General features: G+C 41.9%; 8 protein-coding genes across 16 annotated transcripts; 6 read left to right on the forward strand and 2 right to left on the reverse strand.

The window, feature by feature from the left end:
• Positions 1–8,079: 8,079 nt before the first annotated feature.
• cks1b (CDC28 protein kinase regulatory subunit 1B) lies at positions 8,080–11,544 on the reverse strand. Its single transcript, XM_079655331.1, has 4 exons — positions 11,390–11,544; positions 11,095–11,162; positions 10,792–10,919; positions 8,080–9,759 (listed from the first exon to the last, which is right to left on the reverse strand). The coding sequence occupies exons 2-4, from the start codon at positions 11,151–11,153 to the stop codon at positions 9,710–9,712; spliced, it is 237 nt and encodes a 78-aa protein (XP_079511457.1). The 5' UTR covers positions 11,154–11,162; positions 11,390–11,544; the 3' UTR covers positions 8,080–9,709.
• Positions 11,545–12,931: 1,387 nt separating this feature from the next.
• pbxip1a (pre-B-cell leukemia homeobox interacting protein 1a) lies at positions 12,932–24,107 on the forward strand. 3 transcript variants are annotated; one of them, XM_079655530.1, is made up of 10 exons: positions 12,932–13,252; positions 14,045–14,172; positions 14,888–14,972; positions 15,348–15,406; positions 16,054–16,778; positions 19,368–19,579; positions 20,375–20,418; positions 20,566–20,661; positions 20,798–20,978; positions 21,131–24,107. In XM_079655530.1, exons 2-10 carry the CDS (start codon positions 14,101–14,103, stop codon positions 22,177–22,179), a joined length of 2,523 nt encoding a protein of 840 aa, XP_079511656.1. In that variant the 5' UTR covers positions 12,932–13,252; positions 14,045–14,100; the 3' UTR covers positions 22,180–24,107. The 3 variants fall into 3 exon arrangements, with proteins under 3 accessions (XP_079511656.1, XP_079511654.1, XP_079511655.1); XM_079655528.1 differs by having other exon boundaries at positions 12,933–13,252; positions 16,054–16,783; positions 19,370–19,579; XM_079655529.1 differs by lacking the exon at positions 12,932–13,252 and adding an exon at positions 13,270–13,486 and having other exon boundaries at positions 16,054–16,783; positions 19,370–19,579.
• A 153-nt stretch (positions 24,108–24,260) lies between these two features.
• On the forward strand, positions 24,261–27,073 carry s100a11 (S100 calcium binding protein A11). Its single transcript, XM_079655532.1, has 3 exons — positions 24,261–25,132; positions 25,214–25,360; positions 26,750–27,073. Exons 1-3 carry the CDS (start codon positions 24,908–24,910, stop codon positions 26,882–26,884), a joined length of 507 nt encoding a protein of 168 aa, XP_079511658.1. The 5' UTR covers positions 24,261–24,907; the 3' UTR covers positions 26,885–27,073.
• Positions 27,074–28,884: 1,811 nt separating this feature from the next.
• s100u (S100 calcium binding protein U) lies at positions 28,885–36,139 on the forward strand. Its single transcript, XM_079655927.1, has 3 exons — positions 28,885–29,074; positions 31,907–32,035; positions 32,367–36,139. The coding sequence occupies exons 2-3, from the start codon at positions 31,916–31,918 to the stop codon at positions 32,925–32,927; spliced, it is 681 nt and encodes a 226-aa protein (XP_079512053.1). The 5' UTR covers positions 28,885–29,074; positions 31,907–31,915; the 3' UTR covers positions 32,928–36,139.
• A 400-nt stretch (positions 36,140–36,539) lies between these two features.
• On the forward strand, positions 36,540–38,865 carry s100s (S100 calcium binding protein S). Of its 3 annotated transcripts, none has more exons than XM_079655423.1 (4): positions 36,604–36,648; positions 37,856–37,906; positions 38,239–38,392; positions 38,662–38,865. In XM_079655423.1, the coding sequence occupies exons 3-4, from the start codon at positions 38,240–38,242 to the stop codon at positions 38,851–38,853; spliced, it is 345 nt and encodes a 114-aa protein (XP_079511549.1). In that variant the 5' UTR covers positions 36,604–36,648; positions 37,856–37,906; position 38,239; the 3' UTR covers positions 38,854–38,865. The 3 variants fall into 3 exon arrangements, with proteins under 3 accessions (XP_079511548.1, XP_079511549.1, XP_079511550.1); XM_079655424.1 differs by having other exon boundaries at positions 36,625–36,648; positions 37,856–37,902; XM_079655422.1 differs by lacking the exon at positions 37,856–37,906 and having other exon boundaries at positions 36,540–36,648.
• Positions 38,866–43,363: 4,498 nt separating this feature from the next.
• On the reverse strand, positions 43,364–53,241 carry LOC307022685 (SH2 domain-containing adapter protein E-like). Its single transcript, XM_079655543.1, has 6 exons — positions 51,790–53,241; positions 49,613–49,739; positions 47,993–48,229; positions 47,269–47,542; positions 46,892–47,011; positions 43,364–45,085 (listed from the first exon to the last, which is right to left on the reverse strand). The coding sequence occupies exons 1-6, from the start codon at positions 52,291–52,293 to the stop codon at positions 44,902–44,904; spliced, it is 1,446 nt and encodes a 481-aa protein (XP_079511669.1). The 5' UTR covers positions 52,294–53,241; the 3' UTR covers positions 43,364–44,901.
• Positions 53,242–53,401: 160 nt separating this feature from the next.
• pygo2 (pygopus homolog 2) lies at positions 53,402–58,935 on the forward strand. Of its 3 annotated transcripts, XM_079655541.1 has the most exons (4): positions 53,402–53,705; positions 54,454–54,517; positions 55,102–55,154; positions 55,579–58,935. In XM_079655541.1, the coding sequence occupies exons 2-4, from the start codon at positions 54,466–54,468 to the stop codon at positions 57,364–57,366; spliced, it is 1,893 nt and encodes a 630-aa protein (XP_079511667.1). In that variant the 5' UTR covers positions 53,402–53,705; positions 54,454–54,465; the 3' UTR covers positions 57,367–58,935. The 3 variants fall into 3 exon arrangements, with proteins under 3 accessions (XP_079511667.1, XP_079511668.1, XP_079511666.1); XM_079655542.1 differs by lacking the exon at positions 54,454–54,517; XM_079655540.1 differs by having other exon boundaries at positions 53,403–54,517.
• Positions 58,936–60,119: 1,184 nt separating this feature from the next.
• On the forward strand, positions 60,120–89,599 carry cgnb (cingulin b). Of its 3 annotated transcripts, none has more exons than XM_079655537.1 (20): positions 60,120–60,324; positions 63,817–64,967; positions 65,044–65,132; positions 65,233–65,302; positions 77,943–78,019; positions 78,655–78,787; positions 78,898–79,110; positions 81,597–81,745; positions 82,822–82,927; positions 84,019–84,219; positions 84,399–84,497; positions 85,174–85,431; positions 85,512–85,682; positions 86,363–86,524; positions 86,665–86,754; positions 86,854–86,937; positions 87,020–87,138; positions 87,303–87,411; positions 88,157–88,320; positions 88,519–89,599. In XM_079655537.1, exons 2-20 carry the CDS (start codon positions 63,846–63,848, stop codon positions 88,649–88,651), a joined length of 3,549 nt encoding a protein of 1,182 aa, XP_079511663.1. In that variant the 5' UTR covers positions 60,120–60,324; positions 63,817–63,845; the 3' UTR covers positions 88,652–89,599. The 3 variants fall into 3 exon arrangements, with proteins under 3 accessions (XP_079511663.1, XP_079511665.1, XP_079511664.1); XM_079655539.1 differs by having other exon boundaries at positions 84,019–84,210; XM_079655538.1 differs by lacking the exon at positions 60,120–60,324 and adding an exon at positions 60,395–60,759.
• The last annotated feature ends 14,361 nt before the right edge of the window (positions 89,600–103,960 follow it).

Consider the following 103,960-nt stretch of genomic DNA (forward strand, 5'->3'; position numbering starts at 1 on the left):
GGTGGGATTTATCGCAGACCCCCCGCAAATATGAGGCGATTAAGGCCCTTCTCCTTAAGACATTTAGCTTATCTGCTAAGGAAAGGGCTCGCCAGATACTTGACATTCAAGGCCTAGGAGACAGCAAGCCATCTCAGCTAATGGAGAAAATGCTAAATCTGCTAGGGGGGGGAAGATCCCCGGATTTTGTTCATGGAGACGTTCCTGCGCAACTTGCCTTCCCGGGTTCAGACGGCGCTAGCCAACACGTCCATTACGGAGCCCCGTGCCGTTTTTTCCTGGCTACCCAGCAGTCCGGTGCAGAGGGGCCCCCTCTACAGTTAAGAAGGCTTGGGGGAGGCTGGACGTGACGGTACCAAGCCGGCGTGGGGACAAAGCAGAGTGTCTTTACCACGCGCGGTTCGGGGCAAGAGCGAGGAAGTGTTTCGCTCCCTGCAGTTACAATCCTCCGGGAAACGGAGGAGCCGGCGCTCAGTAGTGGCCCTGAGCGTTGGTGGCAGCAGGCTTCTCTTCGTCAGCGACAGAGTCTCAGGAAGCTTGTTTCTGTGTGACACAGTAGCTCAACAGTGTTGTTCCTGCGTCGAGGGAAGACGTCGCTCGTGGGGGACATGGACCGTGGTTGACGGCTAATGGCGGCCTGGTTCGCACGTACGGCATGAGGCCTATGTGTATTGGAGGATAGCGGTTCAACTGGGATTTTGTGACGTCAGACATTTCTTTTCCCCTCCTCAGGGCAGACTTTTTATGTGCTCACGGACTCCTGGTGGACGTTAAAAACAAACGCTTGGTTAATGCCTTGATGTTTTCCTCCCTCGTGTGTACACTTGGCAAGGCGGCGTACGATGGGCTGTCGGGCTCGCTGTCGGGAGCGGACATTTTTCTCAGGTTGTTGGCTGAATTTCCAGACCTGACGCTACCCACCTTTACCGCGCTCACCACCAAGCATGGAGTGGAGCACCACGTCACCACCGAAGGTCCCCCAGTCTACGCCAGGGCCCGGCGGTTGAACCCTTCTAAGCTTGCAGTAGCGAGGACGGAGTTTTCAACTATGGAACGCCTGGCTATCATCTGCCGTTCTGACAGTCATTGGGCCTCTCCTCTAAACGTTGTTCCCAAGCCGAACGGCGGTTGGCGCCCGTGCGGGGATTACGCCGCCTCAACGACGCCACGACACCTGACCGCTACCCGGTGCCGCACATTCAAGACTTTTCAGCACATCTGGAAGGTACGTTGGTGTTTTCTAAAGTGGAACTGTTGCGCGGATACCACCAGGTGCTCATGCATCCCCTGGACGTTCCTAAGACGGCAGTGATAACGGCGTTTGGACTTTTTGAGTTGGGCTCAAGAACGCGCTCAAACATTCCAGCGCCTGATGGAGTCGGTGATGCGGGACCTGCCGTTTGTCTACCTGGACGACATACTCGTCGCCAGCGCTTCGGTGAAAGAGCACCTGTCACACCTCCGAGCCCTTTTCACAAGGCTCAGCCAACACGGGTTGATAATCAATCCTGCAAAGTGCCAGTTCGGGGTGTTTGACATTGACTTCCTCGGACACCGCGTCACCAAAGGCGGTGCAGCACCCCTGCCGGCGAAGGTTGAGGCTGTTGCGGCGTTTCCTTGCCCGCTCACAGCCCGGTCGCTCAGTGAGTTCCTGGGGATGGTGGCTTTCTACCACCGTTTCATCGCCCGGGCCGCCCACATTATGCGGCCGCTGTATGAGGCTTTGAAGGGTACGACACCCATCCAGGCGATCAACTGGACGGCGGAAGCTGAGGTTGCTTTTACGGAGGTCAAGACTGTGTTGGCTCCATGGGGCTGCGCTTGGAAGACGTGGTTTTTGGTGACGCAGGCGTTACTCTTCTGTGCGACGTCTCAACAGGCCTGCCGCAGCCTGTCGTTCCCGCCAGTTGGAGGCGCTCCGTTTTTGAGGCGGTGCACGACCTGTCTCACCCCGGCGGTAAACCTTCGGTGCGCTTGGTGGCCGCGAAGTTCGTCTGGCGGGGACTAAAAAAGGCTTGTCAGCGCACTAAGGTGCATCGCCACACGAAAGCCCCTTTCGAACATTTCATGGTGCCGGAGAGGAGGTTTGACCACGTCAACATCGACCTAGTGGGTCCATTGCCCTCCTCTCAGGGTTTTTCCTACCTCCTCACCATGGTGGACAGGACGACCCGTTGGCCGGAGGCGGTTCCTCTCGTGTCGACGTTGGCGGCTGACATAGCCCGGACTTTCATTGTGACGTGGGTGTGTCGGTTTGGCACCCCGTCGGACATTTCCTCTGACCGGGGTTCGCAGTTCACATCTGAGCTCTGGAACGCTATGGCGTGTGGTCTGGGGGTTAAGCTTCACCGGACAACCGCTTATCACCCTCAGGCTAACGGCCTCTGTGAACGTTTCCACCGCTCCATGAAGGCAGCACTCAGAGCCGGCCTGAAGGACGGCAATTGGGTCGACAAGCTGCCTTGGGTAATGCTGGGCATGCGGACCGCGCCCAAGGAAGATCTGCAGTGTTCCACGGCTGAGATGGTCTACGGTCAGCCGCTGAGGGTTCCAGGGGATTTCCTCCCTAACACATGGGTTCCCTGGTCGGCGTCGGCACAGCGGGTTTGCCTGCAGGAAGCCGCCGAGGCTTTTGCTCCGATTCCCACTGCTCAACATGGTACTCCCACGGATCTCAGCTCGGCAGAGCATTTCTTCATACAACACGATGCACACAGGGGTCCTCTACGGCCTCCTTACGATGGACCTTTCCGAGTTTTGGAGCGCGGGGACAAACACCTTGTGGTTGACCTAGGTGGTAAGGCCGAGCACGTCTCTGTGGACCGGGTGAAAGCGGCCCATTTGGCGATGGGGCCGCCCTCCGGCCTTGATCCCTGTCACTGAGTTGAGACCCGTTGTTCCGGTCTCGCCTCTTCCGGAGGCCGCACAGGCAGAAGTCGTTTTTCCGACTCCCGTGCTCAGGAGTCGTGGGGGTCGTCCTGTTGTTCCGCCCCGCCACGCTGACTTTGTTTATGAGTGAATTCTGGGGGGGCTTCTGTGGTGACACATTATTAGTACATAATTCACCTTGTGATTAGTGTGTGTTGCAACCCGGACCCGTTTGTTGTCATTCATGCTAGCTTATCATACAGAGCAGCACATGTACTTACCTCTTGTCGAATAATGGATAATAAAGTGTGGAAGTCCATTCTGAACACACCGCCTCTGACTCCCGTTCATCAGCTCTACATGTTTCACATTCAACGGTGAAAACTTATTAATCGGAGCTATTATACCAGGCAAGGTGTGTCTTCTGACAACAACAGCGTCTCTTGAACCCGCACAGTGTTTTGACCGCACTTTCTGCGGTTTATTCCTCTCACGTGCACACGCCCACCTGCTGGCTCCTTTACTGGAGTTTACAGCGGGGGCAGGGAGTGTGGGACAGTGTTCTTTCCTCTGAGGATGAGCAAGAAGCAGCATACGACAAGCTGCGACCACTCCTAACCCACGTGACCGAGGAAATCGATCCAAAGAGCCCTTCCGTAGACACGGGGGCTCCCAGGAGATCAACGTGGCGTGATCCCCCAGAGGCTCTCTGCCCAGCCTGCTGCCTGCTGGGAGCAGATGGGCGCTCCGCCGCCATGGTCATCACCTAGGGGGAAGTACAGCCCTGGGCGGTGGACTTCCATGGACGCCGGACCCGGAAGTGCCCGACAACGGCAAATGGAGCCATCCGTCCCGCTGGAATGGCGAACGTGAATGGCACCGCCTTGGCCATATCCTGGTCCCCCAAACACTGGAAGCAGAGGTGGTGGGGATCGGCTCCCGCTATTTAAGCCAGGGCACGAAGGACAGGCCCAGGTCTCTAGAAGTGGCGGCCATGATCTTCTTTCAAACGTTTCACTTTCTCTGCTTCAGTTGTTGCTTGCTCGCTGAAGAAAAAAGGATGACAGTCAGAAGGCGAGGCCGCTTTTTATATGGTGTGCTTGCGCGCACATTCAGGTAGGCCCGCCCCGGGGGCCGGCTACGTTTATAGATATCTCAGTAGGTGAAAGCTTGCATAGTATGGTTGAGAGGTAGTACCCATAGAGCCCAGTAGAGGGCGGAACCTGTGTGATATATAACCAGAGTGCTCCAATGCTTCATGGCGAAATTCCAGTTGTTTATTCAGAAAACAGAACAACAAGTAGGCCAAGGTAAGTTGAGGACAGATCGCTGCAGATGTTGCAACAACCACCCACCAGAGAAAGATATCCCTCTGAAAATGTGGGTTCTTTGGTAAAACATAAAAAATCTACTTTGCATTTCTCATTTGCACAACGGAATCTGGTTAAGAAAGAAAACAATAAATTAGACATTTTACATGATTAGGATTGGCTTTTGAAATGCTGTGTGACCATTTTTATTTTGTTAATTCAATTATGTTTCATTCATTTAAGTCATTAATCAAGCAAAAATGCCAAATATCCAATAGTTCCAGCTTCCTCAGAGGCAATCATTTGCTGGTTTGATTTGAGTGGACAAAACACAAGGGGGGAAATGGTCTCTAAAATGTCCAAAAATAGCGAAATTGCCAAACAATTAATTATTTGTTCAAAAAAACGAATCTGATGCGTAACCGATAAGGAAATAGTGGTTAGTTAGCCCTAATATCAACCTGTGTTTTTCCCAAACAATTTGTAATCATAATCATAATATAAGTGAATCGTATTACACTATAACTGATAGATTTTCATTAAAGGTCATCAACTTAATAAACTAGGTCATTATTACAGGCTATTCTGCAAATACAGTTACAGATGTAGGTTATCCTTTACCTTTAAGATTCCAGCAGGAAACCATTTTCAGCATGATTCATGTTGCAGTTGCTAAATCTTTTTTCCACCCAAATGTGTCAAACATCTTATTCTGCCCACCACACATCTCTGGATCTCAGCAGGAGGCTCAGATTGCTGACCATCACAGTCCATTACCTTGGCAACATTCTTCCAGAAATTGTCAGAAATCTGTGATTCACAAAACATTTTCCTTCCTCCATTACCCCTGACTTCCAAAGTTGTGTAGTTACTACCCACGGTGTTTGATTGTCACCATGGGCACGGTTTGCACCCACCGTTGGGCTGTGAGCATCTGGGACACACAGATATATAATTATTTGTTTTTGTTAGATCACAGCAGTTTCACATTATAGAAATGGCTTGGCAAATGCAATGTAGACAAATAGAAAGTATTGATGTATCCTTGGATCTATACATATTTTTGTTCCATGCAGTACAGACACAAAAAGCCAATTAAATGAATGTAGATTGTCCTCTCCTTTTACACGGTTGTGTTATACTGCCCTCTAAAGCCTCAAATGTAAAACTTGAAAAGTAGAATCACACAGAAGAGGCATTTTCATGTGCTGTTTTGGATATCCTTCTGTATTTAAATGGGGAATTTTCAGTTTTATTTGATCGTTATTATATTTGGTCTTGCTTTGATTTGTAGTCTCTAGAAGCATTCAGCCTAAGGCAATCGGACATACTGGATAACAAGTAATGTTTTCTTTGATAACCACATCCTCTCTCCACAAACGCAAACCATTTTCAAAGACAAACCATTGAAAAAATCAGTAACCCTTTAGGTTTGGACTGCCTGATTTGAAACACATTTAAATTGCTCTCCCCTCGTGTACCATGAAGTGTTCAGATGTATAACACTACTTGACTTTGATACTGTTTGGAAGATAAGGAGCATCGTAATGTAACAGTTTTAATTCATGTTTACTTCCCAATACATTGTAGGACTACCTGTTTGTACCCCGATATATTCCAACTGGGTATTTTTCCTTTGAAATTACCACAATGACCAGAGTATTACAGTGATGCATTTAATACATGACAATAATCATACTTTTTAAACATTCTCACCCAGATTCGGATTAGCTGTTGTGAGTGCATGACAGTTAGAAGTGCATCTATTAGTCGATTGAATTACAAATTGCAAACTATTTTGATGATTTATCAAGCGATATTTCCTGGCAAAAAATGCAATTTTCAGGCCTATTTTTCTCTGATTTGTATTGTTACGTGCACAGCTGATCAGAATCTGCCTGTGCACCTGAATCTGATGGCTGATTGGATCCTCTCACCCTCAGCTGGCCTATCAGCAGCATATTAAACTGATTCTCTTTGAGTTTTGGACTAACAAAACAAGATATTAAAGACATCATCTTGGACTTTGAGAAAACTGGGATGGACATTTTCAAAATATGTGTCAATGAATCCATGGGTGCAATATTTGATTATGTATGAATGCAATAGGGAAAGTGCAATTTGATTATGTATGTGCAATAGGGAAAGTGCTGTACCTGTATGTTTCTTGTTTGTTTCTTTGCCATGTAATATGTGATCCCTGTTCTGTATCTATGACTGATTGACATGAATGTTTTATGTTTATTATCTCGATGCCCAAGACAAATTTATCCTAAGGGAGACAATAAAGCTCTATCTTATCTTCCAATTTTTTTCTTCTCAATTGTAAATCTTTGCTATGTTGTTTGTATTGCGTCTAGTAAACTGAAAATAGTGGGTTTTGTTTGAGAGATTGTTATCTCTATTTAGGGCCCTATTCTTGTTGGGGTTTTCCTTTTCCTGTAGTGTGTTTTAGGTTTTTGTGCATGTACACACACTCCCCCCTTGTCTGAAACGCCTCCTTTGTTTACTTGCTTTACACAATGACATCACTATGTAACACTCACATACTGTACGTGATTTGCTAAGGACTGGGCCATCTACCAGCGGTTGATCATTCACAACAGAGCCATCCAGCTAACCAATCAGAGCAGACTGGGCTCTGGTTTCAGACAGAGGGTGAAAAGAGGTGCTGCAGCACAGGCAGTATGAGAACAATAAATACTTTTTTGAACATTAAAGCAAGTAAACACTTCACAGTAGAAGCACAACATACAATTATAAAACCTGAAAATGAGCAGAATAGAGCCCCTTTAACTTCATCCTTTTTATAGATCAATTGATTGATAGAGGAAATAAGCAGCACAATAAGTAATACTGGGAGGGAAATGCTGGTTGCAACTCTATCAGTTATATAACACCCAACACTTTAATTAAAAATAGTTGAATTCTGTTTAAAATGGATAGTCTCACTGTGTTTTTGTTATTGCCTTTTCATTAAAACTTTTGTAGAGCAATAAACCCCCTGTCATTTAAACCAAGTATAACTTTGAAATGTGTGGCAGATGCGGCGCCTTTCTCTCTTTTTACACGTACGCCTCCATAACGACTCTCCAATTCAGTAAAACATTTTGTCCATTAAGCTCACAGACACACATTTACCGGTAGATGAGACCCATATTTCACTTGTAATGGGTGACACAGGAATTGTTAGATTGGCAATATTACGGGCAACTAATAAGAAAAACATGAGTCTGGCCACAGCACCTGCCAGACAACAGATGCAGTATCACTGAGCCACTGAATGAACACCAACTGTGTACCATCATTTCACACGTCCATGAAGAGTGCTGCCTGGCATACAGCCCTGCATATTATCAGATCACAGCTATATCCCAGAAGCCTCATTACATTGTCCTATGGTAGGTAAGGTGATGAGCCCCAGCCCCTGATTATAGTACACATGGTAATTATTCAGCATCATTTGGGCACACAAATTGTAATAAAGCTGTGAATGCATTTCTAGTGGTGTCATATCAATTAAAAAAAAAGAACACCATAGATTTTGTTTTGTAAACAGGGTTAACTCTTCATATACAGAATTAAAAAAAAAATACTAAAGGTTACACAGAGCACTGTGTGAAAAGCAAATACTCAATTAGTACAAAGCAATGAGGAAATAAACAAAACTGCCTGAGGAAGTTTTCTGTGTCGGTTGGTGATGCTCATTTAGCTTTTATATATATTCTATTTACAGTAAAGATACAGCATTAAATTATTCTATATTAAGAGAGTTTGTCCTTTGAAAGCCTCCTGTGACACAGCTAATGAAACGATTCTTTAAATGTGATCCATTTGCCCAAATATAATTTAAAGAAATTGTGCTGAAAGATGTAGGACAGTTGCAACATGTAATTCACCATTTCTTTTTTTTTTTTTTTTTAAAGCAATTTGTTTTGATGCATTTTCCTTTTATTTTACAGTTGTGATAGGAAACAGTGAGGAGCAAGGAGGTGTCCAACAATGTCATGCTACTGTCGGTAGATTTATGTTTGCACCAACTACTACATGATGGCATAAAAACTTTTGTCCGGCATAATGTTTTTATGTAAATGTGAAATTAGAGAGAAAAAAAGAAAGAGTGGGAAGAAATGGCACAGTTAAATATTTACATTGTGATACAGCCACATTTTGTTTTTTTCACAATCCATGTTCAGTAATTCAATATTCTAGTGTTAGATTCAAGATTATCAAACATGGGTACATCATCATTCAACACTGATTTCATTTCATCAAAGACTAAATGCATCATACCTTTGATTTGATTGCATTTATTCTTTTATTCATTCTGAAGAAGTAGAACAGCTCTTTACCAACACATGTATTTATAAAATGATATTTGTCAAAGAGTACTGGACAGAAGCAGACCTTACAAAAAGGCACTTGTTCAAAGAAGTTTTTTTAAGGCAAAGTTTAGGCCTCAGTGACAGCAGAGCAGCTCAGTGTGTGGTAGTAAGAAGGGAGGAGGATTACAAACATGTCAAGAGTGGGTGCTTCCATTCAACACAAGCATGACAGTAAAATCAAGTTCCTTCAATCCACAACTCAAAGTTCCACAATCCAAAATAACTAATAGACTTGCTTTTACATGTCATACAATGATCGGGATGTATTCTATAAGAGCATTTTCGGGAAGTTTCAGTCATCAAACACCATTTCTTTTTTCTTTTCCCCTTTATGTATTTTCATGTATCAAGTGGTACTGTTTATTTGTCCAGTTGTTAACTATAAATACTTCCAAAATCCACACTTTTAAGTTTAAAAAAGTTTACATTAATTTCAGAACAGACAACACAAATACTGAGCAGCTCTATGGTACCAAAGTTCTTCTTTTTTTAAAGTAGGCCAAACTAATAATATGCTCTCATGGAAAACGGGATCAAAACTAGTTTTTAGACGACTCGCATGGATGCAGCTTTACATGCATATGACATAAAATGGTTAAATGCACATTTTCAGTGTCATTTAAACCAAGCAGCAACATGTCACTTACAACCGCAGTTTGGTGTTTACCCGAGTCGAAACTTAATTTAAGATCACATTTTCCTGTCGGGCTTGTGTTCCGACCCAGTATACACTCCGTTGGTATCACTAACAGTTTTTAACAAGTTTCACATCCCACATCTTATAACAATTCATGTTCTAAAAGGCTGGACTTTCCAAGCAGGTTCAGCAAGTTGGACAAATAAGGTAAAGTCAAAAAGACCATGTAAGCTGATTTGAAGGTTTCTGGAGTCCTGCTGTTAACACATGAAGAAGTATTTTCCCTAATAGAAGGGGGTTTGATTTTTTGTCTTCCTTCAATGCGTTCTCCATTCAACAACCACTGTTCATAAATGTGATAGTCCTTCTCCAGGTCCAACGGCATCAGCCCAAATCGCAAGTCACCTACCACAAAGGAGCTTGGTAATCTTGACAGCATGATCTTGTTTTGATGAGACGATCTGTGGCAAACAGGGCTGATCTTCCAAAGGACCCAGAGATTCTCTCCCTTATGACTTTTGGCAAGTCAGAGGGCGCCGGAACAGCAAGATGTGCGGCTCTGGAAGAGGGAAAAACAGGGCACACAATATATAAGCAGAGATAAATCACACTTATTGTGATGCTTTGAAGAAACTTGACTCCTCTAACCGAGATTCTATTATTTTTTTATAAAGGGTGCGGCTGGGTTGGACACTCGCCGTCCATATGCTTGTGGTAACTAAACAAAACATTAAGCAGTAGCCTTTACAAACCCCTCAAATAGGTGAAACTTAACCCGTTTTAAAATCAAACACTCAGCATCTGTCATTTTTGCCTCAAGGACTTTAGATGATTTGAACCCCTCATTGGCGTTTAGACTTTCAATCAACACTACAGTAGTAGACACGTTTAGTTAAAAGCTATTTAGTGACTTATCAGTTATCAACATTGTGTTATGAGCCTTGTTAAATTCAGCTTGTGATCACATTTGTGTAAATATAGATTTAGCACATGACAGCTGTGAAACAGAGCCAGTGCCCTGCAGTCAACATCTGGCACAACGGCTGTCTTATACATTTACACTCAAATGTACTCTTCAATTTGATCATCAATGTTGAACAGTAACTCAAGACTCCTTTTTTTCACAATTGATGACTAAACCGTCCTAGCTGCTCAAGTTACGGCACTGTACTTTGGTAAAGATATTTGAAAGCCCTATCAATCCAACATCTTCAATCATAACTTGTATAATGTCTCAACAGCGTATACATATCTCACTAAGTCCTGAAGTTGCTGCTCATAATTGTGTAGCCTTGTATGTGTACTAACCTACTTACCTATTATTCCAATATAACTAATGTGTGCTTTCTTCTATATATTAATATGTTAGCTTATTGTGTATTATTGCATGCCTTTTTTTACCTGCTATGCCACTTTTGCTATAACACTGTACATTTTGATCTACTGTAATTTCTATTATTGGCATGATAAGAGGACCAAAATAACTGTTATCAGAAAGTGATCAAGACGAGAGATCTATTACTGCTTTCTTCACTTCTGGTACATTATGCAATTAGCTGAAGACATTATCCCTAGAAAGAGGATAAAATACCTGGCTGGTGGATCATGTAATGCACCCATCCTTGGCTCTGCTGGACCCCAAGGTTCCTCCACTCGGTTTCCGACATCAAATGGGTCTTTGGTACACGCTTTGCAATGTCTTTGGGTAGCATGACGTGTCTGTAGAACACCAGTGGGGAAATGAACAGAAAATTAATGTTCATTGTTATGACATATCATGGAAAATAACTGACGGTGGCTTCTGTACAAAGCCACCTTGTTAAACGGTTATAAAATAGCGCTGACATGATGATGAAGTCACATTGAATGTTGGATAAACATGAGTCATGCACACCTGTACTCGTATTTTTCATCGTCATATTTATCAGAGTAGTAGATCTGTTTGTGAGACATGACGGGGACCTGGGGGAGAGATGATCATCATTAGTCAACAATGAGAATCAGAAATAGGACACATTAGACAAATGTTGAACAACGTGACAGCAAGCTCGCGTAGCTTAGCGAGTGTAGCTAACAGTTGAGCTAACTTCGCTAAAGTTAGCCGGGAACAAGCGTTCTCTTTCAGAACTTTTAAAGAACTAGATGTTTCTGTTGTTGGGTGAGCACTATCAACCGGGATTCAGAATTACCTTATATTATTGCCAAAGAATTCCTGACCCTTAAAAAAGTAAATTATTCCTGTGTTTCGCGTCCAAGAGAAGTAAGATGTTGACTCCTCTTTGTTTCCCTCTCGAATGTTTGCTAACCCGCTTTTTGCCGTTCAAATAGACATCCTCTCTTCCCATTGGTCAATGCATCCACATTACTCTCTTGCCATTGGTCTGTTAAGTCTGTCGCAGGAAATCACCATCATCGCTACAGAGTCTCCTTATTGGTCAGTATACTGAAAACACACATGAACGCTATAATTTACAAAAACAACCCAAACATGACCCAGATATTTCCACTGTGTCATCCCGTGTTATTTTTTAGTTTCCTCCTGACTATGGATATATTGTAAGAGCTTTGTTCCTCTTTCTTACTCTTTAATACATTAATGTTGTTAACACTTTGTGTCTTTTTTTCAACTTCTAATCATTATTAACATTATGGAATAATCTTTTGATTATTTTATTTATTAATCAAAAAATTAGTCTGCGTTTATTTAAGTCAGGTATTGAGTAAACCTTACTTGTTTGCCTAATTATGTTACTTGTTACTTCTTAAGTTTTGGTTGTACTACATTTCATAAAGAAATACTGTATACATTTATTTACATACTTATTAACATACTATTTGTTAACTTGCAGATGGTTTACAGATGTGACAGACATCGTTTGATCCCCTTCTGCTTTACCAAAATGTAATAGTATTAATAAAAACATTGAGATATAATTTGTACTTTTTTTTTTTAGGGGTTGTTTTACACTTTCCTTTCCCCTGCTTTCCCCAAGGTAAATTACATAAAAAGTAATCTATGTATTACTTCAGTACTGTAGTTAATTCAATCTTGAGTTACTTTACTTTTTTACTACTTTAGACTTTTCCTCAACTGCATTTTACGCTGTCCTTTATTATATTGTTGTGACAGGTTAATTTACTAGTTTCTTTGAATATTTAGATTATGAATACATCATATAAATGAATGAATACATTCTAATCATTTATATACTACAGGTTAAGCTACATAGCAGCACTAGCAGTATAATGATGTTAAAATATACCCCACTTTCATCAGCTGCATTATTCAAGTAATAGAAAAGTTATTGCATCACTGCTTCTTAATACACACTACTTGATTTTATTGCAAAATGGGCATAATGACAACTTTTAATTGTTGGATTTAAGATTTTGGTGCTATTATCACTTTTACTAGGTAACATTTTAAAGGCAGGACTTTAACTTATAACATTATGTGTTTTACACTGTGGAATGGTATTGCTACTTCTAGTTCTTCCTCCAGTGAAAACACAACATTTTTACAGACTTTAATTTAAAGAAAAAAGAGGGCCAGATGATGAAATATTTGTTCTTACTGCAGCAACAGGAGTAGAGGGGTTATCCACTCTGGTAAGTTCTACAGTTCAAATATAGCTCTGCAGACGTGTCAGTGTACAGCTGGTCCTGGTAGCCCCCGCCTTCTGTATATATAGGCTATATATGTGTACACGCATGCATCCTGAGGGTTAAGTTCACACATGAAGTTGTATTATTAAGAAGGATCAGCTGGGTCTATCACCTGCCACTTTCACCTGCTATCGTCAATCATGCTGGGCTGTGCGTCGTTCTCCTGACACAACACTTCTATCTGATTGGGCCAGCCTTGGTTCAGGGGCGGGAGTTTTGCAGCCATTGCTGAAATCCTATTGGACGAATTGCGTCTTGGTTGACGTGACGCAGCTTGGAATTCCCAAAGTTCCCAAGTTCATGGGAAGAGAGGAGCGTTGTTCGTACTAAAAAACAAAACGTTTTGAAGAGAAAAAGAGCAAGCGACTGAGGTGTAAACACATTGGGTAAACTTCTTATTTGTGTTGAATTTGATAGAGTCGAGCAGGTGCTTGAAGCGCTAGCGAACAGCTGGGCCTGCCTGAGAGAGAACCAACACGGAAGAGTGGGAATATTCAGCCTACCATCCTTTGTTTACCACATGAGTGATCCCTGAATTTGGTTGCAACAACACCTATAGCCCTTTAATGCTTATTTTTCACATGTGCTTAACAGAAGCGTAAGCACACACTGTGCTTTCGGTACGTGAGTATTAACCGTTTTTTGCTCGTGTCTGGATCCATGAAGTGCTCGTGTCTAGGGTTTGACCATTTTTGGTTATTTAACTGCCTCACCGATTGACCGGATGGATGTGAATGAATGGTGGGCTGAAAATAGCAGCGGTGGTAAAAAAAGATCAGGAGATTGCTGTTATTTCTGACAGAAAAATCTTTTAAAAACTGCGCAGCATTATATTATGGATGCCAACACACCATTACATAACTTGTATTAACGACAATCTGTTCTTCTTATCCCGTGAGTGCGGTAAATCCGATCTCAAATTGCAGCGTCGTTACTTTAGTGTGTCCTCTTACACTATTAGTTACATATTCACCATCAAAATATTGCAAACAAAATAGGCATAGTATAGTCATTTTGTGTGTTTTTTTCGTGCATCATTGATTGTATCTATTAGCCTATCTATATTAAAGCTGTTAACCATGATGCATTCACATAATTACATCTAGCCTAACTTCTACATACATGTAGTGTATCAGGCTTGTTCAATGAAGACTGGTTGTTTCTGTCGTCGTCTGCAGAAAGCCATACAGCTGAGTGTGCACGGTGCTGTGCCACGTTGAGCCTACAGAGGGCGATGTCTGACCACAGCAACAGCACAGGCAGCAGCGGGTCCTCCACCAACAGCTGGACCCTCCTCTCCCCTGAGGTATGACGGAAGCAGCTCAGGAAACTGAAACTTGAAGCTGTTTGCCTGGATACAATTTGAAGGATAGCTATTTTCCTTGCTTGTGAATACACGTTCATTTAACACATGACATGTCTGCACTTGTATGCATCCTTCAGCTCTATGTGCAGTTATTTGTGCATGACCGTTATCAATATGTACACAATTGCCTGTTAAGTCAAAGCAACTTGAAAATAATTGTAATTCAACACCACTGCAATAAATCCTACCTTTAAAAAAAAAGGTTTTAGCATATATGAGCCTGCAGTATGAGGTGCTGTTGCATAATTTAGGTCATATTATCTTCACCACATTCATATCAATGAGATTAGACTTAATAGGAGAGCTAAGCATATAACACGATAGAAGTTTATCACATTTAAAGTAAATAGATGTAAAATGTAAGTTAGACTATAATTTATGGCTGCTTTTGTCAAGCATTTCATTAAGGGAGAAAGGCGATTCAGCATCTACTTTATTGTTGCAAGTTAAACAAATTGAACAATGCAATCTTATTGACAGACGAAAGAAAATAAACATTGATGTGTTTTCCAGACCAGGCGTATGTGCATGCTCATACATGCCTTTGTAGGGTATGCTGTAGATGCCAAGGGCAGTGAAACCAAGGAGAGTACTATAGGTGTTAATGTAAGTGCTTGAGGGAAGCCTGATCTCCCTGGATCCTCTGAGTCCACAGGAAGCTGCTGTGGAGAATGTTGGGCCATTAGACGACGGCACTGAGAGCCTGGGTGATGCCCCGAGTCTCTCTGAGGATGTGACAGGTACTGACAAGTCAAAATATGTGGCTATTGGCTAGGTACAATCATCAACATTTATGGCCAAAAATACCTATTCCATGGTTTGAATTGGAGACAACAGTAGCATCAGTTGTATTATACATTCATGCCTAAGAACCACATACACTGTGGTCATTCTTTGTAGCAAATGCTAATCTACAACAATGTTCTGTGGAGGATTTAAAAAGTGAAAATAGAATAAAAGGTAAAAAGATACATTATCTCCACGAGATACAGTGAATTAAGAGAGGAAACAATGTTTGTTCTCTTTAAGCCATGATATAATATCACTGTTAAAAACATTAGTATTGTGTTGTATTGTCAACATTTCACATTTTCGATTTGTCATTGTTGTTTCAGGTGCTGCTGCTGCTAGTGAAATCCCAATAGAAACAGTCCTGTCTGAAGAAGGCCATCAGGTTGGTGCACAGTAAACTGCAATAATCCAGTCAAGACATACGATAGACGACTAACATCATCACTATCCCCCTACACCATATTTAGTTATTACCAGGTGTTGCTAATGCATTGTTGTGTGAAATGTCTTGTTTGATGTTGTGTTTTTCTCGTATGTATGGACTTGCTTAAGGCCCACACATTAACAGTTTGACAATATTTGTTTCCAGCATAGGTGTAGTCGAGTTTGAAAGAAGCCTTTTCAGATCTATAACATCAACGTTGTGGGCATTTCACAGCCAAGCCTCTATTTCTACAATTAGCATTTGTAAGCATCCTTTCATCGTGAAATGTATAGAGTAAGATGCTTTGAGCCACATCAGATGTTTTATTTCCAGAAAGGTGACTGGATAACTCCGTCTTACTATGCCCATTCCTACACCCAAAACAAATGCCCAGAGTGACATTCTCTTAAGAAAAACGTCACTCTGGGCACCATAGACCGTTATTAAATGATAGAGAAATACTATAATCAATACACACTGAGTGTAAAATGTAGGCACGAAAACAAAATCATATCACTTTATCTTAAATAACACATAGATTTCTCAAAAATGATGATAAAGAAGTATTCAAAGATAACCTTTCTCCATACTTTTCTTATTTCTAGGTGTGTCAAGAGACCTCTCCAGAGCCCAGTGAAATCATCATCCCTTCTAGCCCACCCCGGATGAGTCCTGTCCCCCCCAACCTTCTTGATCCTCCAGACCTCGACCTGGAGAGTCAGCCTCCGGTTATCCATGATATTGTAACCAGCTCCCCCAGTGACAATGAGCACCTGGGAGCCACACCCTTTGTCACCAACATTGATATGGGGGCTCCACGTGATGTCTCTGCTTCTGAACTCCTGGCATCAGAGCCTGAGGATTCCTGCGATGCGCCTCCAGTGACTGAGATTCCCGCCTTTACAGAAGAAGAACTTGACACACCTGCTGATATGGGGATGATTCCTGCCAGCCCTGCTGTGGAGTGTCCTGACTTCACTACTGAACCTGAGGTCAGCTTCCCCACTGAGACCCTCACAGCCACAGATCCTCCCTCTCATGTTGAAGATGATATGAGCTTTGTTCCTGATAGTCCAGAGCCACCAAGCTATGTCCCAGACACTGAGAGCCTGGTGACAGAAAGCCCCATCAGTGAAAGTCCTGCACCTGAGACCGTTGGTTCATTAGAGGCAGAGGAGCAGGAGGAGGAGGAGGAGGAAGAAGAAGAAGAAGAAGAAGAAGAGAAGAAGAAGGAGGTGGAGGAGAAGGAGGCAGCTGTGGAAAAGGAAGAGTTGGACACCACTGAGACAGTGACCCAGTATGAGAGAGAAGAAGAGGAAGAAGAAGAAGAAGAAGGTATGTTGTTTAAATATAGGGATATTTATGATGCTACAAAGGCAATACAACTACAGGGCTATTTATTTAGCCTTTTAGTATTATCTAATCCAGTCAAATGAACACACTCTTAATGCATTCAAAATCCCTTAAATGAAAGAATAAGGGACTGCAAAATATGTCTATCTCAAGCAAGAAAGGTTAGGAACCACTGCTCAATTAGATAACTATACACTTACAGTGATTCCTCTTAAATGTATATAAACGTTCCTCTACCTATAAACGTCTGTATCTTCCGCGAGCCCCCCCCCCCCCCCCCCCCCCCCCGAGAGAGAGCCATGCTTATCAGGCTGTACAGGCTGGAAGTAAGACAAATGCAATAGAGCACAACAAGTGAGTCCATTATTTCTGAACACCAGGGGCCGTATTCACAAAGCATTTTATCTTACCGCTAGGAGTGCTCCTAACTCGCGCTAAAACATTTTACGTAGGCGTTTTTTCTTAAAAGTTATTCACAAAGCCGCTGAGACCTACTCATACTAAGGATAAATCACTGAGTGAACTAAGAGTGACGCGCCGTTGCTATGGATTACGTCGATTCTCGTGCATGAGTTTAGAAGCGGTCAGTACGGTGATTGGTTGTTCAGAGCAGGCGGTCTCGGTGAAACTCATCCGCAACATCCCACAAACGAGCCCACTAAATCACCGAAAAACAAGGAAATAGCCTAGGCTAGAAATGTATTCCTATCAAATAGTTATGGACAGTGCAGTTAGCAGAATACACGCATGATGACAAGTTTGTGCAGACCACGATAATGTATATGCACGTTAAAGAGAGAGAGCAACCAATAAAAATACGTAAATTGCATTAAATCAAGGAGGCAATTAAAAGCACCCTACAAACTATTATCCAATGAGCATATTTCCAGCACTTAAACACTTTCAATAACAGCCCATACTGCCGTTCAAGTCTCCCATATCATGATGAATGAAAACAATCTACATGTTGATGGAATGTACTTTCTTTCTATTGAGGAACACGTCCTCATCTTTTGATGGCGCAATTATTTTTATGTGCGTCCCGTCAATAGCACCGGGCATACCTGCAATTGCCATGAAGTTGGCTTTGATCCTGTGTAGTTGTTGATTGTCCAAAGGAAACCGGATAAACTGTTGGATGATATGTGGTCTAGAGAGCGCGCTGATGGTTTGGTTTATGGCACGGCTGACTGATGGTTGCGATATTCCTAAATCGTCGGCATTGCAAAGTAGCATTTTCCCTGTTGCTAAATATCGTAGTGTTGTCAAACATTTTATTTCCGGACTAATAGGGTTATTCCTGTTAGTCGGGATGTTATTGCATCCCGCACTAATTCCACAACAAGTTTGATACCCTCACGATTTAGCCTATATCTCTTGATCAATTCACAGTCTTCCATTGTCTCCAAAACATTTCGTATCGCAGCCATTTTCAGATTCTTTGTGAATAGGTCTTACTGAGTTAAGAGTCCTCTCGAGGACTTTTAAGCTCTCCTAAACTTAGGTGCTACTTTTAGGCCTAAAATACTTTGTGAATTGCTCTTAGTGAATAAAATTAGGAGTCCTAAATTTAAGACTGACACGCTCATTATGTTTAGGAGTTTCTCCTAAATTCGCCAGTTAGGAGCTACTTTTAGCCCTAAGATCCTTTGTGAATACGGCCCCTGATCTTTAAGTTAGCTTTTGTTAATGAACAGCAGAGTTCATCCGGAAGTTAAATAAATATATCTGCTGATGTAACACATGAATATGCTTTGTGGTTATATGATTGAACACAAACTAATTTATGAAAATGTTGACTCAAATAATAAAGCATTAAAACAAGATTTGGACACTGGTCTCTTCAAGATAGCGCCTCGATTTTAGGTGATGAAGAAGAACCTGTTTACGTTTTTTTTTAATGTCTATCTATAAAGGAAGTTCCAATTGATCATGTTACCATAAAACAACTGCCATACCATGAACATGAGGCTTTTACGGGCCCCTGGAGGGTTTGAGACCCCGCCCACAGCCTTGGCAAAAGTAAGTGGTTTACTTCTGTTTGTAATTGGCACGAGTAGATTGAAGCAGAAGAATGGTTTACATATTTTGTATCTGTGCCTCTCTGGGATCTGGAAAGTGATTTATCAGCTTGAAAGGGTTCATAGTACACCCTGCTGAGAACATGGAGAAACTTTGATGCGTGAAATTACTGTTGTTTTTAAATGAGTGAGAAAAATGTCATCCATTTCTCAGGCAGCACTGACTTTTTTTCTGACTTTTTTTACATAATGTTTACACAATGTTGTGTTTTACGGTTCGTGTATTCACTTAGATGTTGGTATTTTGTGCGAGGCAGTCTGCCAGAAGTTAATTATGATTTTGGTTCCGACGCTTTTGGAGCCGCAGATGTTGAGATGATTTGTTGAACTGACTCAGGGCCACATTTAAAAACATGTGGTTTAACTTCAGTCTCGCTGTCATCATCTCTCTCTCTAGAATATATCATAAAATCAGATGGCCTTCTGCCATTTGTTTTTCATGTTTAGGATGTCTTTTTTGATATTGTTGTATTAATTCCTCCCGTAGATCCATCTAGTAGCTTTGATGATGGACTCAGAAGGAGGAACGTCCCATCCTACGGGGCGCAGAGACCAAGAACATCAGATGAAGACGATGAAGATGAGGAAATGGAGTTCAAGCTGGCCGAGAAAATGGAGGAAAAGCCGTGGTTGTCCTTGAACAAGTGCATTGTGGGTTCTCTGATCCTGCTCTTCTTAGCTTCCCTCTTTCTGTCTGGTGAGTTCCTCCAATATTTAACTACGCCTGCTAGTTTGTTTCTGCTTTTCATGGTCTGATGCATTAAAGGCACTACTAAAATAATGCAATAGTATTTTTTTATCTGATAAATATTATAAATATTTTATGATTTGTTCTCATATTTTCCTTTTACATCAGTGGTTTTATTGTAAATATTGTCTCAATGACATTATTACACAATGGCTTCATTGACTAAACCAGTTTACACAAATGACATAAGCACTTTGTGCTCAGCTGTCAGCAGTACATGCCTGCTATCTTGGTCAACTGTTATTTTTGTTGACCAAGCTTTACTATGTCAACCGGTGTCCTCTCCGACCTGAATAATGGTAGGTCCAGTACTAAATATCTGACAGCAGTGTCAGCGTTTGCGCTAGCTGGCTAACGCTCAGTAGCTTGTCCAAGCACTTATCTGGCTTGACACTTCATGCAGTTGCAGCAGAAAATGGCAAATAACACGCATACTGAATTATAGAATAGCACTCATCATCACAGTTTAAAAGTCCCTGGATGTTTAGCGTGCCTTAGTAGAGAGGAAGAGTAACTATTGCTGGTATTTTGCTTGGTTAGGCCAAAATATTTCATTTTCTTAATTGGAAACTAATTCTGCCTGAATACAAAATGTGTTTCGCAACACAAGTATTGCCTCAGCAAAGAGAATGCATTTCACAACAAGAGCATCTAATGCAGCTGTAAGACGGGTTGGCTGCTGTGAGTCAACAAAAAGTCCTGTTGTAATACTTGTGTAAACAATGTGTTGTTTTCTTACGACAGGTGACTTTGACGCCTCTGAACTGAGTGACGTAGAACAAAGCCAGGTCTGTTACTACCACTCACTCAGTCTCAAAGTCATAATCATGTCCTGTATGTGAAAATATGTGTCTTAAAACTTGAAAGACACATGGTAGTGATAGGATTATTTAAAACTATGTGTTTTATTCATTTGCCAATGATTTTCACTTCAGGACTGGCTTAGCGGTGATCCACAGGATATGAAAGAGCTATTGGATAAACTGACACAGGAAAAGCAGCAAATGGCTCAGCTAGAAGCTCAGCTCCAGGTCAGAATACCATCTGAATTCAAGCTAATCATGCTGTGTTAATGCACAGCAATAAATAGACAGCATGTCGTCAATACATTTCAATGTTTATTGTTTAGTCGTGCAGAACCTCATGCTATTTTTCTTTATTTCTTAGTCTCAGAAAGAAGAACTTGACCTGGCACTGAAGGCAGTAGCAGTGAGCGGCGATGAGAAGGGAAAAGCAGATCTGGAAAAAGAAAATGTGAAGCTGAAGGACGAGCTGTCATCTCTGCCTGAGCTGAAGAAAGAGCTGGAGAGTCTGAGGTCCAGGGTGACTGAACTCCGCCAGCTCTCAGGTACATGTGGCAAACAGGAAGTGAATCAGATCAATATGAAATCAAATCTGATATGATAGAAATCTACTATGAAAGTAATAACATTTAATTCCTCAGAGTGCTAATCTTTTCTTTCTGATATAATAACATTTTATATCTTGAATCTTTCACAGCTGATGAGGAAATGCCTCCCGCTACCTCGAGCTCAGCCCCTCAGCCCGGGGACAAAGAGGGTCAGAGTAACCAGAAAGGAGATGCACCCGAGAGGAAGAAGGACACATATGATGGAGGAAGACTGAAGGAAGAACTCCACAGGCAGAAGGTTCTTCTTGAGGAGAGCAAGAAGAGACTGCAAGGGATGAAGAAAAACGGAGGCGACAGGAAACGAGTGAGGGACAGTTTGGAGGAGATCCGGAAGAGGCTTTCTGAACAGGTGGAGCGGTGGGGGAAGAAGAAGCCACAGGAGCCCAAATGGAAAGGAAACAAGGGCAAAAATAATGAGCAGTGGAAGAAAGACGAAAAGAAAGAGTGGAGAGGGGAGAAAGATAGGAAGAAAGAGGGAGGCTGGAGAGAGAAAGAAGAGAAGAAGCAAAACTCTCACAAAGAGGCGTGGAGGAAAAACCAGGCCGAGTGGGAGAGGAAGAAGGACGAGCGCAGGATGGACAGAGAGGAGAGGAGGAAGGAGAAACCGTGGCACAGCCATCATGGCAAGAGCTTCCACAACCAGCCTCATCACTCCCACCAGCAGCCCCATCACTCCCACCAGCAGCCCCATCACTCCCACCAGCAGCCCCATCACTCCCATCAGCCTCAGCAGCAAAAGCATAGCGACTTCTGGAGGGACCAGGAGCAGAAGCTCAGACGCAGCGTGCACTCCCAGCTGGGCTGCACCTCGGTGGAGGACTGCGCAGGCAAGGAGGGGCTCTACCCGGTGGAGCTGCCCGAGTTCGAGGAGCTGCTGGAGGGGTACCTGAGCAAGCTGGAGGTGTCCTCGTCCGAGAGCAAAGACAAGATCAGGAAGCTGACGGCGGAGTTCTTCGAGGACGGCGTATTCATCCACGACAGGGTTCTCTTCAGTGACTTTGCCGAAGACGTGGCAGACATCCTGGAGGACATGGTGGACATTTTGGAGGGCAAGGGGCAGAAGGACGACGACTCCCTGGAGGAGGAGATGGAGGAGTTTGAACGGGAGGCCCTGTGGAAGTTTGCCGCCACGGCTTGAATAGACAAAGAGGGGGAAAGTAATCAAAAATGGCGCTAAGATACAGCACAGCCAGTGGTTTTATAGGACATCTCTTGCCTACATTCTCCTCTTCAGAGCTGTAATTGTAGTAGCTTCTGGTACAGAGTGGTCGTGCCTCTCATTAATGTGTCCCCTTGAGTCTTTAATTATAAGCTAGACTTGTTGTCTTTTTTGACTTAGTTGTTGTTACCTACCTCTGTCAGGTCATGCCTCCTAATGCAAAGTCCTTCAGTAGTGTGTTGTGTGGATTTTCCTCTGCTGTATAGTGTTTTCTCAATACCTAGTGCATGTTGCAGTTCATCATGTAAATTCAAACTGATATAGTCAAATCATACAGAACAATGGGCGATGGTAATTGCAAAAAAGAATTCTGTGAAGCAACGTCGCAGTGCTTTGAAATATTCTCACAGTTCAAATGAGTTCAGAAAGGCTTGTTGAATACTTCTGTAATTGAACTGTGTGAAAACAGCGTGCCACTGCGAGCAGGTTTAAACAAATGCTGAGAATTATTCATTTTTTTTGCCTCAAGTCGTCTGTAGCTGTCTAATCCCAGAGGATGAGATCCCGGTTCTTTCAGTGATGAGAATCAGATCAGGTCAGACCAGTTTTTTGAGTGGATTTGGGCAAACACACACAGTGCAGTTTCAGAGCCCTGAGCGTTTAGTTTATACATTTGTCAGACGTTTCATCCTGCAGCTCCCAACTGTCAGTCGATGGCAGATGTGCTGAACAAGGAACCGGTTTGAGAAACGTCAGTTGTAAAGAAAAAAGCAATTGGTTGAAGTGATCGCCATAGCTACATTTATGACTGCCAAACCACCCTAGCACTTTTCAAAAACATTCACATTTACAGCAAAGTTTATTTTCTCTATTGTGTTTTTTTAAAGAACTCTCTTTAATATTTTTGTAATGTAGCCATGGGGACCTCCAACACAAGATCTATATAAATATATACTGGGTATCCCAGAGCATCAGAGTCAAAAGGATAGACTTAATGTCCTGTAAATGAGATTGGCAACCAAAACAGTATATTTGTCATTGTCCCTTTATTCTGATCACAGGTTGATGTTAACTGACATGCACACACCTGATATAGTACACGTTATTGAGTTCAAGCAAATGCCAAAATGAGGAAGCTGCTGAGCCAGACACAACACACAAAACAAAGTCCATCAAGTATTGCAGCACTGCTTTACGGTGTTGGCCAGTTTAAAGTGTTCCCTCTTTAGGTGGATGTGAAGTTAAAGTCGACAGATAGTGATTGTTGGTTCTCATTTTTCAGGAGCTTTGGAGTGTTTCATGTTTATTTATTCTGTCAGTTCGCTGAAACTCTTTCCCTTCTTTTTAATAAGACTTTGTCCCAGGCCACACGCATGGAATGTGAATATTGTGAACTATTTCAGTTACTTCAGAGATTTAGTTTGCCAGCTACTGCTTACGTGCCTTTATTATTATGAATATCTTCGAGTGGTCGTGGATTTCATTTGCTTCTGAAAGATGAGGAAGAAAAGTTTACACTGCTCCTAATGGGGCTGTTTATAAGGCAGAGAATGAATTCCAAAGGGTTTACACATGAAGTGTTAAACGTTCTCTGCTGTTTGCAAAGAGGAACTTTTTATTTAGAAAGTTTTAAGACCAAAGGGATCGGAAGAAAGCTTAATTTCATTAGAAGAATCCTTAGTTTAATGAAACACATTTATGAACGTTTAGAGCATTTTTTTGTGTCATTCTGGGACGACGGTAGGGTTCTATGCTTACTGCTATTGTAGGATCTGGCTCTGGCGTGCATGTGAATGATCCCTGGACAAATGTATTGAACAATTTGATTAATTTGAATTTCATTCGTCATCATTTATGTCCTCTTTTAGGAAGTCGGTGTTAAGTTCAATAAATCTTGCACCATTAAATGTGTTACGTTTGTCTTTACTAAAAAAGCTTTAGCTTATTTTCTATATGAAGTAAATCATAAAATACATCCACTGCTTTAGATGGATTGTATTTAGTTAAATGTACAGTGATACCCAGCACATGTGTGACTCACTGTCTGACAGGAAGTGGATGTGTTGGTATGACAGCCATGATGCCCAAGTAAAATATTCACATCTAGATTAAATACTTTGAGTGGGAGAGGTTACATGTTCACAGGCACCAACTCTCAGCCTGTAATGATACACAAACCAACCTGTGTGGCACTCACTGACCTGATTTGCGGATGAATGAGAATGCGTCCAGAATAATTAGTCACTACGACACTTCAGAGAGAGCTTGTCCTTCTTTGAATTCTGAAAGAAGTCGCCATGCCAGCATTTCTGCACTAGGATTCCTTTATCGAGTTGCAACCTGATTGCAGAATAAAAGGTGACAAAGGCACATTAAACTACACATGGAGTAAACTACAACATATCTAAAAGATAATCTTGAGAAAGTTAAATTCCCCAAAATATCAGTCATCTCTCATTCTACATAATCTTTAAACTCCTTTAACATGTAAAGTGACCATTTCTTCCTTCTCCATGCACATTAACTGCTGTACTTGGAAAGACTTACAGAGTGTGTTGTCCCTAATGCCGTATTATTTGAGTCATGTTTTGTATAAACTGATTACTGCTAACACATGCACGATTCAGTCACTTGATTAGAACGGCCTGACAGAGATCCTTGCTCTGCAAACCGACTAGAAACTGCTTTTGTGCTTCCATCAGTACAAATGTGCCCTTTTGTAGGACAGTGTCAGTTTTTAGCTGTGTGTGTGTCTGCAGTTTTGAGTGGAAATCAGGCCGAGATAAGGTCAGGCGCTGGATGGGGGAGAAGAGGGCGAGTTGAGTGTTTTCCGCTGATGTGTGCGGAGATGAAGCGTATATATATTCAGAGAGGCACAGGGTTCTTGATACCAGCTGAAACACACCACCACTCAGGATCTCAAACACTAAAGGTGCGGCCATTGCCATTGTTTTTTTTACAACAGACAGACTTTGAAAGATGTTCGTTGAGGTTTCATTTCTTTACTTCTCAGGTCCCTGCACAAACCATCATGGAAGCTGCCATCTGCACCTTTGTCTCCCAGTTCAAGGCGTACGCTGGGAAAGATGGAGCCTCCAGCACTCTGAGCAGAGAGGAGTTCCACAACCTGGTGACCGCTCAGCTGCCCAACTATGTCAAGGTAAATTATAGAAGTGTATAATAGACCCTGATTTCTACCTGACTTACATATCCAAGAAACTGTCATTTATGATGCAACATAACTGCAGACCTTTGAGATTTGACTGCAGTGTTATTCAGTACTGTATAGGCTACTGTCTGTGTATTGCTTTTTCACAAAACGCCACATTTGTAATTGTTCAATTTAAACTGTATATGAGAATGTAATATACGTTTATATTTCATATAGTTTTTGTGATTATTATTTTTATGTTCCATTTCGGTGCCCCATGTTTATGCTCAGAGGTGGAAGTAACTAAGTGTATCTACTAAAGTACTGCACTTACAGTAAGTACCATTTTATGCTACTTTGTACTTCTACTCCACTAGAATTCAGAGGTACACGGTGTACTTTTACTCCACCATTAATTTAATACTTTAGTTACTTTGCAGATTTGGATTAGTGATGTGAAATCTAATCAACACTTAAATCAGACTTTAGTTAAACCTGGATTAAATTCACAAGCTACCCATCAGTATACTAAGTCATTCAAACTAGCTGCACCTTTACCAGCTTTGATATCACGTTAATAATCAATCATTATGATCCAAACATTTATTTATCTAAAATGGACCAATCAGCAGAATGAGTACTTTTACTTTTGGTACTAATACTCTTGTACTTTTACTTGATTAATATTTTGAATGCAGGACTTTTGCTTGTAACAGATTATTTCTACACTCTGTGTACTTTTACTCAAGTACAAGGTCTGAGTACTTCTCCCACCTCTGTTTATGCTTTGTGTCGGTAAATGAAATGTCATTACAAGGTCTCAGACTGCAACATACAAATAATATATAGGGCTGCATGTTAAGCCAATTTTCTTTCTTACTCTACCTATAATTATTTTCTTTTGTTCCTGTGGAGTATATTGTGTATGATATTTCATACCTTTTGATGTGTATTACAATTACGTAGGTTGTCTTAGGGACATACATATTACTGCATTAGATGAAGGGAGGCAAGCAAACATTTGACAAGCTATAAAAAATACAGGTTTATTGGTTTGACTTCATAAATCCCTTTTTTTGTTTAACTGATTATCAAATGTGTTTATTTCAAATGTGTGAGTGTAATGTTGAATCTCTGAAAGGGGAATTTTCCATTTTTTTCCATTTGTTTTTTGTACCACTGTTATCATCCAAGATATAGGACATTTAATCAAACCCATGCACAGAATCAAAAGGTTTTTTTTCTTGAAGGATTTCATCATCAGGAAACTATTTTGTGGCTGTAATTGAATTAGTACCTCAGTTATATTCATTAACCATTAGGTGGCAGGACAGTCTTGCAGAGAGGTTGCATCTCAGAGTGATCTCGTATCGATCTCCTCTCTGTGATCCTCAACAGAATGCCAGTGACCCCGGGGCCATCGATCAGCTCATGGGCTCGCTGGATGAGAACAACGACGGGGAGCTGACTTTCCTCGAGTTCTGGCAGCTGATTGGAACACTGGCAAACAAGCAAGGAGGCTTCACCGAGTAGAGCTCGCCGTCTTCTGTCAAGATTGTGCACCACCAATCAACTCGATTGAAGTCGTCCCACTGTAAACTCAGAGGCATTTCTTTTATCACTCCACCAGTGCCACATGTGTAACTCTTTGGTTAACCATTTGTTGAATGCAGGGAACTTTGAATTAAAGGCTTCATTGTCCTGAGCCCTCAGCCACCAACACTCACTGTCCTGTCATTCATTCACCACATTATATGATGTACCATGCACCCACATTTGAGCGGGAGTGTATTACAGCCTTGATTTAGGGGCCTGTAATCCTATATGCGCTACTGCTGCCACAAATAAACCATCCGCCCCATATCTTGTTCCATAGAGCTTCATAATGCCTACACAAAGCGGCCTTTCCAAGCGTTAAGCATAAACCATAGCCGGATATTTACTGTCTCTCACTAAGGCCTCAGTGAACTGTGTAATTGGGATATGTGAACCACATACATCACATTAAGTTTGTGACATGTTGAGCTTTGTAGTCTAAATGCATTGTCTTTGTTTAGCTGTTAATTATCTGTGTTACACGGTCACTTTGTGCTCATTCTGATGTCTAGACAGAGTTATGTGTGCTGGCTTGCTACCCAGCTGTTTTATAGCCTATAGGCCTGTTTTAATTCTGTAAAGGATAAGGTGCTGCTAAGTGATGTTAAAAACACAGATACGTTGGCAGATTAGAAAATGTGCCCTTTGAATCCAAATTAAATATGATAAACTGCCAGTGTGGGAGGAGTGAAGGTGAGACAAAAAAAGTAAGGGCGCTACCTGTGTGATTGTGTGTGCACTTTGTGTATACGGGGAAGTCTCCTTAGTGAGAAACCTGGAGATTTTTCACCCAGTAACCTGTGTCTGAAGGCTTGTATCTCAAAGAATCACCAATGAGATTTAATCTGTTGAGGGAATTTAAAGACTTCCCAAAAGCCGTTTCAAGAATCTGGCAAGACTGCTTTACCTCTTGCAACAGTTTTGCCACCCTCACTGGCTTTAATATTTCCTATGAGGATTCTGGTACCACTTTACAATACGACTACCCTTATAAAGGGTTTAAGAATAGTTTGTAATTCATGTATTAATTAGGTTGTAAGCACTTTACAAATCATTAATAAGCTTTTATAAGACATGAGATAAACAGGGCAACTGTGACCAGTTGCTTGCCAAATAGTGAGCTCACATTTATCTGTGCTGCTAAGCCTTATATTGGCTACTTGCTTACTTCGTCTTCTTCATCAGCCAGCATCCTTGGTATCTGTTGCTCACTGAGTTGATTCTCTCTAAGTAGCCAATATAAGGCTTAGTCATCTTGCCAAATAGTGAGCCTGTGTTGATGTATGACAACTATGTTAGAACTGGTTTATAAATGGTTCTTAATGATTAATAAAGTGTTTACAAACTAATTCATAACCTACTTATAAACCCTTTATGAATCCTTTATAAGGGTAGTCTAATTGTAAAGGTGGTAAGCTCTCACATTTCCAAAGTGTCAGTTGGGAAAAACTTGAAGCTCCAACACAAGTTTAGCTGTCTTTTACAGTTGGAAACTATGGTTTTGTTCATGTTTGTTCATTTTGTGAGTGCAAAACACATACAGATGTCTGAAAAAAAAGAAAAACAGATGTGTAAAAAGACATCCTCCCTGGAAAGGATTGTAAGAGAGTGGATGATAGCTTTTTTTTAAAGTGTTTTTTTGTCTACATTTAACAAGTGAATACTTTAATAAGCAGTCGAGGCTTGTGCAGATGAAGTAATCCCTCCCGCCCTGTCTCCTAGTCCCAGCAGATGAAGCGGCTCCAAGCCACAAGCCTGAATAGTTGGCGTGAAACTGTGCAAATCACGCATGACGTGAAACAGCTGGCCCATGAGCCAGAGATAATTCCAATAAAAAACAAGTATAAGTGTTTTGATACACTTTCACACCCTTTTCCTGAGCGTTAGAGCCGAGCTCTTCCACATTCCCACTTCTCCCTCTCGCTCTTCCAGGTACACGCCCTTTGACTTGTCAGGGGGAAAAGTTTTAAGGAAAAAAAAAAAAAACTAAATCACGGAAGAGATTCTGCTGTCCTACTAGTTTGGCAAGTTCCCTAGGCTCAAAGCAGCGTAGAAAGGCGGAGAAGAGGGCAGAAACTTACATTTGCGCACATTTATACACTTCCCTTGTCCCGCAGACGTTATACGGTGAGTTGAATGCGTCTTACTGGATTCTTTTAAGTTTCTCGTGCGTATACGCGTTGTATTTGTTCATGGATTTTGCCACGTTTCGATAGTCTCTTGCTAGAGCCATCCCATGAAACTTGGCCGCGGACTGACTGCAGGTCGGTTTCAATGACTCCTGCACTCAGAAATATTTGGGCTCAGGTTACACCTTTTTAAGTGTAAATTATAAAAGTTGGTGCATGGTTAATCTGCTTTTATTGACGTGTACTTTCGGGTTTAGTGACGTGTTTGATAGCCATATGCGCTCTCTCCCTCTCTTTTCCTCGGAATGATATTTGGTATTTCTATGTGGATCAGTACTCATTTTGTAGATCATTTGCAATGGGAATATATAATAAAGAAGCTAAGGGTGGCAGAGTATTGAGAGTGTCGGCACTGGTTCGCGCGTAAAAGAACAGTTTTACGCAAAATCAACAGTTTGCCCACAATATGCTTCTTATAAAGAGGCCAGCGGGAGTGACAGCTTGGCATTCTGAGTGGAATTTTGTAGAGCTGTGTAGGTTGTGACTTCTTTAACCGCTTTAATTCAACATTGAAAGCAGTGTATTGTGTTAATGATGATGAGTCCTGGCAGTGTTACGCAACGTCCCGCGTCCAATTGTCGCTATTTTCAAACCTGAACTATGGATGAGATACAGCCGCTGGACGTCTGCTCACCGTAATTTACGGACACAACCTAACTTGTTCCTCTGTTAATATTTGATGCCACACGAGCGGTAGTATTGTCATTACTCTGCGCACATACCGTATCACGTTCGCCCATTTGGAAACACAACACTCAATCTACTTATAGAGTGAAACGGGAAACCCTATGGTTGTAGGCCTGTATATTTAATTATTTGCGCTGTTGCTGTTTTGGCCTTTTAAGACAAATAACAAGGATTAGTTTGTCTCTTGAGTGGGACAGGGTGAAGCTCGATATGGGACCGGTGATGCAATTAATTTGTCAAAATTAGGGCACGTGTTGGGACTCAAAGAAAGGTCCCTATAGGTAAATAATGAATGTGATGAGGGACAGAAATGTCAATCCTAAAGTAGAAAAAAAGCCTTTGCTGTTTCCGTTAAGGATCTTTCTGTGCTCAGGCTGAGGGTGTGTCAAAATATGGACTGCTCTCCATAATCACAAAAACTGACAATATACATGCTATCTAGAGTTTTTGGCGAATGTACTTCTTTTAAAACCCTGGTATTATCACTATTATTTAATGACAGCTGCCTTAACAACCAGATATGATATGCTTCATTCACTATACAAAAGGTTTCTGCATTGGGCTCACATGGTGGCCAAATGGTTCAGACCAAAATCATGCATCATTAGGGTCAAAGAGTCACATTTTCGAGGAGGAAATTTGAACTTTGTAATAGTGTCAGAGCTCTTTGTTTCTTAGGGTATAATGACTGTAACAGGCCCCTTCCTTAATTATCCACATATGCATGTAGTGACTTCTGTGGAGAAATGTCTTGGCTTGAGGGACATGCACTTCAGTAATTGAGAAATGAAGGTGTCGTCTACAAATGACTGCTAATCTGCCACGAGCGACATGGCATCCTTTGGAGACAAGGAGTGTTGTCTCACCACCAGAAACTGTTGTTTGCTCTGCAGTATTTGAATACTGAAGCTGAAAGACAAGTATGTTCGCCTCAAACACCCCTCCACCGCTTTGGGGCAAAACTAGCTCGGAGTTGGCCTGTAAATTCCTGTCTAGGTGATCTCCACAGACAGCAATGACTGGAATTCCTGAAAGGCTGTGTCACCTACTGGCATGTTTTACATTTTGAGCAATGTCTATAGATTATACATGTGTCAATGTCTAAATGATGATTGTGTCTCTATATTAATCATGTGAAACTATGAGGGGTTTTCTCCTGGTTATCAAGTCTTTTGTCAAATGCGTTAGTGTGTTGGTACACACTAACGTGTGAAGGCTCAAGAAAAAACAAGGGCAGCACAGTGAAAACAAGTATGAGGCAGTGACAAGCAAACGGTAAGAGAGGCAGACACAGCTGGTGAGACAGAAAGAAAGAAAGAAAGAAAGAAAGAAAGAAAGAAAGAAGGAGAGAGAGAGAGAGCAGAGCAGACCGGGACTAAGTAATCCCTTAGGTAATCTGAAGCCCAGTCCCCTTGGTAGCTTCAGTAGATCAGGTGACCTATCAAAGATCAGAACTTCCATTGTGCATCACAGCTTGTCTCTCAATCAGACTCCCTCTCACCCTCTTAACTTATCTCACATCACCGTCCCTCCCTTATGCTGCTCCAGACTCAACACCTGAAACTAAGGCCGCAAGGAAGATCCTTATCTAATTTTGCATTATCGTTGCAATATTTGTTTTAATCAAATCATAGTGGAAACCTTTGCAATGATCATCTATCCATCCATCCATCCAATGTTACTTGTTAGACACTTTTATCCAAAGCGACTTACACACTCAATACTGTGGACAATCCCCACAGGACACAACAACATGCTGACTGCAGTGGGGTTTGAACCTGTGACCCCCTGATCCCAACACCAAGGCTCTATCCACTGCGCCACACACCTCCTCTATCTATCTATCTATCTATCTATCTATCTATCTATCTATCTATCTATCTATCTATCTATCTATCTATCTATCTATCTATCTATCTATCTATCTATCTATCTGTCTATCTAACTACTGTAACTATCCATCCATCTATCTATCTATCTATCTATCTATCCATCTATCTATCTATCTATCTATCTATATATCTATATATCTATCTATCTATATATCTAACACCAATATCTTGACCTCTTCCTTCTCCCACAGAGAGGAATCATGGAGAATGCTATTAAGGACCTCGTGAAGGTCTTCCTGAAGTCAACCAAGGGAAAGGAGAGTCTAGGAAAGAATCAGTTCCAGAACCTCGTCAAGAACCAGCTCTCCAACGTCCTTTCGGTAAGGAAATCCTCATTTAACCTCTCTGAAATATGACCGACACTTGCATTATGTAACCACCTCATAGAAAACACAAAGCTGTCTTGCATAAACAGAGGCTAATTTCAATCTGTTCACAATTTTAAGCATTGTGACAAGTGGTTGTGTAATATGGGTGGATGGGGTAAATGATCTGATATGATAGAATGACATTCATTAGCATTATAATGTAGATAGGGCCACTCTTAGAGGGTAATTTACTACTTCTGTATGCTGATATCTCCACTGGGAGTCCAGGTAGATAATCATCGTGCTTGATTGTCTCATGATTATGTGTGCCTATCCTCTCCAGGATACAGAAAGCAAGGAGGCGGTCAACAACATGGCCCAGGGATTGGATGCCAACCAAGACGGCAAGGTTGGTTTTGAGGAGTACATGAAGCTGGTCGGCTACCTGGCTGTCTCGCTCAGTGAACAACGTGCAGCTGCCAAAGAGGAGCCTGCTCAAAATAATGCTTCCGAACAAGTGGCACAAAGTACCCCCGCCAAAGTGGAGGAGAAACCAGAGGCAAACGCAGAGGTAAAGGAGGAAGCCAAGCCAGAAGCGAATGAAGAGGCAAAGGTAGAAGCAGTTGCTGACGCAAAGGTAGAAGAAAATCTAGTTGGAAATGCAGAAGCTAAGGTAGAAGTAAAGTCAGAGGAAGAGGCGCATCCTGAGGCAGCGAAGGAGGAGGAGAAACCAGCCGCAGCAGTTGTGGCAGCAGCATTAGAGGAGGCAACACCAACGGTGGATGTGTTTGTGAAAGAAGAGGAGATCAAGGTGGAAACAGAAAAGGTGGAGGAAGCCGTCGAGAAGCTGGCTGAAGCTGTGGAGGAAGAAGTGGAGAAGAAGATTGAGGAGGCGACCTCATAGGGGACAATCCATTCCTTCACAAAAAGAAATCACACTACATTCTTACAATCAACACTACACTAATCACAGCATTATTTCCAAAATATGCCACTAAAGAGTTATTTTGTTCAAATACAGACAACTTTGTAATACAAAATATTGGTAAAAGTTCACAACCCTACCAACCTAGTTGAAGAAACCCCATTCCTCATTTATGATAAATATGTAGGCTACATGACATTGCTTTGTACTATTTTTTACCACTATGTCTATATGTACAGCATGTGCATCCCACTAAAGCACATTTACCTCATTATGATCATATACTATGATAGCATGCAGAAGTACTCTATCATATGCATGCCATATCCCTGTGAAAAGTGTACTGCAAAATAAGATTTACCCTCAGCAGCATACTGACACACAAAGTGCCACTACAGTCAAGATGTCAAGTTTAAATACAGTCCTTTCCCCACTAATATCTTTAACTTGGACTTTTTCAAAACCTCTCTACACTGCTAACAAAGCCTTGGTCCTTGGTAAAACAAGCTACAGCCATTAGCCGGTTAGCTAATTTTAGCACAAAGACTGGAAACGCGGCAAGCACCTCCAAAGCTAACAAAATGACATGTTATCTCTGATCAGTTTAGAATGTGACTCTTGTACGGTACAACATTTTATTAAGCGAGCTTCCGAAGTGCTGACTTTTTGTTACAAACGGAGCCAAGCTAGATGACTGTTTCCAGCCATAATGCTAGGCTAAGCTGGATGTAGCTTCAGTTTTACCATACAGATTAAAGTGAGGTGGTATCAATATTCTCAGCTAACTCTCGGCATGAACGCTAATAATTTCCCATAACATCAAATAATTATTTTAATTATTGCATGGAAATCTGTCAATAACACCATTTTTACATTCTCATCTTTTAACTCGCAATGCTATGTAGCTGATTTGGCATGACAATAAACAAATTGTTTTGCTGAAGATTTGCATTAATTCAACCCATCTTTATTGTGAACTCAACCCTCATCTCTCTCTATCTCAGTCTAGTCTACTTTATGGGCTATCTGTCGCTTCCCTTTGTTTTCTGTAACTCCCATAAAAGTTCACCCCAAGTGGATCCTACAGTATATTCCAATAACCCCAAGTCAGCTATGGATTACGGAATGTAAGATCAAGTTTGGTCCTAAATAATTGAGTCTCAAGAAAGAAATCCACACCAAAGGACCCTTACGGTCAAATGGGAGCCCCAAATGAGTCCCATGGGAGTAGGTTGTTGACTAGAGCAACCTAATCCACCTGGATTCAAACTGGTAGACAAGAGCAAGATAACAAACACCTACAAGTAAGGAAACCCATAACAGATGTCACTTTGTGTCAGTTTTTATCTCAAGTACTTGTCAACACAATTACTGCATTTTTATTTGTTATGTCAATGGTATTTGAATGGTAATTGATCCATAAATGTGCCGGTGCATTATCTGGAGGGACCCTGGTAGCACTCGATTGGAGTTACAGAAACCTGGCTCTCTTTGAATATGCTAATCGTTGTTTGCTGTTTTCTGCTTGTATTAGCACAAGTTTAACAGGCATGCCTGTTTGTCGGTCACACCCTCAAACAGATTAAGGACCCTGTTTGACCTGCAACTGGATCCTTGAGTCACGGGCATTGGGAAACCACTGGATTAGGCATTTGAAGTGTAGAACACCCTGGGACAGAAATAATGACATGAAAGTAATCCCGGGCTTCAATGATCCTGCCTATCAGACGAGGTTGTGTCAGAGGGATCATTTTCTGAGATGCTTTTTTAAAACCAAATAATAATACTGAGCCATCAATATAGATCTATGTGGTGTGCTCTTTTACAACAGCCTATACATAAGATGTTGCATGACATTGTATTGCAATTATTGTTTCCAAATATTTAAGTTCAACATGGCCTCTTTATATTTAACTTTTTAACCTTACTCTTTCTTGTTTGGACCACTATGGAGATCACTTGAAAGCATACTTCTTTGTCACCTTATATGCAATTTGTTAATTACAATCTAATGATTTGTAAATTGTCTAATCATAAATAATGCAGCCATGAGAAAAAGGCTTGTGTTGCAGGTCCACTATGATATATGTCTACCTGGCCTGCTGCGTAGTGCTCAAGGCACACACATTTTGGGTACACTACCAAATGTGCACCTTTTGCACTGTAACTGCACCTGGCACTTCAAACTGCTCAGCAGCTAAATGGGCAAGACAAATAAACCTGAGTCATGTGGTCACCCTGCCTCACTGCGACACTCCCATTGTAAATACTCTCTCATTCACACTCTGCTCAGCCTTTATGCTCGTAATATGCTGTGTTTCCTGCATGATCTTTTACTAACAAACTTAATGGAAATGTTTTGGCTATTGAGGCGTCATTATTCATTGTTTTATTACAATCTATATTTGTTTATATCAAAACATTTGTAATCATGGTACTTTCTGTGAAGAACAGAAACATATCACTCTCTTGCACCATCTACGGCTAGATTACAGCATACTGGCAAGCTTCAAACCTTTTTTGCTATTCCCCCATAGGCCAAGCTTGTTTTTGCATTTTTATGTTGCAATAGATACTTAGGTTTAGTGTAAACAGGCCTAATCATCTGGAACTTATTCTATTGTAGCTAATGCTTTCTTTTAACCATTTGGGAACAGCAGATTAGCGGAGTGCACTGTGAGTTTTCTTTCAAAGATTCTGAACTGTCTGAACTGGATGTTTTTTCTCCGTCCCATAGTGTGAACCCCACCCAACTTTAACTCCATGTAGATTTAAAACATGCTGAAACCAAACACAGCAGATTTGCAGCAGGGAGTGTTTGCCGCCAGATTATTCATTGACGCACAATAGCTCTCATTCATTCTTTGACACAGTAGATGGGCATACAAGCCTTAACAATTCTCCCAGCAGATATAATAAGTGTACATACAAGTAAACGGATGTGCTTTGGGTCAAATATGATTGTGATTATGGGACCATTCCCAGGATGTGCAGGGTTTCATCATTGTGTGTTGATGTACTCTTATTTCTTGCTTGAGGGTGTATGTGTTTAGCAGTTGGACTAATTTAAATCCACTGACATGTCCAGTAAACTCCAATAATGCTAGTATGCTATGCTGTATCATTTTTGCTAATTCTATGTAACATGTTTAATGGCTAATATTGAATAAAACTGTGACAATAATAATTAATTTGCGTGACCTTGTTTACTTGCAAGAAAGCGGTCATTGTGTCCGTGCACGTGCGTGTGCGCGTGTGTGTGTGTGTGTGTGTGTGTGTGTGTGTGTGTGTGTGCGTGTGTGTGTGTGTGTGTGTGTGTGTGTGTGTGTGTGTGTGTGTGGGGGTGTGTGTGTGTGTGTGTGTGCGTGTGCGTGTGCGTGTGTGTGTGTGTGTGTGTGGGGGTGTGTGTGTGTGTGTGTGTGTGTGTGTGTGTGTGTGTGTGTGTGTGTGCGTGTGCGTGTGCGTGTGCGTGTGTGTGTGATGGAAAGCACCTGCAAAGGGAGAGAGATGGAGGGAGGATAGAGAAACAGAAGTAGAGAGTATGTAAGAGGTTGAAGGAGTTTGGAGGGGGATGAGGGGGAGGAGGGAGAGGTGCAGGTGATATTTAAGCCACTGGCAGACTCTCTCCACATCCATCTCTGCCTTGGCTCAGTCCCCTGCACCTCTTCAAAGACAAAGAAGGCCCTCCATCAGCACTCAGGTAAGACAGACAGCTTGAATGGGTTTCTCCATTGTACTTTCTCCTATGTATCTAATGAAGGTTTACTTGTATAGTCAATGATACACATTGTATCAGCTTTGGAACAGTAAATATCTGTAGAATCAGAAAACCTCTGAGCATAACGGCACTAGGCACTAAAATAGGACTGCGGGAGTAATTTCACTTTTTTATCTTAAGCTATTGTTTGCTTTCTTTTGATGCTGTGCAAACTTTGAGAAGTGCACAACAGGGAATTCCTACATCAAAAAAGTTAAACCAATAGGGACTTCTTACCAAGCAGTGTGAAATTACTGTGCACTGGTATTTATACAAAATAATATGTCAATGCCCTATTTTACCAATTTGCTTTTTTAGTGTCATTCGACATTGATTATGCCATACCATTAACCATGGCGTTACCATATGCATCTTCATTACATGCCTTACACAATATTGTGTTACATTTTGGTCTCCATGGTTTTCTTTTGTTTTGTGTCAGTCAGTGAGACGGGTGAGACCTATACATTTTCCAGTAAGCTAGCTTTGGTGTCCACTCGCCTCCTCTTTTATCTCCGCCGCCTACAACTCTGAACTCTGCGGCACAATGTTCTGCAGAACGATAAGAGGCAATAACCGGAGACTGACAATAGCATCCCTGTCTACTTATGCAATAGCTCATATTTAATAAATCATGCTCAGGGATGGATTGACATATTGATTCTGTATTCTGTGTGGTAATATTAACCTTAAAATAACAGCCTATATTCTAATTTCTAGATTCCCCAGCTTTTTAACTTGACTAGCAAGTTGAATGTGACTGAGCGAGGGTGAAAGTAATTGAGTTCCATCAGCTGTAGCCACATATTAGATCACAGGCCTGCACCTCAGGGTGCTCGGTTTCTGAATGTGAGCACCAGACTAGTTTTGTGTTTCTCTCCTGGTTTCCATCTTGAATGATGAGGCTGTTACAGGATCAACAGGCATGAAAACACTTTTCACCGATACCACAGGTTTAATTGTTACATGCATTACCCATTCATTCACAAGAGCAATAACTCAAAAAGTAAACTTTCAAAACAGCTGAAATGTTCTTGAAACTATGTTTTAGGTGTCACAAAGCATTTTTTGTAAATACGTTGACATAGAAAAGTCTTAACCCTCTAACTCTGCATCATTGACAGTGACTAATCTGTGTCTGTCTGTGCAGTCTCTCCACAAATCCAGCTCAAGAAGCTCCAAGATGCCGGACACAATGTGTGTAAGATTGTTTCGAAACGTTTTTCCAACGCTATCTTCCATCTTTCCATCCAAACCTCTGCAATGTAAAACCCAGTAAAGTCACGCAAACACAGTGACCACACTACTTAAATTAGGGTGAGTAATAGCCTCTGCTTACACACAGAGCGTTATTCGACCCATTGTGTAGAAATGGGAAAACCACCTTCCTTCCATCCATCCATCTACCTGTCCAACTATCACTTTGACTCAGAGGTGGCTTCACCCTTGACTGCCATGTGACCGCACATGCAGTTTGGGCTGGAGCGGGCATTTTGTAGCAGATTCTGACCTTTGGCCCTGATATCTTTGCAGTATGTCCAAGGAGCCCAGTTCCAACCTGGAGAGTGCCATGCAGATGCTCATAAAGACCTTCCACAAGTACTCCGGGAAGGAGGGCGACAAGTTCACGCTGAGCAGGGGTGAACTGAAGGAGCTGCTACTAGAGGAGCTGGGGACTTACTTAGGGGTAAGGAAGTGTGTGAAGTAGAAAATACGTGCTTGTACACTACACATGAATGAAGTTTGCAAATGGGACACACGGGTGAAGGTATGCTCTCGCATACTGGGACATGCAAGCTCAGACAAGCTTGTTCATTGATGTATACCACACACACACACACACACACACACACACACACACACACACACACACACACACACACACACACACACACACACACACACACACACACACACACACACACATTCTTAACTCTCTGGTCCTCCCTCTGACAGGGCTCCTCCAAAGATAATGAAGCAGTTGAGAAGGTGATGAATGACTTGGACGCCAACAACGACGGGGAGGTGGACTTCACCGAGTTCATCATCCTGATGGGCGCCCTCACTGTCGCCTGCAACGACTTCTTCCTAGATTGCAAAACAGATGAGACACCAAAGGAAGGCGAGTCGGCGGAGAAGAAAAATTGAATCAGTGCAAGAGAGGAGAGGGGGGAAAGTAGGAGGGAGAGGAAGGGGTAAAGAAGGAGGAGGAGGAGGGGAAATAACTGTTGCAATGGATTTTTGTCTTATGCAATTTGTAAACACTACAACTACATATGAGGGAAGCGGTCCAGCAGATAGATTGTGGGTCCACAGTATACAGGATATTCAGCAGGGGTAGTGTTTTCTCCTATTTTTCATACCACAACATATCCGGAGCTAGTTGAACCCAAAGTAGTGAGTGACTTTACATACAGAACAGGGTATATTTAAACTCAAATGTAGCAGTTTTAACAGTTTGTTGTATGTTCTGAGCAAGGCACTGAAAGAAAGGAAGCTAGAACACTTCTTGCACATGAATAATTTGTGAACATATATGAAGTAACAGATTATCCTATTATTGTATGTACTCCGCGTTGAACAATAGAATATGATTTATCCCGTTTCTTGTGCATATTTTGTAATCCTTTTTGGTAATAACCAGTGCATTCTTCAAAAATATTAAACATGGCATTTAACCAACTATACGTTGTGTTCTTTTTGATTCCCACATACTTCCTCTCACACTATATCCCTCATGCTGTACAAGTATTCACTGACATGTCGGCCATGAATTGCTGCACCTGGAAATCACATTGAATGAGGAAGAGAGGAACAATGCCAGAATAGTGTGTGTTTGTGTGTGTGTGTGTGTGTGTGTGTGTGTGTGTGTGTGTGTGTGTGTGTGTGTGTGTGTGTGTGTGTGTGTGTGTGTGTGTGTGTGTGTGTGTGTGTGTGTGTGTGTGTGTGTGTGTGTGTGTGTGTGTGTGTGTGTGTGTGTGTGTGTGTGTGTGTGTGTGTGTGTGTGTGTGTGTATTGGGGATTCCCACCGAGTAAACTGCTCCAGCTCACACATCCTGCCAACAATATCCTGCAAGTCTTGTTCCACTAGATATAAGCTGACCCAGATGTTTGACTTGGATCGGCATGGAAAACTTCTTCAAAAGAGAGGGACAGAGGGAGGAGAGGAAGAGGGGGAGAAAAAGAAAGAAAGAGGATGTGAAGGAAGATAAAGAGTGTTTGTGTGCATGTGTGTGTGTGTCTGTGTGTATTTTTGAATGAAGCAAGGACTGCATAAGCGGGGAGTGAATCCAATTTATGGAGTACATTAGTCAAGTATGTAACTTGGAAAGCCGTGGTATAATCACAGAGGAATGTTCAAGTTGCTGTGACTGTTAGCACACTGACTGTCCCACACACACATGTGCACGCACGCACGCACGCACGCACGCACGCACGCATGCACACACACACACACACACACACACACACACACACACACACACACACACACACACAGATCAGTAAATCACCACGTCCTCTTCCACCTCATTGGCTTATACAGCTGCTTGTTTGTTTTAAAGAATAAATGCTGAGCAGCTGAATCACAGATCCTCTCCTGGAGGGATACATTCACTTCTGGTTGTACTTGTGCTCAAACAATGATGAGTCTCTTACCTACAGCAAGAATAATAAACTGATTCCAGGTCAGCCATCGTCTATGGGCGTGGTTCACCCTATCTGCTTTCATTCCTCAATCCACTTTGTTTTCTAAAGACGTCCTCTGATTGGTCGTTTTGAATAAGTGCTTGGCCTGCAGATAGGTAAACATCTTTTTCTAAAACAGGGTTAACCCTGTTGTAGCCTGAAGGGAGAAAAACAACCTCTTACGACTGTTACAGTAACATTCTAGGTTACCTGTTCTCATACCTTAGGAGCAATAAAACAGCTGTTTTCATGTTGGACCAAAAGACAATATGATACAAATACAGAAAAGGAGAGAGAAGATTGAAACATTAAAAAGGGAAATGATTTAATATGTAAAGAGGAACAACTTCAAAGTCTGTCAAATAGAAATGGCGTCAAGTATACAGTAACAGAAATTCAGTACACATACACTGGTGGAAGATATATTCAGATCCTCCACACAACAAACAAACACAACAATGGAAAAAAAAGTAGAGAATTATTTGCAGCAAAATGTCCCTCCCCCCCTAAATATTATAATAGGATAATATTAGATGTTAACACAGGTGTATCCAAGCATAAGTTGCATTTTTATTTGTTGCTGGTCGGTTCCCCTTCAAAGGGTCACGAGATAAAGCTGCTATGAGATGATTAATGTGATAGTAAAGATGGAAATAAATAGTATTCTACCCATTGCAAACTGATTTTTTGACTTTTTTAAGAGGGTTAGGGTTAGGTTTAAGAAGTTTTTCTACGTTGAAGCGCCAAAAAAAAGTTTGGGAACAACTGGTTCAGTCTTTAATGATGTATTGTGTTTTATAAGCTTATCAGGCATTTTAATAGTAAATCTTTATCTGAAAAACTAACAATTGACTACAGTTCTCGAATGAATGTGGTACAAAGTAAAATATTTCCCTCTGAAAATGGAATGTAAGCGGGTTGCATCAAATGTAAATACCCAGGTAAAGTACAAAACAGAAAAAGAGTACTTACATGTCATCGCATTGTATAGGTGGATTACAAGTTTTGACTATTTGGCCTCAAATTTAAAAGTCTATATCCTTCCACATGCAACAAGTGTTATTTTACACTGTGAATGTATTTTATATTATAATTTGTGCTTATTAAATGCAAGGAAATTCTAGTGGAATTTGGTTTGTAGTAGAGGAGGAGACTGAATTCTGGGTGTGTGACTGAGGTGTATCAGCTGTGAGAGACAGGCCTTCACCAGGGGTTGTGATGTGAGGCAGTTACATCATTCACACAAGACCTTTTCAACCACACTTTGAAAAACAATGGCTGCAGGACATCCTGCAAACAGTATCTAAAAACACGCCTGACCTTACGATGCGAGCCGGTTTAACCTAAAACACACAGGTCTCTCCTGATGGATCACATATGGCAGTTGCTGCCTCTGTGATGAGCAACACAAAGCCAGGCCATGTCACCGAGCCCGAAGCATCTGATAAGGAAGGCAGGGACACTTCGGTTACAAACAAAGCAGGTCAAGCGACACCAAGATGTCAGGCCACCATGTCCATCAGACAGCCATTACATCAAGATGTCATGAAAGAGGGGTCAGCGGTTGCATGAGAGTAGGGTGGCATGCGTGTGAGAACAAAATGAAATTATTCATTCAAGTATACAGTAGCGGAGATGGCTCCAGGTCTATATCCTGTGATGATTCATTCATTTCCAGGTGTAGCTCTCTGTCCTGGGTAGAATTTGAGAAGGCATGCTTTCCTCAGGTTCATGAAATCCATCTTGATAGAAGACCGCAGGGAGACCTTATGGCTGCAGCTCACTGCCAGAGAGCAGTCAGGAGACATATGAATTACAAGGAGCTGTCTCTCCTGATTCATATAGAGCATGCTTTGATAACCCCGTTACATTTCAACTACATAACGCATAATGCCACATTGTTAAAGAGTTGAAAAGTGCCTTGTCAATCTTTTCAAATGTTCCAATAATTTAGGGAAGGGAAAGACAAAAATAAACCGAACCTTTAATTCCATCCACCCCATTATTCCCCTCAGAGCACATCAGAATATCATGACCCGGGTTGGGAACCACTCTACTAAAACATTGAAAAGTAAAGTAGGCCTGCTACAACAGCTGCTTAAACATAGGTGTATTGGTGCTTACAATCTAATAATATCACACAATAATCCATCAGCCACAGAAAACTATTTATATGCGGAACAATTAGTTTTACTTGAATGGGTTCAGTATTTGCAGGTACATTTACATGGTCGTATCATTATTTTTGGCTTAAGTGAACATACTTAAACTACTTTAAACTGATTTTTTTGTTTTTAGCTAAGCAGATAAAGGTGACTGCTGAGTCAACTTCAACCAGTCTGAAAAGTTACCTCTGGTTTTAGAGTCATGACATCTATTTCTTGACTATGGGTCAAGAGGAATCAAACAGTCCCCTGAGTGTCCTCGCTGAGAGTCAAGGTGACAGACGGATATCGTCCTCAAATGACACCAGCGGTGAGGTAAAGCACAGGGGCGAACGATACGTGAGAAAATAAGAGAAGGACAGAGGGTTGGTGTCAATTGCTCTTTTTTCCCTTCACTTTAGGCGTCCTTTACACAATGATACTACTCTTACTCTTTATCCGTTTGCAATGCTGCATTTACACGCCGCAAGCTGCACCTTGCAGGTATACACAAGACGTTTGTCCTCAACATGATCCTCGGCTAAACCTAATCTCCCCTCTAGACCTTTGCTTCTAATCTCTTCAATCCAATCAGACATAATAATCTCTCCCCTTTTAGTGAAATGGAGCACTAAACTTCCAGACAAATTACCAAACCACTGAAACGACAATCAAGCTATTGCTTTTCAAAGATTCATTATGCTCACAAGTGTCCTCATTCAGTCATTCCAGCGCCTGTGAAGAGGCCGGATCCTCAGGGGCGATGAGGCAGTTTGATGCTTTGATCACTCCATGCAGAGCACACATCACTGACACAAACACCCTCACATTTTGCCATCCATGTTGTTGATTTATTAGGATCAGAGAGAGGCTGACAGGGGACCTCCAGCATCAAGAATCAGGACATTTTATTGTAATGGGTTTTACAATGTTTGAACAAGTCTTCATTCAACATGGAACAGTGACAAATATAAATCAGGTGTGTCTCCCTGTAGAACTTCTAATTCAGTTCTGCCAAAAAAGACACACTGACCTTAAATCTTTAAGAGGACATAAACATGGCAGACATCCAATAGTACAACAAGAGACAACACTGAACCTAAATTACATCAGTTATCTCAATGATTTCCAGCATATCTCTAAATTAAGAGTACACATACCAAGTCAAATGTTTGAGTTACATTTAGAATACACACATTAACGTAATATAATATAGAAACCACTTCTCAATTTGGCGTTCTTCCTCTTAGCACCAGGGAAACATTAAACCCAAGGAAGAACAATATGACTTTTTTTAGAAACAATAGTCTGAATGTAACATATTAAATAGGCTTTTTTGGATACTATAAGCTTTTTGTGCTTACCAAAATGCAATATGTGACATGTATTTATGCTATTACATCCATAACTGCTCTCCATTTGCAGCCATAAACACATCTGATTAAAGGCATTCGTTTCACAGCGTTTTGCAGATTTGTTTTACAGATAATCCCCAGAATGAACAGGCTTGTTTAGTTTCAAATTAAACACGACAAGCAGTCTCAGATCTCAGCATGAAAAGCCCTAACTATTTAGAAGCCATGGTCCTTTAGCACATTTCATCAGGGTGAATCACTCACTCTTCACAGTGCAGATAACACAGTGGAAACAACTGACTCATTCACAGCAAAACAAAGGAAATCGTCAAGGGGCAGTAGTTACTGACAGTATTAGAGCATCAATTAGAAATATGCTGCAAGCACAAATATTAAAATAGCTGGTGTTGTTCATATCTTAAGTGGAATGATACGCTCTGTCTATGGATTTCACCAAAAATCAATTTTAAGAAAAGAAGATAAGTCTTTGTGTTGGCATGTTGGTGCAGTGTACCAGCAAATCCACCAGAGGGAGAAAGAGAGCCACAAACAGCGACTATCACTTCATATAAACAGTCGATTGCCTGGTAAAAAGAGATCCACTAAGCAGCAATTACAAAAATATCATGTGTAGTGTCTAATAGAGTCACATTGGATAATTAAAACATAACATGTGTGGATGAGTTTTGTTCCCAATCTAACTCCAAGTAACATTTCATCATTAAAAGTGCCTTGTGTTCCCTTGTTAACATGCAAAGCAGCAGCCAGGAAACTTTGCATCAGCAGCACATCCAAGTAAAAACAAACACAGAAGAAGGCACCAAGCGACGCACACATTTTTTCAGATCATCAAATAATAATTCAAAATATAGACTTGCAAATTGAGATGGAGCAGTAGAAGCACACATTGATCAAACGGATGAGGGCTCTGACTGGCTTTCTGAAACATTTTGTCCAAGCAGGCCTCGAGGTGGGATTGTTTTGTATACCTAAGCAGGGCCAGGGTGGAGTCAGTGGATGCGAGGCACGGGGTGCAGCAGGGTCATGTGCTCTGCGCCGTTGAAAGGCAGGCGCTGAGAGCAGTAGTGGTGCACCACCTCTGGGATGCTGGGGAACACACAGCTGCTCTGGTCCAGGGTGTAGCCGCTTTCTTTGGTCTGAGCAACCATGATGTGGACGCAGCCTTGGCTTGTCCTGAGTCACACACAGGGGAGGAAAGGGGATACGTTAATTAACCAATTTGACACATAAATCCATCTGAGATAAAAGCCTGATATGAAGAAATATATATCCTCTTTGGACCCAGCCCATTGAAAATGTCCTCTGTAGTGGACATTTTGTTAACACGCATCTCCTTTGACTCTTTTGAGCTACTCTATCAATCCCTGATGTACTGTACAGAGGACATCCTGGTCTTTCCAGTGATATGTCATTGGTTAAAATTGCATGCTGGGAAGTTCCTCTTTCTTTTCATCCAAAATGGCTGGCATGCCAAAAACAAAATGTTATAGAAGCAGGAGGAGAAGTCAAATATTGTTGAATAATTGTAATTTTTACCATGAAAATCATATATATTCTTGTTTATTAACATGTGAGAACTATATAATTAGTTCTGAAAGCAATTAAATAATTCAAGTTTTGAAATAACAGCTCTTTTATAAATGTCCATTCTAGTGGACGTCAGGACAATCTTCATGGACTTAATGACTCAATATTGTTGCAGGAGACGGAACTGAAGCAGACATTTTCTGTACCAGATAGTTCAGGGAGATTAAGATTTTGAGCTCTCAGATGAGAGAGATGAGGATTTCACACCTGGGATAGAAGAGGGTCAAGAAGAAGGGGGGGAAAGATGCAGGAGGCTCCGTGAGCACAGATACAGAGAGAGAGACAGATAGGGACGAGCTGGAAATACATGGCCCCCTGTGGGCCAAGAGTAGCACGTATGTCTTATTGTTGTTTTTATTTTAAGTGGAGCCATGAAAAATGAGAGTTGCCTCAGGAATGCAAGCTGTGTTTCTATGAGCATGGTCAAATGGAGACCACATCCATACAACTAGTCAAGATGACCCTACAGCCCGTGCCGACTGGATTCAATGAGGTACTTTTCCCACTACATTGACTACAAAGTCTTTGAAGATCTGGAAGGATTCACCAAAAAACAAATTAGTTTTTTTAGTGACCAAATAAACAGCAATGTTCAGATCAATTACTTATTCATGTTTTAAATAAAAGGTGAATGTATTATTGTATTAATATCACTCTATAACCATAATAAGTTACATAGTCTATCTGTTAATTTGGGCTGTCTTTTCAAACTAATATGGTCCTGACTTCCTCTACAGTGGACATACTGTAACATTTAAAAATAAAATAACAAAAGTCTAAATTGCAAGATGTTTTTTTAACCCTAAATAGGTAGGAAATCACAAAAAAAAGGAAATTGGAAGACACATTTTTTCCTCAGGTCCCACTAATCGGCCTAAAAGACGTGTCATGGAAACAGAACTTCAGAATAAACATAGAAACTGTTGTACAGGGATATCATTTTAAGTTTGATCAAATTCATATTATTTCCTTAAACAGCAAACATTACTCAAGTGGAAGTAAACTGTACCTTTGTTAGGGACTATTTGTAGCTGCGGAATGATACACATTGTGCACTAATGAGCATTAATTAGTGGGCAGTGTATGTTGGATTTACTCTATATAAACTTCATATTTATTGTATTAAAAATATATGTTAGCCAATGCAACAGTGTAGCCTATTAATGGGTCAAATGTATTGTTGGCTATAGGCAGTTGTTGAGAATAAGAAGAATAAGGAAAATAAACAACCTTATCTTGTTAAGGTAAAAAAGCTGATTATGACAAATTAAACCACTGTGCACATCTGGATTTACAACTGGTCCAAATACAGTGTATTCCTCTCATTATTTACATTACGTGTACCATATTAACTACTTCAGCTCTTCAGATGCACTTTCAGGCTGCACTCACTTGAGGGCGATGGAGTACTTGCTGTTGTCCGACTCGCTGTTCCTGACCAGGAAGCTGGCCTCTTTACAGGACTGCAGCTGAGACTCCACCTCCTGACGAGTCACACAGCCATGGTACCAGCTGAGACAGAAGTTGGGAGGGGGGTGGGGGTTACATTTCATCTGCTAGTGATCAAGTCTAGAACCTCATATCATATAAACTCCTTGGAAATAATACTAGTGTAAGGAACTCGGAAAAGTTTTTTTAAAGGTTGTTCATTACCTGAAAAGAAACATCAGCAGACACATTCAGACACGTATATCATTCAGATTCCTGAGTTTTACAGTATTGAATATACTGATTTTATGTGTGAAATACCAACATTCAGTTATCCTCACCTCTGTTTCTCCAGGGGCAGGGAGGGGTCAACGCAGCAGGCCTCAGTTTCAGTGTTGCTGTTAGAGATGGAGGAGCGTGGCAGGGTAGGAGGGGAGGACCGGAGGATCTTCTGCGTCCAGCTTTTCTGCCTCAGATGATGTTGCTGATGCTGCGGTGGCGGCTGGTGCTGCTGATGCTGTAGTGGCGGCTGGGCGGGCGGATGTTGCGGCTGCCTGGTGAGGGTGGGGTGAGGCGTCTCATCTCTGTTTTGCCGCTCAGGGCTGTCAAACTGTGCTGGAGGAAGAGAGACGAGAGAAGATGTGACTTCATGTAAAGAAACGTCTTGGTTTGAACTGGGTGCTGGAGCCAGCAGTAAATATAGAATATGAACCCAGCAGTTTGATGATTCATGCAAGATGTTACTCAGTATGCTGCGGGTCTATGCAGAATATGCAATATTAATGTTAAAGTACTTAGATCCTTTACATAATAACTATAAGTGTTTGATAAATGAAGGGAACAAAATAGGACTTAAGTGTGATACTTGGATAAATGCACTTAGTTACATTCCACCACTGGATATGAAGATAAGAATAAGAAATGATTAAAACATCAAAGTGTACAGCAATGTTCTGATTTCAGATGACATTTTCTCTCTTTCACATTCCCTGAATTGGTGCCAATGCTCAGACATAATTGTATCTGCTATCAATTTGGATGTGGTGGAACCAACGTCTGACGTACCCGACAGAGTTTTCACAATCTGCTCCTTCTTCCTCTCCCAGGGCAGCTCGTACTCAGCGGAGGGGCGAGAGTCAATCTCGGGCCGTGTGAGGGTCGTCTTGTCCCCGTCCCCTCCCCCCTCATACGGGACGTCATATATCTGTGAGGGCACTGGCTGACCCTCCTCCACCGCTCCCTCGCTTGTCTCCATAATCACACACACCTTCAGAAGGTCCTTGGACCCCCGACGTCTAATCTCTATCAGGTCAAAAACAAGGGAGAGAAGATTGTAATCTGGTGAGGGGACACTGAAAAACACTAGACCAAAAGACAGAATGGACTGGGAGGGTGTCGAAATATAATGAGGCGTCAATAAACATAACAGTACCACCTCTAATACCTCCTCTGTCCATTACAAGTGCTCAGTAGCTTTATCAGTTAATGCCATTACTAAGGAAAATGTTTCCAGGTTATGACATCTGCTTGTGTGAATTCTTTTTATATTGCTGTTATACATTATAAATAGATTTTGCTCCAAAAGATAAGTAGTTATCAGTCTAGTTACTTAGAGGGATTTTTCATGTATTGGCTTAATGGCAGGAAATGCTGATTTCAGCCTCTTTAATATTCAGATTTCCTGATTTTCTCTGTTTTAGGTCATATTAAACTGAATATATTCACATTTTGGACTGACAAGACATGACATGAAAATCACATCGCCTAAGACTTTGAGAAACTGGGATGGAAATGTTTTCTTGACATCTTGTAAAAAAAGTCAAAAAGTTTCAATAACGCTAAACTATGTATGAACTATTAATAAAGCCATTAGTTAGGACTTTTAAAGCCTTTATTTAAAGTTTAAGTTATTTTAGTTTGTTCTATGTTTTCTTATAAGAAGAAAATAAAAAATTGTATTGATCTCTGAATCATGGTAAACTAAAGTATGAACAAATGTAAGACTTTGATTTGTGTAACAGCTGTCATCTGCTACGAAAGAGTTAATAATAACGCTGCCCTCTCATAACCTCGCTTTTCAAGTCACAGTGACATCAGAGTCTTGCTTACTTCCTCAGTATGATTTAAGCCTCGTAGATTGACTCAGTCCCATCATCACATCCTCTGTAGACTACAGGAGGCCTGGAAGTAGCACAGGCTCTGATTGAAGTCAAATCTACTAGAGCACACTGCAATAAAACATGTTCACGTTCACAGCTGGCTATTGTAAAACCCTTTTGGTTAAAACAATGGAGTGATGGAAGGAAAAGTCAGGAGAGCATGTGATTGGATGACGGAACATCAGTCTTCCTAGATGCTGGGAAGTTTTGATAAATGGCCAGACAGGTCCATATAGGGGGTTACACAGAGAGGAGGCAGGGGGCACTCAGGGCCAACTTCCTTTTTAGAGAATAGAACCAGGAAACAGAGACAGGAAAGAGGAAGCAGGGGCAGGAAACTGCACCCATTGTCCGATCACATGCACAGTTACTATGGCAACCCCATGGGGTGCAAAGAGCACTGTGGGAGCGAGTTCATGTTCTCAATATTGGCCTGCAGAGACTGGAAATGGGATTCATTCACACAGGGGCTAATGCAGGGACTGAATGAAACAACACAGCTACAGTAACAGCTCTGATGAATTACCTGTAATCATCTGCTGGGCATCGTAAGGCTCCATGTAACCATCGTTCTCCCCGACCCTCTCGACTTCCCTCGACTCTCTTTTCTTTTGAGCATCAAAGGGATCTGCGTAATCCTCAAGGATGATCACCTGATCAAAAAACACAGGAAATCTCCTTTTCATGCATGATTTAAAAGAACAAGGTCCAAGGAGATAGAAAGAGTTTGCTATCAGCTGCAATGAGCTTAATGCAAAGGAAAATTGTTTTGCAACCTGCAGGAAAGTTAACGAGTGTTAAATGTCATCTGCAACCACTCTTCTTATTATCGGTTATCCTTGGTTCCTGACCATTTGCTTGATTAATGAATCAGTCTATCAAATGTAAGAACATTGGGAAAAATACCAAGTAGGACTTTCCAATTATCTTTTTTGGACAACAATCAATAACCTAAAGATCTTCAATTTACTATATGGCAGTAAAGAACAATCCTATTTGAAAGCAGGAATCAGATCAATTAAGCACTTTTGGAGTCAAACGATAATCAAAATACTTTAAAAATATATTTCAATAGACTAAAAGATTCATATGAACTCTTAACACCAGGCCAAATTGTGACAGACTTCAGAAGAATACCCAACAACTTATCTTGTCAATTCTTTTCACATATTTCTGTTAACAACCTACATTCTGCTGCACCAGTGATGCCTATAGCTGTCTTGTCATCTTATCAGTGGCATATATTTACTTGTCTGTTTTACAAGTCACAGTGGCCCAGACACAATGCCGCCGTAAAATAAAGTTGTCTCTCTAATTACTTCCAGTTGTGTTCCTCTGCCAAATAAGTGTCTGTTTGAGTAAAGTAGCAGATGCTGGACAGGCTGAGATTAAGAGTGAAGTAAAAGTGTTTGGTTTAGAGTGGTTTAGTTACACATTTTACCATCATTTATTTTCCTCCTTTGAAAAAAACGTTTGTTCATAGTGTTTATTGACTTGAGATCAAGAATTCACCCTCTTTCTGAAATGTGAAACTCCATTTTATTCTGCTCTCATTTATGTGTCGTTTTTTCTCACCATTTTTACAGTATCTCTGTTCCTGACTTCACTATCTCTCTTCTTTTTGTCCAAAGCCAAGCTGGAGGGGGGTTATTGGTTAGCACCTAGGTGTCAAATAACTCGATGCTTTTTACAACATGATAGCCTAATTCACCAGGGGGCCTGAATGAAAGATGAGATGAGGCAAAGGAAGGGGAATACTGAGCCTGATTGCAAATAGGAGAGGAAGGCGAGGCAGTGTCTGACCACAGCTTTGTATTCAAGGCGAGGGGAGGAGAGGAAGAGAAAGACTGATAGAAAGACCGACCGGGAGAAGAGGACACAATGAGTGTAGCGGAGACAAAGAAAGGGGGGAGAATCTGAAACAATAATATCAGTTTTCAGAGTTTAGACCGAATTCTTGTTACTTCATTGTCAACAATATTGATGACAACATTTGTTATTTGTATTAATCCACAGCTAAAGGAAAATGCTACCTTGGCTTTAATTAATTCAGTTTTAATAATCGACCTTGAGCAATAACAACCTGTAGAAATACTCATCATTTAAAAGTGAAAATGCATTTAGTCTTATACCTCAACATTTTTGCTTCAATATATTTGAAAGTAAAAGCATTAATTTGGTGTAAAAAGTATTACTTATTGTGCAAATTAATAATATAAATGTATATTATGAGATTATGATTATCCCTGGTGAAAGAAGAATTCAGATAAAGAAAAAGAAAGCTATTTCACAATCTAAGAATACTTTTTCACTTTAAGTTAAAGTTCTGGTTAAAAGTACTATGATCAAAATATATAAATTAAAAGTACTTATGTACAAAGATCCAGTATTAGATTTGAATTATTGATGCTTTATAGTGTAAATATCACAAATGCTGCAGATGGAAGATGAAGGTTAGAGCTAATAAACCCAACACTTCATGATTCATTAATTGATCATATTTTACCTATTAATCCAAATGTAAATAGCATTTTAAACTTTGAAATAAAACATGGAGTGTGGTACAAAGTGCAATATTTAAATTGTAGTATTAGTAAGAATGTGGAATTACTTAAGAAAGGTATATATTTCTGCTAGACCAGAAAGTACAACGTCAAAATACTACAGGTTAAATAGATATTCTCAATCTGAGACATTACTCACTGCTTCTATCTTGCACTGGCCTAGTTTCTCTGCCTCAGGTACCACAGGTTTGGTGATGGTGCTGCTGTTGAAGTTGGGGCTTTTGTCCTGTTTGTCCACTCTGATAAGCCGGCTTATGTAGGAGTTTGCAGATGGAGACGTTTTCAGAGGTCTGTGCTGCTCCTCAAACACAGGCTCTGCTTTTGAGTTCTTGCGACTTTTACCAGACAGGAGGTTGTCCCAAACTTTCCCTTCTTTCGGGGAGCTTGCACCATTTTTACCTAACTCCGAGTTCTTTCGGTTTCTCCCGGACAGGAGAGACCCGACTCCCCCACCTCCTCCGCCTGTGCTGTCGGAAGAGGAGTTCTTGCGCTGGCCCGTTTTGGAGGCTGTTGTTTTGGTACCAATGCTGGCCACCATCCCGGCTATATTGGCTCTGGGTTGCGAGCCTGACTCGGAGGCTGAGCGGATCCTGTCGGTTCCGTTCTTCAGATTGATAGGGAACTCTTTGAACCACTTCGCCATGTTAACTCAGATGGAAACCAATAAACCTCTATGCGTGCTCTGACACCTTTTAGCGCCATACACCACAGGGCCCCAGAGACGCACCTTTAGAAATCACAGCCTTTCTAACAAAAGACTTCCGTTGCTTTATTCTAGGGAAGAACATAGACTACAGTATACCTCAAAGCCTCGGTGTCATAAATGTTTCCCAAAAGACTATATTTGTAAGATTTAACTTAAAAAAAAATTGTGTGGGTGACTAACAGAGTGCTTTAAAAAAAAAAAAAAAATGTTTCCCTACTTCATCCCATTTGTGATTTTCTTACACCTGTTTTTTTTCTTCTGATATAGAGGACACGTTTATTCCCTTTGGATGAAAATATGTCTTCGGAGTGGAATTACCCGATAGAAGGCAAAGTTCTTCTTGCTTGTAATTTGTGGTCCCATTCCCAGAGTGCAGTTTATCTAGTCTTTCACAACTTTCCACTCTCACAATGAGGCTCCTGACTGCGCCTGGCGTATAGAGGGGAGGGGGTGTCTACATTTAAGAGGAGGGAAGCATGACCGGGTGGGCGGTGATAAGCTTTAATTCTAGAGACCATGGTAGAATAACCTTTTTAGGAGTCTTGTATATCGATCTACCAGGATAAGTGACAGCTTTATTTATATTGAGCTGTATAATTAACCTAGCATCGTTTTATACATATATTCACTTTATTATTTATATACGAATCAAAATAGCGATTTAGAAATGTGCATACAATTGTAGATTTCTAGATGCTTGCATTTCATTAGATTAAAACATATGCTCACAATCAATCTCCCTTCATGCAATACTTTTTTTAGATAACGACTCAAATTGAATTCGACAGTTATGTTAATATTTGGATGTTGGGTGTTAATGTAAGATTAATCATGATGTCACTTGATAATGTGCTTAATTGGCTGTATAATTAATGTCCACCCCTTATTTAATTGTAAGGGGTATCGTTGGGAAATGGTCTGTTCTGAGCTGCGCCAAATATATCAGTGAAAGGTATGAAAGTAGTTCTGCAAATAGAATAACACATTGTGGACGGCAGTCGTATGGATATTTGTTTAATAAATACTTTTTTTTATCTGATAGATGATACTACAATATGTTTTCTTATCTTAACATTTGAAAATGCTTTTTATATTCATGAAGTATACTTGTCGCCACCCCCATGTTTGCGCTGAGGTGTAACCTTCCACGGTGCGCGATACTCCTGCTTGTCCCTCTTTGTCCGGTGGCGATAGTAGGCCATGATAATTATGGCAAAATTTGCGTTTTTGAATGAATTATAGCTGAATGGTGGATCAACAAGCATACACCGTGTGAGGACTGGTTTGCTGGCAATGACACACCAGAGAGTTTCAATTTAAAGGACAGCAGAGCAAGCAACGGAGAAAGGGTACAGTTTGCTTCCAAGACAGTCTGCAAGATGGCTAGCTATCTTCAGTGGCATGCTAACGTTAGCTAGCAAGCTAATGTTAGCATAGTAAACACCAGTTTTCAAAACATGATCGATTGCTTTATCTTTTAAATGCTGTGATACGTGGAATTGAATGCACCTTTTCCCAAATGAGTGTTACAAGGGAAATCACAGTATTCGATACATGTTGCAGTGTTGCCGCTACTGGGTGAAATCTCAACGCTGCTAGCAAGCCACATTGAATAGCGTGGCTAGCTGGTTAGCCAAGGTAGTAACTAGCTTGCGTTAGCTAGCTGGTCGTCTTCTTTGCTACACATCTGTAAGTGATCATTAAGAGAGGGGGGTGCTATGTAACTTGCTACTACTGGCAGTCAAGCCAGGTAGCAAGCAACATATTCACTCAGTGAGAAGTGACTGGCTTGCAAAGAGACCAACTTGTGCTCAAAACGTGAACTAGCTCAGTTTTACCTGACGTTTATTTGGTGACCAAATCCCGGCGTGACAGACACCGTGGCGAAAGATTTGCAGCTGTAAAGGAGTGTGCAGACCTGGGCCGGCGTTTTAATATAATATTCGTGTTAGTTTCTTATGTTATATTACGCATTTTGACGTTATTGACATGAACTGAAGGCAGTATCCACCTACTCGGCTCGTAGCCTTCAAGACGTCGTCATTTTTAACTTTTTTTTTCTTGCATATGCACGGTGATATGCCACTTCACCGACAGTCATATTAGCTAATGGCTGCCGAATCGGGGAGACTACTGGCGGGACAAGGAAAACGAAGCAAAGGTAGGAATTAATTTCACCCATCTCCCAATCAGATCGGAATCATCCATTACTGCGCTGCAATGGGCTGCACTGGGGCTGTTCCCAAATCCCTTCTCGCCTCCTCCATATGTAAACTTCACGTCTCCGGTGGTGGCTGTTTCTCACAGAGTGGATCTCTGAACGGGGTTCATGTCTATCTTGCTATAAATGTGCCTTCAACTCCGTTTCCTCGTTCTCATGTCTTCGTCTTATCCTGTCTCCCTCATTGACCTTACCTCTTCTGCCTCTGTTTGCGGCCTCTCTCCCTCTCGCCTGGGTCATTTGGTCTGCCTGGGTCATTTGCGATTCAAGGCTTCATAACCTTGGTGATGATAGCGCCTGGATGTTCAGCATCTTGTCCTCATGCCAGTCTATGTCCCATCATTGAATCCATCTCAACTGTTGGACTTGAAACAGATGCCCTAGGTCTAAAGCTGCTCCACTCTGTCACTAAGGGGTATTGGCCAATCCAAATGTGATGGTGCGCTTGATTGGTGCTGTACCAAAAGTATGAGACCCGATGGCCTAGTTTTGTTGTGGCTAATGTTCATATTTCCCTATTTCAGCTTCTCAGATGAAGAGCCCGGAGAAGAAGAAGGCGAGGAAATCCACCAACCAGGTAAGGGTTGTTTTGTGATGAAATGTCATTACTTTGCTACTACTGTTTCCCAATATAAAAGCATCGACGATAACAGTGATATAAAAAATATTTTATTTCCTTCCATTCTCACTTTGTCTCCTTCCCATAACTCCCCAGTAAGTGAGAGTGCAATTTAGTTGCCAACAAAGAGACAAAATGCACAATTGACAAATAATGTATCTGATTGATTGATTTATTTTTCAAGTTTCACTAGATATTGTTAATTTAAAAAAATGTTGGCAACTATAATCTTGTGGTGAAATTACTATGTGCTCGATAAAACCAAAAAGTCCTCTCTGTATGCAACAAATGGATCTTGGAGACTGCTAAAAGGAAACATTTAAATGTTCCGGTACTGCAAAATTAATTAAAAACATTTATTTTGTATTTCTTTCTCCTTTAGGCGGCAGGGTTCTCCCACCTAACGGAGTTTGCACCCCCTCCTACCCCCATGGTGGACCACCTGGTTGCATCCAACCCCTTCGACGATGACTTTGGGCCCCCATCTCGACCTAGCGTGGCAGGTGGAACAGGCAGTGCTCCATTTCTTCCCAGCCCAGGTGGAGGAGGTGGGTATGGCGGTGGAGGCCGAATGGGCGTAGGCATGGGCTTCATGGGAGGCCCAGGAGGACCAGGCGGAGGCCAACCTGGTCGAAGGCCACCATTTGGCCCTCCATCCAACGCTGGACCTCACCACCAGCTAGGCTTTGGAGGAATGCCGGGCTTTGGAGGGGGCGGGGGAGGAGGAGGTGGATTCCCCCCTGGTGGCCCTTCTCAGTTCAATATGCCACCAAACTTCAGTCCACCAATGCATCCTGGGCCAGGATTCAATCCCATGTTATCTCCAGGGGCTATGGGAGGTCCCGGAGGAGGTGGGCCTCCCCACCCTCGGTTTGGCATGCCTCCCCAGCAGCAGCAGCACGGACAGGGTGGACACCCATTCAACAGCCCACCGTTACCTGGTGGTGGAGGCCCCAGAGGGCCCCCACATGGCCCCCTGCCTTCCATGGGAGGAATGGGTCCTGGAATGAACATGATGGGTGGCATGGGTGGTGGCCCCGGAGGGAATATGGTGGGGGGGTTACCTGGTATGCCCCCTCAAGGACAATTCCCCCCCTCACAGGATGGTCCATACCCTGGCCCCAGTCCGCCAGGGCCAGGTAACGAGGATGGAAAGAACTTTGGGGGAGGAGGGCCACCACCTGGGCCTCAGCAGCAACAACAGCAACATCTTAACCTAAATCCCAATGGCCCCCCTCCTAATAACACCCCTCCTGGCCCTGCTCCTAACTCTGGCCCTCCGCAGCAAGGGGGAGGCTTCCCTGGCCACCCTGACGCCCAGCAGCCCAACCCCAACACACCTGGCCAGCCCTCCTCAGCGCCGACACAACCGAACCCCAACTCCTCCCCTACTGGGCCTCTAAATGGATCAGGCCAGCCCCAGCATCAACCCCCCGGTCAGCTACAACCCCCCAGCAACAACAACACCCCCAACTCTAACAACTCTACCCAGCAGCAGCAGCAACAGCAGCAGCAGCAGCAGCAGCAGCAGCAGCAGCAACAGCAGCAGCAGCAACAGCAGCAGCAGCAGCAGCAACAGCAGCAGCAGCAACAGCAACAGCAGCAGCAGCAGCAGCAACAGCAACAGCAGCAGCAGCAACAACAACAACAACAACAACAATCCACCCCACCTCACTCCGGCCCTGGCTCCACTCCTTACAACCAGCAGAACAACACTCCCAGTGCCGGCGGTCCCATGCCCAATGCAGCCTCCAATTCGGGTCAGAACAGCATGACCAACAACGGAGGCAATACTCCAGGCAGCAACCCCAATCCCCCGTCTAATTCCACCTCAACCCCAAACACCCAGAGTCCCCTGCCCCCTGGCCCTGCTGCCCCCTCGACCGGGCCTGGCTCCGGCCCTGGAAAACTTGGCGGCCCCGGGATGGTCTTTCCCTGTGGCCTCTGCATGGCTGAGGTGCATGACGACCAGGACGCCATCCTGTGTGAGGCGTCGTGCCAACGCTGGTTCCACCGTGACTGCACAGGCCTGACAGAGCCAGCATATGCGCTGCTGACTCGAGAGAGCGCCGCTGTTTGGGCCTGTGACTTCTGCATCAAGACCAAGGACATCCAGGCGGTATTTGTGCGGCAGGGACTAGGCCAGCTGGTTGCAGCTAACGAGAGTTGAGGAGTGGATGAAAAAGGAGCAGCATGGAGGTGCTCACATGACGACAAATGGGACATTCTTTGCTTTGATCGAACTGAATGAGCTGTGCGTCATGTCACCTACTTGCCCAACTTTCTCTGGACTAGCCCTTTACTTGTTCACTACCCAGAGAAACACACTCAATGACTTTCATGCTTATCTGTACCACCTTGAGTGACTCTTGGTATATGATTTGTAGTTTTATTCCCCCCCTAAAGGAGTCAAATCACAATGAATGTTAAACTAAACAGTACTTCAGACATCTAGCCTGCCAACCAGCAAAGCACTGACACCAACACACTACCTCACACACTTTGTGACTGACTGGCACGGACGCTCCCGCACTGACTGACTGTGATTGACTCGCCACACTCATGCACACATGAGTAAGATGCTATTTCGAACACGTAAACCCACCTTAGACGGAGAAAGTAATGTTAAAATATTCCCTTACTGTGTATTGACACAATCACTCAAAGCATCAGTGGCTTTACATAAAAAACGACTTGATGTATTACATCTTTAAATTTGAGGAAAAAAAGAGTGCCTAAATAATCTTAAACAGACTTTGGTTTCATTCATGAATTGATTTTCCATCAAAATGCTTTATCTAGCACTGCCCTTCCACATTGTGAGCCTTTTTTACTGCAAGCAAGTGAGAGAAAATGGAATATAAAATCAGTATGTTGCAGCGTAAAAACTTGTTTTAAGTAAACCGTATGTTATTGGTGAAAAAATGAAATGTTAAGTTCTTTTGTCTGTTCCTTCAGACATGCTTACAAACAGACCTGTACTTCTTGTTTCTATCATTTTGTACCCAGTGCTGATTAACCCAAAGGAGACCCTGGCCAAGTTTTCATCCACACCTCACAAAGGATTTTACCATTTGAAATAGTTGTAAATATTGGGAAAAAACATTTGTCTGGTACTCAGCTCATCAGTTGTGAACATGCCACAGAGTTGAGCAATGAACACAATTATTATTTGAAATGATGTGTCTTGGTTGTATACAGTTTAACATTTTGGATTTAAAACAGTACATTTGAGTCATCCATTACTTTTTATGTCTGCAGTACACATGAATTGTGAAATCAGTGCTTTTCGATGGTGTTGGCTTTGCAAGTAGTGACATCATTTCATATCGGAGGTGCATAGTCCTCTATAAAAAAAAAAAAAGACAAAAAAAGAGTGGGGGGGGTGCATGTGAACCAATGCAGTAACTGATCTGTTTATGTTTATATCTGGCCTCTGCGCTGCAAGAGGCCTTGAAGTAGACCAAATAACTTAAGAGCGAACAATACCAATTTTTCAAATTTCTGTCACGGTATAAGGTGTTTATAACTATTCTTACTTCTCTCTTTCCCTATTTTTCTTTATTCAATGTCCAAGTTGCCTTTCTTTTTCTTGCTCTCAGCTGTTCCTTTTTATTTTGTGCTGTGCTCTTGCTCTGCTCTGGCGCCTCCTGGTGGACCCCGGAGGAACAGTGGGTCCCACACCAGGTGGGGAAGGGAAAGGTACTGAACTTTGAAGTAAAGACCGAATTTTTTTGTACTTGTCCATGTCTGTTTTTATTCTCATTCTTTTTTATTTGTTTGCTAATTGTTGTATTAAAATGAGGGTTGACAAACCCAATGAAATTGATAACAATGTAATTTATTTGTAATAATTGCTGCTGCAGCTCCTTTTTTTTTGACTGTTTACATTCAGATGTTTCCTAGGACATCAGAGATTTGCTTTAAGGTTTCATTTACATTGTATTATTTCCAAAGGAAAAACAATTCACACTTTTACAAGAGTGATTTCATTAAGCTTGTTGGATACAAGTTAGCATCATGATGATTGTTCACACACTTATTTTACATCCCCATATTAGTAAAAATGTAATTTGGTCGGCCTATACATTTTTTATTTCTTTATGTATCTTAAAGAAGTTTCCTGAACAAAAAGATATCAAATGTAAAATGGGGACTGTGTTCTTTACCACTCTTAAAATGAATTCAAATAATACGCTAAGAAGAAGCATGACTAAATTAATGTTTGCCATGATAGAGCAAGTCAGCTGAACCTGCAATAATAGACAATGTGTCTAAACCAAAGCTAACAATTCAACAATTGTGGATAGTACATTCTCCCGAGATAAATAATTCTGATTAATTATTGTCATGGGTTTAAATGGAGCTGTTCTGTCAAAGAAACTCTTGGATGTTCTCCAGCGTGCCTCTTTCATTGTGCTGGGTACCAACTTATATAGTTATTTACAGGAGACCCTTACCACATTATCATGAGATCATTTGGATGTTTAATAAAGTTGTGTTAGGGTCTTTACAAAGAGTGTGATTCAATGTGACATTAAAGTTTCCCTGAATATTGATATAACACAGGAGTTGCTTCTTGATGTATAGGTAAATAACGTAAAGCAGATAACCATGTGATCTAACTGGACTCGCCTTTTGTCTTGTCAATAGTTAATTCGTTTTGCCTCAGCAGTGATCAGTATTTCTCCTGATCTGCATTGGGATTAGACATAATTATAGCCCAATACTGCCATGTTTACATTTTCAAATTGATTCAGAAATGATTTCCCTTAACAACTGCAGAAATGGGTCACACACGCTATTTATTTAATTAACGTGTGTGTGTGTGTGTGTGTGTGTGTGTGTGTGTGTGTGTGTGTGTGTGTGTGTGAGATAAAACTATGGTCACAGCAGGCCTCGCCCCCAAGGGAGCCGCCCGCCAATCAGCTCGGTCCTGAGGCGGGACCACGGCTTTCCGATGTTCTGGCAACAGGTTGCACTGGTAGTGTGGGGGGGGGAGAGATTTCCCGCTGTCCTCAGTTCATTGAGTAACGCCTTCTCATCCCACCAAACAGTACAGAGCAGCGGCCGTGAACACTGAAGCAGGAGGGAGCAACATTTCGCGGTTATAGGATCATCTGTACAGGTGCAGTAAACAAGTATTTACACAGCTGCTGCTTATCAACTCTTCACTTGAGTGGGGAAAGTGCAATGCTGTAAGCTCCGTTTTGCTGAGCGAGCGTTTAATAGCATTTGGATAAACCGATATGGACACCTGTGGCTTTGTTGTTTGATTTGGCAACCTTATAATGACCTAGAATCGGGCGCAGAAAGCCTTTTGTTGTCCGCTTTCAGGCGTGTTGTCAAAGCTTTTGGTCTCGGCTCTGTGTGTACTCCGCTGCTGTCTATAATTGGATCTATTTGCGCGGCGTAAAAAGGATAAAAGAGGTTATGATGGCTGGGAAACGCTTCATGTAGGACTGGGGCTAGGTTTTATGGTTGTTTACCTGCTTACTGTGCTCGGGGTCCCAGTAAACAACCCGGAGGTTTCGACGCGCACCGATACTGACCGACCGGAGAGGTGGGTGTGACGCAACTCTCCTAGGAGCAGACAGGTGCACTGCCCTGATGCTCTCCCTGAATAAAGTAGTACTTTTATTTGATATTAATTTGAAAATGGTATTATTGAATTTGTCAGACCAGCTGTGTAAATAACGTGACGTCTGCTAATAAAACACTCCTATTTGATAGATTTATGTGGCTTAGTCCAGGTAAGATAAGAATCATATATGTGCAAACATTATGTTTTACAACGTCCCATCTGTTAAAACAGGGTGAATAATCTTCAGTTACCTTTAATATAAATTGCTCCAGAAATAGTCCTGACCTACAGTTTTTGCCTGGGGGAACACCTCAAGCCCTCTTTAAGGTGTTTAGGTAAACATGTATCTTTTAAAGAAAGACAAGTCTTTCCATGTTGTTACTATTTTACACAAGATAAACCTGCATCTATGTCTCCAACACAGCCAACAATACTGATAACAACAGGGCTAGCCTTTCTGTTTTTACTGCATTTAATCAAACACAAATACAATGGTGTTTGAACATGGATGTTGTGCTTCATTTAATTGTAGATGATAGTCCAGTATTTAATTACGTTTTTATAGGAATTTCATCACTTATATGTTTATATAGTGTATTTTAAATAATTTATTTTTACTTAACAACAACGTTTGTTCATTAAGTCTTTGCATATGTGAAGATATACATCTGAGATGATCAAAGTGTTTCTCGGTTGCATTGAAGATACATGTAATTGTGTAAGACGATTTTGCATATATTTAATTTGACACAATTCTAACAAGAAAATTGATTACATAAATATATTTAGGTCGCAACTGATTATTACTTTCATTCTTGATTTATACATTAATAGGCTGTTAAATATTTCTAAAGAAGTGACACATCATCCTTTTCCAGAGTTCCAGGTGATGTCATCTAATTGTTTGTTATGTCCAAAATCCTAAAGATATTTAATTTGCACGGATATAACACAGAGAAAGCAGAACATCTTTATTAGAACTAGCACAAAAATGACTTTTTGATATGTGATTATATAAATTCTAGTAATTCTGTCCAATGATATCTCTTTTTATTGATTCGTCATCTAATGATATACCATTATCCAAGTCCTAGTGTCAAAGTAGCGCGTCTTCCTGTTCAGATACCAAAGGCAGGAGACAGTTTGGGAGAAAGTATACGATCAGACGAGTGGCAGCAGTCACAGGGTGGCATAACATGGCCAGAGGAAAGTGGGCTCTGTGAGCGGAAAGGGAAGAGAGATGGCAGAAAGTCCGGTTTCATGACATTCCTGTTTCTTTGTAGACACAGCCATTCCTTGTGACAAGAAAGAGCTGTAGAGGAGGTGAACCAGTTGTCACCAAACAGTGCTCAGCTACTGGCTGTTACACAAATGCCAAGTCTGGAAATCTGTATTTACCCAGGGAAAATACTTACACCTGAGTTTCTGTGTGACCAGTGATTAGCAGCCTTGGGCTTAACAATAGACAATAACATTATCCTTTTATAAGGTTTTCCAACATAGCTGAGGGCTAGCTTTTTTTAACCTTCATATTATAGTTTGGTGTCCAGTGTGCAACACGGCCTGCAAACCTGCTTGTTTGATATGTTAGTCTGGGGGAATCAATTTTTTTTTGCGCTGTATTTTTTGTTTTTTAATGAGTCTTTTCAGTTTTGTATTTACTGCCTATGTGGACAGTTTTCCGCATGTATAGGCTTTACAGTTAGTGCCGCCCTAGTTCTCAGTTTCCTCTTAATCTGTCCTTATTAATACAAATGCAAACCACGCGCAATGCCCGAGTAAAGGGAACGTCTGGAATCCTAAGAATGTTTTTAGGAAAGACAAAGGCTGACTTTGATTCACCAATACAACCTCAATGCCAGCCGAGGTGCTTCGCGTTACACAATAACCAGCGGCCAGTCAGAGTCAGTAACATTTTAGTTTCTGTGAGAGTCACATCTGTAGCTATGGACAAAGGAAACATACAGGGGTTTGAAGTGCGATGCTAAGCCCTGTTGAGCAGCTTTAGCAGTGCTTAAACACAAAGATGTATGTGTTCAAGAGAAACAACACTTTCATGTGACAGCCAAAGTGTTTTAACAAGATTCCACAATACTTTCCTGCCACTCAAAAGCAGCAATGCTTATTAGATCAGATACCTGCTCCCAGAGGGTGCATGTGTCTGCGAAAACCCCTCTCAGATCTGTGTGTATGTGTGCTTGCGCAGCTTAAAGTAAACAATGTACGCCTGAGTGAGTCTACTCTGAAGTCTGGTGACTGTGGAGACTTTGGCGAAGGCAGAGAAAGAGAGAGGGGAGGCCCATTCCTGACATAGCCCCCAGTGTTTAATGCTCCAAAGAGCCGGGACAATAAGAGGAGTATTCCCCTCCTCATAGTGTTCATCACCAAGGTCCTCTTTCAGAGCGAATAAGATGGACATGCTCAGGTTATACTAACATTGTGGCTGACGGACTGGCTTAATATGACAGAATATATTTTTGGGTTAGATCACTGAACTAGTAGATATTAACATGTTACATTACTCTGGGAAATGTACTTCAGTAATTTTATTGGCAAAATATACTTCTTAGGTTAGTTGTTCTGCAGAATATATATTTTGTCTAATCACACCCTCTGGAGAAAGTAAAACGAATAGTTTGTTAGATCCCGCGTGGCACATTTTTCATGACATTACTATAATTAAACCTGGTTGAGAAGGAATTAAACCAGTAGAGCAGCAAGAGAATATGTCGGCATGATCACGGTGTATCAGCAGTCTGGTATTGTTGCAGAGTCAGGGTGACTTCCCCTGGAAATAAGTGATACAAGCAGGTTAAAAAGAGGCATCTGAGTTAGGGAGTCATCCTTTTTAAGACTATCTTTAAAAAGCAACAGCTAAAACAATAACTATGTGTATTAAATCATCTGCAGTTCTGTGGTGCTGAAAAGAGAAATTCAGGGGTCTTTTCATCGAGACTTTGGTTCAGTCTCTTTGTGACTTGTTCCTCTAATTCACCTGATTTGCATTTCTGCTGTTTTCCCTCCCTGTCTCACCAGGCTGCTTGCAGAGAAACCAGGAAATCAGCATGAGCTCTCCGTCCACTGACAGGAAGCCTCTGGTGGATTACGGCGTTCAGATCCGCTTCATCAAGGACCTCCATGACACAGGTGGTGGTTTCCCTGATAAATCCAAAGTGAACGGCAGTACTGCAACCCCTCCTTCGAGTAAATACGGGGTGGCAGTGCGCGTTCAGGGAATATCTGGACAGCCCTATGTGGTGCTGAAAGATGGCCAGAAAGGCGACTCTTACGGAGTTCAGCTCAACACTCCCACCTCCAGCTCAGGGCCACCTTCACCGTGCAACAGCCTCCCCAAAATAAATAAAGAACCGGCAGGATTAACAAACCCCTATAGCACTGCTGTAAGCACAGCACGCTCCCCTGTTGTTTCTCCAGTGCAGGATGAGGTTGGGGAGATCTTTGGGAGCCCACATAAAAGACCTCCAGGGGATGGGCAGGCAGGAACACAAGGGGAGGAGGAGGGTGGAGCCGGGAGGCAGGGAGAGAGGTCAAAACCTGAATTCCAACTCAAAGCAACAGCAAGTGACGCAAAAGAGAAAACCAGAGATAGGACTGACGAGGAGTATAACGAAGCAGGGCTGAAACGTGTCAAATTAAACGGTGTGACACCAAAAGGGGTTCCAAAACCTGTCTCTGGTTACACCGGCTCTTTGGGGAGATACAGTGGGAAGAGACAGAGCAACGAGTCCTCTTCAGAGTTGTTCCCTGAACCTCCAGCAGCGACTAATGAGGAGCCCATCCCGGCGATCGACACAAACTCCCTGGCTCCCATCAACAAGCTCATCAGTAAGTTCAACAGCGGGACCCCGGGCAGCGCCCCACAGACGAGGGGCCGCTCCGGGGCGAGGCAGAGGCTCAGGTTTGACGAGCGCAGGCGATCAAGAAGTCTTGATGCTCGACAAGATGTCCAGGCTGAGGTTCCCTCTCCTAGCTCTCCTACGTTCAATCCCTACGCTATTCCTCTGTCCACCTCCTCCTATTCGTTGGCATCATCTACCCCAGCGAGCAGTAGCCTGGGAAGCAGCACTGCCTCCAAGGGGAAGACGCTCGAGGCCCCGAAGACGAGCTTTAAGTCACCGGGGACGTTTGTTACTAAGAAAACCTATCCAGCTCTGGCAAAAAAGCCTGTAAGTAGAAGCGATTGTGAGGTATTAGATCGTCTAGTTGCATTGTTTTCTTACGCAGCGAACTCTGTATTTAAAGGAGATATCGCAGAGGAGTCAAATCAAAGAGGTCACCAATGGGGAGGAAGCTCAAGTGAAGCAGGCGATTTACAACATCCTTAAAGAGGGGTAAATAGACTACAATTATGATATACTCTCTATAAGTGTTGCTTTATATGAATATTATCTGTATTTCAATCTTATTGACTGTCCGCTATTTCCTCATCAGCACGAGTGAGAGTGAGGGATCCCTGAAAAGAAAGGTCAACCTCGTCTATGACACAACGGGAAGTTTTAAGGTACAACAAAACATTAAAACCCTTCTCTTTTTAGACCACAATGCATGGAATATGAGCTATTTGTACATGCATATCTATACATATGTCTAGTGTTTTACTAATGGATTATATAATATAGATACAGTAACAACTTGATTTTAGAAAAATAAAGTCGTAAGTGTTGATTAGAGTCCAACATTTAGCCTTAGTTACTGTTTTAAAATGTTTAAGTTCCAGCTTTGTTTTTTTAAATGTTGCTTGTGGTGTGACTCTTGTTTGCATTTGGATTATAGCTTGTGCTTATACAGTAGTAGTTCAACATTACTGTTTTTCTTTCAGAGAGTCCTTACTACTCTCACGTCTGTAAGGTTAATATTCTGCTAAAACCAGCAGCTTGTTATCTTAGCTTAGCATAAATATTGTAAACAGGTAAACCCCTTACCCTGACTCTGTCTAAAGGTTGCTAAATCTGCCCCAGAAACTGAGAAGATAAGCTGTAATTTATCTCAAACTACTAGTAGCAGTACTTGCTTTTAAACCGTCCTCACTGATTTTTCTTTTGCAGCTATCTTAGTTCGAATCTCCCCACTTACCAGCAATCACATAAAAGCTTTAAAAACAAATGTAAACATATTTTATTTAAAACAAAAATGAATTGCACACATTTACCAAAGCACATAATCCAAGGAGCTTTTGTGGTGTGGGTCCTGGATGGTGGTGTCTGAGGGGCATCTTGTAATGAAGCTAACAGATGGTTAGCAGCTTTGCCTCTTTACTAAGGATATGAAGTTCCTGTTTCCTCTACTCTGTCTCCAAGGATCCTCTTTTGTCAGACCAAACTAATTCAAAATTAAGGAGCGTTCTGAGTAGCCCTCTCTCAAATCTATGCACCTCTGAGCTCCTGTGACACCTTATTAGATAGATTGCACCATGTGTTTTTATGAGCACAAGCACACTACTTGCTTTAATTTTGCACCACTTTGCATAAATCTACATACAATAGTTATTCATGTGAGTCCTTAGCTTCTTATATTACATGCACTTGATTATGCATGACCCCTTGTTATGTGCTTCTCCGTGTGTTTGTGACCGCCGCTGCCTGGGAATTGTTTGCCACGTCTTGTCTCTTGGCAACGATGCACCTGCAGAGGAAAGCTGTTGAGGGCTCAGTGTGTGTGGAGCGTTCAGTCATTGAGAGCCATCAATAATTGAGTTGGACTGGAACCATGCACCAGCTGGGGGTTGGCTTGCAGGATGGGACTGATCCTCCTAGGCGAGGTCTTGTTGTACCAAAACCTCCATGTTTTCCATGACTGTCCACTTTTTAAGCGCCAGATTTCAAATCCAGCAGTCATCTCACGCTCTTTAGAGGCAACAACAGCTACTGAGACATCCACAGCCAGCATCAAAATGTAGGATGAAGGGGTTTACAGTGTTGTTTTTTCGATGCCTGGGGCTATTTTTTCTGCAGCTCTGCCTCTAAACCAAAACATCGCTTTTGTCTGTTTAAAGCCAAAGCATAAGATCAGTTGTGTGTGTGTGTGTGTGTGTGTGTGTGTGTGTGTGTGTGTGTGTGTGTGTGTGTGTGTGTGTGTGTGTGTGTGTGTGTGTGTGTGTGTGTGTGTGTGTGTGTGTGTGTGTGTGTGTGTGTGTGTGTGTGTGTGTGTGTGTGTGTGTGTGTGTGTGTGTGTGTGTGTGTGTGTGTGTGTGTGTGTGTGTGTGTGTGTGTGTGTGTGTGTGTGTGTGTGTGTGTGTGTGTGTGTGTGTGTGTGTGTGTGTGTGGGTGGGTGGGTGGGTGGGTGTGTTCTTCTATCTTACTGAGGACCGGGGGGAGTTTTTAACCAACAAACTGAGGTCTTTTTTGGGAAGTGACGTCATTTTGCCCGGTCCTCACTTTGCTTCAACTGAAACACCCTCCTGAGGAGGCTGGTTGGCTGCTCCTGGTCTCTTGGACGCCTAGCAGGCTCATAATTATAAGGTTGTGGTCCGTCATATGCATTCGAATATACATGCTCAACTTCATCTGTGTCTTCTGTTTCGAAAGTAGCATTGTGAGCCATGTTTATTCATACTTAGGCCTGCCGCTCTCCCCCATGTTACGTCACGTGCGGAGGCTTTTTTGATGCGGAAGTAAAAATGTCTTACAAAAACGACGCCAGATGTCACTGTAGTGTATATTTATGTATATTTTTTTGAAAATCTAGTGTATACATCATTTTCCTACACATTTATTCACAGGTGTCTTTAACCTGGAAGTTGCTCTTTAACAACGGGAGAAATGGCAATATTGCTGTGGCTCTTTTCACTGTGCATCTTCAAAGCTTCCATTTGCAAAGCATGCTTCTGCAGGTGCACCTGATAGCCCTCCCCTCCCCCACTCTGACCAAGCTGTGACCTCTGCAACAAGAAAGAGACAGGACACAGCAGTATGAAGCTTATTCAGCTTAACTCTATGATATACAGTAATATATATATATATATATATATATATATAAACTCCACCTAAGTTAAAGCTTAGTATTCAGTTGTGTAAAATGCACTGTACATTTTGCAGTGATCTCTTCATTTCTTGAGAGGAAAGGACTCTGTAGAGAAATGACTTGCAATCACCAAGACACTTTATGTGATGCATGGTCATTTTTCAGTGACACAAATATGAGAAACTAATCTAAAATATCATCTTTATTTTGACAATAGAGTACATGTGTGCATATTTCTGTATTTTCCTAATTCCTACACACAGAATGTGTGCTTTTGTAATCATTGCCTCCCATCTACTAGAACAACTTATTTTTTATATACTTTAAACGTATACTTGTGTTTAAACTTTAATTGTTTAATTTATAACTTAAGTATTTTTAATGCTTTTACTTTAATTATAATATTAATCTCACTGATGAATGTGATTTCTTCTGTAAATCAGGCCATTTCAGAGTTTCTGAGCAGCAGAATATTGTGGTGTCTGTTGGAGACATTTCCGGTCTTTTTGATGGCTTCATTTTAAATGGGATCGTATTATATTGATTGGTGTGGTTGACCATGCTTGGAAGTATTTCTATGTCAGTTTTTGTTATTTTTTAGATAAACATGCTCCGTTTTGCCGGTTCAGGGTGAAGGGCCGTGATACCCCCTGGTTCACTTATGATCTGGCAGCCCTCTTACGCAAGAGGAATCTCCTTTGGGCTGTTGGGAGGAAGACAGGCTCTGAGGCTGACTGGCTTCTTTTTCGTCAACTGCGTAATCGCTGTATTGCTTCCATTAAAAAAGCCAAAAGCGATTTTTACTTATCCCAGACCACAGACAGTTTAAACGATCCTAGGAGATTTTGGCATACCATAAAATCCCTCTCTGCCAGCTCTCGCTCCTTAGAGCTGCCTCCTAACATTGTTGTTGACTCCACTCCTGTGTCAAATAAGACAGAGATGCATAATTGTTTTAATAAACATTTTATTGCCTCCAGTTCCTTGTTTGACACATTACCTTTTGGTAAATCATCTCCCTCCATCACCACCAGTCATGCCTCCAGTAGCCACACTTTCTCCTTCAACCCCTTCAATGTTGGGGAGGTTTGTAAGGCTCTAAAGGGCCTAGAACCCAAATAATCTGCAGGCCCAGACCATCTCCCCCCTTATTTCTTATGGCTAGCTGCAGATATTATAGCCAAACCACTGTGTCATGTTTTTAATCTTTCTATAACTAGCAATGTCATTCCAGATGTTTGGAAAACTGCAAATGTTCTCCCCTTTTTGAAAGGTGGTGATCCCATGGTGATGAATAATTACAGACCAATTTCCAAGCTCTCTATTTTAGCTAAAGTACTTGAAAGGCTGGTGAATGATCAAATCAAAGAATATTTAAGCTTGAACAACATTCTATCTCCTCACCAGTCAGGCCTGCTTTAGGAAGCAGTACAGCACAGTACAGTAACGGCTGCTTTGAAAGGAGTGAATGACATTGTTGAAGGCTTGGACGCAAAGAGCTACTGTGCTGCCCTTTTTATAGACTTATCCAAGGCATTTGACACTGTGGAGTGGACCATGGCATTCTATGCCAGAAGCTATCTCATATAGGCCTGTCCGACCAAGCTGTTGGTTGGTTTGCAAACTATCTTTCAAATGGCAAGCAATGTGTAAAATTCAGCGGTCTATCCTCAAGCTTTCTTAATGTGCCCAGAGGTGTTCCTCATGGGACCGACCCTTTTTACTATTTATATAAATGATGTGGGTCAAAGTATTGATGCCTCTGTACATCTATATGCAGATGATACTTTTTTGTATTTTGCTAGCACTGTTGCCCTTGCATTTGAACGTCTGCAGTCTGCTTTTGACACTTTTCAGTCACATCTGTTCCACCTTAGGTTGGTGTTAAATTCAGATAAGACACAAGTCATGTTGTTTTCCAATAAGAAAAAATTACCAATTGTTCTTCCCTGCATCATGTCTGCACAGCATAACCCCATTGAAGCTGTTGACACCTACAGATACTTAGGCATCACTATAGATGAAAATCTCTGCTTCAAACCACATATTGACAATCTCTTAAGGAAATTGAAATTAAAACTGGGATTATTATTTTTGAAATAAGCCTTGCTTCTCCACAAGTGCAAGGAAACGGCTTGTAGCTGCCACATTTTTGCCGCTATTGGACTACGGGGATGTTGTGTATATGAACGCCTCAGCTCACTCCCTTCATCTGCTGGACGCTGTGGGGCTCTGAGATTCATAACTAACTCTAGACCCCTCACACACCATTGCACGCTGTACTCTTTAGTCAACTGGACATCATTATCAATGCACAGATCTCTGCACTGGTACAAACTCATCTATACCGCTATGCTTGGACTGCTGCCCCTCTACATATCCACTTACATATCACACAAACAGTACAGCTATAAACTAAGATCTCAAAATTACATCACTCTGTCCGTCCCCTCAGTACGCACGGTGCTTGGGAAAAAAGCCATACTCTGCCCCCTTGACCTGGAAAACACTTCTGCAGGAACTTAAAGAGCAACTTGCAGGTTAGACACACCATTGAATAAATGTGTAGGAAAATGATGAATACACTAGATTTTCAAAAAAATATACATAAATATACACTACGGTGACATCTGGCATCGTTTTTGTAAGACATTTTTACTTCCGCATAAAAAAAGCCTCCCCACGTGACCTCCCGCGTGTGACGTAACATGGGGGAGAGCGGCCGGTCTAACGTATGAATAAACCTCGATCACAATGCCAATGCTAGTTTTGTTAAAAATATATATTCAAATGCATATGATTATAATTATGAGCCTGCTATGCGTCCAAGAGACCAGGAGCAGCCAAGGATTACAAGAAATAACGGCCATCGGAGAGAAATTGAGCTGTGGTGTGAGGAGAACCAGTGGAGAACTGGGCAGCTATCTTGGTGAGTGACCGGCGTTAGCTACAGAATGTTAGCTAACGTCACATCACAACATTGTAAAGTTAGCAACTTACGGTGCTGTCAGCGCCATGAATTTGAATTTCTCAACAGTAGAGTACAAGTAGATTATGCAGTGTGAAAATTATGCAGCTAGTTCTTTTTGTTGAATTGATATGATTTTAAAAAATATTTATTGCAGGCAATGTTAAGTGGATGGGTGCGTATTTCTGAGGTGAAAAGACGACTTTTTAGATTTTCAAGGTAAAAGTTTTAGCCAGAATGGCAATTTGTGAACATTTCCATACAGTTTTTGCACAGTTCTGCATTTAGGGATACCAGTGGATGTCTCTCCCATGTTGGGGGGTTGGTTAGTGGACCCCAAACTTTACTATTATATCATATTATTGCCTCTATTACTATATTAAACATATTTAGCCAGGCCCTCATTTGAACTTCAATCTGAAATTATGGCGTAAAATTCATTATTGCCTTCTCCTTCAGCGAATTCACAGCCATGCTGAAATGTCCAATGGAACCTATATTTAAGCCTAAATGTTTATGGGAAATACTTATACTTAGTCATTATTTATTATACTTAATGCCAGACTCTTACTTGCAATAGTGTGTTTCTATAATTACAAATATTCTAGGCTGTATATCAGGCCTGTTTATCAGACTTGATAAGTGAACAATATTGTGCTGTGTCCCTGTGCCCCCCATAGCCCCTCCTCCCTGCACCGGCCTGCTGCTGCTGCAAAAAGTGCAAAGTTGGAGAAAGGTCGCCCATGTTAATGGATGGGCATTTTCCGAAGTGCATTTTGATGCATAAAATGGCAGTCAAAGCATGTAGAAAGCTGAATTTGAATTTCTTAACAGTAGAGTACAGTTTGAAAATTATGCAGCTTGACGGGAGATTGACCCCTCCCGTTGATGGGTCAATCCCCCCTGCACCTTGCCTGCTCCGCCCCCACCTTTGCGCTTAACCGTGGCATGAGCTGAAGACTCTGACTGTTCATCATTCTGGCTGGACATTTGAAGGATTCACCACCAAATTATGAGACAGCACATGAAAATTCAAAGGTAATTATTTATTTTTATTTTTTAAATAGTTTAGGAACAAAAGGCCTATTTCTGTACAGTTGACCGTGAAGGAAAATAGGCTAAATACAGATTATTCTAAAGGTTTTAAAACAACATTAGGATATAAACAACATGAAGCTTTGCTAAAGGGACGTACTGGTGATGAAAATGTGATATGGGAGGGTACGACCGGTCTAGCTGGGTAAGCTGCTCGTTGTGGTCATTTTAATTAAAGCAAAGTCAATTAAATACGACAGGAGGCCTAGAGGCATCAGCTGTCCATTATTTTGTTTTTTAACATAGAATAGCCTCAGACATTAAATTAAAAAACGGTATTGGGTTTCTGAAATAAACAATATATGCATTAATCACAGCAACACTATCAGAGACTGAATATATTTAGAATTTCCCTCACCTCTCTCTCTGGACACACACATGTATCTCAAGCCCTACACACCAACTGAACCCCAGCAAACAGAGCTGTCCTCAACACTTAATGTATTATATAATATAGCCGTTATGTATGTTGTTGTTTGAACTGCAGTTTTTCTAAAATAAAAAAATATGTACTTTTTAACGGTATAGGCTACTTAATATAGTGACATAATATTAAATGATGAGTGATATACAGCCTATAATACAAACACTTTACCCAGTTTTCTGTACAAACATCAGCAGCTGTTTCAAGTGTCACGTCACAATTCAAGCAGTATAATTAATATCAGAAGTAATATCCAGGGGACACGTAATAATGAATGTGGTAACAACAGTGAATTAGAAGGTGCTACACACACAAGTAAGGGAGAAAGTTTGATCACACATTTGATCATGAGTCTGTGTATCTACGGAACATTTGTTTTTCTTTATTAAAAGAGGCTTTTTTTGCTTTTTATTTTAATTAATGGTCATTGGAGCAAGGGGCGGGGCGAAACTCTCGGAAGTGATTTTTTTTAAAGGCACTCTGATGCTAAAATTAATTTAAATTGAAGCACTACAATATCCGGTTGAAGGAACGATGATAATATTATAGACAAGGGAAAACAAGGTGCATTTCTTAATAAAACTGACACTGTTGAACTCAGTACTAGTTTGACTGCTACCAGAAATAAAATGAAGTACTTTTACTGTATACTTTTTGAGTAATCCTGTCTGAAGTCCCCTCCATAGTATATAATGCATGTTTTTCTGCTCTAATGAACTCCTTCTGATTTATAGATGCTCCAAAGATCATGAAGAGACCATGGAGTGACCAGGAGAGGAGAGCAGTCCAGAGAAGCATGGGCAAGTATACTGCCCTGAAGAGGGTGCCAGCCAAAACGGACTGCCTGCTGTGCATTGGAAAAGAGTCTCCAGTCCTTCGCACACGGACCTGGAAAAACGTTAAATATTTTGTCCATAATGAAATTGTAAAAATTAAGAGAAAGCTTGCATTCCGTTAGAGAAGCTTATTAAAGAGCAACTTCCAGGTTAAAGACACCTGTGAATAAATGTGTAGGAAAATGATGAATACATAAAAAAAAAATATACATAAATATACACTACAGTGACATCTGTTATCGTTTTAGTAAGACATTTTCACTTCCGCATAAAAAAGCCTCGGCACGTGACCTCCCGCGTATGACGTAACAAAGGGGAAACAAGGGGGAGAGCGCCCGGTGTAACGTATTAATAAACATGGATCCCAATGCTAGTTTTGACACAGAAGACACAGAAGAAGTTGAACATGTATATTCGAATGCATATGACGGACCACAACCTTATAATTATGAGCCTGCTAGGCATCCAAGAGACCAGGAGCAGCCAAGGATTAGAAGAAATAACGGCCATCGGAGAGAAATTGAGCTGTGGTGTGAGGAGAACCAGTGGAGAACTGGGCAGCTATCTTGGTGAGTGACCGGCGTTAGCTACAGTTAATGTTAGCTAACATCAGTCACATCACAACATTGTGAAGTTAGCTATCATATATCAGGCTATAACTAACGTAGCATTGATAATATAGTAACGTTACTGGCAGGACTGTTGATACTGATCCATAACAGAAACTAATGTGCAAGTATCAGCCGTATCTCGCGTTACCTAATGCAAATCCACACTATGTTACGGTGCTCTACCGGAGGGGAGAGAGAGAGCAGGGAAGGAGGGGGGGGAGAGCAGCGAAGGGGGGGAGAGAGATGTAATACGGTTTCCTGATAAACGTTACCTAATGCAACTCCACACTACCTTCGGAACTGTACCGGAGGGGAGAGAGAGAGCAGGGAAGGGCAGCTATCTTGCAGCAGCAGCAGCAGCAGCAGCAGCCGGAGCTGATAAACAAGCTGTGTTTATTGACGGAACCGCACTAGCTATCAGCCTCACATGATCCTGGCCTTGATATCCCATACTGCACTCCCTCACATCACTTGACTCATAATCCTCTGGTCGAAAATGAGCGCCACAAATGACCGCGTTTTTCGTCACGGACGCAGCATTGAAGTCCCGTCTCTTTGTCTGCACAAAACGAACCCAGGACCGAAAGCTAGCTAGCTTTCTTTTCCCGTTAGGGAAATAGTGGACTTGATCTCCTGACAGGCTGGTATACAATACTGCACCATGATTACAAATGGTGAAATACAATGTAAAACTACCGAAAAATACCAGCTCCTTAAAACACAACCGCTCTACTCAACGCAACTCTACTATACCCGCGGTCAGAGAGCGGAGATGTGTCCCCTGTGTGATGTAATATGACGCGTTTGACGTATGACCTTAAAAAAAAGCAGTTTTTAAGAGCAGAGCTCAAAATTGCTCCTTTCCTTCTGAATTCCTGCCCTTATGTCTCGTAAAACATATCAAATCCTGCATTCACTTTTTTAATTGTAATTTTCAAGCAAGTTTAAGCATAAATGTAGAAAAAAAAAACCCTGCAAGTTGCTCTTTAAGTTCATTATTCGTAATCCTAGTACTGTTGTTCTGTATTGCTATGCTACTTTACGTTGTACTATGTATATTCAAATGAGTTTCTAGTCCAAGGATATGGTTGTAAATGTTTTTGTTTTTAAAATTCTGCAACAGACAGTTTCTTAAAAAGAAAGTTTTGAATTTGAAACTTCAAAGCACAGCTACAGTGTAGTGATGATACAATAGAGCAATTAGCCACAAGAGGCTGTATATTAAAGAGATTTTAAGGAGTAAAACTGTTAATCATTGTTTATTTCATTTCATTTAGTTTATGGTTAGGCTTGAAGTGAAGCTTTAATACATACAATTATATATAGTTTTACAGATTAACCCTGAAGAAGACAGCATAACTCTGCAAACAATGTTTTATATTCTTTATTAAATAGATAAATAAATAATTGCATGATTTTATTTTACACTGTTATTACCGCTGTCCTGTCCAGATATTTTAGGTGAAAAATATAAAATAATTACAAATCTATCTTCAATTAAACCAGATTCAATCAAATTGAATCAATTGTACCAGTGAAATACTGTGACTCGATTTTAGGACAAACTGAGTACCTGGTTCTCACTTTGTTGGCTAAAAACTTTTACTGCAAACTTTTGAACTAGCACTGTTTTGGGAGATTTGAGGGAATGTATTTTATATGTCTGTCATCTGGTGTCAATAATTGCTGTTTCAGTCTTCATAACTGTTATAGAGAGGGCGGTCCTCACTTTGTAGGCCTTTTGACTCGGTCCTCACTAAGGTGTGTGTGTGTGTGTGTGTGTGTGTGTGTGTGTGTGTGTGTGTGTGTGTGTGTGTGTGTGTGTGTGTGTGTGTGTGTGTGTGTGTGTGTGTGTGTGTGTGTGTGTGTGTGTGTGTGTGTGTGTGTGTGTGTGTGTGTGTGTGTGTGTGTGTGTGTGTGTGTGTGTGTGTGTGTGTGTGTGTGTGTGTGTGTGTGTGTGTGTGTGTGTGTGTGTGTGTGTGTGTGTGTGTGTGTGTGTGTGTGTGTGTGTGTGTGTGTGTGTGTGATCATTTTTTTTTATTGAGTCAGGCACAATGACTTTACATTTATACAGTCAATATTTTTATTACTAAATAAAATAGATACATGTATAGGTAAAACTAAAGTAATGTAGAAGATAATATTAAAAGAAAATGTATAGATAAGGGAAAAAATAATAGTAAGAGTAATACTTGTACCCATATACTCATATGTGTACCCACATATACATATACGTGTGTGCACATACCCACACACATGTACACACATACACATACCTACATACATACATGTATACAAAGACCGAACAAATAAATGAAAATAGATAAAAATAAATAAAAAATTAATATAACAAAAAAAACAAAAACAAAACATACACATATATAAAGGAATAATCTAAAGCCTGTTTTGAAGCATTTGTGATACAACCAGTGGCAGATAACTCTCGGAAATGTCTGATTTAAGGGTGCAATCTGCATAAGGCAGGCTTCACATCCCTCCCTACCACTAGTGTCTGTGGCTCCTTCTAAGTGCTGGTGGTGTGTGTCTGGTCTGATGTAGCGTTGCCAGTCCATGTGTGTTAGTGGGAGAGAGATGGGGTTACACTGACAACCTGTTTGTTCCCCTGGTTAATTGATGATCAGAGGCTACCTAGTATGTGGGAGATTTGCACCGAGTTAATGTTAATCCCCTTTTTTGTATTTTTTAAAGAGTTACAAAGAGCATTAAAAACAAAGCTATGTCTTCTTGCTATCCCTAGTCAGGTCGTTCAAAGGTCGTGTCCAACCAAAGAGTGATTTTTCCCAATAAGGATGTTTTATTTCTATAAAAGTACAAGTCTGTGAACATAAAAATGGGGGATAAGTTAACTACAAATCCCAGGGTGCATTTCTGCAGAACAAATTCAATCACTGAGCTTAAAAATATGTGGATGAATTTACCACCATTCTTATTGGTTTCTACTTGATGGAAATGGTGGCTGAGGCTCATAGGTATTTTGTAATTGAGATTGAAATGGTAAGTTACAATTAGAACAATGTTTATCAAAACATTTGAAATGCAATAAATAAATAATGTTGAGAAACACTCCCTGAACCAACCTAGGGAAATTAACTGGTAAATCATGAGAAAAGCAAAAAAGAAACAAACGTCTGAACAAGAATCCAACATTTTCACAGCACAAACATGTTTTTTCACTGATGACTGGCGAAATGTATCTAGCGATCCCTTGTGTGGGCTCTGGCCCCGTGTTGGGAACCTCAGCTGTGAATATATCAACATTAAATCATCTACTGTTTTAGATCAGACTTTAATTGAATCTACTTTGTAATCACATCAAGTAATTCTGCTAAGACTGCAGGGCAGGAGAGTCTTTCATTGTGGATGATTAAAACACACAAGGATACAGCTGATGCAATTCACTCAAAGAACATATTCATATTCCCAATGATGTTATCTTTTGTTAATTATATCTTTTTACGAGAACGGAGAGGGACTGAAATGTCCCAGAACGGGATTATCTACAAACTGTCCTGAAGGGAAAGAAATGAAACAAGATCTGTACAAAACTCATCTTCGTAATCTATCGCTGATAACTAAGGAATGTGCTGTGTGTGATCCCCGCTTTGTCTCACTGCTTCTGTGTGTGCGTCTGTAATGAGTGTGTAGGAGGATAAGAGAGGTTTCATGGGCAGGATGCGCCTCTTACACCTCCTTTTCAGCGAGAGAGCTACAGAGCGGTGTGGGCGCCGCTCCGGCTCTGCTCCCCTGCAGCCTGTCAGAAAGAGTTGTTAATGTGAGGAGGAGACTGTCTTTTTTGTTTTGACGATGTCTGAGCAAGCACACTGGCAGGGCCTCTTCTCCCAAACATGTTCTGACTGTCAGAATCTAGGGCAAGGAATCCGAGACAGGGTTTCTTCTTTTAAAGTTTCACATAATACAGCCCAAATCATGTATTTGCAAGGTCGACGTTGCAATGTTTCCAGTCCTCCTCTGTGTCCTCAACTTGTGTGTGTGTGTGTGTGTGTGTGTGTGTGTGTGTGTGTGTGTGTGTGTGTGTGTGTGTGTGTGTGTGTGTGTGTGTGTGTGTGTGTGTGTGTGTGTGTGTGTGTGTGTGTGTGTGTGTGTGTGTGTGTGTGTGTGTGTGTGTGTGTGTGTGTGTGTGTGTGTGTGTGTGTGTGTGTGTGTGTGTGTGTGTGTGTGTGTGTGTGTGTGTGTGTGTGTGTGTGTGTGTGTGTGTGTGTGTGTAGGAGGGAGGATCTGATGGGAGCTACAACAAGGAGCAACTCAAACGCTGCAAGAATGAACTGCAGCAAGTCCACAATGAGTGAGGATTCTTTTGTTTGTGCGGGGGGGGGGGGGGGTTGCCATTAATCAAGTATTGTACTTAAGTATTAGGCATTAGAAAAGTGTATTTTTGACTTCACTACAATTATGTATCACTCACAGTTACTAGATACTCACTAAATAGCACATGATATGCCAAATTATTTGATGTAGTACTCTACTACGTAGCTACACAATCATTTTAGCTCAACATGAAAAACTACAAGTTTAAAAGACTCTTAAAAATGTATTTGTTATGGATAAAAACTGAATAATACTATATATAATAATAATATAATACTGTGAGAAGAGATATTCTGCATAATACGTACTTTTAAAAGTACATGTTGCTTCTGAATGACTGGGTAACATTTTCAGTTCAGGACCATGGTATTTCCTTTAACTAAGTGTACGATCTGATTGCTTTTCCAATAGCTAGTTTGTTTATTTGTTTGTTTGTGTGTATGTGGGGGGGGGTTTGCATGTAGAGTGTTTGCACTTAACAGCCAACAATAGTTTTCAGTTATCACTCATGTGGCTGCTTTGTCAAAGGATAATTTCACTATTACACGATTGATGGGCTTGTTAATGTGTTTGGTGTTACAATACTGATTGTGTGTGTGTGCGTATATATAGACTTGCCAAGGAGCGCATGGCCAGAGAGGGGGCGGAGTCTCGTGTGCGGCTACAGGAAGATCAGCTGGCCGAGCTTCAGGAGGATCTGAGGAGGGTTTCAGAAAACTCTCCTCACTCAGACTCTCTGCAGACGGTACTGACACTGCTGGACACAGAAAAACATGACCTCTCGTCTGTCTGTCTGTCTGTCTGACTGTCTGACTGTCTGACTGTCTGTCTGACTGTCTCTGTCTCTCACTGCAGGATGTGATGAGTCTGCAGGCCGACCTGTCGGAGGCGAACATGTTACGAAGGCGCCAGGAGGAGATTCTTCACCAGCGGGAGCGGGAGCTGACGGCCCTGAAGGGGGCGCTGAAGGAGGAGGTGGAGTGCCATGACACAGAGATGGAGGCTCTGAGGGAGCAGTACAGCCAGGACATGGACAACCTGAGGACCACCATGGAGCAGGTCACACAGGTGGGGGGCACTTGCATTTTGCTCATGTAGTCAAATACCCCAAAGTTGTAGCCCAAAACGTGTCATTGGGTTTGAACTGCAGTGCAGCAGTATTGAATCCCTGAGCGGCAGTCATTCCGTTTCTAAGTCAGATCTGAATAGTTTATAACAGCTTCAGCCACAACCAAAAGAGGTTGAGGAGATAATATTTCTAGGTTACTCTAAAGAAAGTTAATCTGTGAAGTTTGTTTTTCATAAAAAGATGAATCTATTTCAAATTTGCAATGTTGTACTATATGTAGCACCGTTGAGAGATGGGAGAAGCTAGAGAAGAACATGTCTGGCATCCACAGATGATTTTTTTAGGAACTTAAAAAGATGATCCTGTCCCATCCTTTTTTTCCACCTGTATTTTCATTCATAAATATGCCAGAGAAAATGATTTGGATCAGACAGGAAATAGATGACTAGGATATTATTTTTCATATCCCTCTTATTACTTCCTCTTGGGTCTTTTCTACAGCAGTGCTTTTGTAGTGAGAGTCAGGCTAAACTTATTCGTGGAAAGATTGAAATTGCTGAAGACAGATAAAGAGAGTCGAATTGTGCAGCTGTGAAAAAAGACTCAAGAGACTTTGAATATTTCATTAGCAAACATATTATATTATTTATCAAAAGTAAAATAAAGTCTGTCACTTAAACTCTTATCGGCAACCTTATAAATGCTTTCAAATTCTGAAATATCTCTCAAGTATGTGCAGGTCTTTTGATAAGGGATGAGTCTAAAAGGGAGGTTCAATCAAACCAGCAAAGTGTTGGTTTAGTAACTCTGATGTCACTGGACCAGCACGAGTGGTTCAATAAAGTGAACAAAGAACAAGCAAGACACTCATAAATAGCTCTTAAAAAGAACGGCTCAGCTGCCCCTCTGTTTTATGTGTTTGTTTAGGTCCATTTCAGCAGTTTTCTTACCCTCCAGAAAGTTTTAAAGACACTGACTGTGAAAGAACGGAAAGATTCTGCACACAGTCGACCAATCCTAGGCACTTAAAAAAATGTACAGAGTGAAAGACAGTATGCTGAGTTTTGTGTCTTTTTCAGCATTCGGTTTTGGTTGGAAATAGGAGTTGACCTCAGTTTTATTTATGAGCTTTTGATATTTTTCTGTCAGAATTCATCATAAACTTGCACATTGATATTTTCACTTTCTCTCATGTATTCATCATTATTTTTGCTTCACTGTCAAAGAAAGAGCCTGCAGATTACCGAGCAAATAACCAGGGAGGATTATAACCTCTTTGATGGCAACGGCAAAACCTTCAGTGTAGCAATCACAATGAAGAATTCTCAGTATTTATTGTTTGTTACACCATCGTCTTCTAATAGATAAAACATGCAGAGGATCTCTTTGTACTGATGTAGTGGGACAACAGTCAGCTTGCTCCTGTCAGGCTGTTTGTGCATCCTGCATCCGTTATTTAGCCGATATTAAATCGAGCTTTGATGTTGCATCCACCCCATTATACACCCCGTCTTTCTCTTGTCATTCCGTTTCATGTGTCAGCAAACTGTCAATGTTCAAATACAGAGTCAGGGTATCACAAGGTCAGGCTCAGCCCGTGTGCAGAGGGAGAAAAGAGAATTTCTCTGCTTGTGATTGCAATGTGAAACTTTTCCAGTTGAGTTTCTATTGTGGAGTTTCTGCCAGTTGACTATTTTTGCAGTGATGTGGTGTAGAGGAAATATGAAGCATATGTACGTATGTACAGGAATAGATCATTAGGCAGATTTTGGAAACAGTATCAGCAGTGTCAGGAAAAAAGTGTCATTCCGCCTGAGAACTTGAAATAAGCGGACCGGTTGGCAGCTGCTTTTGATGTGTGCCGATTTATTTGGAGAGAGGAGGATTAAAATAGTTGGATCGCTGTTTCTGACGCCTGCTCCATCTTTTGCGATATTTGATGTTGTTATTTCTTACTGTGAGGTATATTTTATTAAAGTATTTGGGGTTTTCCCTTCTCTGTAGTGTGTTTTATAGGTTTTTGAGCATGTAATTGGTCTGCAAAGGCTAAAATCCCAAAGTTCCCTCATGAGTGAGTTTTTCCTCTTTGTTTACTTCCTTGACATAGTGACGTCATTATGTAACCCTCACACTTCTATTGGCTAGCACAACAACACATTGTACGTCAAGGCTAAGGGCGTGACATTTCTTAGCGGTTGACCAATCACAACAGAGCCGGCCAGCTAACCAATCAGAGCAGACTGGGCTCTGGTTTCAGACAGAGAGTGAAAAAAGGTGCTTTTTGAACATTAAAGCATGTAAACATGTCACAGGACAAGTACAAGATAGAAATATGAACCTGAAGATTAGCATAAAAGGGCCCTTTTTAAAAGTTGAAGACATAAGGCATTAACCCAAAGATGTCTGTTCTTTGAGGAATACATTACCTTGTCTTATATGAGTCACATTATAATTGTTTGTGCGTTTGTCTGCCCCCATGTTTCAGTCCCAGGAGCAGATAGAAGAGGAAAGGGAGAGGGTCAACACCTCCATGTTTACGCTGGAGCAAGAACTGGACAACTGCAGAGATCAGGAAGAGCAGTGGAAGAATCAGCTGGACGCCTCGACACGGGATCTGCAAACCACCAGAGAAGAGTTAGTGTTTAAAGGCTTTTCTAAACTGCATGAATCGATTGTGAGCTTGTTATATACATGACATATATTTGTATGTATCTTACTTCAAAGGATTAAAAAACAAAAACTCTGCAGAAGAATAAAGTAATGTGCAAAGACCATGAGATGTGTGGATAAGTCAAAGCATTTAAAGCCTGCAGATAGAAACTTATATTTCTAAGATATCAAAGCGGATTATGGAGGCATAACATTGCTTTTCATTCATAAAAAGAGATACAACCAGCTGCAGAAAGACTACTGCAAGGATTATATGTCCAGCTGCTCTTTAGTCAAGCATCAAACACCCTTACGTTGCTTTACACTTTTACAAAAAAATGTGCTTAATGAAACGTTGTATATAATATATGTGGACATACTGAATATACTGTTCTCTGTTGGTTCAGTCTTCTCTTGAGTTATCTTTTAATGCATGCAATCTTTCACTTGACTCTTCCTCGGGCAGGAGCGGGATGCCCATCAGCAGTCGAATGTGAGAGCGACAGTCAGTCTCACTGTGTTTGGTTTGAACACTTTAGCCTAGTTTCAAATAAGGAAATCTGAACTTGACATATGTTCCCTGAAACTCACATATCCGAGTGGATTTTGTATTTGATGATTTTGATCATTAGATCAGTTAACCGTCTATTAACAGTAATCCAGTGATAATAAACCCGATGAACTAAATCAATCAACATACTCACATAACAAATCATCATGCAGAAATCCCCTTGATTGATTGTGTCTTAATGAAGTTAAATGTATCAATCATTGTTTGTCAATCTTTATACATTTTCTGATTTAAATGCTTATTAACATGCATATCAATATAAGTAGTAATACGACAATGTAAGTCAAACAAAAGTCAGATTGTGGATGTGGTGATGTTTATAGTGTGGTAGTTTTATCCCCTTGTGCTTTGTTAGTCATTAGTAACTGCTATCTTTGGTGTGGGCACATGTGTGCTTATGGCCTTGCAGAGTGTGTGTGTCGGTGTGTGTAGAGTTTATAGAGCTTCAGTTATCTCTGTGTGTTCTTCAACATCTGCTTTCTTTCTGCAGGCTGCTGAAATCCCAACTGGAGAAGGATGAATTTGAGGGGGAGTTGAAAGCTCATCGGGACTCGCTGAAGAAACAAATGCCTGCCTCTGACGATAACTTAGCAGAGGTAATTCACACGTCCGTCACCGGGCAGATTACTCTCACTGTATGGGGGAAAGACAGAGGCTCATCTCTTCTGTTTAACAGCGTGATTAGTGTTTTTTTGTGGCTGAAGCTGTTATAATTTCATTCAGCATTGCTGCACACACAAATGATCACTTCCCACCGGGGTTGGAAGAAGTACTCGGGTCCTTTACTTAAGTAAAAGTACAAATACTATGGTCTTATAATACTCCACTGGAAGTAAAAGTCCTGATTTAATGGAATGAAAATGTTACTTAAGTAAAAGTACAAAATGATTAGCATCAAAACATACTTAGAGTACAAAAAGTAAAAATACTCAATCTGCACAATGGCCCAGTACCAGTACAGAAGTATAATCAGCTAAATGTAAAAGACAAAGTATTCATTATGCCGAATGGATATATCCACAGTATTTTATTACAATGGCTATTATATGATCCTGTTTTTCTATATGCAGGAGAGCATTTTAATACTGTAGTCAGATACTAGAAATACTGTGGAGATTAGTAGTACAGTACTGCATTATACCATGTCAGCAAATCATGTGTTTCTATATTTACAAGGTAACTAAGGGTGTTAAATAAATATAGTGGAGTTTCAAAGTGCACTTTTTGCCTGAAATGTTGCGCAGTATATGTATGAAGTAGCAGTAAATAGAAATACTAAAGTAAATTACAAACACATCAAAAAAAGAATGAATTACAAGTACAACAACAGTTAAGTCTTAATTACAATACATGAGTAAATATACTTGGTTACTTTCCACCACTGCTTGCCACATACTTTTATAAACACATTGTTATGCACCCTCAGCACATTCCTCTTACTCTCTCACACACACACACACACACACACACACACACACACACACACACACACACACACACACACACACACACACACACACACACACACACACACACACACACACACACACACACACACACACACACACACACACACACACACACACACACACACACACACACACACACACACACACACACACACACACACACACACACACACTCACACACTCACACACACTATTCATCTTTGATTGCTTATCCGAAGGAGCTCCGGCGTTGCCATGATGATCTGAAGCGTGCTCGCACCGATCTGGACAAGCAAAAGAGCGAGTTAGACGCGAAGAGAGAGGCACTTGAAGCCCTGAAGAAGGCGAGTGGAGACAAAGAGGCCGAGCTCCTGTCTGAACTCAGAAAGCTGAAGGAGCAGTCACAGAAAGACAAGGCCGAGCTGGAAAAGGTAAAGGAGGTAAGGCAGTCTATAGAAAATAATGACTTTCATGATGCAACAGATTACATTGAAATGGATTCTATGTATGAGTAGCGCTTTCATATCGGTGATTATCACAATTTGAATGGAAAGTTTGGGTGTTGTATGCACATTATGTCAATCCTCCATCTTTCTCTCTCAATCCGCTCCATCTGCAGTCGTCCGTCGGGTCTTCAGGAAAGACCGTGGTGGACTACGGCACCAACCTCGAGCTCCAGGAAACAAACACTCGCCTCAGAGAGAGGCTGGCCCGCATGGTACTGCTCAAAACATATAAAAGCAGACACAGCTGTACACACACATGCATGCAAAATTATGTAAACTGAAATACTGTTCAAGAACAAAAGATATGGCCGCCCACGCAGACTCTATTTCCAACCGAGAAGAACATTAGATACAAAGAAAAAACTCAAGAACATGTAAGCCCTGAAAATAATCCCTTCGAGATACATTTGCACAAGATGCGCTTTGTGCTCCTTCTGCGTTGGAACTGGTATTATAGCTGTTTTAAGCGCTATAATCTTTTTACCTTAGATGTGAAATGATCATGTGACCAGCATAGTCATACATAAATCTGTGTAGGGGCGAAACCATAACAAACCTACATATGTTGAGGATATGGAGTACGTTTTTGTATGGAGTTTGTTTGCAGTTATGAAAGGAAAAACTGTTTTTTAATATGAAAATATTTACTTTATTTGTTGCCATGATACCTATTTTAAATGTCAAACTGGTGTAACACTACAGCGCGATGGCAAATGATAAAATACTGGAAAAATATGGATCAGTTTGCTGTGCTAATATGACTCAAGAAGACACATAAATACACACACACAAAATGCCATTGACCTACAGTATGGTAGTGCTACAAACACAAATGAGTCCATATGCATTAGCTCCATGTTCACCTTTGTTTTTCGTCCCATTTGCCAGACGAGGCTTCACTCCAGCGCTCCCCGGAGCCCCGAGACCGAGGAGGCGGTGGACGCTCTGGAGGACGAGAACCGCTCCCTGAAGACTCAGCTGGAGGAGGCCAGGAGAGGAGTCACCCGCCTGGGCAAGGAGAGGGACGAGCTAACCCGGCGGGTGGAGGACAGAGACATGGAGAGGGAGGCGCTGAGGAGGGGCAAGACGGACCTGGAGGAGCAGAAGAGGCTGCTGGACCGAGCCCTGGAGAAGATCAGCAAAGAGGTGTTTATCAGATTCAGAATGATGTCTTGTTTTAGTTTGTGTTCGAGATGTTGTCATTCACCGTCGTTCCTCCACTTCAGATGGAGATAATGATGGGAGATTCTCGTCAGTCGGTGGCCGCCCTGCAGTCACAGCTGGAAGACTACAGGGAGCGCACGAGGAAGGATCTGATGGAAGCCCAGAGAAACAGCAAGGACCGGCTGGCTGAGCTGCAGAGGGCTCAGAGCAGCCTCAAGGCCCAGCAGGAGGAGGTGAGGACACATGGGGGGAAGATCAAACTCAAAACTCCTGAAAGGAAAAAAGTTTTTAGTTCAAACATTTTCTGGAATACAAGTTAAAAAGGTATCTTTAAGCTTTCCTTTTCTTGTTAAAGCCTTTCATAAGCCTTTTTAGCCTTGCTAGCGACAGGAAAGGTGGGTTGGTCCAGACTCTAATATCTCAAGAACCTTTGAATATCTTTGCAAAATGTTTACAGAATTGTAGATGTTACATTTTCCTGACCACTTTAACAACATCTTATCAAAGATTGACATTAAACTTGATGGTTTTTCTTTATTGATTTCTTACCAAGTAATGCAATGGGTAAACACTTGCATTTATAGGCGTAATAAGTATTTAAATATGTATTCCTCATACTCTCAGTGTGAGAGTGTATATCACTTTTTGGATTCAGCAGTTCTATCTTTGGACAGCTCTTAGGTGGCCACAATTTTCACCCTAGGAGGCGGACATTTGGCATAGAGGTCAAGTGTTTTTGAGGTTGTTTGTGTGTGAATGCATAAACTTGTGGATGCGTTTTTACACATCAACATATCTATAGCAAATTCGTGTTAGTGCAGTGTAACAGGGCAGTATGAAAAAAGAGAATGCATGCCCAGCAAACTATACCTTTAAAATCCATGCATAATGTTCCTCTGCACCTTGATTTCAGATTTCCCGCCTAAAGAAGGATCTGCTGGTGTGCAGCGAGGAGAGAGACAGCGCCCAGTTGGAGAGAGATCTCCTTAACAACAGGCTCAAACACGTGGAGAGTGATGTAGAATCAGAGAAGAGCACACACACTGACCGCACCAGGGAGATCAGGGGCCTAGAGGTGAGGCTTAGAGGTCATGAAAGTCGGGATTGAAGTAAATTAGGGACATGGTGATATGTCAGCAAATGTAGTACAGATCAAGCTTTGAATAGAGGCAGATTGAGATGTATTTATCTATTTATCCGTGCGTGTGTTCACAGGATAAAATCAAGTCAATGGAGATTGAACTGGATGAGGAGAGGACGAGCGTGGAGCTTCTGAACGATCGCATCACACGTAGCAGAGATCAGGTACAAAGTATTTGAATATACATGCAAATAAGCGGGAGGCATTTCTGTGTAATCATTGAACAGGTTTGCTTACTCTGCCTCGACACTCTCTCCTCTCAGGTGGACCAGCTTCGCTCAGAGCTCATGCAGGAGCGCTCAGCACGACACGACCTGGAGATGGACAAGAGCGCACTCGAAAGACAGGTACTGTTTCTGTGATTCAGTGCCTACACATCTCATACCGTACACACAACTTATTCACCTCACTGTCCCTCTCCCCTCCCAGCTGAAAGAGTTGAAGTCCCGCGTGGCGGACATGGAGGGACAGACCCGGCCCTCACCTGGACTCAGCCTGCTGGAAAACAAAATTCAAGAATTGGAAGAGAGACTACGCAGTGAAGAAAGGTAGAAAATCAGAGTGTAATGAGACAAAGTCATAACTTATAGTACATTAACTGAAACGCTACTATTAAGCAACTGTGCCTAGAACGACAAATAAAATATGAGATATTGTGTCATTATACTATATTCTTTGTTATATGATGTGCTTTCTGTGTGTCTTCACGCAGAGAGAAGGCCAGCATCCAGGCCTCTCAGAGACGGATGGAGAGAAAACTGAAAGAGCTAAACGCCATATTGGACCAGGAGAGAAGCCAGCACGTAGAGCAGAGAGATCAGGTAAACATCCAAATTATCTTTAGGGTTTGTGTTTGATGGTTTAACACTCAATTCTGATGCTTATATCCTGATCCAACCGATCAACGGAATAACCCGAGGTTTGGACGAGAATATGTGAGACGTTTTCAAGTGGTAAAAGTACAATAAAGTGTAGAAGAAGTAGTTTGTTAAATGAAAGTAAAACATGTAGATATAACCAGACACAAACAGTAAAGCAAAAATCAGGTGGACACAAATAAGGGTATGTTTGGATTTTAGTTTAAAATTAGCTAAAGGTTGTTAGAGCTTCTTCTTTTCATCTAACTCTGAGGAACAAGGCTAATAAAAAGTATTTTCTGAATGTCAGACAGCTGAAAATAGTTGGCTTGAAGATACTTTCCTGTGGATGTTTCCGGACTGTGTTTGTACTAATTAACCATCTCAAGTTCAATTATGAAGTGATTGACCTACACCACTTGTTTAATCATTAACACAGTTCAAACAGTGCTTGATTACATGTACCTATTTCACAAAACACTAATCTCATTCGTGCTCCTCCTCCTGACCCGCACACAAACTCACTCAGTCCCCACCACACTCCCCCACCTCCCTCTCCCTATAATGTTCCTGCTGCCCCTGCTTCTTTATATATAACCATAACCCCTACAAACCCACACACCTGCCTACACCTCCTCTCCCTCGCGTCCCCAGCTGTTGCCTCCTGTGTTCCCCTCTAACCCCCTTGCCTCTCCCTCTCCATCTCCAGCTGTCTCTGCGTGTGAAGGCCTTGAAGCGGCAGGTGGACGAGAGCGAGGGAGAGGTGGAGCGATTGGAGGGAGTGCGGCGGAAGGTTCTCCGGGACCTAGAGGAGCAGCAGGAGCTTCAGGAGGCAATGCGTGCCAAAGTCTCAGCCCTGGAAACTGAACTAAAGTAAGGATGTGATGAAATAATGTTGATTTTCCACATACAATATGAGAATTATTAACTGTCAGCTTTTGAATATATCAAAACCATGTGTCTTCTTTACACTAGGTGGCACTCTCTAGTAACTAGCTGCACACGTGTCTGTTTTCACTGAGCTGAAGTGTAAGAAAGTATAAGAACTGAGTCTCTTTCTGACGTTTGCAGGCGGAAGTCACAGAAAACGCATCGCACCGCTCTGGGCTCCTCCACTTTAAGCTCTGAGGATGAGGACGGTTTCTATGACACCAACATCACCTCCCTCCTCAACGAGAGCAACCTACAGACCAGCAACTGCTAGAGGGAGATACATTAAAAAGACCTATAAAAAGATCTTTTTTTTTTCTCTTCAGTGCAAACACAGTGAGATTGTTATCAGAGAGAGGAACTCAGGTTATCAAGGGGTGTGAAGAACTCGGTTGCCATGCACTACAAACTTGCCTTGCAGTTCTTCTTGGGGTTTATTTTTAGTACAGCAGTCCAACAGAGAGAGGTTGTCAGGATAATTAGATTGCATTGTATGAGCCTTCAGCTGTGATTATGATTGCTGTCATGTTTTCTCTGTCTTGAGATCTTCTGTTATGTTGAGAGGATGAATTACAGGTAGTTATAAATACAAGGTTTTACTTCCAATTGAATCTCTTCAAAAAGACTCTCTGCTGTGTGTATGTACTGTAAACTACTGTTGTAGCATATTACTGTAGCATGGTTTATATTCACTAAACTAGCAAATTCAAACGATTTAAACCAAAAAAATTACTTTATAAGATATTATGTCTTTCCTGCTGCTCCAGTCAGATATCTGTGTTTGCTTGTGCATGATAAGTTACATCTGTCAGTGTTTCTTCATGTATTGAAAGTGACTTTATGTTTTTGTTTTTTTACGTTGAATGTGACAAGGGGCCATCTAAACTGAGCCTATATTTTTACACTGTAAGAGCTTACCTGTTACTCAAGACAATCAAATATGCGTACAGTAGCACTGTGTATCCAGAGATTAATCTTTTCTCTATGAACCTTTGTACTTTAACCACTGTATTTCTGATGTGGGTTTATATATTGTTGAGCTTTATTCATGTGCATGTTTTCACTCAAATGCCTTAAAAAGTAGATTCATATCTATGTTGTCTCTGCATGTATTCTGTGTAAATGCTGCTGCTGTAATGGTTTAAATAGTATTTCATATGCTTGCCTGCGCTTGCATCTTCTGTACATTCCTCTTGAAATAATAATTTGCTTAGATTTGAAAGCGTTGCACATTTCTCTTTAATGCACCCGGCTTTTATGAATGTATATTTGAATATCCAAATTACATTTTTATGGTGTTAAAACATTTGTAACATGCCACTTTTAAAATTCGTAATTGGGCAATTGTAAGGAAGTTGTTAATAGGCTTTTAAATGTAGAAATATGGTTATTATGCTGCATTTTTAAAGATATTCTAAGTAGCCTACATTTTGGATTGTGTGTACATCAAAAAAGGTATTATGTATTTAGCCTAATTTCCTTAACCTCTAATCTTTTTATATTAATGTTAGGCACCATATTTATAAAAGTAGATCCCCTCCTAAATGAATCTGAAACGAATATGAGACTATATAAATGATATTGCATAATATGTGAGGCAATTTAAGTGTAGCCACACAATTGTTAAGTCATTTAACCCTCCTCTTTTATTACTTTTATCCCACTGCAGCTCAACATTAAACCACATTTTATACTTAAAAGTAAAGAGTAAAAATATCCACTTCACTTGACTTATAAACATGAGTCCTGATTATAGCAACAACAAGTTATCAATTGCTTATGATGGCGCCTGATTTTTATTTTAAATACAGACTAGAGACTACTGACTTTATCCTTTAACCTTATGGAATGTGTCCAGTTTTTATTCATCATAATATTACTTTTACATTGTTTGATTTCTGCAGTGCTGTCTGAGCCTGAATATGAATGTAGTTCATCTCAAAGGTGGCTGTCTTTATTTCCTTTTGATGATTCAGTGATTCAAAACAGAAATGTGTTCTTTCCTTCCTCGTTCAAACGCAGTCGCATTTTATTTTGTATTGCTTTGAATTCTAAGCCAATGAGGAAATAAGACCCTCAAGCCATCACAACCCCCGGGGTGTAGCCATTGAATCATTGATCCACGCCTGCTTTGTGGATGTGTCTCCGATCATGGAGGCGTGCCAGTGAGCGGCAGGCCTGAACTCAATATCAATTAATTCACCACTCATCCTCACTTCCGTCCATGAAACCTGCACTACACCTTTTATACCTCTCAGTTTAAGACCAGATTCAACGTTAATGGGTATTCTTCCTCATAATTATATACAAAGTCACAAGATAAAGAACAGACGTCTTTACATCTATGACTGTTTGACATTTCCCACATTCCAATAAGAACGTTTATGGGCAGATTCATAGTGCTAATCCTTGTTTATGTCTTGTAATAAAAGCGGTGAAGAAAACATGGTTTTCGCTCATAAACTAGGCTCTGTATTTGCAGGAGAGACCCGTTTAAAATACAAATGACCCTGAGGCCAGTTCACACGAGATACAGAGAATATAGAGAATACAAGATCAAGGCGGTCCTCTCTCCTGCTGCTCTGAAGGTTCCTCCCCACTGCTAACCAATTCAGCAACCCTCCCTGATGCTTTACTAACTCAAAGAGAACATACATAAAAACATACATACAGACAGACAGAGAGGCAGACAGACTGTTTGTACTAAAACTGAAAGTCATACCATGTATTTTACCTGCAGACTGTAGTGCTATTTTCACGACAGTATAACCATCATCGACCTTTTTGATTGCTCATTATGGTCAGTTACTAATGTACTAAGCATTCGACTTTCCACATTTCTGCAAGCGCCGTCTTGAGCACTTAAAAACACTTGAAAAAAGAAGAGTGGGATGGTGAGTAATTAGTAATGGTCTGCTTGAAAAGTCTTAGGAACGAGTCTCAACTAAAGTCAGACATGTGTTATTCTGACTGACTTCCCGCCTCAGAGACAGAGTCTGTAATCCTTGGCTGTTTTCCTGTAATTACAGAAGACATCAATCTGTAATCATGACATCACCCCAGCCAACTGTCCCATTGATTACCTTGACTAACCTTCCCTTCTGTCTTTCCCAGGGTAAGAACTTTACTTTCCTCTTTGTTTCTATATTTTCAATGTTATCTCCGTACATTTCCATCTGGGAATCCAAGTGGCTAATCAGATCCACATTTGTAGTTTAGTGCAGGCAATCAATCAATCAATGTTTATTTATATAGCCCAATATCACAAATGTTACATTTGTCTCAGTGGACTTCACAGTTTGTACAGAATATCAGTATGACAATACGACACCCTCTGTCCTTAGACCCTCACATCGTACAAGGAAAAACTTCCAGAGAAAACCCACAGTTTAAAGGGAAAAATGGGAGAAACCTCAGGGAGAGCAACAGAGGAGGGATCCCTCTCCCAGGACGGACAGACGTGCAATAGATGCCGTGTGTAAATTGAAAAGATAATAGATTTGCAACATAGGTAGTCCAAATGTTTGGAAATGCATGTGTGTATAATAAGAAGATGAATCCACGAGGATATCCATCCAGGACTCATGATCCAGGACCACAGCCACGACTCAAGATCCAGGACTCGCGATCCATGACACAGGACCGCAGGATCATCCATGACTCCGGATCCCGGCGTATATAGACACCAAAAAGAAAGACATTTGGGGAAGCTGGGTTAATCGGAACATGAGAGTACACAGGTATAGACAGAGAGAAGGAAGAAGTAAGATGTCCCCCGACAAACTAAGCCTATATCAGCAAAACTAGGGGCTGAATCTAATCAGCCCTAACTATAAGCTTTATCAAAAAGGAAGGTCTTAAGCGCACTCTTAAAAACGGATAGGGTGTCTGCCGCCCGAACATAAACTGGAAGCTGATTCCACAAAAGTGGAGCTTGATAAGAAAAGGCTCTGGCTCCCATTGTACTTTTAGAGACTCTAGGAACAACCAACAACCCTGCATTCTTGGAACGCAATGCCCTAGTAGGACAATAGGGTATAATGAGTTCTTTAAGGTAAAATGGCGCCTGCCCATTAAGGGCTTTGTAGGCGAGAAGAATAATTTTAAATTCTATCCTGTGTTCTATAGGGAGCCAGTGTAAGGCAGCCAGAACAGGAGTAATGTGGTCCCTTTTCCTAACTCTGGTTAGTACACGAGCTGCAGCATTTTGAATCAACTGAAGCGACTTGACTGACTTCTTTGTACACCCTGATAATAAGGAGTTACAATAATCCAGCCTTGAAGTAACAAATGCATGGACTAGTTTCTCTGCATCGTTTTGAGGCAAGATATGCCTGATTTTTGCAATGTTACGTAGATGGAAGTAGGCGGTCCTTGAAATTGATTTTATGTGGGTGTTAAAGGATAAATCCTGATCAAATATAACACCAAGATTCCTTACAGTCTCACTGGAGGCCAAATTAATGCCATCCATAGTTAGTATATTTTTAGATAATTTGTTTCGTAGATTCTTCGGGCCAAGTACAATAACTTCAGTTTTGGTCGTGTTTAACATCAAAAAATGTAAGGTCATCCACGTTTTTAAGTCCTTGAGGCAGTCTTGAATTTTATTTAGATGATTAATTTCATCAGGCTTGATTGATAAATATAGTTGAGTATCATCCGCATAACAATGAAAGTTTACAGAATGATTCCTTATAATATTGCCTAACGGAAGCATATATAGTGTGAACAAAATAGGTCCAAGCACTGAGCCCTGTGGCACTCCATGGCTAACTTTGGTTTGCATGGAAGATTCATCGTTGACACGTACAAACTGAGAGCGTTCAGATAGATAGGACCTAAACCAGCCTAAAGCAGTTCCCTGTATGCCAACTAAGTGCTCTAGTCTTTGCAATAGGATATCATGGTCAATAGTATCAAATGCAGCACTAAGATCGAGCAAGACAAGAATAGAGACAAGTCCCTTGTCTGAGGCTATTAGAATGTCATTTGTGACTTTAACCAGAGCTGTCTCTGTGCTATGATGTGTTCTAAAGCCAGACTGAAAATCTTCAAATAAATCATAGTTTTTTAAGTAATCAGACAGCTGTTTTGCGACTGCTTTCTCAAGACTTTTTGAGAGGAACGGAAGATTAGCAATAGGTCTATAGTTGGCTAAAACCTCTGGATCGAGGTTGTGCTTTTTAAGAAGCGGTTTTATCACTGCTACTTTGAATGATTGTGGAACATAGCCTGATAATAAAGACATATTCATAATATTTAATAAAGAAGTGCTAATTAATGGAAAAACTTCTTTTAACAGCTTAGTTGGAATCGGGTCTAAGATACGCGTTGATGGTTTAGAAGAGAGAATCGTTGAATTTAATTGTTCAAGGTTTATGGCTGAAAAGCATTCTAGTTTACTATCTAGTGTAATATTAGAACTTACGTTTCCGGGAGCTGTTGATAATACTATACTGGTCAAAGGCAAGAGGTCATTGATTTTGTTTCTAAGAGTAACAATTTTATCGTTAAAAAAGCACATAAAATCATTACTACTGAGTGCTATGGGAATAGAAGGCTCAGTCGAGCTGTGGCTCTCTGTCAGCCTGGCTACAGTGCTGAAAATAAATCTTGCATTATTCTTATTCTCATCTATTAATGAAGAGTAGTAGGCTGCTCTCGCTTTACGCAGTGCTTTCTTATATTCATTGAGAGTAATATGCCAAATGAAACGAGATTCTTCAAGTTTAGTGGAACGCCATATCCTTTCAAGTTGTCTCGACTTTTGCTTTATTTTGCGGGTTTCGGCATTATGCCATGGAGCTAATCTATGTTGTTTTATTTTCTTCTTTTTCAAAGGAGCAACAGAGTCTAATTTTATTCGCAGCGCATCTGTAGCACTATCAACAACATGATCAATTTGGGGTGGTGTACATTTTGTATAAGTTTCCTCCCTTACATTCAGAAATGCTATCGAGTTAAGTATTGGTGGAATCTCTTCCTTAAATTTGGCTATAGCACTAACAGATAGGTTTCTGCTGCAGGAGCTTTTGGCTAATGCTTTGTAGTCTAGTAACAGTACTTCAAAAGTTACTAAGAAATGGTCGGATAAAGCAGGATTATGCGGTTCGACTAATAGTTGCTCAATTTCAATACCATAAGTCAGAACAAGGTCGAGAGTGTGATTATAGGAGTGGGTTGGTTTATTTACACTCTGACAGAAACCAACAGAATCTAATATAGAGTTAAATGCAACACTAAGGCTATTTGCTATTGGCTAGTCGGAAAAGGGGTAGAGGGCGACAGTTACTGGTTGACTGGAAGGGTTATGGTCCTGAGGAGCGGCAATGGATTCCTTCCCGCTTCATCGTGGACAAAAGCCTCATTGAGGATTTTGACCGCCTCAACTCAGAGGAGCCTGGGCCGTCAGGAGCCGTCCCTAGAAGGGGGGGTACTGTCATGTCCAAGAAACTTATTGTGAAAGTTTATTCTTTATGTTAGAGTTGTCATGTCCCTTTGTCTTGTGCTTTATGTCTATACCCTTAATTATTTCTTCCTCTCATTTCAGGCCTCCACGCTCCCCGCCCCTTTTCTGTCTCCTGCGTCCTTGATTATTTTCCCCGCCCTGATTGTTTCCAACTGTGTCCCCTTTACCTGTGTATATATTGTGTTAGCTCCCTCCTGTTAATTGTCAGTTCGTTGTCTCTCGAAGACCACGTATCGGCTTACCTCACGGACCTTTTCACGGACCTATGCTATAGATCGCATTATAGTTTTCCTCGAAAGAGTGGTTTTGTTTTCCTTGTTTTGTTACTGTGCAAATTCCAGTAAAGTCTTTATTTTGAAACGCTATCTGAGTCTGAGTTTTGAGTCGTGCAATTGAGTTCATGCCTCAGTGTTCTCCCCTTGACAAGAGGCCTGTAATTTTCATCCTAGGTAGGCCTATACCTCAACTATGAGAAAAAAAAATCCAGAAAATCACATTGTCTGATTTTTAAATAATTTATTTGCAAATTATGGTGGAAAATAAGTATTTGGTCACCTACAAACAAACAAGATTTCTGGCTCTCACATACCTGTAACTTCTTCTTTAAGAGCCTCCTCTGTCCTCCACTTGTTAACTGTATTAATGGTACCTGTTTGAACTCGTTGTCAGTATAAAAAACACCTGTCCACAACCTCAAACAGTCAAACTCCAAACTCCACTATGGCCAAGACCAAAGAGCTGTCAAAGGACACCAGAAACAAAATTATAGACCTGCACCAGGCTGGGAAGACTGAATCTGCAATAGGTAAGCAGCTTGGTGTGAAGAAATCAACTGTGGGAGCAATTATTAGAAAATTGAAGACATACAAGACCACTGATAATCTCCCTCGATCTGGGGCTCCACGCAAGATCTCAACCCGTGGGGTCAAAATGTTCACAAGAACGGTGAGCAAAAATCCCAGAACCACACGGGGGCACCTAGTCAATGACCTGCAGAGAGCTGGGACCAAAGGAACAAAGGCTACCATCAGTAACACACTACGCCGCCAGGGACTCAAATCCTGCAGTGCCAGACGTGTCCCCCTGCTTAAGCCAGTACATGTCCAGGCCTGTCTGAAGTTTTCTAGAGAGCATTTAGATGATCCAGAAGAGGATTGGGAGAATGTCATATGGTCAGATGAAACCAAAATATAACTTTTTGGTAAAAACTCAACTAGACGTGTTTGGAGGAGAAAGAATCCTGAGTTGCATCCAAAGAACACCATACGAATCATGCTGGTGGAAACATCATGCTTTGGGGCTGTTTTTCCTGCAAAGGGACCAGGACGACTGATCCGTGTAAAGGAAATAATGAATGGGGCCATGTATCGTGAGATTTTGAGTGACAACCTCCTTCCATAAGCAAGGGCATTGAAGATGAAACGTAGCTGGGTCTTTCAGCATTACAATGATCCCAAACACACCGCCCGGGCAACGAAGGAGTGGCTACGTAAGAAGCATTTCATGGTCCTGGAGTGGCCTAGCCAGTCTCCAGATCTCAACCCCATAGAAAATCTTTGGAGGGAGTTGAAAGTCCGTGTTGCCCAGCGACAGCCCCAAAACATCACTGCTCTAGAGGAGATCTGCATGGAGGAATGGGCCAAAATACCAGCAACAGTGTGTGAAAACCTTGTGAAGACTTACAGAAAACGTTTGACCTCTGTCATTGCCAACAAAGGGTATATAACAAAGTATTGACATTAACTTTTGTTATTGACCAAATACTTATTTTCCACCATAATTTGCAAATAAATTCTTTAAAAATCAGACAATGTGATTTTCTGGATTTTTCTTCTTTTTTTTTTCTCATTTTGTCTCTCATAGTTGAGGTATACCTAGGATGAAAATTACAGGCCTCTCATCTTTTTAAGTGGGAGAACTTGCACAATTGGTCGCTGACTAAATACTTTTTTGCCCCACTGTAATTTTTAACCCTATAAGTGGTGTGAAAATAAATCAAATCCATGCTGCATGAGAAATTGAGCTTCTACAAGTTGACTGGTTAGCATTGTTCATGCTGCTGGTTATGAATTACAGTTTCATGCTATTCTTCACCAGCCCAGTTCTAACATGCATGTTAGATCTTCACGTAGCATACAGTATTTCATGACCTCTGTCAACATGTGGTAAAGGAAGAGATTTTGCATGATCAAGACATTCAACCCTTTAATGGGGAAATTAAGTTTATAATAACATGCAGCCTTTATATTGTACAGTTTACAAAGGTGGCTATTGATCTAACAAAGGCAAAACCATTAGTCTTTAAAAACCAGTCCATGTTTACTTTGGGCAGGGCTTTTCAAAATGAGCGACTGTTTGAGTTTGTTATTCTTACCAGTAGTCCATTTAGCCCAAATAGGTGCTTCACACAAAGCAGTCACGCTAGATTTACCACAAGTTATTGTAAAAGTGAATACTTCTGTTTGGTTGTCATGAAACAAACAGCTCTTCAAATAATGGAAGATATGTCTGAAGCATATATTTAAACATAATTATATGATGCCAAAGCAGAAGAACACTATAGTTAAATAATACACAATAGGCTAATGATGCATGATTAAGGGCTTCATTTATACGGTTATAGTCCTTTATTTCAATTTATGCCACACCTGCCTGAAACTATAGCATGTAACAGCAGGAAACTGTCAGTCATTCAGTTGAAGCTGACATGTTAGGACAGCTTTTTATATGAATCTACACTCACAACACATGGATTTATTACTGCTGATCTCATAAATTAAAAAAAGTAAGTATAATGGTATTACATTTATCCGATCTTACTAAATCTCTATCTAGTCGACAACGAATAAAAAAAATAATAATAAAAATGTAATCAATTTTTTTGTATTATTATTAATAATAACGTGGTGCCACGTGATAGGACAAAATTCACCTCAGGACATTGTGTTGCAACACGGACCCGTTAGAGCGGGCACCGGAAGCTAGGTTCATTCATGCTAGCTTCACATGCAGTAACAAGCTAATGTCTTACCTGTCTGAATGTTTCGTGTTAATAAAGTGTGGAGTTCCATACTGAACACACCGCCTCCGACTCCCATTCCTCGGCTCTACAATGGTGACCCTGACGTTTTCGAGAAAGTTTCCGAAGACTCAATGAACATGGCTAATCGCAATGTTTTTGTAAAGCTGCCAGAGTTTAGGGAGCATGCCGCTGCGGCGTGGTTTGCACACGTGGATGCGCACTTCGCCTGCCGACAAGTCCGTGACAGGGGTTTGAAATACTACCATGTAGTAGCCGCGCTGGGAAGCTCCACGTCATCCAGGGTGGTGGGATTTATCGCTGACCCCCCACACCATGGCAAATATGAGGCGATTAAAGTCCTTCTCCTTAAGACATTTAGCTTATCTGCTAAGGAGAGTGCCCGCCGGATTCTTGAAATTCAAGGCCTAGGGGACAGCAAGCCATCTCAGCTCATGGAGAAGATGCTAAATCTGCTAGAAGGGGAAGATCCCCAGATTTTATTCATTGAGACATTCCTACGCCACTTGCCTTCCCGTGTCCAGACAGCGCTAGCCAACACGTCCATTACAGAGCCCCGTGCATTGGCTGAAGAAGCTGACCTTTTTTTCTCGGCTACCCAGCAGCCCGGTGCAGACGCGCTAGCTGTGACACTCAGCGCCCCCGCAACAGTCAATAACGCTTGGGGGAGACTGGACACGACAGCAGCAAGCCGGCGTGGAGACACAGGAGAGTGTTTTTACCACGCGCGGTTTGGGACCAGCGCGAAAAAGTGTGTCGCTCCCTGCAGCTACAAGCCTCCGGGAAACGGAGGAGCCAGCGCTCAGTAGTGGCCCTGAGCGTTGGCGGCACGAGCAGGCTGCTCTTCGTTAGCGACAGAGTCTCAGGAAGCTTGTTTTTGTGTGACACGGGAGCTCAACGGAGTGTAGTTCCTGCTTCGAGGGAAGACGTTGCTAGTGGGGGACATGGACCGCGGTTGACGAAGGCTAATGGCGGCCCCATTCGCACATACGGCGTGAGGCCTATGTGTTTGTGCATTGGAGGACAATGTTTCAACTGGGATTTTGTGACGGCAGACATTTATTTTCCCCTCCTCGGGGTGGATTTTTTATGTGCTCACGGACTCCTTGTGGACGTTAAAAATAAACGGTTGGTTGATGCCTTGACGTTTTCCTCTCACTCGTTTCTACACTTGGCAAGGCGGCTTACGATGGGCTGTCGGGCTCGCTGTCGGGACCGGACATTTTTCTCCGGCTGTTGGCTGACTTTCCGGACCTGACGCTGCCCACCTTCTCCGCGCTCACCACCAAGCATGGGGTGGAGCACCACGTCACCACCATAGGTCCCCCAGTCTACGCCAGGGCCCGGCGGTTGAACCCTTCTAAGCTTGCAGTAGCGAGGGCGGAGTTTTCAACCATGGAACGCCTGGGTATCATCCACCGTTCTGACAGTCCTTGGGCCTCTCCTCTTCACGTCATTCCCAAGCCGAACGGTGGTTGGCGCCCGTGTGGGAATTACTGCCTCCTCAACGACGCCACGACACCTGACCGCTACCCGGTGCCGCACATTCAAGACTTCTCGGCACATCTGGCCGGTACGCTGGTGTTTTCTAAAGTAGACCTGGTGCGTGGTTACCACCAAGTGCCCATGCATCCCCTGGACGTCCCTAAGACAGCAGTGATAACGCCGTTTGGACTTTTCGAGTTCCTGCGGATGCCTTTTGGGCTCAAGAACGCCGCCCAAACGTTCCTGCGCCTGATGGATTCGGTGCTGCGGGTCCTGCCGTTCATGTTCGTCTACCTGGACGACATACTCATCGCCAGCGCTTCGGTGGAAGAGCACCTGTCACACCTCCGAGCCCTTTTCACGAGGCTCAGCCAACACGGGTTGATCATCAATCCTGCAAAGTGCCAGTTCGGGGTTTTTGATATTGACTTCCTCGGGCACCGCTTCACCAAAGGCGGTGCAGCACCCCTGCCGACGAAGGTGGAGGCTGTTGCGGGTTTTCCTCGCCCCCTTACAGCCCGGTCGCTTCGTGAGTTTCTGGGGATGCTGACTTTCTACCACCGTCTCATCGCCCGGGCCGCTCACATTATGCGGCCGCTGTATGAGACTGGACGGCAGAAGCTGAGTCTGCTTTCACGGAGGTCAAGACCGCGTTGGCTCAGGCGGCCCTGTTGGCGCACCCATCATCCACGGCTCCCATCTCCATTACCACAGACGCATCGGACTACGCCGTTGGTGCAGTGCACGAGCAGTGGGTGGAGAGCGCTTGGCAGCCACTCGCCTTTCTCAGCCGCCAGCTGACGTCCAGGGAACGCAGCTACAGCGCTTTTGACCGAGGGCTCCTTGGACTTTATTTGGCCGTGCGGCACTTCCGTTTTTTGCTGGAAGGCCGTGAATTTACGGCGCTTGTCGACCACAAGCCGCTCATGTTCGCCATGTCTAAAGTGGCGGAGCCTTGGTCGGCACGTCAGCAGCGGCAACTTTCCTACATCTCGGAGTTCACCCCAGACATTAAGCACGTGGCTGGCAAGTCGAACCTGGTTGCAGATTTCCTTTCCAGGGTCGTCATTGGAGCCGTCCAGTTGGGCCTGGACTATAATTGCATGGCGGCGGACCAGGTCACTGTGCTCTGTGTTCGAGGCAGTGCACGGCCTGTCACACCCCGGCGTTAAGCCTTCGGTGTGCTTGGTGGCCGCGAAGTTCGTCTGGCATGGGCTGAAAAAGGACGTGAGGACTTGGGCTGGTGAGTGCGTGGCTTGTCAGCGCGCTAAGGTGCACCGCCACACGAATGCCCCTTTGGAGCGTTTCCTGGTGCCTGAGAGGAGGTTTGACCACGTCAACATCGACCTGGTTGGTCCATTGCCCTCCTCTCAGGGCTTTTCCTACCTCCTCACCATGGTGGACAGGACGACCCGTTGGCCGGAGGCGGTCCCTCTTGTGTCAACATCAGCCGCAGACATTGCCAGGGCTTTCATTGCAACGTGGGTGTGTCGTGGGCACCCTGTCAGACATTTCCTCGGACAGAGGCTCACAGTTCACGTCCGAGCTCTGGAACGCCGTGGCGAGACGTCTGGGGGTTAACTGCACAGGACTACCGCTTATCACCCTCAGGCTAACGGCCTCTGTAAGCGGTTCCATCGCTCCATGAAGGCCGGCCTCACGGACGCGAATTGGGTCGACAAGCTGCCCTGGGTGATGCTGGGCCTGAGGACGGCGCCTAAATAGGACCTGCAGTGCTCTACGGCTGAGATGGTATACAGTCAGCCACTGAGGGTTTCTGGGGATTTCCTCCCTGATGCGTTGGCTCCTTGGTCGGCGACAGCCCAGCGGGCTTTCCTGTAGGTCGTCGCTGGGTCTTTTGCTCCGGTCTCTACTACTCAGCACGGTAGTCAAGTGTGCCGGGGCACGTATCCATCCGGTACGACGCACACAGAGGCCCCCTACAACCCCCTTACGATGGACCTTTCCGGGTTTTGGAGCACGGGGACAAGCACCTGGTGGTCGACCTGGGTGGCAAAGCCGAGCATCTACCATGAGACCAGGTGAAGGCTGCTCACCTGTAATTAGACCAGCCGGTGGTGCTGGCTCGACCTCCACGACGGGGACACCCCCGGCTGTGACCCCTATCACGGGTTTAGGACCTGTTGTTCCGGTCCCTCCTCTTCCGGGGGCCGCACAGGCGGATGTCGCTTTTCCGACTCCCGTGCTCAGGAGTCGTGGGGGTCGGCGCGTCGTTCCTCCCCGCCGCACAGACTTTGTTTACATGTGAATTCTGGGGGGGCTTGTGTGGTGCCACGTGATAGGACAAAATTCACCTCAGGATATTGTGTTGCAACACGGACCCGTTGGAACGGGCACCGGAAGCTAGGTTCATTCATGCTAGCTTCACATACAGTAACAAGCTAATGTCTTACCTGTCTGAATGTTTCGTGTTAATAAAGTGTGGAGTTCCATACTGAACACACCGCCTCCGACTCCCATTCCTCGGCTCTACACCATAGACATTTTTCAGGGCCGGACTGGCCATCTGTATAATTTCCCCGCAGCGAGGCTCCCCCCGTTGATAATCCACTAGCGCAGTGTTTCTCAAACTTTTTCATACCAAGGACCACTAAAACCAATAAAAAAACACTCACGGACCACCTAACTCCACAAATATCCAAAAACAATAGGCCTGCTTACCACTCCAACACTATATAACAAATTACAGCCTAATAATGACAGCTTAACCTTCTCTATATCACCTCTTTCCAGGGCCGCCGCTTGCGGACAGGTAAGGCAGGCAACTCTAGGGTGCCCCATGCATAGCGCACTGTTAAATGCTGCTTCATAAGTTAATTTTCGTTTCCCAGTGAATGTTTGCCTAGGGCCCCCATCGGCCCTGTCTCATTCACACATTAAATCAACAATACAAATACAACTACAGATTATATAAGCATTTAGTTCAAATGCGATTTGAAACGCTCAGGTTTTACACCTCTTATGAAATGTATTTCGGAGTTTATGTCCAAGCCAACGGACTCACAGATCGTTGGCTACTGAGAGAAATGCAAAATATACTGCATGTAGTACAACACAAACCTCTGCTGTGGATTTTCAAAACAAAATACAGTAAAAATATATGGTCGTAGGCCCAAGTTTAACTCTCTGAGGTCAAAGCTATTTTTTCACATGTTCGGCTCGCCTGGGCTTTTTTTTTGTAAAAATGCTATTAAAACATGAACCTTGGTGACCTGATCGGGCTGGCCTGCATGGTCTGCCTACAAAACAAAAATAAAAAAACGTTTATGCAGCCCCAACAACAGCCTCTGATCATCAACAGACTTCATGCAATGCTTCATTGGATGCATATATTAGATAATCTCTATCTCACAGCATGGATAAATGTTCATAAAATACATCCATTGTTTGTTCAAAATGCTTCTTGAAATCCTTAAAAACACATTGTTTTTCTTGAACAGATTACAAATCGCCAGAAAATGGTACAAACAAGTGGCAACATGTGTGACGAAGGTGTTGCGTTTGGCTATATCATGCAATCGAAACTTCAGGGGGTGTTAGCTTGGTTGGTTATTGGCTAATGGTTACACAAGCGAAAAAATCGTTATTACATCATAAAGTGGCCAAAATCTGATCAGCTCATTTTCAGACAGGTTTTTATATAAATTAGTCAGGACAAAAAGTGAAAGAATATTTTTTCCTGAAACTTTCAGAATCTCTTTACACAGAGGGGACACATGCTTATGTATAAAATACATGAAAAAGTGAATTCTGATAATAGGTGACCTTTAAACAAAGATAACAATGTTCTGAAAGCAACATTATCAGATGCTGAGAGTAGGACTTTCTCTGAGGTGGCAGACTCTACGTTACAAAAACTTTCAAGCCATACGGCCAAAGGTAAATGAGTTTAGCCAACGGCCTAAACGTAGACTTAGTAAGTGGCAACAGAGCCACCTGACATGTGACAGGATTGTTATTAAACACGACTTCATCCTATCTGCAGGTCTGACACAGAAGTAGCTGCAGAGCATGAGAGGCAGAGTTACCGTAGGTGCTGCACTGGCACAGATATTGCTGAAAAATTGGGAAGAGGTTGAACAAAATAAGTTGAAAGAAGACAGATGAGGAGAGGCCACACATGGGATTCATCTGGAAGAAGCTGAGGCAGGTAACTGAGGACAAAATGTTTTTCCACATTACTCACACCAAATGTCTACCGAATCGAGGGGTCATCAACTTCTCTGAGGTCAGTTTATGTCTCAAGTAAATTATTCAATTTCATCCCTATTTATCCCTGTTATAAATAAGATTAGGTTAATTATGGTTATTATAGATTACCAGTCAGTTTCAATTATGTAAAATTTGATTTTGATTCAGGAAAAAAAGTTGGTTCATAGGAACTGACGTGTCAAATTAAGTAATACAATTCCAGCATAAATAGAGATCAGTTTAGATAAGATGAGAAAATATAACATCATATTTGATTCTTCATAGGGGAAATTAGTAATTAGATACACAGCCGAAGAAGAAAATATGAGCAACAAAACAAGCATTATTGAATTAAAATGTAAATTGAAAGTTAC

The sequence above is a fragment of the Notothenia rossii genome, assembly GCF_949606895.1.
Source record: "Notothenia rossii genome assembly, chromosome: 10".
NCBI classification, from domain to species: domain Eukaryota; kingdom Metazoa; phylum Chordata; class Actinopteri; order Perciformes; family Nototheniidae; genus Notothenia; species Notothenia rossii.

Excerpts from the sequence above, each read along its gene's own strand:
- s100u (XM_079655927.1), top strand. The coding sequence starts at position 31,916 with ATGGAGAATGCTATTAAGGACCTCGTGAAGGTCTTCCTGAAGTCAACC. Across the intron at positions 32,036-32,366 it reads AGCTCTCCAACGTCCTTTCG|GATACAGAAAGCAAGGAGGC; the intron begins GTAAGGAAATCC and ends TATCCTCTCCAG.
- pygo2 (XM_079655541.1), top strand. The coding sequence starts at position 54,466 with ATGGCTGCCGAATCGGGGAGACTACTGGCGGGACAAGGAAAACGAAGC. Across the intron at positions 54,518-55,101 it reads ACAAGGAAAACGAAGCAAAG|CTTCTCAGATGAAGAGCCCG; the intron begins GTAGGAATTAAT and ends TCCCTATTTCAG. Across the intron at positions 55,155-55,578 it reads CGAGGAAATCCACCAACCAG|GCGGCAGGGTTCTCCCACCT; the intron begins GTAAGGGTTGTT and ends TTTCTCCTTTAG.
- cgnb (XM_079655537.1), top strand. The coding sequence starts at position 63,846 with ATGAGCTCTCCGTCCACTGACAGGAAGCCTCTGGTGGATTACGGCGTT. Across the intron at positions 84,220-84,398 it reads AGCTGGAAAAGGTAAAGGAG|TCGTCCGTCGGGTCTTCAGG; the intron begins GTAAGGCAGTCT and ends CTCCATCTGCAG. Across the intron at positions 87,139-87,302 it reads AGACTACGCAGTGAAGAAAG|AGAGAAGGCCAGCATCCAGG; the intron begins GTAGAAAATCAG and ends GTCTTCACGCAG.
- s100a11 (XM_079655532.1), top strand. The coding sequence starts at position 24,908 with ATGTGCCCTTTTGTAGGACAGTGTCAGTTTTTAGCTGTGTGTGTGTCT. Across the intron at positions 25,133-25,213 it reads CAGGATCTCAAACACTAAAG|GTCCCTGCACAAACCATCAT; the intron begins GTGCGGCCATTG and ends TTTACTTCTCAG. Across the intron at positions 25,361-26,749 it reads AGCTGCCCAACTATGTCAAG|AATGCCAGTGACCCCGGGGC; the intron begins GTAAATTATAGA and ends GATCCTCAACAG.
- s100s (XM_079655424.1), top strand. Across the intron at positions 38,393-38,661 it reads AGCTGGGGACTTACTTAGGG|GGCTCCTCCAAAGATAATGA; the intron begins GTAAGGAAGTGT and ends TCCCTCTGACAG.
- pbxip1a (XM_079655528.1), top strand. The coding sequence starts at position 14,101 with ATGTCTGACCACAGCAACAGCACAGGCAGCAGCGGGTCCTCCACCAAC. Across the intron at positions 15,407-16,053 it reads TGTCTGAAGAAGGCCATCAG|GTGTGTCAAGAGACCTCTCC; the intron begins GTTGGTGCACAG and ends TCTTATTTCTAG. Across the intron at positions 20,662-20,797 it reads AGCTAGAAGCTCAGCTCCAG|TCTCAGAAAGAAGAACTTGA; the intron begins GTCAGAATACCA and ends TTTATTTCTTAG.
- cks1b (XM_079655331.1), bottom strand. The coding sequence starts at position 11,153 with ATGTCTCACAAACAGATCTACTACTCTGATAAATATGACGATGAAAAA. Across the intron at positions 10,920-11,094 it reads GATGAAAAATACGAGTACAG|ACACGTCATGCTACCCAAAG; the intron begins GTGTGCATGACT and ends GGTGTTCTACAG. Across the intron at positions 9,760-10,791 it reads TTACATGATCCACCAGCCAG|AGCCGCACATCTTGCTGTTC; the intron begins GTATTTTATCCT and ends TCCCTCTTCCAG.
- LOC307022685 (XM_079655543.1), bottom strand. The coding sequence starts at position 52,293 with ATGGCGAAGTGGTTCAAAGAGTTCCCTATCAATCTGAAGAACGGAACC. Across the intron at positions 49,740-51,789 it reads GCCAGTGCAAGATAGAAGCA|GTGATCATCCTTGAGGATTA; the intron begins GTGAGTAATGTC and ends TTTTTTGATCAG. Across the intron at positions 47,543-47,992 it reads GATTGTGAAAACTCTGTCGG|CACAGTTTGACAGCCCTGAG; the intron begins GTACGTCAGACG and ends CTCTTCCTCCAG.